General features: G+C 46.0%; 1 protein-coding gene across 1 annotated transcript; it reads right to left on the reverse strand.

Moving 5' to 3' along the window:
* Nucleotides 1–10,542: 10,542 nt before the first annotated feature.
* On the reverse strand, nucleotides 10,543–100,233 carry LOC139695485 (homeobox protein OTX1-like). Its single transcript, XM_071594271.1, has 3 exons — nucleotides 99,863–100,233; nucleotides 57,964–58,142; nucleotides 10,543–11,625 (listed from the first exon to the last, which is right to left on the reverse strand). The coding sequence occupies exons 1-3, from the start codon at nucleotides 100,056–100,058 to the stop codon at nucleotides 10,543–10,545; spliced, it is 1,458 nt and encodes a 485-aa protein (XP_071450372.1). The 5' UTR covers nucleotides 100,059–100,233.
* Nucleotides 100,234–144,179: the final 43,946 nt, after the last annotated feature.

The raw sequence follows: 144,179 nt of genomic DNA on the forward strand, positions 1-144,179 counted from the left end.
GGGCATCCTGCGCTGTCCGGTCTCGCGCTGCCCTCCCGCGAGGCACGACCCTCCGCCGAGAGCAATGAAGGGGGGGGCGGACGCGATAGCGTGGGCCGCGCGCGCCCACGAAGGGAGCTGGACACGAGGGACACGGCGGGCGGAGGGAGATTCAGCGGCGGATACTCACCAGGGCAGGAGGGCTCACGGACTGATGCGTGGCTGGGGGCCCTCGATGAAGTTCGGAAGGGGCCCTTGATTCGCCTCGCCGCTGGGGCACTTGGCCCTCGACCGCAGTGACGTCACGACTGCCTCCATTCGTCTAAAAAAGGCAAGTCGAGTGTCAAAAAAATGGCGCATTCTTCCATCTAAAGTCATGCCAAATTTAAAAAAAATACCTGTACACTGGCCATTATTTAGGCGAGAGCGAAGTGATTGTAGAAATGGCCAAATTGAAGGAAGGTGGGGGAACTTCTCTCGATCAATGAGATTAAATCAGAAAGGTTCTAAACACGTTCGTTCATGTTCCCGAGGCAGTGAACCTAGAAACTTGCGCCTGTGAAATTAGTGCGTACTGATCGTGATTGCGGCAATTGACTGTCGACTAGTTTTTAAGTATTCGAAATTAGAACGAACTTTCGATTTATTTGTCCATGGAATTATTTGAATATATTTGATTACCTTTAAGTATATATGGTCTTCATTCAAATGGAGTGACAAATAGAGAATATCTCTTCATAAAAAAGCTCCACCGAGATTACCATGGACACCATTGATGCCACATCCCCCAATACATCCATTCCCCACTCAGAAGGCCTCTCCTCTCTCCAATGCTACCCTTCCCAACGCCCTAAGCCACACACACATACCCAGCGCTGAATTTCTCCTCAGCCTTTCCGACTTCATCCTCACACGTAATTCCTTCTCCTTTAACGATAAATTCTACTTGCAGACCAAGGGTGGCGCTATGGGCAGAAGGTTCAGCCCTTCCTATACAAACCTCTTACGTGGTATCGCACAGAAAAATCCTGATAAAACAACCCCTGAAACCAATATTGTGTCTGTGATATATTGATAATATATTCCTTCTCTGGCCACATGGTACTGATTCCTTGAAAACATTCAATTCCGAGCTAGCTCAATGCTTGGTCCTCTGTCTCCTTCAATTCTTCAGTTTCCTCCTCTCAAATCACATTCCTAGATGTAAACGTGTCATTAAGCGCCAAAGATTTCACACTTCAATACATGTAACAGTTGCCATTCATATCGCACCAAACGCTCCATTCCTTATTCCCTGTCAATAAGAGGACAGAATTTGCGATGACCCCGACTCCCTTGATTATGCCCAGCCAAATCCACAATCTTCCTTCCTCAAACGAGGTTATACTGAATTCCTCCTGAACAAAAGGATCCGAAGACATACTTACCCTACCACACCTTCCTCCACCATAGACACCCACCACCTCTCAATTGACACCACACACTTCGCTGGCCTAGAATCTCTGTAATTAATGCTAAAAGACCTCTACCCTATTCTCAAAACTCATGACTCTACCACCGACCTTTTTCCCAAATACCCCTCCGATACTTTCAAACACAACTTTTCGGATCTCATCAAATCAACCAATCCACTCCTTAAATTCCCCCCCATGTCCGGCAATACGCCTAGATTCATAACAGGTCCTATTTCCAAAACTCGAATCCCATCCCTCATTCACCCTCTTCTTAACTCTTTCCTACCAATTCTCTCCTTCTCGTGCATTGTAGCTTACCTTCGGAAGTGTCAACAATGCCCTGCCTTTTATATTGGACAGGGTAACACACCCCTCAATATTAGAATCAATAGCCACCGGACCACATACAAGAATTCTTAAGAATTAAGAAAAATTAAAAAAATCTTGTTAAAACGCACTCAGCTGCACTTTTATGCGCATCAGTAGATAATTTGTTAAAAGTTACTCTCATGACATTTCTTGCAGTTTCTCAGAGTTTAAGAAAGAATGACGGCATGCGGAGTACTGCTACATGTCTACTGTCGAAATATTTATTCTCATTTGAATACAAGCGTTTCTTTGACGATCGGATGAATTGGCTAAGTGCATTACACAAGCGGGGATGAGAAATATGCAAACTAAATTAATTCACCGTTATTTAAAGAATTTAATTTTCAAATATTGAAAACGAGAGTTGGGCACGATTAATGGGAAGATTTATGCATTTACGCAAAATGCGGATTGGCTAATAATTCGGGTTGGGTGGGGAGGGAGTGATTTTCGTTTCAACTGACGTGCAAATAAATGGATTACCATGGTAACTCAAATTTTTAATTGTTTTGAACGCTCGCTGAAGAGTCCATAGCGCCGTTCAGGTCTTCAGTTTTGTGCATTAAAATAAATGTGGCCATTTTTTTAACGAATTGGCGCATATTTTTAAATATGCGGCAATGTGCACGTATTTTGGCTTCAATGTTCTGAAGTTTATACAAATTTAAGCAAAAATATGATGCACGATTGACACATATACCAATACGACTGGAGTATACTTTAAAAGCATAAAACACGACCCCAAAGAAATGGCGCGACTGACTGGCGCCCGCTGTTCCAGCCACCCTGCAAAGCTGAAATTTCCAAAGATGGTTACATTCGTCCCTTAACTACCCGAGAAAATACGAGAACCAAATGGAAAGTGGTCGACTCTCAGGGACGGATTAATTCACATGCAAGAGAGAGACGAAAGATTCCGGAAAATTCTATGCCCTTGCCAAATTTCGTTTGCATTTCAAAAAAGAGAGTTTGTACATATGTGGGGTAAAAAATAACAAAGTTACTCGCGTGGGAATTTGACTCCAACGCCAACGTAAAAATAATTATTTCGTGAATGCACCGCATAGCTGTGATAAAGTTAACAAAAGGTGCTTTTAGTCGGGAGGTCGAGCGCGCTGGCCACGGCACTGCCGTGGGGTCATTCGCGCTGACCGGGTGCATCCTTCGACCGGGGAATTCATCTCAGAGGCGGCTATATTGGTTCGGCGACCGAAAGAAACACGCAGGGAAGAGCTCAAACACACAGCTACATATTTCGTGGATGAAAATGACGGCCGTTCGTTTTTCCATTCTTTTTTTTTCTTAAATTTAGTGGAACATTAAAAAGACAGCAAAAGTAATTAGGATAGAATGATAGTATCCAATTCGGAATTAGAAAAGTCGGTGGGAAAAAGGCGATTCCGTTGATACGATCAAACACCGTGTAAAGTGAAAGAGTTGGGCGGTGTCAGGGAATTAGCAGACGCTAGAACCATCCGGATCAGTCCGGGTTAGCGTTTGGTCGCATCAGTGGAAGGATTTCCTTGGGTGTCGGAAGGACTAAGGCAAGTTTCCATTGTGGGGGGAATTTGTTTTGCAAGGGGAGGCAGTTAAAGATATGCGTAATAAATGGCAAAGCTATGTGAACCATTTTAAGCATGAAAGAAATAGTATTTCATCAGAACCTTGACCTTTAACATTTCGTAGACCCTTGAGCACATCGGTTTGAGTTACTAGTGAGAAATTGAAGGGATGAGGTGAGGGGCGCGGAGTTGATTGAGAAAGTTGTTTGACGTATTCAATTCAGTTCTCTGGGTTATCAGGGGTTGGGGGGTAATAAACTGTGCATTTCATCTGCAAAGACATCGTGACGATGGTGACGAGCATATTTATAAACCTCAAGCCATGGGGCGTGGGTTTAGAAATTTGTTTGGTCTTGCGAGGGGCGTGTGTTTCGGTTGAAGAAGCAAAAAGTTTCTTTGGAGGAGAATTACGTCCCCCATATCATTTAGGTATTCAACGACGTGCCATGGTAAGGCTGACGTGACCATTAATAACTTTTCGTCACTAATACCATCATAGTTTCCTTTTTACGGTTGGTGACCTAACACCCCCCGCCACACGCCCTTGCGGCGGCTTGCGGGGTATTATGTAGATGTAGATAGTTGGGAAATTGGAGCGGACTCTGTTGATCTGAGGCCTGCCCTGTGATCGTGTCGGGTGCCCCGTAATCGCTCCGGGGTCAATTGTACTGCCGAGGCATCGCAGTTTGCCGCGCTTAGGTTACACAAACAAGTTTTGAGGGTTTAGCACCAATGGTAGGCAAGAGCCAGGTCATGTGGTGGGGAAAATGAATTAGAATCCAGCAATTTTGTCACTTCAGATCAGGCACTCGAATTCCAAAAATAATAGAACGAATGAACGCTTGGGTTAAACTTGGCGCCTCGAAAATAAAATAAAATTATTATGAGTAAATCTAATACTAGTGCCTCTGTTAACAATTAACTCTCGCGAAATAGTTTTGTGAGCATACAAAAAACCCTGAAATATATGGTGATAGACAAAATAAAAATTATGACATTAAATTGCCGTATCATTAGAAACAAAAGATCGGATATTGAACATTTAATGGTACAAAAGCAGGCATAGCAGTTGGAACGGAGACTTAGCTCACGGGAGATATAGTAGACAGTGAGGTTTTGACACGGCAGCACAATTTACAGAAGGAAAGGGCCTAATAGACTGGGCGGGGGATTATTTGTTGCTGTAAATTCACATCTCAGTAGGGAACGATATGAGTGCGACGTAAATGACGCAAAGCGTTTGGTGCACTCTGACCACAATTTAGTTGTTATGAAATGTAGCGTCCGTTTCGAATAGATAAGGCAGGGGCGGCGAGTTAGAAAATGGAATGTAGAAGCATTGAATGGATTGAAAAGGAAGGAGTACCAACAGGCGGTAGAGGAAATCATGGACAATGGTTAACAGCCAAGTACTATCGAAGAAAAATGGGAAAGTTTCAAGACAGGGTTGTCTAAAGCCACAAAAGAATTTATTGGAACCATTAACGCTAAAAGGACTAGGAAACCATGGATAACGGATGAGATGATTACAAAGATGGATGAGTGGCGAAAATGGAAGAATGTAAATACAGAATTAGGCAAAACGAAGTACAAATAATTAAACAGAAAATTGAGGTGGGCAACAAATATAGCAAAAGAAGCATGGTGGAAGACGCAGTGCGAGAATATGGAATGTCTGCAGAGGAAGGGTGAAATCGGTGCGCTGTACAGCAAAGTTAAATCTTTATCGGGAGGTAGGTAAGGATGATCAACGATAGCAATTAGAGATAAGGCGGGTAAGGTAATAGTTGACGCAGGAAATATCCAAGAGAGATGGAAGGAATATATAGAAGAACTGTATAGTAAAGAACTTCGACCAACAAAGTTAGACATAGAAAAGGAACATGACGTAGAGGAAGATAGCTTAGGTCCAGGCATACTAGACAATGAGATAGAAAGGGCATTAAGGGAGATGAAACTAAATAAGGCCGTGGGGGTAGATAACATTCCCGTGGAACTTTTAAAATGCTTAGGAAAATGTGGGAGGAAGAGGCTATATGGGCTGATCCGTAGTATTTATGAGGAGGGAATCTGGCCGGAAGACTTTGTGAGATCAGTTTTAGTTCCTATTCCGAAAAAGGTAAAGGCCACGTCATGTGAGGACTATAGGACAATTATTTTGATATCCCACGCAGCTAAAGTTGTTCTCAGGATTATAAACAAAAGGATAGAGAGTAGGGCAAATGATTACTTAGGGGATGATCAGTTTGGGTTGAGAAAGGGGAGAGGTACGCGTGATGCCGTTGCAGTAATGAGATTATTAATCGAGAGGAATATAGAACACAACCAGGAGGTATTTGCCTGTTTCGTAGATTTCGAAAAAGCGTTTGTAAGAGTGAATTGGGAAAAACTTATGAGTTTATGGAAGAAAATAGGAATAGATTGGAGGGAAAGGAGGCTAATCCGCAACCTGTACATGTCTCAGACTGCTCAGGTGTTCGGGGCGACCCAATGGCAGACCGCGCGATAAGTACATGTATCCACGACATGATTGGGGTGAGGGTTCGTCCAAAGCATACGTGACCTGCGCTTCAGTCGTTCCTTTGTAAGCAGTTCACCCAAGATGAGGAACATGAACATGATTAATTCCACGCGAATAACTGCATTTTTCAAGGGATTGATATTGACGAGGCGGGAACCCGTTTCTTCAAACGGGAAGTTTGGTTGGGCCGCATTCATATCGGAGGAAGGCCCCAAAAAGGCAGTCCGCCCGAAAAAAGCACCCCGCCCCCAATGAATGCCCCCACCGACAGATCCAGTCCCATGCGTTCCCCCGAGAGATATAGGGGAGGGAGGGGCGAAACCAAGGGGGAGGCTCGCTCCCCCCCCCCCCCCCCCGTGTGGAATCGTTTGTCTGTTGGCCCCGAGATATAAAAGGGCAAATTCTGCAAATCAAAAGGGTGGATTGAGGGGACGGGTGGCCCAAAGGAAAATAAGGGGAGAGGAGGGGGAGTGGGGGCACGTGGCTCCTGGAACCAAGCGCATGGGACGCCCCCGCTTGCGAGCGCGTGCGACGTCTTCTTCCGCGCTAATTGAATGTCACTCCATCCATCCCCTGGCCCATTTGACTCTCCCCGATGCCACGGAAACACTGATTGGGTGGAACTCGATGCCCTGGGTCACCCTTCATCTGCCCCACTCCACCCTTCCACTCCTGAACTAGTCTTTCCGCGGAGCGACACAGGTTGCAGTCACATTAGATGGACATTTTTACCGTAAATTTTGAATTTAAAAATCAAGATGGATATCACAAGTATATTTAAACTGGTATTACCTCAAAATGGAATCAAGAGAACATTATCCTGAACGGTGAATATTATTGTCAGCATATCAAGGTGATTGATGCCATGATATAACGTCCATGATGCCGACCAGGACATCGCCCGAGGCTCGTCTGCGTTGCCGAGGGGTGCTCGACCCTCCTTGTGCGGCGGCATTGATGGGAAGGGGGGCAGCACCCTCCCCTCGGCCCCCCTGTCCACTGGGAGCACTCAGGTGGTGCGGCCCACTCCTCCGTTTTCCACGTGTCGACACCGGAGACGCCGCGTGTCCCTCCCGGCAGCAGCCCAGGAGGCACGGCGGCCGTCCTTCGCCCCCCCCCCAAGTAGCCCGCCCGTGGGGAATCCGTCGCAACCGCCGCCGAGAGGCAATCGTCGCTTCCCCCGCCGACTGCCGCGCTCGGGCTCCGCTCAGAACGCCCTCGTGTCGAAGCCCCAGAACCCATCCCGCGAGCCTCCTTCCTGAAGGGCGAAAGGGCATTAGATCGCCAGCCAATAGGTTGACTGGTATATTTGGTCATTATATTTCCAAACTTGTGGTCTTGGTGGGAGGAAAAGATTCCTCCTACTCATCGGAAGTCCACATCCCCGTCAAATTATCGCTTTGGCGGTCCACCGCCGGTTCCATTGCAACGCTGGAAGGCTAAATTTTTCACGTCGGCTTGAGTCTAGAATGATTCGTCTTCATTTAGCAGGCCGAAATAATGTGATGCGCTCAGCTCGTCAATTCGGCTGCTGCGCATGGGATGGGTAGCTTTTCCATTTGAATCTCGTGCAATTTGGAAACAAGTCCCTCTTCCGCAGGGTTTCCAAGGAGGGCGGGAGTCAAGGTGCAGTCCATCCGGCGGAATGCGGCGCCGAGGCCACAGTTCAGATGCGCGCGTTCCCTCCCTCATCTTGGTTTTAATTGCATGTAGTGCTGTTCTTTTTTGCGCTTGGTGACCTAACACCCCCCGCAACACGCCCATGTGGCGGCCTGCGGGGTATTATGTAGATGTAATTTGTCGGAAAACTCATAGGCTTAGTTGGTTGTCCATATGCTGGAGTTTCAAAAGCTCTCCGACCGCCGAACGCTAATCAATGATATTAACAAGTACAGGGTGAGGCAGACTGGACTTCCTAGTTTCAAAAAATCACTGAAGAGCGCGTAGGTAAATTAGCAGAGTGGGAGTAGTGGCGTTAGCTAGGGGAATCGACGAAATTTTCAGTAGTCACTATGCAGAGGTCTGGTGAGTAACGAGGCTGAGTCGTAGAAATGTTCTTTAAGAGCAATGATATGATATGGTGGCCACGCAGAGGGACTGTTTTCTAGCGATGAAGCGCATTTCCACGTCTCAGGCTCAGTAAACAAGTAACATTTTCGTTACTTGGCGACTGACAACCCCGGTGAACTTCACCTCTTCTCTCCGTCCTCAACAAGACCTCTTTGTAGCCCCAAAATGACAGTTTGGTGCCCTGTGCACTCCATGGCCATCATTGGGCCCTACTTTCTTGAATCTCTAGGTTATCTCGAAGTTCAACTGTTACTGTGAACTCTGTGCGCTATCGTGAGATTTTGGAGAACTTTTTACTCCCCAAAATGGAAGATTATGGTGAGGAATATGAGACAGAAGCCTTCTGGTTTCAACAGGATGGCTCATACCGCCCGTCGTCCAAGCCAAATCCTGCAAGAACAATTTCCCGGCCGCCCAAACTCCTTACGAGGGGATGTTCCATGGACCCCTAGCTCCCAGGATTTGAGCCCACGTGATTTTCTTCTAGGGGGAAATCTCAAAGCTGCGGTTCACAATGTTCGACCAAGGAACTCGGAAGTTTTAAAGGAGGAAATTATAGAGATGTCATCGCTGGAATATCGCAAGATGTGCTGAGAAGAGTTTTCGAAAACTATTTTGAGCGGCTCAAAATTGTGCATCGCTCACCAAGGTTGTCACCTGGATGAAATAATTTTCAAAACCTAATGAAAATAAAATGACATTGGATGATGTAGTTTTCAGAAATAAAAACTTTTTTTAATTATCCTGACTGTTTTTTTTTAAGTAACCCATCGAATCAGGGAGTCCATTCCGTCTCATCCTGTATTAGTGCGTGAAACGACCATTCGTGCATAATTAAAGTGCTTCGCGTGGGGGCATAGACAACGGTCGTTTACAATTAGTGATATTTGTTGCTATGTAATGTTGCTTAGGAAATTGGGAAGCTTATTTAACCAAGCCTGTGATGCACACATTGTGACGTGTTGTCACGATAAGTGTTCTTTACATGTTAATGACAATTTATCTGAACTTACCGATGTGATCATTCGCCTAAAAATATAACGAGGAGCTAAAATGACGCCCCAGAGTAACTCTCGAATGCTTTTTGCCTCCGACACCTTTTATTTACTTGTGCTTTCTTCCAGTGGGTTCTGCATTAGCGATAACAGATAACAATGCGATGGGCATTGGTGGTGTTGCGTTTCTGCCCAAAATTTCATCTTCTCATCATACCCAATTGTAAGTACGTAGCATGTAGCATTCGCAGTGGACGGATGAGTATATATACGACGTATCCAACTGAAAACAAAACACAGAAGAGATCGTCATCCTCCTCCCTCTTTTCTCCTCTTCCACTTACCTTATGCCAATGACGAGTGTGGGGCAACGCGCCCTCGAGAATGGAGCATTGGAAATGAAGCGCAATGCGGTAGGACACGAAGCAAATGACCAATGGTGGACAACGACAGGAGGTGCATATTTCGAAATTGTTTTATTCGGGATAATAATCCTTTACAAAATCATATTTAAAATTTCCGAAGGGTAAATTTAAAAGATTGATATTAAACGCCAACACATTTGTAATTACGCTGAATATCGGACACTAATTTATTTTCTATTCAACTCATCAGAAGAGTGGCAAATTGTGTTTCATGGATTCCTTACACAAATACCACTATGTCTACGTGACGACTTTACACCGCTAACAACAGTCCCGAATGATATGAGCACATTCTCATTCCTCCTCATACGTCACTATCAACCTCGCAAATGAATTCGGCCATCCATTAAAAGAATTATCACAATACACATTACTTTATTATACGGAATTACCAAACCATTTCACGCACGCACACGATCTCCATGAATCCCATAGTCTTCATCATCTCTCAGCCCTCTCTTCAATTGTTCGGGGTAATGAAACAAGAGAACACTCTTACTGCTGATATGTAAAATCACACGTATACGATGCGCTGCATGTAGTCCTCCTGAGTTGGTCCGTCGCCCTGGAAACAGTTGCCATGATAAATACGCTAGAATGTCCGCGTTTGCACGAGGAGTTCAATTTCCGTCGTCTCTTCGTCCGCGCAACTTCGCGTCGCTTGTGTCGCTGGGGGGGGGGGAGGCAGCAGCAGCAGCGGCCTGAAGTGCACGTCTTGGCAGGCCAGCGCCGCCGAGTGCTGACCTCGCTCACGAAGGTGCGCGGAGCGGAAAAGGAAAACAAAACGAAGGAAATGCCTCCATGAACCAAGTGAACCGCGTCATTCACAGAGCGGACTCACCACGGGGAACCCACGGCCGCGATCAAAACGGATCAACGGAAAGTCTGTGGAGTCCAGTCACCGAGACGGGGACCCCGCGGGGCCATCTCACCTCTGGGCTGAGGAGGGCCGACACACGCGCCTCTCGGAACGACTTGGACGTGGGCTGCCGGAAGGAAATAAAAAACGAAGTGAGGGTCCGGTCTTCCGGGAACACGTTCAAGGAGGGAGCGGCGGGAAGGAGAGACCCCGGAGCGGATGCCCTCAGGGGGGGCGAGAGCGTCTCAGTCACGGAGGCAGTCCGTCCTTCCGAAGGAGAGGGCTCCCAAAGAGCAGGGGTCGCCACCTCAAGGTTGTCCTCCGAGGGACACCATGGCGTACCTGTCGGCCCCCATGCCGCCCATGACCATCCCTGCTCCAGACCCGTTTGTCCCGCCCCCGCTGACCCCGCCGCCACTTCCGCCGCCATACTCCAGTCCGCAGTCCGGCCCCCTCGACTGGAACGCTCCACCCTGGGCACCCACCGTGTTGAGGCCCCCGGCGCCTGCCGACGCGTACGAAGTCGCGTGGTGGGCGCCCATCTGGTGCGCGTGGTGGTGCGCGTGGTGGCCGGCGGCGGCGGCGTGGTGCGTGTGGTGCGAGCCGAAGCCGGCCATTGCTGCGGCAGCGGCCGCCGCGGCGTGGTGATGGTGGTGGTAGTGGTGCCCGGCAGTGGGTGACATCTGCATGTTGGGCGGTGGGAAGTACTCCACCACGCCCATGTTGCCGTAATAGGGGCCGTAGTTCTGGGGGTAGCAGGGTGAGGGGGCAGAGGGGGACGTGGACGAGGCCTTGACGCCGCCCCCGAGGTATCCGCCGCCCCCGCCACTCCCGCCGCCTCCACCGCCCATGCCGCCGGAGGACGACGACCCCATGGGGCTGCCCCCGGAGGAACCGCCCCCGCTGCCCCCGCCGCCCCAGAAGCCGTTGTACGAGGAGGCGGCGTGGTGGTGGGCGTGGTGGGCCTGCTGGTGGTTGTTGTGGTGGCCGCCGGGGGGGGTGTCGGCGTAGCCCATGGGGGGGCTGGGGGTGGAGGCGGCGGCCGAGGAGGAGGCGGAATTGGGAGCGGGCACGAGGGGCGGCGGATGGGAGGCGCGGAAGAGGACCGGAGGCGTGGGGGAGGAGGACGACGAGGAAGACACGTGCTCCTCCTTGGGCACGCGAAGCGAGGAGCCCCCGGGAGGCGGTGCCTGGGGGGCCCCGGGTTGCTGCTGCCCCCCCGCGGGGGCCACGGGACTCTCGGACGGGCTCTTGCTCTGCACTCCCGCCGACGAGATCTTCTTGGGCGTCCGGGCCTTCGCCCCGGTGCCGGAGGATTGTGTCGCCTGCTGTTGCTGCTGCTGTTGCTGCTGCTGCTGGCGGCACTTGGCTCGGCGGTTCTTGAACCACACCTGCGGAGGGAGAGGGGGAGGGGTCAGTGCTCGCACGGACATCCACATTCATCACGCTCACATTTTCCCCTCTGTTTCTCAACGCGGGTCCACGCCAAGGATTCCCAGCACAGGTTGTTGCACCTCAGGATGACATATTGAAAGACCAACTATGCGATGGTTATAACATATATAATATATAATATATATATAATAATTGGGGAGAAAATACATTTCTTTAATTACCGATGATTTCGATAAACTTTACTTTGCTTCTTACATAAATTCCCTCTTTGCTGTGCGAGGCCTTTCATGGGGAGCACATATCAGCACAATATGCGGATCAGTTTTAAAGAAACTTGGCTTCATAAAACGGGTGGGGGGGAAATGTAATGAAAAAGTTAAAGAGAGGTGTTATTTTGCTCTAGTTAGACCTCATTTGGAATATGCCGCAAGTATTTGGGATCCTTGGGGGAAAATTTGGCAAAAAGAATTAGATGAAGTCCAGAGAAAATCCGCTAATAAGAACACAAGTGTGACAGGTCTCTTAGGGGATTTAGGCTGGGAACCACTTGAAGTGCGGAGAGAACAAGCGAGGCTTAGACTTTTAGAAAGGTTCAGAACAAACGAGTTTAACTATGACACTGAAGGAATTATAATAGCTCCACACTACTTAGGTAGATCAGACCACAAAGATAAACTAAGGGAGATAGATTACAGAACAGATAGGTACAAATACTCATTCTTTCCCCGAACAATCAGAAATCATAATAGTAAGAAACCAAAGTCACTTTAGAAATATTGAAAACATTGAATCTACAAGTCGGAGCAAAGTTAAACACTGCAAAGCTGTTGGGAATACTTTCAGGTGCATGTGTATGTAAGATGTAGTTTGAGTGTTTGCATGTGTGTGGGGTGTAAGTGTTCTTGCATGAATGTATGCCATGTTTTCTTTGTTGATGTATGAATTTGTGGTTATTGCATGCGGTTATTTTTTCTTTTTCTTTCCTAAATTACGGGTGGTGTCCTAACACCCCCAGCCACACGCCCTTGCGGCGGCTTGCGGGGTATTAAGTACGAGAAAGTAGATGCAGAAAAGCAATCAGCTACAATCATGCCCTGCGAGCCGCAATGAGGGCGTGAGGCAGGCAATGTCAAGTCACTGGGTTGAATATTGAGTATTAGCCACCATTATAATTTAATCTGATTTAGAAAATGAAGGATTGAGATTTGCTGCGCGCGAATGAATATTCCGACTACGTTGCAGTAAAATTTGATTTTGAAAGCTTAGTGCATTCTGATTTCGGCTGTGAAATGGTAATTTGAAAGTACGGCAATGTTTGAAAGATACGCGAGGGAAATAATAATGGCTCCGTTGACAATGTCAATTGCCCTTGTCAAGAAATGATCAACGAGATTTAGTGGTCCAATGAAATAAACGTTTTAAAAGTATTTTATTAAATTGTCATTTCAATATCTATAATTGTGACATTCATATGATTGTTGGATTTAAGGAAATGTGGTCGTTCGGTGGTGTGTGAAAGTTTTACGATTGAATTAGGGTTCTGTAGCTTTTTCGTCGAAGAAAATGGCACTGCACTCTACTGACAGTGCATGTGCATCAATGTATTAATGAATGAAGGCCACTGTCCACAATGATCACATCGTCGAGCCATTACAAATCTTAGCAAATACTCCTTCCAAGTTGTTTTCGGCAGAAAGAGAAAATAAAGTTCCCATACTTAGTTAGCCATACAATTCCTAGTTGATGATGAATGCCAAGGGCTGGATACCAGACTTAATCCACATTTATGTAGTGTGCACAAGAATCATCCATCCATCATAATGCGAACTCACGCCTACTCAACCTACCTAGTTTGTTAACCAGCTGAAACTTAGACCTCTAATTACAAATAAAAACCATCATAAACCGGCACTTCTAAATTACTGATTCTTTCCTCACTCGTAGACTGAGCGAAGTCTTTTCTTAAGCATAGTATATTAAATAAAACATGATTACAAATTCTAATGGATGCATTTTATATCAATGGTAATGAATAATGCGTATGGTGAGCAATTAATATCAGAGCAATGCTCACAGTAAATCACATCCAATCATTTACGAACAAATAAAATGACATTGCTTACATTTACGACTCTATTTCCATCACATGGATAGTTGAGACTAAAATTCTAAGTAGTAACAGTAGTCAATGAACCATACCCATTAACCAGTGGTTTGGCAGTAAGACTTAATATAGCCCTTCCATGATTTTAACAACAGAAGCAATTAGCTAACAACCTGGAACAACAAAGTACTATTATTTATTTACAGCAACAGATTTAAGAAGTTACCTTTGCATTGTCCTATAGTGTTTGCCTTTTTCTCTTCCTTTAAGTAATAAGGAATTTGGTTGTTGCCTATGAGGCACTTCGACTAAAACGAATGTATATCAATTTTACCCAGAATAACAGTGTACTTTAGTACATGCACTAAGCCAGCCAATTTTCCAAAAAAAAAAGCGTTCGCCTTGGAGCCCGGGTTATCCAGGAAAATAACAATTTTCAAAGTTTAAGTACCTACTTCATCTACATTGGCTGAAATCTTGCTCGTTCACACCGTATGCCACTGTATCCGATTGCAGCAATTAGCCATACACACCACGTAGTTACTGATCGGAACATAAATTATGATTACTGTTTACATATAATTGAAATTCTACAATCGTAAGCAAACAGACCAAAGATGGGCATAATACCAAAACGCTTAACAAATTTCACGGGCAACGTATGGATTCAGTAATTGAAGAAAATATTGAAGAACTAACTGAAAGTCTTCCGCCGAATCGTGCATAATTGCTTCCACCTAACTACTCCTAAAATTCATTAATTCAGTGGTCCATAGGTTACCTAACAATTCCGGAAAGAATTCACAAATCACTGTTTGAAATAAGCAGTTGTACCCAGGAGATAACTTTAAGGGCACCAATCTGGACCGACATGATTGATTCTAGCGTCAGTCCTCCGGAAGTTGCTCCACGAGTCACAGACTTCCGTGGGCTGATAGGCTCATTTTCCCTGTGAGAGCGTCGTGTTTCTCTACCTCGGGAGAAAACAAGTTACCGACTTGGGGTTTGAAGAATCAGCTTTTTTTTTGGGAGATTCGGAAGCGCATTTCTATGGAGGGAAGAAGTTACAGATTTGGGCCCCTAAAAACATCGTTGAAAAAAGAGAGATGACGATTGTTAAAAAGTTGTGGGCCCTAAAAATTGACAAATCAAAAACCCGTAGAGTGAGTAAGGGGAAGAAGAGCTTAAACCTCCGGGTGGCAGGCGGCCTGCTTAGGAACTCTTCAAGCTTATGGAAGAAGAAGAAAAAAATTGTACCAAAGAAATATCTTTTGGCAACAATATATCCATTCTTTTCCGCTACACGGCGTCTCTCCCTCCCTCCCATCTCCTTTCGAATATATAATTCCTCTCCGCGGCGGAGAAGATTCAGTCCCGTCTACCGAAGGAAAGCTTTGGAAAAAAAATACCGAACAAGGATTTCCGTGATGAAATTTTCGCAGGGTATTCAGTTACCGTGTTGTGAGATCACAAAACTCTTTGGCTATCGATTCCTTGTTTACCAAGCTCCCCTGTCGTTCGCCGTCATCGCGGAAAAGAATTGCCTGGCGAAAAAGAAGCGAATGTGTATTAAGGAGATATTTGCACCTTGAAGAATGAACCGCTGCGGCATAGGGATAACCATACACTATTTTTCACCTCAATTCACACCTGAATTTTTATATTGAACTAATTCCATGTTAGTTGAATGGAGTCGGGAAATATTTGATCTAATATACCGCTACTTATTTCCTCATTCGAATTCATGCAGCGGGAACGACCGCAAAAGAAAACTGAAATAATGTTGACAATCGTAAACATCATTTAGTATGGTAAAAAATAATAAATTTTTGTTTAATTCAGCGTATTCCACCCCGCGCGTTCACTTTGCCCTTCCCACAGTCGCATCCATATACTAAACACCCAATTCTGGCATGGAAATGGAATTCACGTTGACTAGTTATTCTTCAAGCTACCAAGAGGCCGTGTGGCAGGCAGCGTTATATTATCAGTAATTATCCGAGCTATTGGTGATTAATATAATTCCGGAAGCACCAGCTTTGACACCTTCCGATACTTTATGCTGCCGCGCTCTCTAATAGTTAGTGAAGGAAAGATTATTCCTTAAACTCATTGGTTCTGTCCCTTTTGCTTAATTTATTGCAGTGTGCGGCCACCTGTCAATGTAAAACGCAATGTCATGGGAGATGGAATTTTCACTCTCCCCTCGAAGTTGTAATCAATATTTAATGCGATACATGAAATTTTCTGTCATCTTTTATATTCTTATGGACGCTCTTCTGTGGAAAGAAAAATGAATGTTATTCTGCACTTCCCCATGCAGCCAAACTATGGATGGATCTCCGACGCACAAGACGCGAACCATCGCGAGAGTGGCACGCCGTGACGACAGCCCGCTCGGGTGTCCAAAGAGGAAAGTGCATGACTCGCACACGCAAACAAAGCAAGAGGGAGGGTAAAATAAACAGCAAAAATGGCTCAATATCAGGATGGAAAGGGAATTACGTTGGCGATATATCGTTATTCTATGTGCGAGACTTTGTAAGTTAATTAATGATTTTTTAAATGACTAATGCACATCGTAACATATTGAGAAAGTTTATCACGCATTTTGATTTTGCTTCTTTGAGATCTTGACCGAAATGACACTAGAGATGCCGACGTGAAATTTCGACGATGCTCTATTTTATCTCCTTTCACTGCTGAATCCTCCCCCCGTACGCATACTTTCCCTATCTCTGCCACGGGTCCCTCTCAAATGCCATGGGCCTTAATGCCTTTGGTGGAAACATCCGAACAGAATAAAATGAATGACAAACAGCCGCATCGCACGGGAGGCGTTTTCTTCACGAATCATAGAAATATACATTTGTTGGAATCGGGCCATCAGGAACGATTCCCTCTCACTCTAGATCTGCGCACGCCCAAGAGGATGGCCCCAGGATGTTGTTGTCCAAGGCATATTTGAAAAGTAATGACCGTTTCGAAAAGGACTCTGGGGTGGCGTCGTTCCGTGAGCCTACCTTTCGCGCTGCTCTGACGTGATATCAACTTCCTCTGGAAACCTCTATGAAAGCGATTTTAATGAATGAGAATTTTTCATTTCTTTGAGAATGTGGCTACCAATCATTGCAAACAAAACAGATAAAAATCGATGCACCGTGTTCGTAAGATGAAAAGATTTAAGAGGGATGTAGAACATGGCTATAAAATAAGATTGATGAGTCGATGAAATTAGAGGAGACTTGAAAGTCACTGATATCGCAGGGGATGACTCCACCCCATCGAAATTGCAATTAATGTCGATGTATAGTTTAAGGTAAAATGTAATTGAGTATTAGATAGGACATTCAAACAATGGGAATAATTTTTACAAACCGCTTTACGTGAAATAAAAAAATCATACTGTTTTACTTATTATAATATTGTTCTGTTCGTAATGTCGATGGCGCGAGAAGTTTCTATTGCAAAAGTAAATGATATGCTAACGGGGCGTTATTTTGAACGGGATATGAAATTGAAGAGTGCGCGATTATGGATGGAGTGCGGCGAATGATGGTGTGAATCTGGTCCATGCGTGATAGTAAAGGTGCGGTGGGTAATCTTAGTGTCATTGTACATCGTGTGACCACATAACTTCCTTTTCACGAACGCAAAAAGCTGTCAAAAAGTTATGTTGCTACACACGTTACACGAGAGCATTTTGTTCCCTCTTCTTGAGCATGTATGTACTATGTGAATTGTAAGATTGACCGGTGACCAGACTTGAGCGTTACCGCCAATTGCTTAGCTGCAAAGAGATTTATATAAAAATAATTATATTCTTTACCTGAAGCGTACTGTTAATAATGGTTAGTAAAAATCAGATTTTATAGAATCAAATAATGGCTACAAAAATGGTTTTTTTAAGGTACCTCTTATTTCCAGGGCGTACTCAGTGGTTCTCCTTCTTATCCATAAATGCTTTCGGGGAAGTGATTACTCACACCTGACGGCTGCGCAGTTTAAAGGACTGATTTTGCATTTATGATTTCTCCGAAAAGGGCAATCGTCTAAAGAAGGGAAAAGACACCCACGAAAGGTCGAAAGGCCAAGGCAAGGGCGGGAGGACATAGGAAGGGTGCGGAAAAAACTTGCATAGAGAACGTCAGGTTAATACATACGAGTATGCGAGTGTAAATTGAAAAACTCGTGAATTGACGTTTAACAGTCAGCACTGGGGTGACTCGCAAAATTAAAACATAGAGCAGACAAAAAAGAAAGACACTCTTGCGAGAATTTCAGCTCTAATATCAACTTCAGTCAGTGAAAGGGAGGAGGAGAATAAGTAGTCCGTCCGTCTCACTGAAGAAGGTAACCGTCCGGGAGGTATTTACACATACATATAATTATATATACATATATATAAATAAAATATATGTGTACATAAATATTATATATATATATATATATATATATGTATGTTTACATATAAAAACACAGTAATCAACCCGAAGGTAGGTTTGGTAGGTGATGGTAGAGTTCACCCAGTGCTAACCACGACGCCGTGTGAAATTCACACATCAGGGTAGGGGGGCCAGTTCCTTTCCCTATGCCGATAATGATTTCCCAGGAAGATCTGGTGCCCGAAATCACATTGCTTGGATGAACCTGCAGGTGCTAGATGGGCTTTCCTAAGAGTTGAACCCGGGTCCTCCGGTCAGTAGTCCAACGCTCTACCCCCTGGGCTACCGCGATATACATATGTATCTTACATGGGAACATATATATATGTATATATATAATATATAAATATATATATATAAATAATATATATAATTTTTTATTATATATATATATATATATATATATATATATATATATATATATATATATATATATATATATATATATATATATATATATATATACATACCGGGTTCGTCCGGAAAATAAAGGTACTGATTTTTTCCCGCCGCTCCAGGCGCGCCAAGCATCGCTCTGACGGGCTGCGATTGGAGGGGGGTATGTTGGCAAGCGACGCTGAAAAAGGCAGTCGGCTCTGAGCTGTGGTGTAGTGAGGAGCTCTGGTAACGCGAACCTCCACGCTCGACCCACGTCACGGAACGCGATGCCGAAGTTATTGGAGCAGCGTTATTCCATCAAATTTGCGGTAAAGCTTGGGAAATCATCTACCGAAACTGTCGGTATGATTAACCAGGCTTACGGGGAGTCAGCCATGTCCAGAAATATGATCTTTCGGTGGCACAAGATGTTCGTGGAGGGCAGAGAAGAGGTCGACGACGAACCACGGCCTGGACGCCCATCAATGACACTCACCGACGAAAATGTGCGAAAAGTTCGCGATGTACTGAACTCTGATCGTCGTCTTAGTGTTCGGATGACAGCCGAGCAGTGTAATGTGCCAAAAACAATAGTGCACGAGAATATTAGGGAGCAATTACAGGTGCGAAAAATTTGTGCAAAGTTGGTGCCGAAAGTGCTCAGTGATGATCAAAGACTCAGTCGTTTGGAAATCGCGACACAACTTGCGGATCACTGCAAAAATGATCCACCTTTTTTAGAGAACGTTGTTTCGGGTGACGAGACGTGGATCTTTGAGTACGACCCGGAGTCGAAGAGACAAAGTGCGGAGTGGCACACCCCATCATCACCCCGTCAAAAGAAAGCTCGCATGAGCAAATCTCGGATCAAGGCGATGCTCATTGTCTTTTTTGACAAAAGGGGTACGAATTTGTAACTGAACGAAAAACTGTAAATGCTGCATTTTACGTCCGAGTGCTCGACAGGCTTCGAAAACGAGTCGCCCGCGTCCGGCCAGCGATCAAAAACATCTGGCGGCTGCATCACGACAATGCGCCGTCTCACACCGCGCTTGTCGTGTCGGACTTCTTGGCCAAGCACGGCGTGGCAACGCTGCCGCACCCGCCCTACAGCCCGGACTTGGCACCACCGGACTTCTTTCTGTTCCCGAAGATAAAGAGGAGTTTGAAAGGAACGCGATACGGGACTTTGGACGCCGTCAAAGAGGCCGTGACGACCTGTCTTCGAGAGGTTCCCGATGATGCCTTCGCGGGAGCGTTCCAGGAATGGGAACGCCGCTGGAACAAGTGTATCGACTCACAAGGGTCCTATTTTGGGAAATATTAGCTTAAGATATGTAAAAGTGTAATACATTTTTTTTTCCTGAGCTCAGTACACTTATTTTCCGGACGAACCCTGTATATATATATATATATATATAAATATATACACACACACACACACACATATATATATATATATATATATATATATATATATATATATATATTATTAGGTAATCTATCGGTTAAGGTAGGTTTTGGATGGACATAACTAGTACTTAAATAATTTGTGACCCCTAGCAAAACACAATATCCTACTCTCTAATTGCCTCTTAAAAAACATTATTTGTCTTTTGTCATGCAAACAATGCACTTCATTTTACACAGGCGAATGCATTACCCCCATATCTATTTGAATGAACAATCATCGGTACTCCTGCTTTCCTGTCTCACTCTTTTCTCGTCATATCCCTTCACACGCAAATTCCCGCAACAATTCATTTGACCAGGGTTTCTTCCTTACCATCCTTTAATCCGTATCCGATTCAGCCACATTTATTTTATTTATTTATTGACTTAATTGGGCGAGGTTGAGACTAATAGTCTCTTCTTCCACCTAACCCTACATTACAGACATTATATTGAAGACAATCTCATACATCCAAGCCCTAGATGGAGGAAAATCCACCTAGGCGGGAATCGAACCCGCGACCTTTGGGTTGGTAGGCGAAGACGTTATCCCGCCGCCACCGGGGCCGCATTATTTATTAAGTTGAGACCTTAGAATCCGCATTTTCACTAGCTTTGCGATCTTTCAAACTTCCCACCATTAATCGCCATCTTTAATTCCCCTTCCAGCATTCCCTGCACCTTCCCCTTCCCCCACCCCAGACCGCCAACTTCTCTCCGAAGGTTTCACTCGGAGTGTCCTTTCAAGTGCTATCTATTTCAATTTTGTTTAATTGAGCCGACCAAATGTTAAATTGCTCTTCTGAGTGCTTCAACATCATCGATATATATATATATATATATATATATTTATTTATTTATATATTATATATATACATATATATATGTTCCCATGTAAGATACATATGTATATCACGGTAGCCCAGGGTATATATATACATACAGACACACACATTCGACCACCTACGTACATACATGCATGAACACACGCACACACCCTTTCCCCCTCTTTATCTCGTGATTTTTTTACGACCTCAGCCCTTCGACGCCCGTTTCCCTGCTAGCCCATCATTCTTTCCTCTCCCCATTCATGTGACATCACCTTAGCAACGCGCATAAAAGCCAATATTTCCTAAACCCCCTCCCCCCCCCCGCCCAGGGCCAGTAGCAAATGCCATATTACGTGCGAAAGGCGAGGAAGAGGAGCAAACATTGGCCGGAGAGAGAGTCATTTACACCTTCTCCGTGGAGGAGGCAGGGGGGGGGTCGAGTTGCGGAGTGGGAACGCACGGATGCCATCAACCCCCATACCCCTCCCCCCAAGCCGTCGCTACCCGGCCTGCATTCGCCACCCTTGCCCCCGCACCAATCTCTCCCCGAGAGAGCGTAGCCACTGGAGCCCCCCTCCAATCACGTCACCATCGGCGAACACTGCCGCAGAATAAAAAAACACCCGGCGTTGAAATCTCCGCACGCCTCCCGTCAACATCATTTTTCAAAAACCCCATCCCCGAAACTCCTTTTTAAGGGGTCCCCTGACACCCTAGAGTCTCTCCGTTCCCTATGGTGGGACCCCTTACCAATCCCCCATCACCCTTTGCCGTCCTCGCAACTGTTCATAATGTATTGAAGACGAGGGAGGAAGGATTTTGGGGGCGGGGGCTCTAAATCCCCCCCCCTGGCACACCTCCCCTCCCCCCCTTGGAGTGGCAGCGGTCGCAGTTCCCCCGATCCTCCTCCCCCCCCCCCGACCCCCTGCCACAGAGCAAAAGTTTCCCCCGCCTCGCTAATGGAAAAGGCGAGGCAGGGGAGAGGTTCCCTCTGAGGAGAAAGGGGCCGGGGAAGGGGTGGTGGCCGCCGTAATACACTCACAGGGGTCGGAGGGGATCCCTGCCAACCCCCACCTCACGCCTCCCCATCCCCCACCACCACCAACGCTCCAACAAATTCACTTCACTTCTCCCATTACTCCGCCTCCCTTTTTTATCCTGGAACTCTTTCAAAACTCGAATTTGGAAACACGGGAAATAATCCTGCTCGAGGGAGTTTTTTCCTCTTCCTCGCAGGCGGGGATTGAGGAGGGGGAGGAGGAGGGAAAGGAAGAGGAGGGGGAGGAGGCACTCTTACGGGGCTTTTGTGTGTGTGCCCTCCCTCTCGAGTTTCCGAGAAATTATATAAAAACGCAACTTTTTAATAACCGCCTCTTCCGCGGTTTCCTCCCCTTCTGCTCCTCCCGTAACTTCGCCACTATGAGTTTCAACAAATAAAAGGATGCGATATAACTAAAAAATAAGTCTTGATGTGATGTAAATACTTGGTGGATGTTGGGGGAATTTCATCATTCCGAAAAGGGCTTAATGAGGCTCTCGCTTTCCCGTTGAGTTACGACGGTTTCGGATACCACGCTCTAATGAGTAAACGCAATGACAAAGGATTGACGTAGGGTAAAGGAAAAGGCTTTTAACCTAAGAACCCTTTGGCGTAATAAAAAACTTAACATCGATTCTCTCCCTAGCATACAAAACACGAGACAACGAGACAACCATCGCTGACCACTCGTAATGAAATCATTCCAATTTTACTTAAGGCACGGTTTATACAAATGGGATTTTTAATGGAGCCGCTGCGAGTCGATTTTAGAACATGTTTCAACGAATCTATTCACATTTAATGGGTATTTTTATGTCACGTATCCTACGGAAAAATGCAACCATCACGAGGAGGCAGTCCAAAGCAACCACCCTCATCACCGCACATGAAGAAGGTTGTGGCGTTCGAAATGAGACGTAGGCACGTCGAGGCGAAGAATCGTGTTTGGCTGGCCCGAATCCATCGCCCGCGCATATATACAACTGTTTCTCAGCACACGGCATTGTGCTTTCCTCGACTCCTTTCGCTTTGTGTCATTCTCCGTGGAGATTTTCCAGCCGCTGAAAGCGTCCCCCTTTCAGGATGGCCTTTTGGGGGCGCAGAAATCCCCTGGCGGCGGCCCACGGTGCGGGGACCGCGATGCAGACAAGGGCTAAGTTTTAGAGCAAATATAGGGAGCAGATGTCCGAGGGAAAGGTCGGCGGCGGGACGATTGAGAGATTCAACGGGCAGGGGAGGGGGCGGGAGCGCTAATCCGGGACTCAAACCAGGTGCAGGCAGTTTTTATTCCAGCACTTAATTTCTTCCTCTTCCTTGACAACGGCAATACGTCGAGGCTTAAAGGTAGGCATTACTAGGATAATTTCAAAGACCACAATAACTTTGGGTGCCAGATTCACACACTAAATACATATACGAAAAAAAAAGAAGTCAAGAATTACCTTTTCCCAAATGAGAATTAAATGATTATTAGATGTAATGCCCTTAAGCTCATTGGCACACGTGACGCCACTCTCATTCGTAACATAATTAAGATGTAAGGAGTTCCCCATCGTTTCCTTGGTTTTTCTCGACAGAAACTGCAAACACAAATGCAATGGAATTGCTCCGCATATCTTTCGGTTGCATCTTCCCTCCCAGAGCGCTCTTTTGAGTTCCCTACCCACCAATATGACAGGAAAGAGGTAAGAGCAGAGACAAATAAAGTATCGAACGAGTCAGAGGGGGTCAAAAGGCGAGGGGATCATGGATTGTGTCTTCACAAAAACGCCAATGTGAGAGAGACAGCAGAAGAGACGTCAGAATTTATCAACAAGCTATGAATGAAAGAATTGAAACCGTCTTTAATGGGCTTGTCTTCCAGATTTTTATATCTGTGTTTCGAAAGACTAAAATTTGTCAAAATTTTCGTTAATAATTTTGTGCTTTCCCCGGTTTATTCAAGATAAAAGAAAGGCGATTGTTAGCTGATGGGATTCGAGTGTGTCACAGGGCCTTCCTTTCACCGTCGTTGTAGGAATTTTGAATAAATGCCTAAATTGGGATTATTGTAGTTCTAGGGGTTAGTCCTCCTAATTTCGTAGGCTTTTTCAATAACATAAATGGCAAAAGGCTGTAAATTTGTTTTGATCATGAATACATACACCTCAATTTTGCTAGTTGAGCTCACAACGAGAAAGATATGGCGAAATTCCTGGTCATTTCTTTTTTCGCCAAGGCACCATCTAATCCAGGGAGAGTCCGTGGCATCCGACTCTCGTGCTTAGGCTTGAGTTCTTGAAATATCATGCTCCAACTTAGGTTTTCCTTTTTGATAGCAAAGTTGTTGTTTGTTTCGTATGTCACATCTTGAATTTCATTTTCGCTGGAAGAGATGAACACAAAGAATACGCATCTGCCGCAAATCCAGCGACATCATTTCTCTCCTCGCTTTGGAACGTCAACTTTAGGACGTGAATATTCACTCGCGACATCAGCGCCAACATAATTAATGCGCCCATCCCCAGCAGTTCGCAAGTGCGGCTGTCAATGTCAATAACTCAAGTCCGATTTAGCGCAGGAGGATCGAAATTGCAGACCAGTGCGCTCTAGTGAACACTTGGTCTCCTCTAACGACTCCGTGAGAACCATCCTCGGGTCAAGGGTTGGACGAAGGGCTGCGTGTCCCGCTTTCTTGTTGCCCTCAAGAGGAGGTTGCGCTTGGGGTGAACCCCTTTCGTTCCCCTGTCCGAGGGGTGGCACCGCGAGCGAAGGGCCGGTGGCGTGGGTGGGGGTGGGCGAGGGTGAAGGGGTGGGGGTCGGAGTGGGCGGGAAATCGAAATCGGGGGCATTTATTGCCGTGGAAGTGTTTAATCTCCGATAAACCAGATGTCGCCCTCGCCGCTGGGGGTCGTCGGCTTCGCCGGGAATCGGGCCAACGCTCCTTAATCCCCGAATGGTTGGGATGAGTTCCTGGAGGGAACAAAAGGATTGGGGGGGAGGGAGAGAGGTGGGCCCCGTTACTTCTTCATCTGTGAAGGCGGAAGGGAATGCCGGAAACCGACGCATTATTCGACTCCTGGCACCCCCGCCACTCCAGTGGCGAAGAAGAGAGAGGGGTCGAGGAGGGGCGGGAAGTAAAAACAATTCCCACTTTCGCCGATCATCACTCAGCCACCCGCCGATGGGATTAAGCGGGGGAGTGGGTGAAAGGGCCTGATTTCCAGAAACCCTCGAGGACGAGAGGGCGACCGGGGGGGTGGGGTGACGGCGATTAAGGGAGGGGGAGGGTGGAAATGATGATTAATAGGGGAGGGTCAAATCTACTAAAATATGTAAACTCTCCCTTGCCACTCGCGCCCCTTGCCGCGACCCCCTGGAGGCCAGACGGATTCGGGGCCCCTCTCTCGCTGCTTCGCGGAATGCTGCTCTTCCGATTACGTGGACGGATGCACCTCCATTTCGGGTACACCCGATCTGCATCGAGCGACCGTTATTAGCCTTAGAGAACGGTGGAAGAATATTATCGGGGCGCCGGTGATCGAGCAAAATGTTTGATTCCGAAAATATTGGCATTTCTCCTGTGACCTTATTGCACGAATGGCATTTCGAAGACCTAATATATTTTTATCCAATGATTGGCCCAAGCAATTTAAATTGATTGCTTTCGAAATTACTGTAGAGTAAAATATGCTGTAGTATGGGCCACTAATATCATAACGCAGGTAAAAATGTTGTAGCGCATTCTCAGCATATATTGTGTTATTGAAAATAGGTGACCAAGTTTATGTATACTAATAAATGTCAGCCTAACTACAGGTACTAGTTAATAGGGTAGATGACCGACAGCTGAGGTCATATGCGCCATTACGGATAGATGGGAAAGGAGGAAGGATGGAGAGAAACCTGGCGTCGGAATTAGCCTACTTTTGATAAGGAAAGGCGCCAAGGGGTCTGCAGCTTAACGTCCCATCTGACGGACGTCATGCTAACTCAAAGTGCTCTCCACAAAGTACCTCAAGTTGGGTTTGCGGATACCAATGATAATTATCTGTAGCCTTCAGGATTAAAACCCGGGCTCACCGGGTGGGAAGCCAGTACGTTACCCACCGCACCATCACGTTCCCCCTTGTTACAACATAGAATTAACAATAAATGCGTAAAATCTTGCACAGTTTAAAATAATTTAAAAATTTTATAAATATGTAAATGATCCTAATATACCAAGATTTTCGTCAAAATAACAATGGTTTAACGTCCACAAAATTTTCTTTTTGGACGCTGACCACATTATCTGATTTGATATTGCCAATTATAGCAATCAAATAACATTAATGACTTAAATTTGGACCTACCTCAGCCTAATGTCACTCAGCGTCACTGATACTGTTTGTCTCATGAATTATAGTGCATATAACTGCATTCAGCAGTTCAGGTTTGCCCTTGACGCCTCGTTAATCACAAAACGCTTGATGCTCTTGTTTGTCAGAGCTAGATGAAATATGCACACCTTGTGTGTCCCCATACACATTCTTGCTAGTATTCTACGGTATTCAGAGTTGGTATTCCACATTTTGACTCCATATTACAAATATAATGTAATTGAGAGGCATTTAGTGCATTCGCTCTTTTAGCCACAACCCCGTCATACTGCGGTAGGACGGATCATGAATAGAAGCTTATAGAGATCTACTTCTACTAACTGTTGACTAGACCGATTTAAAATGCAATTATTTCCTGCGAATGATGAGGGATCAAAGTAGACGCCCACTACAGCAATCAGGTAACAATATTATTATAGCCTTAGTTACACAGTTAATACCAATTATGCTATGAATTGGGATCCTCACTAGAAATTGAACGAACTATTTTAGCCTATTTGAAAAGCCAATATAAATGTTTGGATCATAGTACTTACGAAGGAATCATTGACATCTGGTGACATTCAGAGTTTTGACTTTGCTCGCGTGACGCGGATTCACCCACCTCTGCGTACCCTAGCGATGGCTGCAGATTTCATGGTGAGACGCGCACGCAGTTTCGCAAGTGATTGTGAATCGGCGCGGAATGATGCACGCGGTTGAATGGCACCCGCGTTCAATCGTCGGCTGACTGTCTAGTCCTCCCGCCGCAGGGGATATCCTCCCCTCGCTCGTCTAGTCCCCGCCCACGTTCGGGCGCCGAGACGCCCGCCGCTCCGCTCTTCACTGCGCGTCCAGCCGAAGTGCTCAGAGACCTCTTCATGAAGTTACGGATGGCGTCAACGTGACATCCGCGGGAAGAAGACTCGAGGCGACGGGAACTGTTGCCCCCGGCAACGGGAGAATGGGAGGGGCAAGACGGAGGCGCCCGTCCCGTCGTCCGAGACAAACACGCAGCGTGGAATTTCGGGCGTGCCCGTTGGGTGAATGAATCATTCATTCACTCATTCCCTCGTTGCGAGTTCACTCTCCCGGGGAGCGAACTCGCAAATCTCAGGGAGCGTCTCTTCAAAAGCACTCTTCTCCCATTCCTTGGTTGAGGAAATGAATTACATGAAGGGCAGACGGTGTTCCCCGCATTTACTGCATTTATGCTTTTCTTGATGAATTCAAGATTCCCATTTCTCGGTGAAAATGTTCCACTTTGAGGCACTCATGACCCTTTGAGGTCATAAAACCTTGCCACAGACTGTTTAATTACGTGAAATCTTAACTACTGCGGCCTCCCGACGTATTTCCAGGTCGTAGTGTCGTATTTACGTGACAGTGGAGCGGTCACCCAGGGAAACTCGAAAAGGAATCATTTGAAAAATCGCTTTGCAGAGAAATCCGCCGGTTGAAAATCGAAAGAAGGAACTTATGAGAATAGCGAAAGAGTTCCTGACGTCATCCTTATGTCGCAGCGCTTATCGAATGAGTCGCTCCCTCTCTCTCTTTCTCGTTTGCGCTGTCGCCGAAGATGGGCACACGAGTCTATGAACTTCTTAAAATCGTTTAACATCGTAGAAATGTATGAACACGGGAAATCTAATACCGAGATTAAGCCATTAGTGGGGAAAATTTTTCGCATTCTCAACAAATTACAGCCCTTAATAAATCACAAAAATGATTAATTTCGATCTTAGTCCCTTACTCTTTTTCACATTAAAACGCCAATTTTTCAATGCAATGTATTATTTATATTATGTGAAGAAAGCAGTTATAGAAAATACATTGGAACCAAACGCAGGATGTATTTCCATAATTGTTTCCGACCTTAAGAAACACCACTTGGATAATAAATAATTTTTTTCTGAGTGAGACGGGGTGAACGAAGGATTGGAGAAATGATTGCACATGAGTATAAGAATTGAAATAATTGAGCGATTTGATGATTTTTAATAATTTTTTACTTTGAGTACATGGTAGAATAATGCGGTAGGCCGAAGGTAAGAGGGTGCGATTACTGACCGGATGGTCCGGGTTCGATTCCCGGGCAAGGCACTCTGGGTAACTGCAGCTCCACCCAAGCTGTGAGATTTTTCGGGTACCAGATCTTCCTGGGAAATCGTAACCGGCACAGGGAGAGGAACTGGCCCCCCTTAATACCCTGCCAATGTGTGAATTTCATACGCCGTACAGAGCTAGTACTGGGTGAACTCCACCATCACCTACCAAACCGACCTTCGGGTTGATTACTGTGTTTTATGGTTTTTACATGGTGGAATGCATGAAACAACTAAATGCTGCGCGAGCTCTACAATACTGTGAGTACATTAAGCGAACGTACCTATGATTGGTTGACTATGCTGCCAAAATTGAATGCTTGAATGTGTGGGAAATTGAAGGACCGTTTAAAAGTTGTAAAATAGGATAGTGAGAGAGAGAAGAGAAATAGGGCACAAAATAGGATGAGGCAATTGGTATGAGAGTGGGTGACGTATGTAGGTGGTGGTAGCCATAGGCGAAAGGATTAGGGAAGGAAAGAGAGGAAGAGGTCGTTTGGTGGCGTGGAGAGGGGACGTATGAGAGGGGTGCATCTCGCATCAAGTGCGCGCTCGCTCCGTCGCGTGAGGGCGGGAACGGAGGGAGAGAGGAGGGAGGGAGAGAGAGAGAGAGAGAGAGAGAGAGAGAGAGCGAGAGAGAGACGCACGAGGCCCTCAATGCGCGGCGATTGCGTATTTCAAGAGAGCGGATCGTATCGCTGGCACAGAGGGCAAACGAGTGGCGATGCACGGCCGGCCGACCAAATGTGGAGGAAACTAGTACGGAAGGAGTAAATGCCGTGAAATAACTTCAACTCATACTTTTATTAACTTTGCCAACCCACTAAAGACCCAGAAGGGAACGAGCGAATGTGGCAATCAAAGAGCGAAGGGAGCTTGGTAGCGGCACAATTCCTAAAAATATTAGCGACTGAGCACCACGCCGCGTCACGGGATCCGTGACCCAGTGACCTTCCCACCAAACATCAAACGCGAAGTGGCGATCGAAATCCATCGATTGGGAGGAGGGGGGATGAGAATGGCGTGCATCTGGGAGTCGGAAAGTACACCGAGAGATAAAATGCCTGACGACACGGCTGCGCTGCAAATGGAGCCGTGGTCGGCCGAAAATTGGCCCAATGGAAGGGGGGCCCATCGCATCGAGGAGGGGCGGAGGGGGGGGGAGAGGTTATCAAGCAAGGGAGAGGCGGACTCAGATGGAGCCATGAATGAAATCCATGCCGCAGCGAAGCCGAGAGGGATCATGAGGGCGGAGGGGGTGAGGGGGTAAGTGGTGGAAGGGGGGTTGTAATGAGAGTGTCCAAGGGGCCTGATGGGAGGTTGGGAGGCGGGCCCTCATTCCATTCCGCACGATCCAAGGGAAATGCGTGATGTGATGCGGCTGTCAAGGAGACGGTGTTCTTCATTCGAATCCATCGTGCACCCCAGTTAAAAATGTCGTCAAAATATTGGAAAATCCGCTAGTCCTATTGGTCAAAATATAACCAATAATACAGGTCACTTAAATTGGTATTTATTGCAATCCCGTTGAATTTATCCTATTTGATTGAAGTTCAAGGATGAAAATTTGACTGTATTTTGAATCTCCCAGCGAATCTATCGTTTGCGTGGACACGGCATACGTATATGTCGTCAATTTAAGGATTAATAATATTTCCACAAAAAAATTAAGAATTAGCATCTACCGAAAACAGCATGACGTCTTTCTTGATCAAGATCAGATAGTCCCAAGGCCATCATGATCGTCTTTCGGTCGTAAAGCAATTGAGCTGTAGAGTGCCGGTCAATGAACGGCAACATTGACCATGAATGTTAAATTCATGGCCGTCACTGGTCAGTTCATTTGATCGGTGGCATCGGTGAGTGACTTGTGTCGACCCGGAGTCTTGGTCCGAGGTCAATGGAGGCAGTGGCGAGTGTCTTTGGCGGAGGGCAAGGGCTGCCACCGCTGCATCCCGCCGCTCGGCTGTACTAAGGATCGCCGACAGAAATGACGCCATGCTTTGCATTCAGCGTTGAATATAACCGAAAGTAATTATCGGTGCAAGTCAGTATCAATCTGCGAGAGGAAATATTAAATTCTGTTTATTTTAATATCCTGAACATGCAGATATTATTATGTCTGCGTTATCGCAAGTTATAATAGTTAAAATAGGGAAAGCAATTCTCGTTCCAAGTGTATTTTCCTTTTTAAGGGTTCTTTTGGACCATGAAAAGGCATTTAATGTAATTCTTCAAAATAGTTTTTTCATATTATTTCTACATTGAATTCTGAAAACTAAAGAGTTCAAATGAAAATAAAACGTGTAAATTAATCACGTGGATGTTAAATTTACGATGTTTCCATATTATGAGCGTCATTTTATATCAGTTAGTCATTACTATGTAGTAATACTGTCGACGTTCAGTTGTTCTAATTTTCAAGCACATTCGACCTCACAGCCTAACGGTGATTGGCTGGGCATTACGCACATGTCGATACGTAGTGCGACGTAGGAAAATATATATATATATATATATATATATATATATATATATATATATATATATATATATATATATATATATATATCCATTACTCCCCTCAACTATTCCCCTCATTAATCATCTCCTATTCAGTTTCTCTCCTGCTGGATACAATAGACACACACTCCTGACTGAAACCTCCGCCCCTCCGAACTTTGCATCCTTCCGAATATGACGCAGAGATGGACCGGGTCGACCACACTCCACGCAATCCTCAGCACAACGCAATATGTAACCCCCCCACCGATTCCGCCCAGGACTATTCTTTCAACCTTCATCCACAAAAATTGTATGAATTACCCAAAGGAAGTAATCCCGGCAGTCGTGGCGAACGAATTTCTACCAAGAGCCAAACTAAATTGCCGACTGTTTTCGTTCGCTTGTCTCAGTTTTCATTTTCCTCCTGCCGTTGAGGAGACGTGGCGGTGGCTCATAAATATCCTGTTCACCCGGTACTAATGTCGTAACAGAGGTACGGGTATAATAATAATAATAAATAAATAAATAAGTATAGAAATAAATATCGCAAGAAATACCAGAAGGAAGGGAAGACGGGTGCCTCTTATTCTCGTAACTCTTCCTCGCCCGATCGCGGTACGTTATGCTCGCGTGACTGCCAGTAACGGAAACCAGGGTCAAAGCCAACCAGGCCAGACTGACCGCTGAAACCGGCAGAAAACGGGGAGTCGCCCGCGGGACACCATCACCCGACTCACGCTGGCGAAACGCCCGCGGCGGGGAGTCATCGGTGTGGGGGAAATGGGGAGGCGGGGAGGGGAAATTGCACGGGATGAAGAAATGCTCGGAGGGATCACTATATCCCTCGGGAGAGAACGGAGGGAGCGGAAGCGTGGCTTTGATGGCGGGGGGAATCACTTCTGGCGTATCAGGAGAATTCATTGAGCTACAATCCTTTAGTTTGATATTTTTTGTTTCCTCTATCTTGCAATTCTTCTTATTTCAAACGGAGTTAACTAACCATAGTAAAAAGATTTTGTGCTTTTCAACAGATATTTATTGTAAGGTACAACGCGTTCCGCCGACTTCATCGGAATCATCAGGCAGTACCTGATGTCAGTGAAACGCAATGCACCTTACAATAAATATCTGTGGAAAAGTACAAAGTCTTTTCAGTATGGACATGAAATACTTCCACGAAGTGAAGCCTGAAACATTAGAGTATATTCGTTAACGGATTTACCGTTAACGAATATATTCCATTCGTTAACGGACAGAAAAGGAATTAACTAAATTCATAATTTGTACAATTATAATTAATTATATATAAACCGGAAGTACATAACATTTGCAAAAGGCGGGAAATCTCGCCAATCTTTTCATTGAATTTAGGTGGATGAATGGATAGATTAGTGCTACGTGACGGAACAAATAATCGCCGTGATAGGGCGATGCTGGTTGGTAAGCAAATAAGCTGATGATAGCAGGTCACTTCTACGTCTCACCCTAAATACGCGCGTCGCAACGAGGGCACGTGGCTTCGCGACAACACCAATCAGAGCAATCGGTGACAATTGGGACTCGATTGGTAATTTGTCCCTCAGAGAGCGGTCGAATTTCCGCATTTCGCTCGGTAGCCGCGGGCCCAGCGAGGGAAAATCAAATTCTTCCATGGACGTCCGTCCGACCGTCGATTTCCACCGACCCTTCGCCCTCGCGTCTTTCCCTCCCACGAATCGAACACAGCCAGGCATTCCCTCCCGCCCTCCGCCTACGCTCCACTGATATGTACCTAATATCTTGAGTCGTGCTTGCACTGCGTCCTTGCTTCCGGTGGCTCCAATCCCAGGCCACCCAAGGCAAATGGAGACGAGGCCTCAGAGGAGGAGGAGGGAGATTGGGGTGGGGAGCGAGAAACTAGGGGATGGAAGGGGGAATAGGAAGGCGGAAGGGGAGGTGGGCACTGGGAGGGAAAGGTGGGATTAAATACAAAGCCCAAGAGGCCAAATCAGAATCACAATGTGCAGCCAAGGGGGTGTGGGGGGAGTGGAGGTAGGCTCTGCTCCACAGAGGCGGCCAGTCTAGGATGAGATCCTAGGGATGGGAGGGTGGGGTGGGGTTGAGTTTTAAACCCGTGTGGGAATGGAAGAGGGTTGGTTGGTGCGCTGGCAGTTGTGGGGTGGCCCCCGGAGCCGATCGGAGCGAGGGGGCCCGCCACCCGGGCGGCCGATCTCATTGGCCACGCACGGGAGGAGTGGAGGGGGCTCAAACGCATTCAACCCTCTCCTCACACACACTCGCGCAGCTGCTCCCCTCCTCCATTTTCTTCTCCCCCTTCCCTTCCCTCCTTCCCCCTCCATCCCTCTCTGATTCTCTTTGCTTACGCCTAAACACAGCGACAGATAATCATTAAGATCATAGGTAAATACCCATTAAAAGGTACGTATGGGCCAATCTAAGCGCGACTATTTCATATTTTGTACAGCGTGTACTTCTCTATCCCTAATTTTTCATAAAGCCAAAACGTCTCAATGCATTCGCGTAGAGCGTTCCCATCAACGGGCCACCGTCCTGGGCAATCGACCCATTTGAGGGAGTGGGTTTGGGGCGACCCGGACCGGCCACTCGTGTCCACGATGACTCGCGTGGATCTCCTTCCCCGTGATCGCCCTTCGCCTCCCGCCCTTCGCCTCCCGCCCTTCGCCTCCCGCCCTTCGCCTCCCGCCCTTCGCCTCCCGCTCTTCCTCCTCGCCCTCTACATTCCCGCTCCGACCGATGTCCCATTCCCACTTCTCCTCTCTCCACAAACATCACCTTCTCCTTCAACACATCATTCATTCTCTTGCCTTCTTCTGACCAGGCTTCTCATCCATACATGACTAAGGTCTTCGCCTATAGCCTTTTATAATCATTTCTATTATTTCTTCCCTCGCTTAACCTACCCTTGAATTACTTTAAAAATAGCATCCTAAACGAAATGCCACTCGAAAATAAATGAACGGTTCCAGAATCTCAGCCTTTCGGGCATCAAAATAAGAGGGAGAGTTAGTTGCATCACATTTTGTATAACGTGTGTGTGCGTATGTTTGTGTGTGTGAGTAGCAGGGATATATGTAGCATACTATATGTATGTACAGGGCACGGCGGTGCGTATAATGGAAGCGATGATATACGACTGCCGATTTGCAGGGGGGGGGGGGTTGGGGGCCCCTTCCCTCGCGATGAACCGGCTCCCTCCGGCCGTGGGGGGGATGCGCCGCGCTGAATAAATCAAATGGGTGACCGAGGGGGGAGAGGGTGCCGGGATGGGGGCAGGGGTGTGGGGCGAGACGGCGGTGGTGCGGCACCCGGCCGCTGCGAGAGGGAGGAGGATTGGGGTGGGGGAAGGAAAGCAAAGGCTTCTTTTTCCGACTTCAGATTGATTCATGTGGCTCGGGAGGTTAATCTCTTCTTTCCCAGCGCCTTCCTCCCTCCATCCCCTCCGCCCCCCCCCATCCCCCCAACCCGCGCTCCTCCCTCCGTCACGATCCGTTCTCTCTCTCGCGGGGTCGCGGCGTCACGTGACACGCTCACGCACGCACACCAATCGTGATTGGGCGTGATTGGGCGGCAATCATCGCCCGATGCGAGTCCTCCATTTGTTTGTCGCTAATGAGGAGTGTCCCCTACTAGCCGACGACGGCGCTAGGATTCGCTTCGTCGATTAGCAGTCGGGGGCGCTCGTCGTCGTCGTCGGAGAGAGAGAGTGAGAGGGGGGGATTGGAAGAATGCGGGGCGGGGGAAACAAAGAGACTTTGTTCGCAGAGACTTCTGCAAGGGCTCGCCATATTCAGGGCCTCCATCTTACGGTCCGCGAAATCTCACTACCTGAAAACCATGTCTTTCGCTCTTTTGCACGAGGAACGCGAGCAGCGAAGCAAATCTGCGCGTCGGTCGTCGTCACCGCTCTCATCTCGGGGTTAGGAGGCACCGGGATGGAAACTTATGTGATGCGAGGATTGCGATATTTTCGCGCCATATGATTGATGCTATCCGGGACCAAGAGCTGCATCACCAAAAGCAGTTTCCGTTCGAGGGTGGCTTTGGAGCGGCCCTAATAAATTTGGTGAACTTTTGAAGGCTTGGCTGCCCCCTGAAACGCATGCCCTCGTGGTAGCTTGTGAGGCGTTGCGTAGAAGACGGTGCTGGAGGAAAATGCTCCAGACTACATGCAGAGATGAATGACGCTTTAGAATCAAACAGGAGACTAGAAGAGGAAACCACGACACGGCGCAAATTTAAGACGAAATTGACCCAACTTCAGTCGCAGCAGATTGGTAAACACTATTATAAAAGGGAAAGCAGATGGAAAGGTTACTGGAGGAAGATTAAGGGCAAATTAAATAGTCAAATAAAAGGCGAAGTAAGGCAGAATAGCTTTTAGCACCTGCGAGAATTAGTAATAGTTGATAAACGAATTAGATAAAGTTAAGATTTAATCTGCTAGATTCGCCAAAAGATCTTACAATAAGAAGACGATCGTAAGGGACCTGTTAAGAGGAGATAGATGCCACAGATATATGCAATTAGATGGTCTTTGATTCCTCGGACAATGTGAAATCATAACGGTAACACTGTAATGATTGCGAATCGCTGCTCCGTGTTTATTCGTAGGCGCATGTGTATTAGATGTCTGGGTATGTATTTGCGCTTTTGTAACTTAAAATAAGTTTTGCATGGACATACTTGCATACTACCTTGATCAAAAAGTTCCCGGAATAACCACCGTGTGGCGCTCCCATCGTTCCGATTTGAGTTCTGTTTTTTTTTGTTAAATTGGTACATCTGTTGTTGATATTCCCTTTAAATCTTAGTGTCATAACTTGACATTTGCAAAAGTTACGTAGCCAAGAGTACATCTATCTCTGTGTGTGTTGGCGATTTTTTACAATTTCAGAAATGGATTTAAATTTGCAACAACGAACTTGTATTAAATTTTGCGTAAAAAACGGATTTAGTGGCGCACGGACGTTGGAAATGTTGGAAAAGTGTTTCGGCAACGATTCTCTAAAAAAAACGGTCGTTTACCAGTGGCACGAGCGGTTCAGAAGTGGTCGTGAGTCAATCGAAGATGATGAACGCAGTGGCAGACCATCGACATCGAAAGTCGGGGAAAAAATTGATAAAGTAAAAGAAATGTTGGTCAATAACCGCAAATTAACCATCAGAGAAATAGCGGAGGACTTGAACATTGCCTATGGATCCGCCCAAGACATTGTGGTTAATGATTTGGGTTTCCGTCGTGTAGCAGCAAAGTTGGTGCCAAAAGACCTCAATTTCATGCAAAAAAGAGACCGTGTTGACGTCGCAAAAGACATGATTTGCGAGGCTGAATCCGATCCCACATTCATCAAAAGGATCATTACTGGAGACGAGACGTGGGTTTATGAGTACGACACGCAATCCAGACATCAGGCAAGTGAATGGCGTTCACCAAATGAGCCGAGACCAAAAAAACCACGTCGTTTTCAGTCAAAGAAGAAGGCAATGCTGACGGTTTTCATGGATTACAACGGTGTAGTGCATCATGAATTTTTGCCAGAAGGCCAGACAGTAAACAAAGAGTATTATTTGGGCGTTATGAGACGTTTGCGTGAAGCAATTCGTCGAAAGAGACCAGAAATGTGGGCAGAAAACTCGTGGATTTTGCACCATGATAACGCACCGTCGCACAGTGCTATCATTATTCGTAATTTTTTGACGAAAAATGCAACAAATACCATCCAACAGCCACCGAATTCACCTGATTTGGCTCCCTGTGACTTCTTTCTGTTCAATCGAGTTAAAAAAACCATTACGGGGAACGCGTTTTAGCAGCCGAGAGGAAGTAATGGAAAAATCGCAGGAAGCACTGATGGACATACCGAAAACCGAATATAAAAAATGTTTCGAGGATTGGATCAAGCGCTGGCATAAGTGCGTTGCAGTCGATGGGGATTACTTTGAAGGGGACAATATAGATTTAGATGAATAAACTTGTATTTTTAATTTTCTGAATAAATTCCGGGAAATTTTTGATCAAGGTAGTATGTCTGCGTGGTTGTGCGTTAGCCTGTTTTTTGTTCCTCAATTTTGCGGGAGGCGTCCTAACACACACCCCCCTCCAAACGCCCTAGCGGTGGATCGAGGGGTATTTTGTTTATACATGTATACCTTCTAAATATAGCAGCCTGATTTGCATTCACTCTTGCATCTCTCAATGAAATCACCCCTTGAATCAAGTTGTCTTCAATTTTATCCCAACAACCTTCTCTCTCTTTCCTTTGGCCTCGCACTTCGTCATTCATTTCGCTCCAATTCGTCCCGCTCACTTCTCCATTGCACCACTCTACGCCCGTGCAGTGCCCGGGGCACAACTTATGCCCCGCGCCCACCTGGCAGGTCCAAACAATATTTTGGACACGCACTCTTTTTGAACATTGATTAACGTTCCTTAGATCTCCTCCATGCCCAATCTACACATTGATAGCAAGAAAATTACACACTGCGTTAAATTAGTGGTCACGGGTTTTCCCAAGACACAAGGAGGAGGTATTTGAGCTCAAGACATGATTGAATATTAAATTTTCTTCCCAATAATTTATGCGTGATACGCAGTGTCTTCAAAAAATACTATTACATATATGAGAGCAAGGGAGACGACTGAAAAATCTGTTGAAACTCGAAACTGATTTCACTTGTATCCTGATCGATTCCTATCACCACGATGAAAAAGAGCGATTCAAGAGATGGGCCTCTGCTCAATTCTCTGTAGGTTTTGCAGATTGAGGGCCAAGTTACTAAGAGGGGTCATGCAGAACTCGAAAGCAAGAAGGGGATAATAAAGACACCAGGGTCGTGCAACTGGCCACCCCTGGCGCCGCATCGACAGAGTACGTCCCGTCGACGACAGCTGCCCGCATGACCTCGTGGAGAGGGTCAAAGGGCGAAGTTTGTAAGCACAGCGAATGACGGTCGCCGAGTGATTCCGCGTGCACTGCGTCGGTTCTTTTGGGGAAATGTTTAGTCTCCTCCGAGAGCTCTAAACGCTTCTTCCGTTTTTGTCTCGGTTGCACGGCTCACACTTAATCTTTCACACTTGTAAATTCCCGACATTTGTTATTGCGAAAACTTTCTGTGGGTCGTTCTAAAAATGCAACGCAACCGATGCGACGTCCCTCTAATCAATGTGCTGCTTCACGAAAGCCTTCTGCCTCTTCTCTAGCAGGCCACACCTCCATTTCGTAACACTCGCGTGTTTTTTAAGCAGGGGGCGATGGGAGAGACGAGGATGGTCAGAGGGGGGGGGGTTAATTCGGACCCCGATGGTGGACGGCGGATGAGGGGGGGTGGGGGCGCCGTCGGTCGCTTGGAAGAGAGAGAGGGGGGGACCACGACGTCGTCCCCTGGAAATACAGCCCCCGGGGGGAAGTGGGTCCGGAGGATTTGTTGGGAATCCTCGGCAGTGGTCGCAGATGCGCGGAGTAGCGGAGGGGGTGGTCGAAAACACCAGGGGGAGGATGATAGGGAGCGTGGGGAGCAAATAAATCATAGCTCCATCGACCAGGGGTCGCGTACCCCGATGCGCATCACCGCAAACGCGAGCCCCCCCCCCTCCACTTCCGGAACCCGCCCACCCACAACTATAAATACCCTAAACCAACTCCTCCCTCCGCCCAATCAAAGCCATCTGCGCTCGGGGGAAACAATTGGATGATAAGTCGAGGGCAGTTAGCGCCCTTTGCAGACATGTTCACATCCGGCATAATAAAGGGAGCCCTTCCCGTGCATTTCAATTTGAGAACGCATTTGGGGTTCGATGGCATTTGGAGTCATCCACCTCTCCCGGGCAAGAGAAACTGAATCCGGCCGGCATCGACGAAGCAGGCTAAACAATTAAGGGATGGCGTTCAGGGGAAGGATCAAAACCAAGTACTCCTTTTGGCAGACAAAAGTACGAAGGGCTTCTTGAGCTCACGACGCGTCACTGGAAATGCATCACGTATTAAAATAAGAGTGGCTCTACAAATTACTGAGAAATGTCACCTTTTCCGTCGACTTTTGCGATTTTGGGCGAATCGCTGGTTTTGGTGCACGGGGGGGGGGGCGAGTGGGTGGGCGGGTGACCTGGTCTTTGCGAAAGCTCGCTGCAAAGAGGAGCCTGCCTAACGCTGCGTTTGATATGCATGAAAGACATGAAAAGAGAAACGCAACCGATGGATAGCTCGTAATTATTGGCTGCGTCATGTATTACTTTCATTCAATTCTTAATCTAAAGAAAATTAATACAAATGTTCATTAATCTTTGCGTCGATGTGGATTTTTAATTTGTCTCCAACCCATCCAACGTCACGCCCGTATCTAGGTGTTTGTTTTGATGACTGTTACATTATTCGGAAACAGCACAGCAAAATTTAAACTTTCCCTTGTCATTAAATTTACCATCCGGGCCCTTTATCGAAAACATTTTGGCCTTCCAGACTTGAACAACTTATACATTAACTCTAAAACGACGTAATTTTCATCTATAATGAATTGTTATGTAAATTAAAACCCCATTTTCTTGTAAATACCAAATTGGTCTATCTTACTTCAACTATCCTATAGTATAAAAAATGTTTCGAGGATTGGATCAAGCGCTGGCATAAGTGTGTTGCAGTCGATGGGGATTACTTTGAAGGGGACAATATAGATTTAGATGAATAAACTTGTATTTTTAATTTTCTGAATAAATTCCGGGAAATTTTTGATCAAGGTAGTATAGTTGATGAGCAGTTAAGTATTGAATTTTTAGTAATATACAAAGCGTTAACTAGAGCAAATGCCTAGTCAAAATTGAAAGAGTATCTGCTGTACTTCAGCGCTTTCGGGATTAAACATGAACGAAATAAAAAGGAATTTTCGAGGCGTATCCCATTTTAGGAGATTAAAGTGGATGGGCTTCTCTTTCAGGCTGGTTGACTTCCATTAATAATATAAGTATAGATTTGAAATGAATGCTCACGGTGAGAGTAGTCATTAATTGTTTCTTAAAGAATGATGCACTCTACATGAAAGAAGGGTGCTAGAGTGGTTTGGCCAAAGTAGTGGGAGGGAGAATAGATAATAAGCAAACCACACGGCAGGCCTCGCATCAAGCGAGAGAGGCCGAGTGGGAGCGGGCGGGTTGGAGGGATTCGCACATTATCACGAGAAACGGGAATCATTCCTTTCGCAACCGACAAACAGGATTCTACTGACATCGCCCACCCTAAAAAGTAACGGCGTAAAGAGTGCGGGCATATGAATCAGACTTCACAGGCGTTAAAACGATCCAGTTTTACACATACATACATGTATATTCATACAGTACATTCAAACATACACATTCATTCATATACATTGAAAGATATGTATGTAAACTGAAATGTATCGTCGTCCCCCAAAATCTACCTCAAACGTCAGAAAACCAATTGTAATTCATAATGCATACTAAATGCGTAATAGTATCATGGGCGGAACATTGATATTACGCATCGGTACCACGCTGACCAGACTACTCAACACGCGTCGAGCACCGTCCGAGTGCTTGCACCCGCCTTGGACCAATGGTGCCCGCCACTGGTGCCCTCCTCCACTCAATCGACAAGAACGTAACAAACGCGCCGCGCTTCGCGTTTTTTTAAATCAGGAAAATATGACGCAAGCCCGCCTCGCTTTTGTTTATTTCCTCGAGTGCCCCCACCCTATCCCCCTCCCCCTCCCGAGAGGCCGTGGAATGCGTAAGTCCCGACCCCTTTCCCGCCATAAAAAACACACCCCCATCCGCACACGCTCACCGAGGGATGATATTTATTCGTCTATATTTTTCATCCGAATCTCCCTCTCCGTAATATTCCTCTCTCTTTTTCGATTTTCCGAGAGCCAAAGGTTTCACTGCACGCACGCACGAGGAAGCAAACCCCTCACATTTACAGCCGGACGTCTCGTTAGCGAAAACCAAAAAAGAGAGAAAGAACTAAAAAATAAAATAAAAAGCTGTAAATTCGAGCCGAGGTCGGCGGTGGACGGTAAGGGGGCAGGGGAAAGGGGGAGGGGTGGAGAAAGGGGAGGGGGGGAGGCGGGGGAGAACGCGTTCCGACGGAGGATACTCCCTGGCCCCGAGTGTAACAGACCCACGCTACCCTTTTTTAATACCCTTGCGAGGTAATTCGAAGCGAAAAACTTCCCCCGGTGGGTCTTCATTTCGCACGCCAATGTTTCATTTGCCCTGGGGTGGGGTCGAAAGGGGGTGGGGGGGGGGTAGGTGCGCGAACACGTGCTCTCTCGGGAGCGGAAACACAGAGTATTACTTTCTGCCTGAACCACATCTGCCCGGCGCCATCTTGGACGGATCGTCAAGTCGCGAATTCTCTCTTCGCACTCGAAACCCCCTCTCGCCCCTCCCCCTGCCACTTGCTCCCTGCGGGGGCGGGAGGGACGTGGACGAACTGACGATCAGGGGGGAGGCGATGAGTGACCAAAGGGCTCCCTCAGAGTGAGTCGCCTTCGGATCGCGGCTCGGGATGAAAATAAAATATAGTGACGGTACGTTTGCAACGAAGGGTATTTGCACTCCTGGTGCCTCTGCTTAATCTCTCTCATCGAGTCATTGCGATTATTGGTGCCCACTCCATTTCACGCCGCATATCCATCCCAACATGCGCATTGCATCCGAAAGTAGTACTGTTTCGCGGGCATTCTAAAAGAGAACAACATTTTTCGTTTTCGTATTGTTGGCGACTTGATTATTCGCGGATACAGCGGCGTATATAGAAAGGCGAGAGACCGTTCCTCTTTCTGTAATGAAAGAGAATGGCGAGCAAGGAAATAAACTGTGAAAGGAGCGCATGTGAACTAAACCAAAACGACAGTATGGATGACATCTGGCGATATCATTACACTCTCGTGAACAGTGTTCTTTTTTACGCCGAAAAATGTCTATGAAAATTTGAAACCATAGCTTACAAGGAAGACGCAAACTCCTATTTTGAATAAATGAAAAACTCCAATGGCCCTAAACAGTTTTTTTAGGAAAAATATTGTTTTGTTTACAATTTTTAAGGTAACAGATGTCCCCACCAATCTTAGCGATCTTAGTTTTAAGTTGGTGGAATTTATTAAGCTCAGTTGACTGGAAAGCCATAGAAATATTGATAGAATTGAGCTCTTACGGCTAGTAGTATTGAAACTGTTTACGGCTATTGAAGTTCTTTCATTTATTTGACACTACTTGCCGCAAGATCTCAATTCTATCAATATTCCTATTTTGAACCCCTATTGCGTCACGTACATCCGGTCCAATAGAGCACCCTATCGCTTTGTCGTGAAGAGCCTAGAGTTAAGGAAACGAAACGGGAGGTTGTGAATGAATGCGTCAAATTGAGACTCAACTCATACCCCTTTCACGATGCAGAGATGTTTTTGTTTCCACGAGATATTAGCCCTCCTCCCCCCCCCCCCTGCTGCTCGACGGGGCCTCACCCCGGTGCTCCGGTGCCGAGGAGCACCAACGGTCACGCTCAGATCACGCGCACCAGACAGACGAGAGCGATCCGGGAGGGCTTTGGCGTAAATAAATGATAATGCTGACGAAAACGACCCCCCTCCTCTGCACAAGGGGTCTCGCCCCCCCATCCCCCCGATCTATCCCTCGATCAACGAGAAAAAAGGCGTCCCCGGGCCGGAGGGCGAGGGAGACGACCTCCTCCAAACAAAGAGGGCGAGCAGCACGCAGCGGGGCGTCAATGCGGCCCGCGAGCGGCGGCGCGCTCCGAACACAACAGATGACAGTCTCCATCTTTCCATCAGTCGCGAGGGACGGGGGGTTGGGATTGGAGGCACAAAGGGGGCGGGAGTGGAAGGGAGCGGCAATTGGGGCAAGAATTTAAGGTCCAGGGGTGGCAGGGGTGCGGGGGGTGGGGGTGGTCTTTATCTGGCCGAACCACGCGCTGCTGCGAGGGCGAGTGTTGTGTGCGCCGGCGGCGGGGTGTGACGCGTGCGCCCTCGAGAGGGAGGGCCGGGATTGGTCCGGAGGGTGACGGGCGGGGGGCCAGAGGGGCGGGGGAAAAGGGGCCGGCGAGGGCACGAAGCGAAGCAAGGGAGGGGGGAGTGGAAAACGATGCTGAAGGAGAGGAAGGCGCGTCCCTTCCCCCGATTCCCCTCAAAGCGGGACTAGTGCTTCCCACCCACGCTCCCTCGAATATGCGCCGCGATATCCCCGAGGGGACGCGCGTAGCTGGCGATGAGGACTAAATGAGTTTTGATGTGGAAAGGGGATTAAAGAGGGCCTGTTATTCATGCAATTCCCCCCCGGAGCACCACCCGCCCGACACCACCCCCGCGTCTGGTGCCACAATCGCACACCCCCTACGCAACCCCTGCCGAGGAATGTGCAGTTCCTTGCGAGGCGAGAATGAATATTTGCGCGGGTGGACTGGACACGGCCAACAAACAGCTTTAACACATTTGTAATTCATTCATTTCTAATGAAAAACAGTTCATTTGTTCATTATATCAGTACTAAGCAACACATATTGATAAAGTTCACACGCTTCCTTTCGGGGAAAGCAATGCCCAAAAAATGACCATTGCTTCACGCTATTACATGGAATGTTTTAAGCTGATTTTCCCCGGAAAAGCCCTTTGTACTTATTCAGCCTCCGTATTACACATGCACACACTATTGGCACTTGGAACATCCCTCATATGTTGAGAGTTTCGTCGGCCCCACGTTTCCCCACGACCTCTCGCCTCCCTCCCGCCCCCCGTCGAATCATTTACGCTCTTAAAGACTCCTGAGTGCACCTGATCAAATGGCGATATGACTTTGGCCCAATCCCCCTCCCTCTTTCAGTAGAGCGGTACCACCATCTTCCACACCCATCCATTGCCGTTGCATCTCATTTATACTATTCTACCACGGCTGACACATTCCGTTCATCTCATAAACGATTTATTTTTAAATGAATGAAAACACCGCCGCATGAAAAATTAGTCACTATCTCAGGTGAAGGAGTGTGACGGAACGACCACGCAGAGGTCAAGGCGAAGGGAAATTGGGCAACGTTCATGGATTATTTACGAAGAGAGGTGATGCGGACCAGAAGCGCTAGGAGAGGACATACGCATTCATAATACACATGAACGAGCGATATAGAACCCTTATTGATAGTGAAGCCATGCGAAACGCCGAGTGAAAAGGTCAAGAGGTCACCAAGGAGAGTGGCACCTATTCGTACCTGCCAGCGGGCACAAAAAGCTATAACTGGAAAATGAACACAGACTTCCAGAAACAGCTTAGGAGGCAATTTCCTCATGAGTTTTCCTCAACGTCCTGCGCGAGTGGAATGCTCTCTCACAGTTGGTGAATGCGTTGCATGTGAGCCCGCCCCTCTTACTGGGTTCCCTTACGTGTCTTCTTGTGAGTAGGGTATTTTTTTTTTTAAGTTAATCTACCGGTTAAGGTAGGTTTTTGGATGGACACACCTAACAAAAAATATTTTATTACTCCTAACAAAACACAAAATCCATCATCCTACTCTATATCAGGTCCCTCTTCATCTCTGAGTACTTTCTTCCTCCCTTCATCCCGTCCAACATTCCTATCCTGTTCCTTCCCTTTCCTCTTTTGCCCAACATTCTACCCTCTATCACAGTCTTCAACATCCCACTGCCGGTAAACACCCCCTTCATCCACTTTTCCTGCCTCCATAGGATTGCTCCCAACAAACCCCTCTCTTCGCCCACCATACCAAGTACTACCTCGTTTGTTTTCTTCTCTGTCCATTTCACCTTCTCCATTCTTCTCCACACCCACATTTCAAAATCCTCCAATCTACGTCTATCCTCCTGCTTCAATGACCACGTTTCCGCACCGTACATAGCTACGCTCCATATCAAAGTTTTTACGAGTCTTTTCTTAACATCCTTACTCAAAGTCCCTGTCATCAACTCCCTCTTCCTTGTGAAAGCCTCTTTGCCTAGCGCAATTCTTCTCCTTACGTCCCTACTACTTTGACCGTGTTGGTCCAAAACACTACCGAGATACGTAAACTGTTCTACCTGCTCTAGTTTTTGCCCTCCTATTTTAATGTTAAGCTTGGCCTTTTTCTTTCCAGAAAATCGCATAACCTTTGTTTTATTAATATTGATTCTCATCCCATATCTGTCGCACTGAATTTCCAATTCACTCAGCAATGCCTGCAGCCCCTTGGCTGACTGACAAACTAAAGCTTGGTCATCAGCAAACCTAACTGATTTTACGAATTCCCCGCCCACTTTCATTCCTACCTCGAGTTCTTCCCATGCCTCTTTGATCATTTCCTCTGCATACAGGTTGAACAGCAACGGTGATAATGGGCAACCCTGCCTTACACCCCTTCCTAACACTGCCCATCCTGACTCCCCGTTTCCCACCCGCACCCGAGCAGTCTGAGACATGTACAGGTTGCGGATTAGCCTCCTTTCCCTCCAATCTATTCCTATCTTCTGCAATATACTCATTAGTTTTTCCCAATTCACTCTATCAAACGCTTTTTCGAAATCTACGAAACAGGCAAATACCTCCTGGTTGTGCTCTATATTCCTCTCGATTAATAATCTCAATACTGCAATGGCATCACGCGTACCTCTCCCCTTCCTAAACCCAAACTGATCATCCCCTAAGTAATCATTTAGCCTACTCTCTATCCTTTTGTTTATGATCCTGAGAACAACTTTAGCTGCGTGGGATATCAAACTAATTGTCCTATAGTCCTCACATGACGTGGCCTTTACCTTTTTCGGAATAGGAACTAAAACTGATCTCACAAAGTCTTCCGGCCAGATTCCCTCCTCATAAATGCTACGGATCAGCTCATATAGCCTCTTCCTCCCACATTTTCCTAAGCATTTTAAAAGTTCCACGGGAATGTTATCTACCCCCACGGCCTTATTTAGTTTCATCTCCTTTAATGCCCTTTCTATCTCATTGTCTAGTATGCCTGGACCTAAGCTGTCTTCCTCTACGTCATTTTCTTTTTCAATGTCTAACTTTGTTGGTCGAAGTTCTTTACTATACAGTTCTTCTATATACTCCTTCCATCTCTCTTGGATCTTTCCTGCGTCAACTATTACCTTACCCGCCTTATCTCTAACTGTTAGCATAGCTCTTCCTTTCTTACTTCCTGATAACGATTTAACTTTGCTGTACAGCGCACCGATTTCGCCCTTCCTCTGCAGACTTTCCATATCCTCGCACTGCGTCTTCCACCATGCTTCCTTTGCTTTATTTGTAGCCCGCCTCAATTTATTGTTGAATTCTTTGTACTTCATTTTGCCTAATTCTGTATTTATATTCTTCCATTTTAGCCGCTCATCCATCTTTGTAATCATCTCATCCGTGATCCATGGTTTCCTAGTCCTTATAGCGTTAACGGTTCCAATAGTGTCTTTTGCGGCTTTAGACAACCCTTTCTTGATCATTTCCCATTTTTCTTCGATAGTACTAAGCCCTTTACCATACTCCATGATTTTCTCTACCGCCTGTTTGTATTCCTTCCTTTTCAACCCATTTAATGCTTTTACATTCCATTTTCTAACTCGCCGACCCTGCCTTATCTTTTTGAAACGTACGCTACATTTCATAACAACTAAATTGTGGTCTGAGTCCGCATCCGCTCCCGGGAAGCTGTGGGAATTTATTACACTGTTCCTAAACCTGTGTCTAACCAGGATATAATCTAGCTGATATCTTCCTGAGTCACCTGGCATTTTCCATGTATACCTACGTCTTTTGTGGTGTCTAAACCAAGTGTTGGTGATGACTAACCCCTGTCTCCTGCAGAACTCAACTGCTTTCTCCCCGCGGTCATTCCTCGTGCCTAAACCGTAGTCCCCCACCTCATCACCATCTCTTCCTTCGCCTACCGTCGCATTCCAATCCCCCATCACTATCAAATGTTTCCCTGCAGGAACACACGCGATCATGTCCTCTAACTGATCGTATATCCTATCGACCTCTTCTTCCTTATGGTTGCCCGGTGGCATGTATACCTGAATAATAACTAAGTTCGTCGGTTCTGCTTTTATCTCCACCAGTAGTATTCTATCCGTTACCTGCTCTATGTTGAGTACGCTTCTTCCTACCTCTTCATTTAATACTATGGCAACCCCTCGTTGACTCTCGTCCCCACCGCTGTATATTATTCTATACTTATCACTCCAGTAATCCCCGCTATCTTTCCATCTCACCTCGCATAGACCTCAAATATCTATATTTCCCCTTTCCATCTCTCGCTTAACATTCTCCAATTTCCCTGTCCTCATCATTGTCCTAACATTCCACGTTCCTATTCTAACTAATGTGGTCTTCTTCTCCTGCGTCTTCTGTCCTGCTGCTGCTGGTTTTTCCTTGCAAGGGTTTCGTGGGATGACGACCGCGGAAGCCTTGCCTCCCCCGCTGCCGGGCACGACACACGGCCGATTGGGCCGAACCCCGTGGTTGCCAGGACTCAAAATATCTCTATTGTCCATCATATTTTTCTTGGGAATGATAATTGTGGTGGTTTCCCGTTGCCTTCCTCAATAGTGTTTTTAACGTGACACCATCACTTACTGGCCGCCCCACTTGGGTCAGACGCCATTGCAGCCGCCTCACTGAGGAACAGACGCTGCGTGGACTACCTTTCGTCTGGCTCCTAACCTTCGACCTATCTGGCATGGGTGACCCTACCAGGAGCAATTTTTATTACTCCCGCCAGCACAGCTCTAGGGGTCATCGGAACGCACAAGCCCTTCCACCACGTCAAGGTTGTAGTCCGGGGAGGGGAGTAGGGTATACAGCATACAATTTGTATTATACCCGACGGATGTTGCATTAATTTTTTCCGGTCACCTCCTTCCGCTGAGTGGATCATGGGGCACCATGTGGTTGGGGAAGATTAGGAGTAAATGTAGTATGGCTGGTGACCTAGAACCCCCTGCCACACATCCACGCGGAGGCTTTCGCGGGTAGTGTATAAGTGTAGATGTTTCGGATGAGCAAAAGCATAACGCCCCCACGTTCCTTACGCTCACCCGAGACGAGGCCCGTACCCCACGCTACAATTTAACCTTTTTCAATTCCGCGAATACTCGACCTCCCTCCATTCCACCCAGCATTCCCTCGCCTGCTCCATCATCAATCCGACGAAATCCCATCGCCCAACAAAGGGCCCCCCATCCCCCCTCCTCGTTTCCCCAACCTCCTCTCTGTCACCATGCGCTTGTTTTCCTTTCCGCCCAATTCACCTTCTCCACACACACACATTTGAAAAGCCTATCGTCTCTCTTCAATGGCCATGTTTCCAGGCCGCCGTACATTACCACGCTCCGCTTCTATTCCATAGGCTCTTTTTTTATATTTGACTTAGCTTTCCTCTTTCTTAAAAAGTTCATAACATTTGCTTTGCTTACACTGATTCCCAGTCCACAAGTATCGACCTGACTTTCCAACGCGCTCAGCAATGCTTGCAACTCCTTGGATGACTGGCAAACTGAAGCTTCATCATCAGCAAACCTAACCGATTTTATGAATTGCCCACGTCCACCCTACTTCCTATCCTATCCTTAGTTTCATAGGTTAGTAATTTGCATATTATAAGTAAGTTAGTAATTTATTCTAAGCAAGTTATAAGTTTAATATTGTAAATGTGTGACGAGGGGTTAGGCGGTAGAAGACACTCCAGTCTCAATCTCGCTGCAAAATAAAGACGAATATCAATCTATCCTCATCCCATATCGCGTTTTTGCCGTTTCTGTTCGACCGTTTTCTCCACGTGAACATACACGCTAGTCTTGTCTTACTCCTCCTCATCCTAACACTCTCCATCCCCCACTCGCATCCGAGCAGTCTGAGACATCATTCACACCACATACTAACCCGTAAGCCAACGCAGGGGTGAGTGACGGGGGGTGTTAGGTCACCAGGTATGTACAGGTTGCGTAAAAGTCTCCTGTCTCTCCAAACCGCTGTCATTTTCTGCAATGCATTCATCAAATCTTCCCTATTGATTCTATCAAAAGCTTTCTCGAAATCCACTGACCTTTTTACTGCTTTGGCATCGCGCGTATTACGCCTTTTCTGAATCGAATATGTTGAACCCGCAAGTAATCATTTACCCTGCTCTCCATCTTCTTTTTAATGATCCTACGTACCAACTTAGTTACGTATGAAATCGAAAGTACAAAAGAAATATGAAAATAATCAAGTTTGAGTTTAATTGACTGGAAAGACGAAACTAAATGAAATGCGGGCAATAATAATTGTAAGACGTCTTCATTGGGGGTGTGATTGAGACTAAATGGTGCTCTCTTCCCCCTAACCCCTTATGATGGGGGTTCGTCCGAAGAGAGCCAGCGGGGAGGGCTCCCGACGAACGGGAAAGTGGGCGGCGAATGGAGTGACAGACGTGAGGAAGCAATGAAAGGAAAAAAGTGTATGACTCGAACGCCCCTAAATCACTTCTCCACGAGTCGACCCTGCTGAATCGCTTACACTCCCACGAAGGTCACTAACTCTCTGGTGCCCACCATAAAAGACGCTTGCTGAGACGAAGAATATGTGCGACTAATTTAATGCATCCCTGGGTCTCACCCAGCTTGTCTAACGTCTCATATCTATCCACGTCACGGTCTCATCAAAGTCCCATCGTTACATCCCAATATAATAATCGCCTGAGTCCACTTAGTCTGCCGTTTCACCGACAGCATCTTCGCCTCTTGTCCTATCACCTTATTGAACATGATGGAGTAGCTACTCGCGAGCAATGATTAAAATTTCCGGACCAGGGATTCCGGGGATGAGAGTTGGCACAATTTTTGTTCGTTGAAAGTTGAGAGCGAGTCCCTCCAGAAAAGGGAGGCGTTTCTTCGGAATTTTTATCCATCACTCATCCGGCGATTTGATTCCATGCGCATGACGATGGAAATTACTTGACCTTTGCAGTGATTGTCTTCTTCGAGGATTGTGGGGCGGGGGGCGTGGCGGAAGGAAAAGGGTGCATTATATGAGATGGAGTGAAAGGGGCGGAGGGATCGTAGTAGGGTGGCTGTTGTGGGGGGGGGGGATTCACTCGAATATCTGCTTAATGGTGTGTTTACGCGTTCGAGGAGGCCTGGAGGTAACGCGCGGTTGTCGAGTTTCATCCAGGGTTTGAACAGGCCTTAACTGGGAGAAACCCGATAAAAACTAAATGCTGCGCATTGGAACCATCAATGAATAAATTGAAATAGGCCATTATAATGAACTGTCGATGGTATCTGGGTATCAATAGTATTGCCTTCGTGGAAATATATTATCGAATGAAAGATGAGTACTAGGCATTTTTCACAAATCGTTTTATCTGGTACAACTCGTTTGACGCATAGGCCTCATCCTCGGGTACCTTGCTCGACCAGTAGCTGTGGATGACGCCTATGCCTTCAACTGGTCGTACCAAATAAAAAGTGGTTTAAAATACCAAGTGCTCTTCTATCAACCGAAGTAATTATAATAAAATATACAGTAAGCTAGATAGTAAGGAAAATAACTGCCGAGTAGGATTTTAGGTATGCAACTTAAAATATGGAGTGAAAGAGTGGGTCGTTTGGATAAATTGGCGGAGAAGTACCTATGTCTATTGGAGATGACACAAAGCGCCAATGAAGAAGGCGTGGGTTGGGCTAATATTGAGGGAGGACCTCTGTCGATCACGGACCATCAAAGATGAGGCAAATGGAAAATGAGGAAGGGACGAAGGAGTAGGCAGTCGAACACGATGAGAGGGAGACGCAAAGGGACTCGCAGAGAGAGCGGGGGTGCCCGCATTCGAACTATTTTGTATCGGGCGGCTGAGAACATTATTTCCCTGTAACCATTTGGAATTGTCATATCATAAAAAATAATTGCCCATAATAATGAAGAGATTTTGGAAAAATTAACATAGAAGTACTTCTAAATTAGGAGCATATCTTCAGGGGGCCATCATCCGCCACTGTCACGGGTTCCTATCGGAGCTCCGTCTCAGAAATAATCATTCGGCACGCTGACGTGGCCCAGGGCGCGACCCAAAGATAACGCCTCATTTACGGCAGCCCGCCTCCCGTGACAAGGGTGGGCGGCTCAGCCGGGGGCAGATGAACGGATCCCTCCCCCCCTGAATCCCCCTCGCTCCGGAGTCAATCGAACCGAAGCGAACATGCTCACGCCCCCCGCACCCTTGTCAACGAAAGGGGTGCGACCCCCGACGGATTTCTGGGCATCTCACACCCCAGAATGTACGAAATAACGACAGGCGGCACCAGGAAGATAGATAACACGGCTGATCCCCCACAAGAAAATACATTTCCAGCATCCCTGATTGAAAATAGAATAAATCCTTATTGTGTGCCATAAAAGACGGGGAAGTTCCACATTTGGCGAGTTGCCACGAGGAAGAGGGAACGCGGCATTCGTCCAATGTGTTGGCACACTCCGCTCTCTTGGATTCATCTTTCATGATGCCAGCAAATTACTCGGCAAAAAAATATAATTCAAATTCGGAGCACAAAAACGGCAGAAAAGAGAAAACCTTGCCACTATGGCGAGACACAACGAGACATGGGTGATGGAGTGAATACGTACTGAACGCAAAGAAAGAGCGACGCCAAGCGGAATATTTCCCAAACCGCGAGAGAAGTAGATTGGATTGGAACAAGAAGTGCAACGCAGGATAAAGTTTGGGCTACTCCGAAAATGATGCCTTCATCAGTCCATGCAGTAACTTGAAAGTTTAATAATTTTTCAAACCTCTTTCTAAACAAGCAACTATATTTTTAATTGGTATCAGCCGCAGAAAATATCGTGGGAGCTGAGTGGTTAGAGCACCGGGCTATTGATTGGAGGGCCCGGGCTCGAATCCCGAGGTCGCTTCCGGCCACCTTCGACTTCACCCAACCTGTGTGATTTTTCAGGTTGTACTAGCTCTTCCTGGGAAACCATAGGAAATAGGCAGGAAATAAGGAATTCAGTCCCCTTATTACAATGATGATGTGTGAATTTCACACGCCGTTGAGCTTAGTGTATCAAGTGAGCTATCAAACAGACCTTCGGAATGAGCTGGTCGAAAATATTCTGACATCTTCCATTTATCAGAAGACCTCGCGAATTGAACTCCTCCTCTCGTGCATACTGCAATGGTAATGAGGGAAAGCTGCATGGAGTGTACCTATGACCTACTGTAAATTATTGCTCTATATTAATTTAGCATATTTGAGAATGAATAACAGGCCCCATCATTTGTACTTGCCCTTTTAATAAGGCACGTGACATCCCCACGCCGTCATAGGGATGATATTAGGAAAGGGATCCCCATTCGCCACCTGCGGCTGCCCATCCAAGCCGGAAGACCCTAAAATGCATCGCACGTCTCAGAGGCATCGCCCAGGGTTCAAACCCTCGTCCTCCAATCAGTTGCCTCAACCCGCAACGGAGTGCCCTCTTAAATTGAGGAACTATTCAATCCCTATGCGGCTCGCTCCGTGTATTTTCAAAAATCACGGAGTTTCGCTGATGACGCGATAAATTAGGAAAAAAGAAAACAACATGGCAAAATGGATCAGTTAGCCACAGTATTAGCAGGTGACCTAACACTCTCCACCAGTTGCCCTTTCGGTGGCTTGCGGAGTATTGCGTAGATCTAGGTGTAAACGAAATCATAATAGTACATTGATAATTACCATCCAAGGTGTAATTACTCGCACAGAAAATTGCGTTCGCAATCATCGAGATAATTGGAATACGCTCAGTGTGTAACGCACAAAAGTCATTCAACCGGTTGACGCGAGTATCCAGTAGTGGCACCTGGAATCGAACTCGGGCCCCGCCAATAATGAGCCAGCGGGCTGACAGATCGTCCTGCATTTATCCAAAAAGAATAGAAAACTGAAAAAATGGGATTGAAATGCAATAGTGAAGATGGCAAATCTCTATGTTAGAGAGCTAGGCTATCTCTCGTCATGGCGACATCGGTATCGTGAAGTCGCGGGCTGGAGTAGCGAGAGGCCGAACCATTATTTCCCGAGGGAGCTGCAGAGCATTTTGGCGGCACATTCAGTCAAGCACATTCCGTGGGAATGGCGACAGCATCCTCTGGGAGACTACCGATGGCATTGGGAAAGGCACCATACCGAGGATCGCTCTTCTTGCCATGCCACACGCCGCCCTGGCGGCACTGCGGCCCTGAGAGCCAAGACCATGCTTAAAAATAATGACCAGGGTAAAGAGAAAATAAAGCGACCTATGTCTCTAATCATGGTATAGCCTCGCTAAGGAGCCACTGGAAGGAAGAAGATTGATTCAAGTTACCACGACTCAAAAAGAAGAACATTTCGAGTTTAGCACACCGAGAGGGGAAATACGTAATAAAGCCGAGCCGTGATATTAATTTGGGCAGACGAGAGAGCGGCCCGGGAGCGATTGCCTTGAGCCAACAGCTTCGCACATGGGGAGCACTCCAGCCTCCTTCTATAGCACATGCGTATGAGTGCCCATGATTCGTGCCCACTTACCAGTAGGGAGTATCAGCTGTGACAAATCCAAATACGAACCAAAAGTAAAATAATACCAGCGCCATTATTCTCTAAATACGAGGACATTAGTTGTCCACAGTAAAACAATAAAAAAACTCGGAAAACATCCTACTGACCGTGGACCGTGTCGACGTGGGGCAACCGACCACTGCCCCACGTCGACAATGCCGAGTAGCGCAAACCTTTTCACGGGGCCACGCCCCTCCTGGGATCTATCAATGACCCCCACCGCCCCTCGCCTGCACACAAACCGCCCCTTTCCGGCCCTAGAGTGGAAATGTCGAGATGCTAACGTATCCAAGAGAACTGCGGCCGGGGAGAGAGACACCCTCGCCAAACCACCCTGGAGCCCCGGGGAAGAAAAGAGGGGGGGCAGGGGGGGGGCGAGTGGTTCCACTCGGTGGTGTGGGGAAGGGGCGTTTGGAGCAGGGGGCTGGGGGCGAGAGAAGAAGCCCCCCGCCCCTTGAGGGTCGTGTATAGAGATATCTGGGCGGAAACGGATAGCCTAATGTTTGGTGACGCGGAAACCCTGTGGGAGCGGGAGCGAGCCAGGGTTTGTTTGTCAGGAGGCGGGAGGGAAGAGAAGGGGGAGAGGAAATCAATTACCAGCTCGTTTGCCAGAGGGGGAGTCGGTTTGGGGGAGGGGGTGTGGGGTGGGAAATGTCACGCGAGAGGAAAAGGATTTGCTTATCGAGCTCCACGGAGAACCGGGGGGTAAAAATATATAAAGAGGCATAGGAGAGGAGTCCCTTATCAAGGGGGCGGGTGGGGGTGAATGCACGCGCGGGGATGATTGGCTGGCATTTCAGTTGCAATGCTCCGAACTGTATCATCGATCCCTCCGCAGACGACCGGGCGGAACAGCCCCGAGAACAGTGCCTGGGTGGGTTGATTAGTTGCGCGGCGTGCGACCGGCGAGGACGGGGGCGATGACCGTCGGGCGGCAAGGGCATTGCGCCAATCGCCTCTCCTCGGCAGAAGAATGAGTCGGCTGCTCTTTCGGGATGGTGAACACGGCAAGTCCTCTCGAGCAGTTTTTACCGACACTGAAGTGAGGGTCGCCTTGTGGCCACGCGTTGAGAATGATTTCTTTCTTTCCTTCTCCCCTCTCACAGCCTTTGTCGCCTGGACTACATTACATCCAAACACCCCGCAAGGGCGTGTGGCGGGGGGTGTTATGACACAAGCTATGTATGCACGATCCCAATCGTGATACCTCTACCCAAATTTTAGTTTGAATATGCGCTGGAACGAAGTTAATCACAAGAAGGAAGGTAGGTATCCAACAATATTCAATAAAAGTATATACATATATTCAAATAATGAGAAGGAACTGTAAAAAATATGGGTCTATCAAATGAAATATAAAAATGAAGGATATTGACAAAATAGAAAAACTGCCCATCTTCATTATCAACTACAAGATTGCTGTAATATCTATTATGTTTTCTAATGTTTTGAGGGAAAACCGACATTTTAAATCCATCCGTTCTACAATAAAACTCCCTAATTTTACGTTGGTGATCTGATCTACCAAAGTAAGCCCTTGATATATCCTTAACATTCTCAGATAACTAACCTGCCCCTAACTTACGTAGTAAATTTAACCCGTGTTTAAGCCTACGGTAAACTAGTGGCTACCAACCTAATTGTTCCAATAGTGTCGTGACGCTGCCACCTTCTTCATAAAAACTTTTCACAAACCTAGCTGCTCTTCGTTGCATTCAATCTAGCTCCGAGATTAAGCCTCCTTCATGAGGATCTCATTCACTTGCAGCAAACTCTAGGAGGGACGTAAGTAAGGTGAAATAACAAACCTCTTCGATCCTCTCATTGCAATTCCCAAGTAGCCTATTTATGAATAGGGGCACAATCGAGAGAAGGATTATGCTCCCTGCCACAATTGGAAAGCACGTCAGAGAGGGAAATGGCGCTGAATGCCACCGATCACAAACCAATATATCGACTGGTGGCGACACCGCCGGCCACGCTCCCTGGATAACAGTACCGTATCAGGACTTGTACGTCAAAATGTATTCATAATGGAAGAAGTAAAGGACTCTTCGCACAACTTGAACAGTCCGAGGAAAAAATCTGCGTAAATTTCTCCTCCGCAGCACGGAGAACTAGATTGCTGACGCGAGCCCCAAATTAGTAGATTTTTGTTTTTCACCCATTGCCGGTTGACAATTTCCAGTCCAACTCCGTTGCATCCATCAACCGAGGACAAAAGGTTTCTCGAAGGAAAATGTCATATTCCAAGGTATGCTGAAATGATTAGGATGCATAGCGACCTATAGCATCATGATAAGGACAGGAGTGAGACTATTAGAGGGTTAAAATACACCCGTGCACACTAGTGACATCGAGGGTATCATTACGGTGCCATATAACCATGGTAGAATGGACTACCAGGATGAGAGAGACGGAAGCCGTCACGGTCAGATGCGAAGACTTGTTCCATCGTCGTATGATACCAAGACAATTGCATGGGTGTGGGTCGTAAGGGTTTTTGCATGAATGTATGCCATCTTTTGGTTGTGGATTGTATAAATTTATGGCTTCTGCATGTGGTTTTTTTCTTAATTGCGGGTGGTACCCTAGCACTCCCCGCCACACACCCTTGTGGTGGCTTGTGGGGTATTAAGTATATGAAGATGATAATTGTCATAAGGTCAGTCGTCACAACCCCAACATTTTTAAATGAAAAAAGGACAAAATTCAAAACATGGACACTCCATTAAAATGCAGGACGCGGGCGAGTATGTGCGCCCTTGGGCGTGTGGTGGGACGCCGATTAGGCAGATTTCGGGATGTGATGCATTTGTGCGAAACCGCCCGCCCCGCATGGGTCGAATGGATTGGTGGGATAAGTGGCGACTGGGGCGCAGGTGAGCACGCCATCTTCAACGGGCGTGCTCACATCAATCCAATTATTCGTCATTTTATTGCAGCGAGTAGGCACCAAAATCAACCAAATTGTGACTTCTACAGGGAATAATGCACGATTGGCGGGTTCCTTCGCCCCCCCCCCCTTCGACGTGGCCCTTCGGATGAATCGCTGGGTGCCATGCCCGTCCGTGCAAGTAGCGGAGTAGATGCTGTGCGAGGGTAGTTAGAAAGGTTCTCGGAATCACCACCAGATATCAGCACTAGCGCAACGAGTTTCCCACGTAGTAATAGATAAGCCTTCGTGAAGACGTAACGCGTCAGTGCTCTGGGAAGAGAGCTAGCTGCATCTTTCCATAGATATCTGCGGTCGCCTCAGTGTTGTTCCCGTGATGTAATTTGTGAAGATGGTAAAAAAAGTGGTATTGATTGAAAAATTGAAATTGAGCAGTGGATTAAATACTTCGCGGAGAAAAGGATGAAAGGAAAGAAAATATATGCTAACATTCAGAACACTCTAAAAGGGGACTCTGCTCCTTCATATTCCACTGTTGCCAAGTGGGCAAACGAGTTTAAGTGCGGTCGGGACAGTATACTGTAGACGGTGATCCACGTAGTGGTCGGCCAAAATGTGCCCCTACCCCAGAAATTCCTCGCATGACTGGTGACCTGACACCCCCCACCACTCACCCTTGCAATGATTGCGCGATAAAGTTTAAATGTTAGCTCTCATTTGTGTATGTGTGCAAACGTATACGTACGTGTGTGTAAGAGAGAATGTATACATAAACTTCTGGTGTCCTCCCACTCCCTGCAATATGCCCTCGCGGCAGTCAGCAGGGAAAAATTGTAGATGTTGAAGCACCATAAAATGAGCTGTGGAAACTGGGAAGATTGGAGATAGTATGACTCAATAGTTCATGTTTCAATTGCGGTCAACTCTAGGGCTTCACATAGCAATAAAAACTGATTTCGACCGCCCGGTCACCGTTCCGGCCTCGAATTCGCAAGTGTTTGAAACGGTGCTGCGAAAAAGTGAAAGCGATACTTGAGAGATTCACGCAGAAGTCAACTTAGTTTCACGCTATTTGATCGGTGATTAACGTGGTAACTTTAAATATTCAATGGGCGACGCTTTCAGAACAAGGATGGGATGGTCAGCCCTTTTTTGAACTCGGATGGAAAGAGAGAGATTTCTTTGGTTTCATTATAAAGAAACGGAGGAAGAATTAACAAAGTACTTTCAGCCGACTGTTCTTTGTACATTTCCGATTAAATAGCAAATTTAAAAATGTAAAACATTTAGCTCTTCATAAAGAAATTATAGCAACAATTTCCCATTAGATGTTTGATATTACGAACGGGTTTCGGATTACATCTTCGGCTGGCAAAATGAATTCAAGTGCCGTCTTTTCTTTATTGTGTTCTAATTCCACCACATCACGCCTCGAACTACTCAATTAATTAAGCTCTTCGACTTTATAACAAACAACTTTCGAAGGATTTCGCCATCATTTTGACCCATTGATTACTTTTCATGAACTCTCAAGGTTCCTACATTTCGGGACAAGTGTCTGGGGCCGTGAGTTTAAGGGTATAGGGTCCGGAGCGAGAGGGGTTTCCGGCGGCAGGGGGTGGTGGTTCCTCCCCACCACGCACTCACCTGAACCCTGGACTCCGGGAGGTTGATCTTGAGGGCCACCTCCTCCCGCATGAAGATGTCCGGGTAGCGAGTCTTCGAGAATAGCGCCTCGAGGACGTCCAGCTGACCCCGTGTGAACGTCGTCCGCTCCCGCCGCTGCTTCCGAGGGTTGCCTACACCAACGAAGTCGGAGATGAACACTATATTAACGTAAACAGCAATCATCAATCCCTGATGGGAACCGTATACATACATGCATCATCCTACGTCAACGGCAATCAACACCAAGAGGTTACTCAAATGAAATAAGTCACATCGATCAGCTTCGTGAACAGGAGACCTCATGTCCACAATTCAACAGCGCACGTCTTAAGCACTAAGAGCATCTGCGAATCCAGTATGGAAATTATGTCATCGTCATTTTCTTAATGGGAAAACCTGGAGATGCCTCCCGCGCTACACGGGAAACATTACTTTCATTTTTTTATTCTAGGCAAACTGTTATATGCGTTTGAAATGCATGAACGTAGAATTTATTATTATTTATAAGGAAATCTACCGGTAGGTTTTGATCTAAGGTAGGTTTTAGGATGGACGCCACTACCAAATCAATATTTTGTGACTCCTAACAAAACACAAAATCCAGTATCCTACTCTACATTCAGGTCCCTCTTCATCTCTGAGTACTTTCTTCCTCCCTTCATCCCGTCCAACATGCCTATCCTGTTCCTTCCCTTTCCTCGTTTAACTAACATTCTTCCCTCTATTAAAGTCAAACGCACAGTTATAAAATTATAAATTATTTGAAAATGTTTGCAAATATATTTAATAAAAAAAATAGGAAAACTTAATTTTGGATGCTGTAAGCTAATTTTGAATCAACCACTGCCACACATCTTAAGCATGGATTGTAGAACACATGTACACCAATGCATTTCCCCGCTAGCGGTCGCAAGGACAAGTAGCTGGGGGTGTTAGGTCACCAGGCATACTGCACCCTCTACAATACTCCTTCGCAAACATTTCTTTCTTAAAGTTTCGTCTTTACGTCATTGCGTCGGATAGTATGCGGGCGTCGCGTTAGCGGAAGAAGCTAGCTGTCCTTAGACTAATTGTAGGAAGGAGAAATGGATAGTACGAACGACTTAGTCACTTCGATAAAGAGATAAAGCTAAAGCATCGATAAATTGCATCACCCCGCGCCTCCAGATCAAAGTCGTCGACTTGAGATGGCGTGTTGCCAGGAGGAGGTTTTACAGGTGGACATGGAGGAGAACACGGATAAATAAATGCAATTAGTTTTCTAGAAAAATAAAAGCCGTTAATTAAGTTCATTTCAAATGAATTAAATTTGGGGATGCATTCGGTCTCTCTCATGGAGACATCAATTTTGACTCGAATGATACGCATTTATCCCAGAGTGAAGTAGGCAATACTTCCAGTGACTCTTCGAAGCAGGTCACCCAATCACACTGATGCGATGTGTTCCGCTGCATATCTCTCCGAATAAAGGATTAGTGGCGCTCAGTCTTCAATAGCTGAATAAAATCCCGGGCAGGATCCGAGGCAATGAGAAAGATGTTTCCAATAATTAGAGAAGAAAAGTAGGCGTCTTCCACACAACACAAGCGGCAGGGGGGGATCGATTCGATTTCACTCCCACAAAGGTGAGGGCGAATGGGAATTCCGGAGTTGGGGCGGCCGCGAGGAGAGGAGTGGGAGGGCTTGCTTTCTTTCTTTCTTCCCTCCCTCTCCCCCCCCGGTGGGAGGGCCGCGCCGAAATGATTATGAGGCGGGTGGCGGTGGACGTCGCCCCTTATTCCTCACGCCCCCCTACCCCCGGGGGGACATCATGCACGCCCTCTTTTCCTATTTAACCCCACCCACCTTCGGAATTTCTCTCCGCCCCCAACCTGCGATCAAGAAGCCCAAGGAAATGGTGGTCGTCCCTGGAGACGCCCTAATGGCCGAGGGGTCAACGTGGAGGCGCCTCGGCAGGGAAGAGTAGGAGCCACGCCGGTCACCTCCGGAGGACGCAGCGCTTCGCGCACTCGAGCTTCCCGTTAGGAGAAGAACCATTGCGAGAGGGTGTCGTCATGTCATCACTCCAAATACTCGGATTCACTGGAAGCGCCAATGATGATGCGTCTCGCATCTACCACGGAGAGGGAATTATAATTTCAGCGCCAAATAGTATGGATTGCATTGAGACGAGAGAAGTGGAACGGGATGCCGTGAAAGGATTGTGCGAAGGCGTGACATGCGGCATTTGAACTTCATGGAAATTCTATCAATCACTGATCAATGATTGCCTTACTCCCTCACAGCCCCTGCCACACGCCCTTCTGGATGGTAACACGAAAGTGCCCCACTACTACTACCGGAGCACACTCGCCCTCCCCCGCCCGCTTCTTCCTGGGCACGAGGGGGCGGAATCATCGCGGTTTAGGTTTCTGCGCGGAGCAAGGGAAGAAGGAAAATCCGCGTGGCCGTGTCACGAAGATCGCTCTCTTCATTTTTCAGCAGACTCGACCCTCACCTTCGTGCGTTTTCGTCATTTTGGTCAAATAAATGCCGTGGGAATCATTTTCACTGTATACTTGTTTACCATCATCAGGATTTTTTTCATAGAGATGTCGCCTTCACGTGTGTCAAAAAAATACCAGAAGTAAATATTTACGAACAAGCTAAAATTGACATTTGAATAGCGAAATATTTTTTCGAAGGCATAAAACAATTTATTGGAACCCAACAGCGGAGAGACATAAAAAGAGACGTTTCAGGCGTGATGTGGTGGAATATCATGATTAATTAAAAATAGCAAATTTTCACAAAATAAAATTTAATACGACCGGTTTCAATGTAACTAAATCATCATCACCACCAATAAATCATCAGATCTGATGATGATTTAATTACATTGAAACCGGTCGTATTAAATTTTATTTTGTTAAAATTTGCTATTTTTTACTAAGCGGAGAGACAGATGCATAACAGTTTCCCTCGTGTGCGTGGAAAGGTGCTTATGGTAACCATTCTAAGCAACATTTGAATTATTTCCATTTCTCTATTGTTGCTGAAAATTAATAAGAACAGTTTGTGATAATGCATGCCTGTTATGAAATCACCCCCCCCCCGCACGCACGCACCGTAGCGGTGACTCTCAGGGTACCATTTAGATAGAGAGAACAGATGGCGCACCCTTGAAACATTTGAAACCTTAATTGATGCACGGGGGAATATTCCTACGATAAAATCAATGAAGACATCATCATCGCATTTTAAACTATGCTAGCAAAATCAGCAATTGCAGTATTTGCTGACTGGAGGAAAGAATCCCAGTAGACCCTCGGAATTGCGCGCCATTATGGAAACCTGGGAAAAGATATCCTTACACCCTTAGAGACGCGGAGGCCCAGAAACAGAATTGGGGGAGCAAGTGAAATGGCTGGGAGTCATGCTTCTATCGGGCCGAAACATCTGCGGAGCTGCGGTAAGGAGAATAGGGCGGCATCTAGAGGGAAACATTCGAATGTTAAACTGAGCGAGACTCGTCTGGGTCCATTCCTTTCCATTAAAAGTATAAGAGTCGAGCACTCGGGATCTTGCGTGGACGGAATTCACTCCAGGATTCCGAGAGAAAAACCTCTCGCATTTTGAAATATTTAAGCGAACAAATAGAAAGCTTTACGTTATTATTGCCGGATTAAACCACAAAAAAAGTAGAAATGATTCTTGTTTAATCCTGGTAGATAGCAGAGAGGACAAACACTGTGTCAATTTTATTGGCTCTGTATATTGAACGACAAGAAGTGGACGCAAACCAAACAAAAATATACTCGAGGAATGTTTTTTCCCTCGCAGGAGTTTCGCGACAAATAATGCAATTCTGATTTTCCAAAATTTCAATAACTCCTATCACTAACAATTTCCAAGCTGCCCAATAACAGTTACTGAGCCTAATTATCCAATTAGCCTGCTCCCAGCACCGTACCCAAACAGGACCAATGTAACCGGAAAAATAATTTTACGATCACAGAATTATACTGCCGGATCAGGCGATTGTGATGCCCCTCTTTCCATGCGCTCTTAAGCCGGGCGATTTCCTGTCAGTGAATAATTTCCAATCGTTCGTGCATCATTCGTCCGGCGAGAGTGGACCGCTACCCGATGCATTCGGTGACTGCGCTGCACGCGAGCGCGTCCATTCCGTTGGCTTCCTCCATTCGCCTCTCGTCGGTGCAGCAGTAGGGGTTGGGCGAGCGTACAGGCCCGGATTGGATTCGAGGATTGCTATCGGAGTATAATGGTCGAGACATTTCAAAGATTACAACGACTATTTCTACTAAAACGACGATTCTATTTCCTGTTTTCGTTCACTCTCTCGTTGTAGACGACGGGGACTACAACTATCCATAGAGTTCTATAAATTTGCCGCCTTTTTTATGCTTTCGGTTTACCCTTCTACTTCCAAGCAATCTCCCGCAATGGAGTGTGGCGGGGGGCGGTAGGGCAATGCCGATGCATGCAGTAATATCACTTCATGCGGGCACTTAAATACCCTTCCTTAAATACCCCTCGTCCCTCTCCATCGGGGTGATGCCTCACGTAGTTTGCTGCCAGCAGCCACGTTTTCTACATTGGAGGTGGTAGCCATAAACTACATGGTCGTGTGTTAACAGAAATTTCCCTTTCTCGCTCTGCAGTCGTGCATGGCCTGTCTTGAGTTGGCGTCGGTCTATCGTATCAGTGGTCGTAGCTCGTTTCTTACCCTCTTTTTGACACTGCTGAGAACTTGTGCAGTGGCTGAAATTAGCACTCGTGTTGAAATTGGAACTTATGTTTCCGCTAACATGTCCATACATGGATTTGAACCTCAATTGGCGTCTTTTCAGGTATTTTTGGTGGATATTTATCCTTTTTCCTAACCCTTTGAACACCCTTTTCCCTAATCCTTTCCATCTGGTGCTTGCTAGCACCCCCTGCTACATACCTTATTGGTGGATCACGGGGTCCGTGCGACTTCTCTCAAACACATTACAACTGTTATACTGCCAGTAATCAATTTGCTGCCCAAGAACAATGAATTGAACACAAATAGGGAATCTTATTAAAGAGGGTGGTCTGAAATGTGACGCGGTCACAAACTATCAGGTAGCAATCCAACCACGCAGGACGCACCATTCACAAATGGATTTGATCCGAAAATTTGTTTGCAGGACACCCAACCAGCCGTCCCAAGGGCGCAGTCTGTCGGGACTCTTCTCGGTTTCATTAAGTTCCCACATAAACGGCTACCTCATTCTACGAGGGTCATCCGGAAAGTAGTACCCGTTCGTGCCGCATGAAGTGCTGACGACGCGAGTAGCCGCTGGACGAGGTCAGATAGCTTCAGTGGCTTGTCTGCCTTCTCTGAGCCAAGTTGCGTGACGCTAGCATTGCCTGTGTTGTTTCTGTGATTGTTTACAATGTTTAAAAAAATTGAGAACGCCGCCAGTTGTGAAGTGAGGGCAGTGATTAAATTCCTCAATGCAAGAAACGTTCGCCCATGTGATATTCATCGCCAATTAAAGGAGGTGTATGGAGACAATGTAATGGACGAGTCGTCTGTTCGGCGGTGGTGTCGCAACTTCAACATGGGGAGGGGGAACACACACGACGATGAGCGTTCGGAGAGACCGTCTGTCATTACAGACCAACTGGTGAGCTCAGTTGACGAATTCGTGAGGAACGATCGGCGCGTCACAATTGATGACATCTGTGAGCATTTTCCCAATGTTTCTCGAACAATTGTTCATGAAATTGTTAAACACCATCTGCATTATGCAAAAATTTGTGCAAGATGGGTCCCTCGCGTATCTCAATGAGCTGGCGGCGAAGGACTATGCAGCAGGAATACAGAAACTTGTCACACGTTATGACAAATGCCTTAATTTGCTTGGAGATTATGTTGAGAAGTAGTTTAAAGTATCCTCTTTCAAATAAAATTTTTTATGTTTGTTAATATTTACTTTTGTGTCTTTATTTCACGAACGGGTACTACTTTCCGGATGACCCTCGTATTTTAGGACGACAGTGGGACTCACAGAGAAATGCGGACGCTTAAAAAAGCCGAGTATCCTTGAAGCGGATCCGCACATTCCCATGATATGATGACGGACAATACGGGATAGCAACTGCAGGGTTATAGATAGCAAAAATTCCACTTGCCACCCTCAGCGTCTAAAAAATAATTAGTTGTATTTCAATGCATGCTCTTCCACTAACCTTATGTGTTTTTCTGTAATAACCCATTCTTTCCGAATGACCTCATTCGTGTTCTGTTCATCTGTTTTTAAGTTTCCCTTTCAATCCCTCGTCCCTCTCCGCGGGGGCAAATTCCTGCTACCTGCAACGTTGGGTCGCATTCCTTGCCTTTTACAGACTCTTTGGGGGTAGAGTGTTTCGTGGTGCATTTTCATGTGGTAGTGATGTTTCAATTTCTTGCTTGTTGTGTCCTGGCTTCGGTGTTGTAGGATGGCTTTCGTGCTGCATCATGGGGTGCAGTTTTTTAGTTGTTTTGCGGTATATGTGTTTGCATGAGTATTGGATGAAGGGATTTTTGCATGAGTGTGTGCGCTGCTGTGGGTGTAATTTTCCGTGTTGTTTTTTTGCATGTGGTATTTTTCCTTTTTACGGTTGGTGACCTAACACCCCCCGCCACACGCCCTTGCGGCGGCTTGCGGGGTATTATGTAGATGTAGATGTAGATATGAATCGAGCAAGCGGAGCACATACAAATACTCGTATTTGCTCCTCAGGAATGGCGTGGTTCTTGAACTACCCCCAAATATTTAACTTTATCTGTTGTTGTGGTTAGCACCGAACCCCTATTGCATAATGTATGTCTTGTTTGCCACACACTTTGTTCCAAAATTCCAAAACTTCGCATTTGCTTATGTTAAATAATAATCCCCATTACTTTCTCCGGTCCGATATAATGTCTAAATTTCTAGACAGTGCCTGCAATCTGCACGAGCCCGTATTTCCCTGAATCCCACAGTGTCGCCCGCAAATAATCTACGATTGCTACCAACGCGTCAGCTTAAGATTGTTACGACAAGACGACCAGTGTGGCTTGGATCGGTTTGAGAACGACGAGGAACCCAAGACCGCCGCTGTCCACTGGCTCGATTCCCAGGCAGCGGACTCCCATGCTGGGGGATTATATAAGACGGTGCGGGGTCACGAAACGTGCTTGGAAGTGAGCGGCGATTAGTATGCGGAAAAGCGAAGTTGGCTCATAGGAAACTAAACCTTTTCTACGAATGTAGAACATTTTCTACATGTATCTAGATGTATATATTTTACGACGAAGCAGGCCTAGCTTAAAAAGAGCCTATAAATGACTAGGTTAAACCTTCCTATTTAAGTGAGTAGTATGTAAGCAACATTCAATCTCTAAGTGTGCTCGATGGAACCCTTACCCAGGGTACACCCTAGCGGAGCCTTACAGGGTTCTTCGTAGATTTATATGCAGACCTCCCCCGCCACCACACGGACACCAACACCCGCCAAGAATTCAAAACCCCGACGCTGCACCACGTGCATATCCTCCCCATGTCAACCCCCACGCCACCCCCTCCCTCCTCTCCCCATCCCCACCTCTGCTGCCCTCTCCGGAGGTACTGAGCCGGATCTCTAAGGGGGGAGGGGGGCCCGGAGGATGGACGCGTTCCAGGCGGAGTCCGAGATATCTAAGTCGGGTTCACTGACATCTATATGATAACCCCGCAAGTAAGCACAGATGAAATCCGATTGAGCGTATGGCAGGGGGTGCATTCACCATGAGCACGCACACTGCGCGAGGATTTGTTGGTACACACCATTGAAGAATGACTGACAGTTTTAGACAAAATCATTAAATGCATTGAAGAATTATCATGAATCGCCAAATAGCTACGCATTAGCGGAGGCAATTGCATTGACGCAAAAATATACTCCGGCATTTCCACTTCTCAATGTGGATTGTCGACGTAAATGAAATCGTGATGAGAACACAATGAATTGGCATGGCTATAACCCCTGGTGCCCATAGCAATCAGAATCGAACAGGTCTCCATATCGATTATCACGGTATCTATCTCATCACTTCGTAAAGACTAAATAACCTGACCACTAAATCAAATATTTAGTCTATGAGCTCTGAATATTCCTCGCGTTTTCACTGGAATCGTTCATCAATCTTCACCATTCCTAGTGACGAAACTTTGTCTATTCAATGCAACGAGCGCGGTGAAAACACAAGGGAAATGAAGAAAGGACATTATTTAGTCCATGCACTAACGACTGTATTCATCTTGAAGCCTTCACTGATCATTTATGTAACCGGCGATGCTCGATTAATGACATTCGGGATTATCGAACCTCCTCATTCGAATCCAAACGACACATGGTGGAAAACGATCGTGATGAAAGAAGATAATTTTTTTCACAAAGGACTTATTGCATACATTTGAATTTTTCAAGCGAAAAGGTATTCCATATCTAGCTGCCTGTTCTCAAGCCGCGTTCCTCAATTCTGTCTCTCATTTTGGTCACACCTACCAATGTGGCATTCGGAGCTTGAATTATTCCGTTTACACCGATGTTAAAATCAAACGATTTGTATTGATCAATTAGTTTACAACGCGTGTGCAATTTCCGCGTTTCCTGTGGCGTCCTGCCTAGTCTATGCAACAGCAGTAAGCAACAGTTTCTGCTCGCCTGGTTCCAAAATTAGACCGATAATGAGAATGTTTACATTAGAAAATTGTGAAGACCACGACGCAAAACAAATGATGATAATTGTTGAATGCCATCCGAGGCACATAATCAATTACTCGCGCCAAGCTTCGTTTCGAGGGAAGCCGGTCTGTATTCCAAACTCGTACTTCTGGACGGGAGAAAAATGGAGGAGAAGCACTCCAGTTGTCTTGGGCCGAGGCTGACTGGGGCCACCGAACACGGCTCTTTCTTCCATGGGCAGGGCCGGGGGCGTGGAGAGGGCGGAGGGGCGAGCAGGAGGTGGCGGGGCGTGGTGGAGAACTAACACGTAGAGAGGTCGGTGGAGCGTGGTGGAAGGTCTCCTTTAGGGAGCGATGAGGAAAAGCGGTGGGGCGAAGAGGCTGCAGAGGGGGTGGGGGGAGGGTTGGGGTGGGAAAGTGGCGGGCATGGAGGGGAGGGGGGGCAGATGGACGGATACTCCGTCGGAGGGAGGGAGGGGGGGGGAAGAGGCTGCTGCCGGGAGAGGATAGAACGCGACGAGGCATCATTGGGCGAGAGGGAGGGAGGGAGCGGGGCAGGAGGAAAAAGAAGAGATGAGGGTTGATGTGAGCATCAACAGGGGAAGGGGAAGCGAGGAAGCCCGGGGGGGGGGGGGGGTGGAGGAGGTAGGACGGGGCGTGAGGATTGGCCGTGCCGGGTACGATGGCCGGCCGGCGTGGGGCCGCACGATCCTAGTGGAGCAGCATCGAGGAAATGACGGGTTTCGCGATTATATCTCCTCGTCTCAATTCTTCTTAACCTGGAGGAAGAGCGTACCAAACAATGAGCTCGTGTATAAACCGCGGTTAGTTTGGATTGATGAGTAAGTAGGTTTCGCGAATTTCGTCCAGTGTCCCACAAGGAAACATGTTCGCCCCCCCCTCTTTCTCATCACATCAATGAAAATGTTGCCTTCATTGTAAAGTACTCCACAACGCCAGTGAATTCGCCGATGGCACGGTATTCTACGGAGATGTGATTAATGGAAATTGTAAGGCTCTTCCTAGAGATATAAAAAATATTTAGCGAAGTTTTCGTATTTATCTAAATTACGCATTTACGTAAAATATATTTATCTATTCATATCCCAACTCTTATATAATATACGCCTCTTTTATCATTTATATAATTAAAAAACCTCAGTGTTTTTCATTTTCTGATGTTTATTTCTAACCTCCCATTCTTTACACCAAAACGCCACCATGTCTAAAGTCGAGAGAGTCGCTAGCTCGCTATCTTTTGGTACACTAATTTTGCTGAAAATCACGGTGTCGTATTCGAGGGATTTACTGCTAACGTGTAAGCTAGAGTGGGCATGTATGCCATACCCTTCATAGGCACCATGACACCACCATGGGGCCCCAACCTGATGTTACACCTGCCCTGAGTGAACTCGACCCGTCCGCGACTGCTTTTTGTTTACGATCAGATACAAGTCCTCAGTCTAGTTTGTCTAGCGGTCTCACGGAATGTTTTCCGATTTGCCTTACACTTTAAACGCCCTCTCTTATCCCTTACCAATCCCTCCTGGTGCTTGTACCTCCGGCCTCACACATTTCTGGGTGATTGTGGGATATATATATCGTATGTAGATGTAATATCATGAGACCTTAGTTTACATTACTCAAATTTCTTGCTGGCACTGTAATGCAGTCCATTTCCCTTATAACTTCCAGTTATGGCCCATACATATACTTCTAATGCCAAATACGTAACTAAACTCGTTCCCGTAGCGTATATAACTGTTGCAGACTAAATGTCGGCCAACCGGGTAAATTATTTTGCTGAAGAACTACGGTTCCCGCCGCAATACCACTCGTAGGTCTGCGAGGGATCTGACAAATATAATAAACCTACTCGCTTTACATGCCACTCTCGTTAAACGGCGAATCCGCCCATCGCCCAAATCTAAGGCACGCACAATTGCAATGTACGTAAGATAAGTGCTCCCCTCACCTTATTTTAACTATAATTTGCAAATTCCAGAATAAGAATAAAAACCGACTGAATACCATGGATAGAGGATAATTGGTCGGGAAATGAGATAAATAGTGATTGCGGGTCGTGTTAGAATGCGAATTGCAACGAGGGGTCATCGGCAAGTAGGAAAGTATCACGCTTTGTTTATTTTTCCATGCTGAGAGAGAGAGAGAGAGAGATGAGGGATGTGGGAGACGAATCACGAGCCCAAAGTGCAGATGCATTATCGCACTTGCAATAAATACGATTAACTAATAATGGAACTCGCTGAATATAAGCATGCGATTGAAATGGCATGTGGAAGTGAGAAAGGAGAGAGCAGAGCCAGCGGACAAGGGAAGACGATCAAACGCACGCACGCACTCTCTCTCTCTCTTCGTGTCCATCCCGCCGATGTGGACGAGCGACATACGCAGGGACCCGAAGTGACGCCAATGGAGGAGGCCGATCGCTCCCTCGCAGGAGGGTGGGCCCCTCTCCTCCCCCTCCATTCTCTCCGCCCCCCCAGGGTCCCAGCCAACCCACGGGGGCATTTTTTACGCCCTCTCCCTCAACCCCTCCTCTAAGCGGCGTCCCGACATCTCCACTGCCATTGGTCCTCTCACCGCATGATGGGGAAGGGCCCCCACATCCTCCCTCTCTCCCGGAGGCCCCAGCTTTCGCCCCGTCCCCCCTCGACCCTCCGAAACCGCCCCATCCCGCCCCTCCGCCTCCAGCCGCAGCCCCCGTCGCCTACTCCCTCCCCTTCAGAGGGGAGAGGGGGGGAGGGGTGTTGCGGGGCCCGCGACGCCCCGCCGAAGACCAGCGGGCTCTCTGGATCACTGAGTATGGCCGACGTAGCACACGACGCCATTGTTGGCCTTGAGGATATAATATATATGCCTATGTTAGGCAAACCACTCAGCATGACGGATTACCAATACTCGAGACAAGCAAGTTATGCCACTTTTGTCAAAAATTAAAACGCACAAATTGGCGGAATATGCCTTCGCAATACTCTTTTCAAGTGGATGGCATGTGGGTGTTGTCACAGGTACGAACCATAGGGCGACCGAATGCGAGGACGGACGGACGGGACACTCCCGGTCGGCAAAAGAAGGGCCCCCTACCCACGAGACAAACTGACTTTTGCCCTCGATTTGAATTCACCCTCCCTCGCAAATGAAAAGACGTTTCGGCCGGTTGACGTACAACGTGCCCATTAGTACTAAGTGACACCCATCAAAGGTAGATTGAGAAAAATGGGGACACCGACTCTTATGCTTGGATTCATGATGCCTCGCCAGACCCAAATGGTAGTTTAATAGGACGCTCGGTTACGCCGCAGTTAATCGCCGGGTTCGATTCCATAGAACAATTCAACGGCGACCGTAATTACTCTTCAGTCGACAGTCCACTGCACCACCATAATGTAAGCGTTAGTTATTTGATGATATTCATTAGTATCTGCGGATGGAGCACCTAGCGGTTTCCAACCCACTCAAGACCCCGAAGGGAATTGGCAGAAGTGAATTTACATTCAAGGAGCGAAGGGTGCTTGTTTGCGGCACATGCGCGCGAACCATTAGTGAAAATATTAGCGACAAGGCACCACGCCGCGTCACTGGATCCGTGACCCAGTGACCTTACCACCAAACATCAAACCTCTAAACGCGAAGTGGCGATCGAAATCCATCGATTGGGAGGGGGGAGGGTTGAAAATGTACATGTGAATGCAATCAAGCCTTTTGTAGGAAACCACATATTAAGTCGTGGATTCAAAAATAGCAAGTTTCTTCCGCAATATATTCTGATGATTCTATCTCTAGTGTTTCATCAACGTACCGAGGGAAAGTATGTCATGAATATTTTTATTATTATTTTTGTATGGCTTGGGGTGAGAGCTGCTGAAAGCTCAACTACTCACGATCTGTCCGGGGGAAAGCACGCACGAGGAATATGCGGTCGTGCCGATAAAAAATTGGGATTTGTAAAAAGAGTGCTGGGTAAATGCGACGAAGAAGTGAAGGAACGATGCTTTCTTGCCCTAGTCAGGCCCCACGTAGAGTATGCTACCAGTATATGGGATCCTCAAGAGATAAATTTAATTTCGGAATTGGATCGAGTTCAGCGGAGGGGGGCTAGATGTGTCAAAAATTGTTATAACCAACGCAGTAGCGTAACTACTTTGCTAGAAAATTTAGGCTGGGATTCCCTTACACAGCGGCGTTTACAATATAGATTGAATTTATTAAAAACATTTAAAGATGGGCCCTTTTCCGATGACATCAAGAACATAATACGAACCCAAACGTATTACGGGCGGAGGGATCACGAATATAAGGTTAGAGAGATTGACTGCTAGACAGACAGATTTAAATGGTCATTTTTACCAAGAACAATAATAGAGCAGAATGCTTGTTATCGAAATCCCCCAGGAGTTGGCTCGACATAATAAGTATTAACCTACAAGGTAGCGACTGCGCATGGTTATACGATTATATTTATATATATTTTTGCCCCAATACCAAATACCTAACCCCCTCATCCCTTGCCCTTTCTCCTGGTGCTGTACCCCCTGCCAGACACCTTTTTGGTGGCTTGCAGGGTATTGATGTAGACGTACATGTAAAGCACAATTTAAACGTCAATTATTTAAACTGATTGATAAGCCCCCCTTATAAAAGCAGGGAGAGAGAGTCTCCCTTAATTAAAAGATCAACATATCTTCGGCATCAACGTACTGCAAACTCTTAGAACAGATCACATTTAGCAATGCAATGGCCTTTCTTGACTGCATGGACATTTTCTGTCGCTACCAGAACTAGATTTGGAAGAGTAGATCATATAAAATACATTTGGGTCAATCAATACATAATATCCTGAAATCGGGGGACGTTGGCGCTAAAGTGGATGCTGTAGTTAAAGGTTTCAAAGCCTTCGGCAGAGTTCCTCAAACGTTAAAGTACGTCTATGAAAGAAAACAATGACAAAAGAGAGCAAGAAATTTTTATCGAAACGCAAACAAAAATAGTCGTCGACGGGTTTAGTTCATCAGACGCACACCTCATTTCAAGTGCGGCAATGAGAAGCGTTACAGGGCACTGCTACTGTTTCCGATATTCCAAATTTAACGGCAAGTTGCGGCAACCTTAGATTTTTTGCAGATGATCTGTTAATTTGCGGGGGAATAAAGATAGCAGCAGTTGACTCGCTATTCACTAAACACTTCGGCACGATATCGGATTGGTACCAGGAATTGGGGTAAGTATTTAACATAAGCAAAAATGCAGTTTTGAACATTTCAAACAAAGGAAGTGACAAGTTTGACATTAATTATGAAATCCAGGGTTCAATGCTAATCACGGGTCATGAAATGAAACATTTGGGGGTCGTTCTAACACCACGCTTTTCATGAGGAACACATATCAGGACAATATTCGGTTCCGCATTACATCCACATCTACTTAATAGCCCGCAAGTCGCCCCAAGGATGTGTGGCGGGGGGTGTTAGGGCACCATCCGTAACTAAGAAAAAAAACGCGTTCAAAAGCCACAAACAAAAAATGGCATACATTCATGCAAAAATCCTTATACCCCACAAAAATGCAAAGACACAATCTACCAACTAACATACACATGCCCCTACGAATACACCTAATATCTTTGCAGTGTTTAATTTTGTTCCGACTTGTGTATAAAATGTTTTTAATATTTGTGAAGTGACTTCGGTTTCTTACTATTCTGATACCTGATTGTTCGACGAAAGAATGAGTATTTGTATATATCTCTACTGGAATCTATCCTCCCATTAAACAAACTCAGCTTCATTAAACGGTTGGTTGGGGAATTTAATGACAAATAAGAAAGGTGTTACTTCGCTCTAGTTAGGCAACATTTGGACCCATTTGGAATACGCCGCTAGTATTTGGGATCCATTGGAGAAAATATGGCTAAAAGAATTAAATTAATTCCAGAGAAAATCCTCCAGATTTGTGATAATATGTTGTTACAACAAGAAGATAGTGCAAGGCGAAGACAAGTGATAGGCCTTTAAGGGGGATTTAGGCTGGGAGCCACTTGAGATGCAAAGAGAGCAAGCGAAACTTGGACTGTTAGACAGGATCTGAACAAAAGAGGTTACAATGCCGCGAGGGGAATTATTATGGCCCCAGACTATTTGTGCGCATAGATCAGACAGCCAAAGTAAAATAAGGGAGTTGTATTCCGGTACAGATACACGTAGATAAAAATGCTCCTTTCCCCGGAATTATAATAGCAAGAAAACAAAGCAGTCATAGAAATATTTAATACATTCCATGCAGAAGTCAGGACTAGATTAAACGCTGGGCAGAGACAAGGTATGTTCCTAGATGTATGTGCTTCTAATGGACTGTTTGCAGGTTAAGATAAGTTTAGCATGAGTTTAGCGTGAGTGAGCGGCGAGGCAGTCGATGGGGCTCCGCACGTTCGTCATTCGATTGGAGGGAAGCGCTGTCCCGCAGGGATTCGATCAAATAGAACGGAAAACTGGCTCACGGGAGATGGAGCAAACAATGAGGTTTTTCCAAACGGTTTCAAAACTTACAGAAATGACAGACCAAATAGAATGGCGGGGGGAATATTCATTGCAGTAAAGTCACATCTTAGTAGCCAACGATACGAATGCGACGTAAATGACAAAGAAAGCGTTTGGTGCACCATTAAGGACTACAACGGCAGAAGTCTATTCGTGTGCTCATTTTATCGACCCCAGATTACAATATAGATGTCCTACACAAGCTCGAAGAACAAATATCCACTCTCAGCAGCAGACATAGCGACAGTATTATTATAATCGCTGTTGACACAAATCTACCGTCAATTGACTGGGACAACTACTGCTTACGAAAATCTGCCAAAAACCGAGATTCATGGCAAGAACTCCTTCATATATTCACAAAAACTCCTTAGAACAAATTATTAAATCACTAACACGGGGCCAAAGCATAATAGATATCTTTGCAACTTCTATGCCCAAAATCATTACTAACATTGAAAGAATAGAGGGAATCAGTCACCATAAGGCTATTCTTCTACAGTTAAAAACTAAGTTCGTCAAAATAAACAAAGAAAAGCGTGAAATATACCTATGTAAACTGTAAAATATAACTATACAACAAGGCAAATTTTAACGGACTAAGAGAATATTTAAAAATAAAATTACCAGAATACAAGGCAAAAAAACTAACAACAAATACACAGAATACTTGGAAATATTTCTAAAATATTTTAAGAAGGAATGAAGATGTACATCCCGTCCAAACTCAATTGCGACAGTAAGGAACCTAGATGGTACAACGGGGAAGTCAGATCGGCATTAAGAAGGCAAAGAAAGCTACAGTCAACTTTCAAAAAGAGTTTAAAAAGTGACGATTTAGTTTATGACAATACATCCAAACAGCAACTAAATGAATGTCGTAGTAAGACGAAAAGTATTATGCGCACAGCACTACTCTCTTTTAAATCTAAAATGCTAAGCGAATATCTTGAGGAAAATCCAAAGTCATTCTGGTCCTATGTTAGGGAAATACAGGGTAAACGTCCCACTGTTCATTCTTTGAAGGCGGAAAATGAAAAATTCATTACAGATAGCGTGAAAAAGGCAAATATTTTAAACCATTTTTTCCAGAGCGTCTACAATAAAAACACAAACGAACCAAACGATCCTCCACACCCACCCGGGGAACACATGAGCGATCTTACACTGACCAAGCAGGGACACGTACATCTTCTCCGTAGTATCAAAGCACACAAGGCACCTGGTCCGGAAGAAATACCTAATAGAATATTAAAGGAATTAGCTGACGACATTGCCCCATTTTTACATATTGTTTTTCTAAAATCGATAGAAGAAGGCTCAGTGCCTCGCGACTGGAAGCTAGCCCATATAACTCCCATCTATAAAGGCGGCGATAGGGATAAACCAACCAATTACCGACCCATTTATTTAACATCGATCTCTTGTAAAATATTGGAACACATTATTGTCACTAACATTATGAGATTTCTTGATAGTAGGAAAATACTAATCCACAACCCAAAATTTTCCAAAATTATTCCAAAATTTCAAAACTGCACATTTATCTATATTAAGTGTTAATCCTCATTTATTGCACCATTCCGAGATATTGTCTAAGTCTCTAGAGAGTAGCTCGCGATCTAGTTGGCTTCTTATTTCCCTGTATATCACCGTGTCGTCAGCAAATAACCTTAGATTGCTACTAACGTGTGTGCTTAAGTCATTTATGTATATTAAGAACAGAAGAGGCCCTATTACACTTCCCTGGGGGAACAAAGGAAGCGAGGAACAGGATATAAACTACAAAATAGAGGGTTCAGTATTGACTACGGCAAATCAAGTTAAATATTTGGGGGTTGTTCTAACACCACGCCTTTCATGGGGAGCACATATCAGGACAATATGCGGATCAGCTTTAAAGAGACTTGTCTTCATAAAACGGGTGGTGGGGAAATGTAATGAAAAAGTTAAAGAGGTGTTATTTTGCTCTAGTTAGACCTCATTTGGAATATGCCGCAAGTATTTGGGATCCGTGGGAGAAAATTTGGCAAAAAGAATGAGATAAAGTCCAGAGAAAATCCGCTAGATTCGTTAAAAATTGTTATGATAAGAACACAAGTGTGACGAGTCTCTTGGGGGATTTAGGGGATTTTAGGCTGGGAACGACTTGAAGTGCGGAGAGAACAAGCGAGACTTAGACTCTTAGAAAGGTTCAGAACAAACGAGTTTAACTATGACACTGAAGGAATTATAATGGCCCCACACTACTTAGGTAGATTAGACCACAAAGATAAACTAAGGGAGATAGATTCCAGGACAGATAGGAACAAATATTCATTCTTTCCCCGAACAATCAGAAATCATAATAGTAAGAAACCGAAGCCTTTTGCATGAGTGTGTGCGCTGCTGGGGTGTAATTTTCCGTGTTGTTTTTTGCATGTGGTATTTTTCGTTTTTACGGTTGGTGACCTAACACCCCCCGCCACACGCCCTTGCGGCGGCTTGCGGGGTATTATGTAGATGTAGATGTAGAAGTCACTTTAGAAATATTAAAAACATTGAATTCACAAGTCGGAGCAAAGTTAAACACTGCCAAGCTGTTAGGTTTACTTTCAGGTGCATGTGTATGTAAGATGTAGTTGGAGTGTTAGCATGTGTGGGGTGTAAGTGTTCATGCATGAATGTATGCCATGTTTTTTTTGTGGATGTATGATTTTGTGGTTATTGCATGCGGTTTGTTTTTCTTTTCTAAATGACGGGTGGTGTCCTAACACCCCCCGCCACACGCCCTTGCAGCGGCTTGTGGGGTATTAAGTAGATGTAGAATGTTGCAGAACTCAATCCACGCTACGTCTAGATAAGATTTCAAGGCATCGTCTACATCTATACACTGCAGGCCGTCGCATAATGTAGACCCAGGGTGTAGATGAAACTTAAGCGTTTACGGATTTTTCATTTTCCAGCTTTGGCGCCGCGGCTGACGATCGATAAACCGCTTCCAAAGGTGACTCAAGGCACGCCGAGTGTATATTTAAACCCTTTCGCAAGCAGGCCACTTTAAGGGGAGGGGGCAACTCAGCCGTCGATCCCATGACAAGTGCCGGCTGGCCTCACATGCACTACGAAGCGATATCATTCTTTGAACAGTCTGAACTTCTAAAAGGAAAACATTAGATTGATATTGAAACCAAGATGACCACCTAGATGAGTATTGCATGAGTATTGGATGAAGGGATTTTTGCATGAGTGTGTGCGCTGCTGTGGGTGTAATTTTCCGTGTTGTTTTTTTGCATGTGGTATTTTTCCTTTTTACGGTTGGTGACCTAACACCCCCCGCCACACGCCCTTGCGGCGGCTTGCGGGGTATTATGTAGATGTAGAAATATTGAAAACATTGAATTTACAAGTCGGAGCAAAGTTAAACACTGCAAAGCTGTTAGGTATACTTTCAGGTGCATGTGTATGTAAGATGTAGATTGAGTGTTTGCATGTGTGTGGGGTATAAGTGTTCTTGCATGAATGTATGCCATGTTTTTTTTGTGGATGTATGATTTTGTGGTTATTGCACGCGGTTTTTTTTCTTTTCTAAATTACGGGTGGTGCCCTAACACCCCCCGCCACACGCCCTTGCGGCGGCTTGCGGGGTATTGAGTAGATGTAGATGTAGAATGAATAATGAAGTGCCGATACCTGTGCCGTAGAACTGTCCAATGATGAAAGACCGAGTGTTTGCACTTGACCTCTGACAAATAAGATAACTCTTCACCTTTTTAATGTTTCTCGTCCTTCGTAAAGTCTTAATAATTATTGTAATACATGGAAACACTAACGATATATATTATGTATGGGAAATTATAGAGAGAAATCACTCTTTGCATAAAATTATGAAATGAGCACAACCTTTCGACGGAATGCGTTGGGGTTCGGTTACGGCGAGAGCGGGGCGGCGACGGCAGGCGCTCGCCGGGCGATCGCCCTCGCCTCCACCGTGAAGCCAATGGACGGCGCGCCCCGTCGAGGCGAGGACGACCCGCGGTCTGCCGGGAGGAGGGGGCGTCGCTAACCGCTACCGCGCCAGCACCCACCCACGCCCTAAAGGAGAACCCGTTCGTACCTGGGCCTCATCTCCTTGGGACTTTCTCTCCCAGGATTATCAGAGGTAACTTCAAGAAACCTCCATGACGGTGGAGAGTCGACCTACGGCCGTGGGAACGGTCTCAATTACCTCAAGAATTATACACCCCCTTGCTATTGCCACTGGGCGCAGTTGGCTACACTCTTGTCAACACGACACTGGCAGGAGACTCTCGGAAACCGACTACCGCCACTCAACCATGGCTCAATCTCTTTCGGAATAAACGATTTCGAAAAAGCGCCGAAACAAGACTTTTTCCTGAGAAGATTTCCTCCGCGTTCTCTGTGAAAAAGTCATCCCTCGTCCTCGCTGGCGTCGACTCCTTTCAGTTCGCTCGTCTGAGACTCGTTCCTTGAAAGAGATTCCCCGCTTACGTTCGTTCACCTCGGCTATCCCTTTCCTGCAAACGACGCACGTTTTCCTATAACATGCAAATGTCATTGGAATACCTTGCATGATCTTAATCGCTTTCTCTCGCTCATTACCTATCTTAACTGGCAAATTGTGATTTTTGACGAACCTTATACCCATCCTCAAAACGAACCTGACCCTAAATATTTGTCCGAAGGGTCTTATTTATGTACAAAAGTCTCCTAATATCGTTCGCCAACAATATTGTCGCTTTTCTATTAGACTGAAGTGGGCAATGGAATCTTCGGGCATCGATTCAAGAGCGTCCACGGGAGAGGATCTCGTGGAAAATGGATTTCAATTTGACGCGTGCATTGCACACCATTAGACCGGAGGATTCGTAGTCACGCGCGCATGAAGGTCATTCGACGAGGAGTGGGCTCGCCGGGGTGGCCTCAGGGTTTTCCCAGGGATGCGGCGTTGGAGAGGAGTCGCCAAGGTGCGTTTCTGGGAAGGGTAACCTACCCCCGCCCCGCACGAAGGTTTGGGCGAAAGCTGCCCAACGGCGGGGAATACCCCGAGCGGAGAATTCATTGTGGTGCACACGTTCGCTCGCAGCAGCGAATGGGGGAGAGGGGCTGGATGGCGGGGGGCCGCAATGAGGGTTGAAGACCTTGGTGCGATCGGTGCAGGGGCCGGCGCAGAGGGGGGCCTGGCAGCTGGCGCGAGAGGCGGAAAGACAATAGGGGGCGCGCGGGAATCCCCGGAGACCGGGGGTCACAGGTAAGTGCCGCGAAGAGCCCTGGGTTTTTACCAGGTGGTGGTGGGGGGGGCGCTGGGATGACTTTCCCCGGGAAGCTTAATTAGTGCCTCCGCCGCTCTCCACGGGGCGCCAACGTGGTCCTCTTGTAAACAATGTCTCATTCCAAAGGGCCCCTGCGACCCATGGGAAGGAAGGGAAGAGAGAGAGGGTCAAGGGAGGGAAAGCGAATGTCGGAGGGTGGCAATGGAACATTGAGAAAGGCACCAACCATTCTCCACGTCAAGCGAGCAAAAGGGTGGGTGGCAGGGGGTGCTCCGCCATCAGCCATTAGTACTGTTGGCATCAAGGAAATTCCAACTGCCGTATCTTTTTCCTAGTCATTAAACGTACGTTTTCGAATTGAATGGTGGGAGGGGTTCCTTACATGCGCTGCTAGACAGTGAGTGAGTTTCCCCTAACCGGAGTGTGGTCTATAAAAGAATGTCATTCGGCACCGGAAATACAGCTAACTATCATCAGTGCTTTCGCTGAACTCAATTTATTTGTAATTACCTAGAACATTTTACTGAATATTTTTTTCCATTTTCCCATCCTCTCTCATACCCTTCCTTATCACTCACCCTTCCCCTTTGGTGCTTGCATCCCCTGCCTCACACCTCTTCCGTGGATCGCTGGGTATTAATGCAGATGTAGATGAAAAGATAAACAGAGTGTAAAATGAAATGGGCCGCTAAGCCAGGCAGTAGGAGAGTAGAATATGTAAACACGTGGGATTGATTGAAAAGTGATATTAAAAGACAGCAAGAGGAGTCGAAGAATTGCTTGTTGGAGTATTGAGTGTGTATTTGGAGCGGTATGTTGGGACTGCGGGGTCGTGAGAGTCCCTCTCCCGAGATGTCTCATGAATAACAATCAACTGCCTCGCATGAGACGCGGGCACTCGAGTGTGCTGTAGATATCTGCACGATCACTTCATCTGCACTTAAACGCGCGCTCTCCTTGAAGAAGACAATGCTTCTCCCTTCATCTTACATAGCTAGGGCCGATCAGTCAGGCGTAATTAGGGGAACTCTCTGCAATGAAGAGAGTAGTAAGAGATAAATAATACTAAACCATTTTTATTTTTACCACGAGAGCGGGTGAAGTCGATGAAGGTCCTCGGTTCCAGCTCAATCTTAAAAGATGAATAAGATTTTTATGGGTAGGTAATGTTTATTTTTTACATCCTTGACGGCAGGAATAAATCGGAAGGAGATTTTTCTAATTTTGGATTACCTACTTCAATTTTGAGAAGCGAAAGTGGAATGTGAGGATATGAAGCACATTATGAAAGTAGAAAGAAAATCTGTACTTGTACACTCATGGATCACTGAGGTCATACTAAATATAGTTTTCCCTGTTTCGTTATCATGCATTTCTTTAGCGATGCTATATTTCCACTTAAGCTTTAATTTTCCGCGAGATCTTCGCGCGCATACTTCAGCAAGTATTACACTATAAATTTAGGATATATATATATATATATATATATATATATATATATATATAACATTTAATTGGACTCCAATGCAGGCATTAAATTTGTCCAATCGGCTCCCAGTGTGTGTGTGTTACCTACTTTCCATTAAACTTTCCACTAAACTTTGATTTTACCTCCCCCCCTTAAACAAACATGGAGCCAATTATATTTATGGCCTCGGCTATGTTTTTCTCCGAAGAGCTTACTTTAAGGATCAGTGAGTTGAAAAAAATCCTTCTACATCAACGAGCCGATTTCAAAATGCAGTCCAAATGAGTAGCAAATAATTCAAATACATTCCAGGACATGCATTGGAAAAATTATGGCAGAAGAAATACCTCACGAATAATACCCATTTAATTACTTCTTGGAGGATAAATCGGGAGGAACTTATGGCTGCGTAATTGCAACATTACATTTTGAATTTATGATAGTTTTTGAGATCCAGGTTGACATTAAAAAAAGAGCGGTTTGATTGGGAGGGTAATTTTTTCAAACGGACACTCCTCGGACCTTAATTATTTCCCATCAAATATTTGATTCCAATGACATATTAGTCATTTGGCAAAAAGAATTAGATAAAGTCCAGAGAAAATCCGCTAGATTCGTTAGAAATTGTTATGATAAGAACACAATTGTGACAGGTATCTTAGGGGATTTAGGCTGGGAACCACTTGAAGTGCGGAGAGAACAAGCGAGGCTTAGACTTTTAGAAAGGTTCAGAACAAACGACTTTAAGTATGACACTGAAGGAATTATAATGGCCCCACACTACTTAGGTAGATCAGACCACAAAGATAAACTAAGGGAGATAGATTCCAAGACAGATAGGTACAATTACTCATTCTTTCCCCGAACAATCAGAAATCATAATAGTAAGAAACCGAATCCACTTTAGAAATATTAAAAACATTGAATTTGCAAGTCGGAACAAAATTAAACATTGCAAAGATGTTAGTTATACTTTCAGGTGCATGTGTATGTTAGTTGGTAGTTTGAGTGTTTGCATGTGTGTGGGGTGTAAGTGTTTTTGAATGAATGTATGCCATGTTTTTTGTGGATGCATGATTTTGTGGTTTTTGCATGCAGTTTTTTTTCTTTCCTAAATGACGGGTGGTGTCCTAACACCCCCCGCCACACGCCCTTGCGGTGGCTTGTGGGGTATTGAGTAGATGTAAATTAGTCGCAAAATGTACATGAAAACTTTTAGCAATGCTCCCGCCGAAGTTCAAGTCTTTTATGCATATCGGTAAAGTTTTATCCCATATTATACTTCCTTGTTGCATTGGGGTTGTTTGCCGCTATTTTAAATTTCTAACGATAAGTGCTTTTCTTCTCATTGTGCTTAGTCATCACCTTCTTCAAATAGTTTTCCGAGCGATAACATTTTAAAGAGTTTATTGTTCTTTTTGGAGCATGTGAGCAGGCATTTTACACAGAAAAATAACAATCATTTAAACGTCTATTAGAATTGAAAAAAGAGTTCATTCAAGTTTAATTCTGGAATTGCATATTTTTATACCTCAATCCACTAAGACCTCCTTTCTCATTACGGCTAAACAGCTGACTTTTCAAATATTAAGGAATGGTTGATCAAGTATAACATTCGCGTATACTACTGCTACTTTGAGCAGCTATGGGATTTCATCCAGATACTGACGAGTGTATTCTCTCGAGTTCCTCGGCGCCCTTCAGCTCCGGAAGCGACCCCTCGTCGGCACTACCAGTGACCCAATCGGACGGACCTCAACGGCTCCCCCATGGTGCACGCTGCAGGATGCGGCGGCGGCGGGCGGAGAATCGGCGCACGGCGGTTCGCACCACATTTGGCGGGTGTTGCGAATTGGGTTTGCACGGAAGGGGGCGCCGTAAATCGATGGAGATTTACGGCGCCCCCTTCCGATTACGGATTTAGGAAAAGGAGATCTTGCGAAACACAACTTAGTCTCTTCATTCACGATATACTTAGATCGGGAGAAAACAACACACAAGTCGATGCAGTATTCCTGGATTTCAAAAAAGCCTTCGACAAAGTCCCACACAATAAATTCTTACATAAACTTACATACTATGGGATCAATGAGAAAATAATTAATTGGATTAGAGACTTCTTGTCAAACCGCAAACAAATAGTAGTCATAGATGGGTTGTGCTCAACTGATAGAGATGTAACTTCGGGCGTCCCCCAGGGAAGTGTAATAGGGCCTCTTCTGTTCTTAATATACATAAATGACTTAAGCACACACGTTAGTAGCAATCTAAGGTTATTTGCTGACGACACGGTGATATACAGGGAAATAAGGAGCCGACTAGATCGCGAGCTACTCTCTAGAGACTTAGACAATATCTCGGAATGGTGCAATAAATGGGGATTAACACTTAATATAGATAAATGTGCAGTTTTGAAATTTTGGAATAAAGGAAGCGAGGAACAGGATATAAACTACAAAATAGAGGGTTCAGTATTGACTACGGCAAATCAAGTTAAATATTTGGGGGTTTTTCTAACACCACGCCTTTCATGGGGAGCACATATCAGGACAATATGCGGATCAGCTTTAAAGAAACTTGGCTTCATAAAACGGGTGGTGGGGAAATGTAATGAAAAAGTTAAAGAGAGGTGTTATTTTGCTCTAGTTAGACCTCATTTGGAATATGCCGCAAGTATTTGGGATCCGTGGGAGAAAATTTGGCAAAAAGAATTAGATAAAGTCCAGAGAAAATCCGCTAGATTCGTTAAAAATTGTTATGATAAAAACACAAGTGTGACAGGTCTCTTAGGGGATTTAGGCTGGGAACCACTTGAAGTGCGGAGAGAACAAGCGAGGCTTAGACTTTTAGAAAGGTTCAGAACAAAAGAGTTTAACTATGACACTGAAGGAATTATAATGGCCCCACACTACTTAGGTAGATCAGACCACAAAGATAAACTAAGGGAGATAGATTCTAGGACAGATAGGTACAAATACTCATTCTTTCCCCGAACAATCAGAAATCATAATAGTAAGAAACCGAAGTCACTTTAGAAATATTAAAAACGTTGAATTTACAAGTCGGAACAAAATTAAACACTATAGAGATGTTAGGTATACTTTCAGGTGCATGTGTATGTTAGTTGGTAGTTTGAGTGTTTGCATGTGTGTGGGGTGTAAGTGTTCATGCATGAATGTATGCCATGTTTTATATATATATATATATATATATATATATATATATATATATATATATGATTTTGTGGTTATTGCATGCGGTTTTTTTTTCTTTTTCTTTTCTAAATTACGGGTGGTGTCCTAGCACCCCCCGCCACACGCCCTTGCGGCGGCTTGCGGGGTATTAAGTAGATGTAGATGTAGAGATTACCCGCCGGCCCCTTTCCTCGCCAAGCCCTACACCCCCTGCTACACACACGCGTTGCCTGCCGCCAGCAACACTCCCCGAGCCTGGTGTGATCACGCGCAACACCCAGTTCCCCAGGGAATGCCTCTCTCCACGCACATACCCTCCACCGCAGAGGGGGGGGGGAGGCAAGCTCCAGGGTCCACCGACCAGTAACTACTGATTAGTTGTGGTCTCGAATTGTTGGCAAGGGTGGAGAAGGGTTCCTTACGAATCGATGGAGTGGTGGTTCGCCAGTCGATTTCCCCACTTGCATCTCGTTCCTGGGGCCCAGCCGACCATCAACAGACTGCTTTTACCAACTAAACTACCGAGGTGTCCTCGTGGGCTGTGAATTTTTAAGGGGTTTAAGGGAACAGTATGTTTTTCCGAACAATTGTACATACCAATTAGTTGTGATAAGTGCCATGCGAGCCATAACTATGGTGTGTGGCAGGGATTGAGTACACAATAGGCTACCCTTGACCCAAAACCCCTTTTCTTCATAGCCAGGTCGGACGAAAGCTATTTTATTCTGATCCCATGTGATTTGTGGGAAAAATGAAATCTTTAATCTCTCTGTTCTACTGCTAACCTCTTATATTTTATTGACAGGATCTCACCTACCGTAATAACATGCGACTAGTAACACATTTTCAAACTCATCGCTAAGAATACAGGTAACTCCTTTCAATTAATTCAACAGATAATGTCACAAAGTAATGAAACTAGGGTGCTAAAGTTCACGAAGCTTTAAGCGCATGCACACACCATACAAACATTTACATATCTGCGGGAAATTCCCCAGTGTGTCAAATTTTCAGCGCGTGACCTTAGTTTTGGGAACTTGCATGAATGAATAGCATTCCCCACTCTTACTTGCCAGTTCTGCATAACCTGTCTCGTTATTACGGCAGTGGTTCATTTTTATTTCTTCCGTTTTTGTATACCAAACCTCTATTTCTTTCTGAAAAAGGAACAATGTTTGAGAGAAGTTGTCTGGCAGCACGTACGTACATGGCAAAGGTTTTTCGAGGTTGTAATGCTTTTTTTCCTTTTCCTTCCTCTTCCTTATTCTCCCTCATCCCACTACCATATCCCACTTGGTACTTACACCCCCAGCCGCACACCTTTTTGGTTATTAACGAGGTATTTATGCAGATGAAGATGGCTCTAGGGATATCATTTGGTGGCCTCCGGGGCACCTCTCTCTTTTGTCTTGTCTGCTCTCCTCGGAGAAACGAGACACACCCTGTCTGAAATTTCAAGCATACCCGCCTATCATAACCATTTTCAACCAACCAGCAAATTTTCTCTGAACCGTACGTAAATGTTTCATTTATGGGTTTTCTCCCGTTAATTCTAGATATTTCCTCTCTGCGTATTCAAAAGGTGATCAAACTAAAGCGTAATAACACTTCCCTCTTACCCCTTCATTAATTACGTGAAACAAAGGCAAACGAGCGATGAAATATATCCTTGAGTGTTTTCCGCCACGTCATTTACCTCCACTGTCCGAGATGACGAGTGGACAAGGTTTATTGCCCGAGTGTCGAAAATGGATTCGCAATTTTAATATTTTACGATTATATCATTTTAGCGCAGTATTTATCTCTCTATGGGTTCGGATCCCATTCATCGCGGAATTTTGTTAAAATATAAGGTTTTTTGCAAGCTAAATGTAATTTCAGGATTTTAAAAATATCTAATCTTTGAATACCATGTACTTGGTATTATTTCTCCCTTGCAGCTGGCTCTTCCCCTCTTACAGTCTACGAGGGGAACTATGTCTTTGAAATTGACTGCAAAAATTGTTTCGGAGGTGAGGCGCGATGTCATGGGCGAGCTTTTACGGCTCGCTCAGAGATGTACTCCGTTTTTATTAGTTATTTTGCCAAAGGGTTGCTATGTTTTCCATTTTGGGCTGCAATGTTAACATTCTTGTTTTGATAAGATTTTTTATCTCGTACTGGTAGATGTGATACCTGTGGAAAACATTTTCAAAGTATTTTTTCCCCTGTTGATTCGACTGGAACTCGCGTGACTCATTGATAATCCGCTCTCAATATGTAACAAAAGGGTTCCTTCAGTCATTCAGTGATTCATGTTGTTATTACAACATGAATGCCGCAGAACCAACAGGGCCTCCTCACTTGATGGGGATAAGAACCGAGATTCTTCCTGTTATTCTTCCTTTTTAAGAGTTTGCAGTTTTTTCTTGCTCACGCATGAGACTCGAGTCTCTCTTTGTTTATTCATTCAATCGATGGGATCATCTTTCCCGGACTTGGGGCGTGTTTTTTGTATTCTTGGCTTGCGTTCCCTCCTGGTGAGTAACTTGAGCACGCAAAGATCGCCCTTCACCTGTGCTCTCCTCACTATGAAGCCTGCGTCCGACTAATGCCCGGCAATCTGCAGCGCCTTTGGATGTCACGGTTTGTCGTCTGCATTTCTTGTTCACAATGCACAAAGAGTGACTTATTAAGAGGATCACAATTATTTTCATCATTGAAGCACATTCGGGTTCGCATTTGATAGACTTCGGGTGGCGTCATTCCTTTGGTTTTGGCTCATGGCGACACCTCGACTCTTCCTCCCTCTTCTCAAATCTGCGCGATTCAGCTGGTACGTCGCTCCCAAGACTAGCGCGCAAAAAAGGGAAACTTTTTCAGAGAGAGAGGGAAATGCCTACATGCAGTTTAACTAACACATTCTTAGCCAGTAGATTTCTATCGGCGTGAATTTTGTTTCATTCATTAGATTCCGTGGCGGAAAACATGCGAAATATTTTTACTTTATTCGACCGCCTGCTCAGCCATCCTCTTTTCCATCTTCCACTCGCCTCACTGATAGAGTCTTGTTTTGAAGAAGATAGATGGGTAGATGGAGATCTTTATTTGAGCGAAGTTGAGGCAAAATGGTCACTTCTGTAATTTCACCCAAGCAAGTGGGGAAAAGAATCCATTTCGTTCGCTGTCATAATGTACACTTTCATCCTTTTCTACATCTACATCTACTCAATACCCCGCAAGCCGCCGCAAGGGCGTGTGGCGGGGGCTGTTAGGACACCACCCGTAATTTAGAAAAGAAAAATAACCACAAAATCATACATCCACAAAAAAACATGGCATATATTCATGCAAGAACACTTACACCCCACACACATACAAACACTCAAACTAAAAACTAACATACACATGCACCTGAAAGTGTACCTAACATTTTTGTAATGTTTAATTTTGTTCCGACTAGTAAATTCAATGTTTTTAATATTTCTTAAGTGACTTCGGTTTCTTACTATCATGATTTCTGATAGTTCGGGGAAAGAATGTGTATTTGTGACTATCTGTACTGGAATCTATCTCCCTTTTGATTGTTAACACCTTACAGAATTACTTTATACTGGTTGTTCTATACGTCTTTTCATGTGGGTAGATTAAAACAAGTGTTGCATAAGTATTTACGCCTGATAGGTGAGCATTGGCAAGTATTTTTTCATATTGCATTCATCATGCACCCCCACCATACGCCCTTGGGGTGGTTTGCAGGTTATTCTGTAGATGTACGAATCGTGCGTCCAGAACCTACGCCCCCTCCCCCAGAAAAGCCGAAGTGATTCTCGGTACTGCAAAGTCGGAGGAGGTAGTCGGTAGTTTGAAGAAATTTGAAGGATGTATGCAAGGTAACGTTGAAGATATCGCGGGGATACAGAGGATGAAGTAATATAAACTAAGTAGCAGTGGGCAGATATCGTAGCGGGGCGCAGCAACATCGCTTACTTGCTGTACAGCATTGCAGCTAAAAAATCAAAGTATCTAAAATAGGCCGAAGGTCCGTGATACAAAATATGACAAAACCCATCTGTAAATAAAGGCGAAATTAATAAACAACTTACCACAACATTAAGTGTTGAAAACAACACGCTATGTCTGACAGGACAAAGTGGATATACACGAACCTTTTTCCACGAAAAAAGATGAGACCGCTGTCAACAGTAGCTACTTCTCCTCAAGCTTCTATTATCTCGCCGATCGCTTCAATTCTCCACGGGTCAGTATGTCATCCAGGAAACTCCCCTCCAGCCCCCATCCTATAGAATATTTTCTACCCCCTTCTGAAACCCAGGGTGTTTATCCCCTGCAATTTCCCCACCTTGAATACTAGGCCCATTGCTGGACACCCCCGGAGGAGGGGCACGCCTCACCCCCTCGTGTTTTCATTTTCCCTTCAAAACCTCCGACAAATGGGGGGTGATGAAATGGGTTTCAACGCATGTGACCACCTTTTCTCGGCAAATGTGCTACCGAAGAGGCTGCCTCTCCCTCCCTCGCCACCACCCACCCCATCTATGACTGACATGTTTTTCTCGACGGACCCACGCGAAATCGCCCCTCCCTCCTTGGTTCGCCGGTCGACACTTCCAAGAAACTCGCACCCGGGCCGAGGGGGCGTGGGGATGCCGCCCCTGCGTCGCTGAGGGCCTCCAATGCTCGCCCGCTCCGCGAGAGAGATTTCGATGGGGGGAGTTGTGCGTTTCCAGAGATTTCAATGTGAATGGAAAGAGGGGCGAGCGAGGTCTGGAGCATGTACTTTCGGCAGGTAAGTGGAAAGAAGGGTTTTCGGTCGGCGAGTGGTAAAGGGAAGGCGGGAGGGAGGGCAGGGGTGGCCGGGCAGGGGCGTGATGGACAGCCGAGATGGGTCTCTTCCATGGAAGTAGGGTCCGACGGGAGATGTGATTAGCACCGGAGATGGCCGCGTCTGCACCGAGAGAGGGTCCGTAGGGGGGAGGGTTGACGGGAGGGGGGGCGAGGGGGGAGTCATGGAAGGCGAAGGCGGCGTCACCGTGACCGAGGGTATGGTTCCATGTAGACCACGCCGAAGGGCAGGAAGCTATAGTAAGCAGCGGCCGAACCAAAGAATTGTGTGTTTGGCCGTGGTATAAATAGGTGTCAACACAGCCACCCTTCAATCTTGACGCGCACAAAAGCTCAGGCCCTCAGAAACTGCCTTTTTGTATAACAGTAAAATGAACGCCGAAAAAATAACCTGCACCCATCAAGATTCAATCAAGGAATAATATCCATTGTTGGCAGCAACGCAAAACTTCTAGTATCTATTTTCAGTTGCATTTATTTCGAGGAATGTAAGCAATATGATATTTTTGGCTATGGTACGGTTAGAAGGGTTAGCAGACTAACAGTATATGCAAGGTGACCGATAAAGATTTAAGTGACTGCTACTTTTACCGAAGTAATGCAATATCATTTAACCACCCTTGGTATTCGGAATAAATGGAGAATGTGATAATTAGATCTCTTCGGACGACATTTTAAGATTTAGTGGTTATTATTCTAACTTTATAACCCAAGACACCACAAGAAGTGTAAAAGCGGGAAATTAATTAACATAAAGCTCTGATATTCAATCGACGATGACAGCAGAGGCCTTAATCGTCTTTAGAGACGTCAAACAAGTATATTGTCGTTAACTCAAACGCTGATTTATGAGCATAACACGAGGAATCAGTGAATTATCTCCTCGGCAATGTTATACAAGAGGGCGGAATTACACGGCCGTAAGGTGTTGAAGGGGAATGAGAACCGCCGGGCGATTGATGGAGAAAGGGTCGGTAAACGACAGCGGGCCGGGACCTCAAGGGGGTTTAGGAGCACGGGGAAGGGTGCGGAGGGGTGTGAGGTTTGCCGACTGTTTGAAAAGAGGCGGAGCCGGAAAATGAAGACCGCCACTTAAAGAGGCCGACCCACTCACCTGCCCGCTATCGCCCAACCGTAACCTCTTCTTCCCTCTCCTGCCACTTATCTCCCCTGGCCATCATCGCCCCTCCAGCGACGCCTCCAATGAAGGGGAGGGGGCAGAGGTTGATGGGGGTTGGATACGATGCCCCAGGGAGGCTCCCTGACGATCGACACTCCCCGGGGCGCCTCCCTTTCGGATGGGCGACTGTCGTGGCTCGCAGATACGCCCCCGGCATTCTTTCATTTTTGACCCTTGAGCACAACCCACGCATTGAACTCGATCGGAGGACTTAAAATTGAAGAGTTTAGAATATGACAGTTAACATTCCAATTTCTCGCTGCATCTCTATTTATATACGTCAACCCACCACGCATTCGTGACACTCGGAGGACAACGAAGGCGAAAAGCTGCTCAAAGAGTCGTCCTCGGACATTCAAGCCGGGATGAACACCATTCAAGGCCATTAATGCTCACTTTTTTAATGAAACGATATTTGAACTTTTGCGTCATACATGTATTCGCTGAAATAATATAAGGCTAAATTTTGTTGCTGCATTTACTTATAAATTACTGGTTCTTAATTTATGCACATACTATAATTTATATGCATGAACTAATTTCTGTTCCAACAAAAACTCCCCAAAGGCGGTATATTCGGGCAATATCCATGTATTGTGTGACCGAATCAAGCATTAGACTGGAGAAAAATATATGACAAGCCCCATTTAAAAGGTTTCGGGGGGATCCGTTGAACGGGAGGAAATGGACGGAGGAGCTAAACTGCGAATGGATTGAACACAGCCTACGACTACATGATACTCTGCGAGCCACCTCCAAGGTGTGCGGCAGGGAGTGCCTCCGCAAAAAGGGAAGGGCAATACACGAATAGTTGTGCTCAAGTGCAGCCACGTGAAAAAACGCAATTACAAGTAATTTCAACCGTATAAGGCAGTGAAAAATAAGACAAGTTTCACATCATTGAGGATAAACCATAAAAATTGGTAGAGAATTTATATAACCAAGAAAACAAATCAAGTATCATTGAAATATTTCTAGTATGCTAAGGAAGAGTGTCAGCTACTTGATGGTAAAGGAGATAATCTAATATTCCAAAAACCATTAGAGGTGATCAAATAGGCTAACGTGCATAACTTCATAAAAGGAAAGAAAGGAAAAGAGACAAAGACAATGTATTTGGTCCATGCACACTGACTAATGGTGCTCCCCATCCCCCCGCTGGTTTGGGTCGCTGCAGCTTCTCCTTCTTTCATTGCTCTCGAAAACGAATCCGATCTATCTGTTTTATAATTCCTTTCTCTTACCTAGAATGCATTTCCTTGTCTCCCATAACATAATGAAGATTTAAAAATAAACTGGACGTCTTCGAAAATCAAATCCCTCTCAAATTCATGTAATACACTCGTAAACTATCCAAATCGGAGTAGCACTCTCCTTAAACTATTTTAGCTTTGCCGTAGACGGAGGGCCGCAGAGGAAATCAATCGTTGGGCAGAGGGCAAACGACATTTAAAAGATGTATTGACTTGTAATGTTATTATTCTTTTGTCTGTAAGTAATTTGATACTTAGAACTTGTTCTCACAATCTAGCGAAGTACACTCACTGAGTCATATTGGAAATTTAGACAGAGTTTTGTTTCTTTGATAGAATTATTAGTTATAAACTTAAAAAGTATTTAAATCCTAAGTAAAAATTAAGTTTTACTTTTGTCATCTCAAAAAACACAAGACAAGAGCAAAGTTGCGTGATCATCAATTTCCATCAAAGTTTAATAATACTGGCCAACGCTTTCTGGGTTACTCTGCATTACTATTTTAATTAATGCGTTTACTTTTAACATTTCCAGCGTTTCTTTATTTGTTAAATTACCTCATTGAAGTTCTAATTAGCATGAGAATAAGTAAAAGTTCCCTTAACATTGCATTTGATGAGACGCGAACTGTCTACACCACGATGTATCACCGGCTTCCTCCACGCCGGCTCCTTCCGCTGCCCAGCATTCCTGCTCTTCAGCGGTGATTCACTCGGCGAAAGAACTGTCTACATACTATCCCATTCACTGTGGTGACCTTTCCGGGCAACACACTTAACTGTGGTGCCCCTGACAGGAAGCAAATTAGTTACATTTAACTTTCTGTACAGTAACGCATGTTTTCTATGTCATTTATGCCCTTAATTACTGTTTCTTATCCACCGCAAGAATTTTATAAAATTTAGTTCAAATGGGTTGCCGAGGTTCTCCATTCTAATGAGGTCGTACGCGGCGTTAGCAGCGCTCCAAATAGACTCTCCCAGGGTTGACTAGTACGCAACAAGGAGCCAGAATACATTTTATTCGGAAAATTCACTCCTATGGTAAATTTTAAATTCAAACAATATAATGTGTCATATACTACACCAAGCGATAAAAACACATCAAACATTATAAGTGAATACCAGAAATACAAAGTCCCGACATAATTTTCAAATTGAAGCAGGATGAATTAGACACGAGATGAAATAAGACGCGGCATTTTCGAAACTTTGTCTAATATGACTCAATTTTTCCAAAACGTACAGAGTTCAAACATGAGCCAGTTTTGAGGAAATGGCAGAAAATTGTGGTCAACATTTTCCGAAGGAAAACTTCAATTTCGCCACGCACTCAACCGCTTTTAGAGTTCCGAAAATATTTTCTGGGCCGGGCAGAAGAAAAGAAGGAAAACCTTGGGGAGAATGGGGGGGGGGGGTGTGGAAGAAAATCGTTATTTCCCGCGGTGGTCGAGGCGGCCAGCAATTTCTCGCGTCACCGACACGTGGAGCTGCGACAATGGAGCATGCCGAAAGTTCAACGGGGCGTGAGGACACCACAGCCCCTCCGACAGCCAGCCAGAGGGCACACGGACAATGGCGGACAAGAAGGGGCTTTGAGGAGGGCCGAAGGCGAGCGCGACCGCAGGAGGCTCTTCCCATCAGGGGACCTCCCCGCACACCGCACTTGCCTTCCCTTAGAGTCGGGTCGTCCAAGAGTAGCTACCGGAAGAAACGCGCCGGGGGAAGCGCCAAGCTATTTGTCCCAAGTCGGAATCTTTTCTTTTACTCTCTCAATAGTAAGTCCACAGAGGCCAGCGGGCTAAGCAGTCCATCATGGACGCCCAAAAGGGGATTGAAATGCACCATGCGCCCAGCGGAAGTTGCGTCGGAAGCACTTCTCCACACCCAATACCCTTTTCGATGTTCGAAAGCAATTGCCGCCGACATAAATCTGGTCAATTCCGCCACTCATCTCAATTTGTTATGAACCCAGCAAAAATATACCCTTTTGATGACTATCAGGAGACAACCGACCCTATGTGGACCCTTGACACTACATTGTTGATTAGCGTTCACTGAGCTGGGAATCCCGCATCGACTCGCAACGTACATGAGCTACTACTACTAGTGATGGCAGTTTCAGGATAAAATTACGAGTCACTTGTATCTGACCTTAAAGATTCCAGAAGGTGCCTTAAAAAACTGCCTCTTTTCTAAGCCAATATGATGTGGAGGAAACCCCAAAAACCGAGCTCCTCTATTACCATTTGGTATTCTACGGTTTAACGCAGGTTTTAAGTGGACAGAGACTGATAAAAATAAGGCGTTACATTTTACTCTTTCTTATAACAAAACACAACCCAACATCCTACTCTAATCCGAATATAATTCCCTTTCATCTCTGTGTACTTCATTCCTCCCTTCATCCTTCACAACATTCCTATCCTATGCCTACCCTTTCCTCGTTTGCCCAACATTCTCCCCTCTATCAGTCTTCAGCATCTCACTGCCGATCAATATGCTTTGCATTCATTTTTCTTAACGCCCTATGATTTCTCCCAAAAATCCTCTCCCATTCCCCACCATAGTCAGAACTCCCTCATTTGTTTTCCTTTCAGTGCATTTCACCTTCTCTATACTTCTCCACACCCACATTCCGAAAGCCTCAAATCTACGCCTATCATCATGCTTCAATGAGTCTTTCCTTGGCATCCTCACTCAAAGCCACTGTCGTCAACTTCCCCCTCCTTGTGAAAGCTTCTTTACCAAACTTAATTTTCTACATGCCCCTAATACTATGACCATTTTGGTAAATAGATTTCCCAAATCAGGTAAAATGTTGTACCTACTCTATTGAATGACCTACTTCAATATTTCAACTAATTTTTTTTCCTCGAAAGCCGCATCGATCATTCGCAAACTTGATTTTACGAATTCCCCGCCGAACTTCATTCCTATTCCGAGTTCTTCCCATGCCTCTTTAATCTTTTCTTCCAAATATACGTTGAAAAACAATTGTGATAATGGATAACCTTGTCTTACACCTCTTCCTAATACGGCCCATCCAGACTCCCCGTTCCCCACTCGCACCTGAGCAGTCTGAGACATGTACAGGTTGCGGATTAGCCTCCGTTCCCTCCAATCTATTCCTATTTTCTGAAACATACTCATTAGTTTGTTTCCCAATTCACTCTATCAAACGCTTTTTCGAAATCTACGAAACAGACAAATACATCCTGATTGTATTCTATATTCCTCTCGATTAGTGATTTAATTACTACAATGGCATCACGCGTACCTCTCCCCTTCCTAAACCCAAACTGATCATCCCATAAGTAATCATTTGCCCTACTCTCTATCCTTTTGTTTATGATCCTGAGTACCTCTTCAGCTGCATGGTAAATCAAACTTATAAATCTGTGGTGCTCACATACAAGCAGTTACTTTTCCCACAAAATATTATAATTTCGCAGACGTAAAATATTTAATATTTTTGTAAAACCCCGCTTTTTTCACCCAGTGAAACTCTTCCGAAAAATATGAAAGACATCGGTTCTTATTGTCAATATTAACTTGCATTATGGTTTTATCACTGGAGGATATGAAGGAAAAAGGGTGTAATAGAGTGGGTATCAGATGAAAGGAAGTGAAAGAGTTTTCCGGCGACCTGCATTATAAATACTATGGAGGCAATGATTTGGCTTCAAGGAGCATGGGAGGCAGGTGAGAAGGGTCGCCAATTAATATCGGCAGACCACCAAGTAAAAATGTCAAAGAAAATGGAGAAATCCACATGACCAGATAACAGTTGCCCCTAGTCTTCCAAATGCTGCCTCTTGACACACGACCTTTAAAAATACCTGTAGATGAGTAAGTATAGAACTATAATGAAACTGCGAAAGTTTTGAGAAAACCTGAAACTCGGATAAATAAGGCCCGTTTCGCCCATTACAAGCATGCTAACAATAATGGAAATTTAATGATTTGTTTCCGTTTCTGCGTATGTAAACTTTTAGACAAATTTTAGGAATGGTGCGTTGGCGCAAAGGCAATCATACTCCGCCCGTAATATCGGCAGTGGAGATCCACATCTAAAAGTTGGGAGAAATTCCCTGCGAGCAGAGCTATGGCACGTGATGAATTATTTACTCCAGTAAAATAAATGCGTGACAATTAGACAATAGGAGACATCGTGCTCGTCAACTGTGACTCCACCCTTATCGGAGGACAATAATCAGCATCATCAATTATTGGAGGTCTTCCACCAACATATTAAAAGGCAGCCACCACGATATATAGAAGACGCCCCTTCGTAACTACCGAGTGTTGTAAGTTTCACGTGAACCTACTTTCCATTGTTTGCCTCGCATAATCCCGTCTGACTGCCTCCTCCTTCGGATCTGTGTCCGCTCCCGCCCCCACATCCCCCCCTCCGCCAAGCACACCTCCCCTCGCCTAATCACCGCAGCAGTCGCCCATCACACAGCATCTCCGAGCAGTGACGCCCGCCCCACCACCCCGGGGCGGCGTGCAATGTAAATGCACCATGTAGACTCGAAACAGACGAGGGAGGAGGAGAGGGGGGAAGGGAGGGGGTGGGCGCGAGGCCAAGCCGAAGCCCCGCAAACGATCCCCCCTTCCCCCTTTGGAGAGTCTTCCCGAGTGTCAACTGACCCCGACCACGCACGCACTCCCCAACGCCACAAACAAACACCCCTTTTACCCTCGCCTCGGAGCACCCTTCCCTAATACCCTGGGCGAGACTTATCCCCGGTTCCTCCAACACGCGGGGGACGACTCCTAGCCAAGGATTCACGCTCCGCTCGCCCCCGGCACCACACACACACCCCCTGCCGCACCACCCGCTCACGCGACGGCGGGAGGGGACCCCACCGGGGGGGGGGGGCGCGTGTGTGTAAGAGAGAGAGGGCTTCGCGACGCCAACCGCCGGCAGGAGAGCACGCGATTCGTATCCCATTGCGCCCCCCATCCAAGAGTGAGGTCAATACACAAAGGGGGTCTGAAATACACGCCTGCGTGTCTTCCACCTTTCAAGCGGCCACAGGGAGTGTCCGGATCGACGAAGAGTCCCCGAGCATCGTTGGCATTCGCAATGAAAGCACTTCAGCGATATTGGAATTGGGAGCCGTGTTCCCTGTACCGCTTTAGGGCGGAGAAAGTAGGAAGAATGTCTCACTCGTATCGGCAGTTTGTACCCTTATTATATTCTAACGTCAAATTATGGAATCATGCCGCAATTACACAGAGAGAGAAGCACACTCTTCGCTTTGAAAAGGACAGTGTGAATCATTGAACCTGGATTGGAGAAATAAATATTTTCGGTGGATTTCACAATGCCTCGCGCTTCCCTCGACTGCTGCCCGTGGCCTCTCGCCTAGTTCACGATGAGATAGGACGATAGCTCCATTCCCTGTCACTCACAATCTTGTTGCTTTCATTGGACCAATCACACAAGTCATGCGTGTAATCTCCGTGCTTCCAAAGGCTCCCATTCCATCCGACGGAATTCGTGTGGCTCTCGCTGCGTGCCTCGTGCTCCAATTGGCTGCTCACCAAACGCGCACCTTACCTCACTCCAGGCGTGCTTTTTAACCCACTAATTATGCCCGGGTCTGCCCATAGCCCTTAAGGTTAACTACTACGGATTCCGACCAAAAGCATTTAGATAGTTAATTCGGAATCGAATATTTATGGTAAAATAACTTTCTTGCTGCCGCAATTAGTCACCACAAATGCCTTGAGTGCCAGTCAACACCAGGATAGCATGCCAATGACGATTTACGTGGATCGAGTTCATTTTCATTCTGTAGTTGTGCGAGCGTCTCCTCATAATAAATACCTATTCATTGAGTATTACGAGTTAACCACCGAGTGAGTCATATTGAGCTCAGAGGTATTATGTACGCTATTCGTTTTCTCCCAAAGAAATTAAATTTAGATCGGGCAAAACATTTACTCCCGTTCAAAAGAATCGATTACAAACCGTTTCATGAGATGATTTCAACATTTAGATCCTCACCTGAGAGCCTATTACTTGTCCACGCACAATCCCTACGTAGGGCCAAGGTGCCTTGCCAAAATGATAACGCAGTTTTGTGACTTTTTTCACTTTTGTACGGCCTTAAACATACTTAGCTATGCAAAACCTCGTGCCTATTGAAGTGGGCGTCACACTAAATAGGGTGCTAGTTGATGGCGAACATCTCAAACCCTCCCTAAAAACATATCCGTCCGCCATTGCAGTGAAATGAAATTTCTTACTTCACGAAGTTCACAAAATGATTTCAAAGGCAATAGTTCAAACCCTTTCTTGTGGATTCTAAGTGTTGAGGAGGTAACGTGAAGTGATCCAAGGGTTTTCGTGTAATGAAGGCCCTCCCCCTTCACACGCGGAGATGAAGGTGGGCTTCGTCAGTGACGACGGCAAGATAAGAGGACTGCTAAACGGAGTCTTTGGACGGAGGCGGGCGGCGTCGACCCTCTGACAAGGGGGGGGGGGATTAAATAATCCAAAGGTCGTGGCGGAAAGGAGAGCGTTCAATTGGGGGGCTGAGGGAATGGCAGCCGGAGGAAGAGGCAGACATGAGAAGGAAAAGGTGTTATGCCTGACGTTACGTGGGAGTGGTTTGGCGGTTGGGGATAATTTAAAGGGTTTTCAAATACCCTTTAAGACTATAACCGTAATACGTATTACAAGCGAGGCTTAGACTTTTAGAAAGGTTCAGAACAAACGAGTTTAACTATGACACTGAAGGAATTATAATGGCCCCACACTACTTGGGTAGATCAGACCACAATGATAAACTAAGGGAGATAGATTCCAGGACAGATAGGTACAAATACTCATTCTTTCCCCGAACAATCAGAAATCATAATAGTAAGAAACCGAAGTCACTTTAGAAATATTAAAAACATTGAATTTACAAGTCGGAGCAAAGTTAAACACTGCAAAGCTGTTAGTTATACTTGTAGGTGCATGTGTATGTAAGATGTAGTTTGAGTGTTTGCATGTATGTGGGGTGTAAGTGTTCTTGCATGAATGGATGGCATTTTTTTGTGGATGTATGAATTTGTGGTTATTGCACGCGGTTTTTTTTCTTTTCTAAATGACGGGTGGTGTCCTAACACCCCCCGCCACACACCCTTGCGGCGAAAGGATGAGCGTTGATTGGAGACGAGGGTGAAGGATTGGCAGGAAATAAGTCGACGACGTAAAACTAACTACGAAGTATTGAATATGGAAGAACGGAAGTTGCTCGGCGGCATGAAGGGGAGGCAGAAGAAGCGGGCGGAGAGAGAGAGGTGGAGTTGGGGAAAGACGGAAGATAAGAACGCTATTACGTAAGCGGGGTCGAGGGAGGAGAAACCAGGGTGGCAAGAAGCCAAGTAGGAGGAACAGAAAACTGAAAAGGAAATAATGCGAGGCAAACAAAGGGGCACCCACACCAGGGCCAGCACACAACAGGCATTTCGTATAAGTTGGTGGTTTAACAATGACGACGATAAAGAATTGATGTAAACCTACATGCCTTTATGCAAAGCAACTACTTACCACTTCACGACAGGTTTCCCATTCATCTTACACCCGCCCTATAGACCTTTTTTCCCGGCAAATGCATAGTGGTAGAGGTTTTAGAGGAGGCGACCGACAGTGATGGCCATTAGTACAATTAGAGATGGATTACCCTACTCTTACGGCATTACCCTACTCTTGTCGAAAGGCGCCAAGGGGTCGTACTCACTCAAAGTGCTCTCCAAACAACATCTCAAGTAGGGATCGGGATACCTTTGAAAAAATATGTCCTCTCCAGGATTTGAACCAGAGTCCTTTCGGTGAGAAGCCTGTACGTTAGCCTCCGCACCTTCCCGCTTCCCCGGTAAATTTATCCGTGTTGATCACAATGGCTGAAATTATTATCAGAATAGTCTGTGCGTCATTTTGCAAAAGCTAGTCAACGCCTGCTTATTATAATTGGATAACCTATGGTTGCGATGATATAATATATATGTATGAATATGCATTATTAATGAATATTACTGGCAGTGAAATTGGGAGGATTGTAGGGAGACATCGAAAGAAGGTTATGGATCCAGAGCGTTTACATTGGCATTGGTGGGATGTTGAAGACTGTGATAGCGGGGCAAAGGAAGAGGGGGCAGGGCCAGAGATGGGGATGCTGGGCGGAATTAAGGATGAATGTGATGGATTGAACAGTTTATTCGAACGGGGGGATTCGGAATGGTGCATTAAATAGGGAATAACACTTAATATAGATAAATGCACAGTTTTAAAATTTTGAAACAAAGGAAGCGAGGAACAGGATATAAACTACAAAATAGAGGGTTACAATCAAGTTTAATATTTGGGGGTTGTTCTAACACCACGCCTTTCATGGGGAGCACATATCAGGACATACGCGGATCAGCTTTAAAGAAACTCGGCTTCATAAAACGGGTGGTGGGGAAATGTAATGAAAAAGTTAAAGAGAGGTGCTATTTTGCTCTAGTTAGACCTCATTTGGAATATGCCGCAAGTATTTGGGATCCGTGGGAGAAAATTTGGCCAAAAGAATTAGATAAAGTCCAGAGAAAATCCGCTAGATTCGTTAAAAATTGTTATGATAAGAACACAAGTGTGACAGGTCTCTTAAAGGAATTAGGCTGGGGAATTCTAATGGCCCCACACTACTTAGGTAGATCAGACCACGAACATAAGATAAGGGAGATTGATTCTAGTACAGATATATACAAATACTCATTCTTTCCCCGAACAATCAGAAATCATAATAGTAAGAAACCGAAGACAGTTTGGAAATATTAAAAACATTCAATTTACAAGTCGGAACAAAATTAAACACTATAGAGATAATAGGTATACTTTCAGGTGCATGTGTATGTAAGATGTAGATTGAGTGTTTGCATGTGTGTGGGGTGTAAGTGTTCTTGAATGAATGTATGCCATGTTTTTTTGTGGTTTTTGTATGCGGTTTTTTTCATTGCTAAATTACGGGTGGTGTCCTAACACCCCCCGCCACACGCCCTTGCGGCGGCTTGCGGGTTAATGAGTAGATGAGTAGATAATGATTGTGTTCTGTTAGACGGGGCCAAGAAATGAAGAAGTGAGCAGTTCACGTCTACCCAAACCCTACATTCAACGTTGTACCAAACAAAAATACTCATCGTAATGCAGCCGACTACTCCGAGGGAGCTGGCAGAGAGTATTCCAAGCAGCAATACTTGCAGGTGATAAGAACTGGCCACCAACTGGCTTTAAACGGTTGGCAGGAAACATTGGGCCAAGTGGACGCGGGGGCGAGTGCGGCCCGTCTGCCGGAGAGGAGGGAAGGCCAAAGGGCGAATGGAGCATGCATCACAGACTCACTGGCAGGGTATCCGGGGTGGTGGTGCGCGGCCACAACATCCGGAGGCATGGCGAAGCCGGAGAGCGGGTGCGGATGGTGTCCCTGGTGATGGTGCGCGTGGTGATGGTGCGGGTGGTGGTGGTGGCCGAACTGCATGTGGTGGTGGCCGGGGGGCGGCGCCGGGGGCGTGGGCGGCGGCGGCTTGAGGTAGGCCATGTCGGGGGCGGCGGGAGAGAGGGAGGCGGCGGCGGAGAAGGCAGAGGAGGGCGAGGGGGCGGCGTACCCTCCCCCGAAGGGCCCTCCGAAGCCGGGGAAGGGCGGCGCGGAGGCGGAGAAGGACGAGGAGGAGGAGGACGAGGAGGAGGAGGAGCAGGAGGAGGGCGAGGAGGTCGTGGCGGCGGCCCCGCCTCCAACCCCTCCGCCCCCGACCCCCACGCCGCCCCCGGGGGCCGAGGAGCCCGCAGAGACGGGGGAGGCGGTGGCGTTAAAAGCCGGGGGCAGGAAGAAGGAGGAGGGGGCCGGGAGGTAGGTGGAGGAGGCCGTGGTGGGAGCGGCTGGGGGCGGAGGGGCGAAGGCGGCCAGGGAGTGGTGGTGGGAGGCTGTGGGGGCAGCCGGGGGCAGGAAGGGAGACGAGGAGGGGGGCGAGTGGGAGGAGGAAGGGGGAGCGGCGGTGGAGGGGGGCGGCGGGGGCGTGGGGGCGGGAGGAGGGGAGCAGGAGGAGGAGGAGAAGGAGTCGGAGTCGTCAGCGGGGGTGGGGTCGTGGGTCGGGGGCGGCTGTTGGGGCGGCGGAGTGGACGGTGGTGGCCCCAGGTCGTGGGGGCCGCTGAGGTGGGAGGCCGGCAGGGTGACCTCCAGCCCGGAGGTTGCGGGGGGCGCCGCGGGGGGGCGCCGACGCGGCCAAACTACTCTGGAATCAGCAACTGCGGACAGAATAAAAGACAAGGACTCGTGAGACAGGAAGGACACAGACGCGCGCATCGCGTCCATCACCATGGAGAAGGAACATCACCGGTGGGGACGAAAGGCCATCTCCCCGACTGCTCTCTTTTTCTGAAATGCAAGAGTGAAATTGTTATTCCGCAACGACCATTTCCCCGAGCCTGACAGGCAAAGGCAGGGCATTATGCTGAGTGGCTACATTGGATATTAATAAAAGTGTGAATAATGCCGAAGGAGAGAGTGTGTATTGGCAATTAAACGAGGCATGTGGAGGAATGGAGTGAGAATAGTTGTGCGTGACTGAATGGAAGTCAGTAGAAGTGTTAATTGTGTGGAGTGGAAGAACGGTCATGTAGTAAGGAATGTCATGGTGTTGGGATCGTCATGTCCCGTGGAACCACCGCGCCTTCGAGAGCAACAGTCCCTCATTAGAAGTACATCAATGCAGGTAGATGGCATATCAGCTCTAATTAAATGACATATTCCAGAAGTAAGACTGTGTTGTGGTTAACGCCAGAATTAGCGTTGAAGGCAGATGATTGTTAAAAATTACTAAATATCATATTGTGCCAGAAGTCAAAAGGTTTTTTGCTATTTCAAAGATGTATTAGTGGATAAAATTAAAATGGTAACAAGGAGCAAATTTCATTAATGAGCCAATATTTAAGTATAGAGCTTTCGAAATGACAATAAGAGATGATATTTTGAACACCTTGTTACAATGTTTGAACGAAACAATGCATATATACAATAAGTTTACTATGGCATTAAGTTCATTCTTTTGCCCAAAAACTATCGAGTCAGAGGCCCCGTAAGGTTTTGCTGGCACATTTATAGCGCGTCTAAGTGTTTTCCGGGCTTCGGCCCGTTCGGGTTCTTCATTTTTGGCAGCGGCCGGACGTGTGACTCGCCGGGATTTGCCTTCGGGGTAATGGAGTCCAAAGACACCCCTGTCGCCGTGGAAACCCAGAGGGGACGGACTTAACCGAGGACTTCACGGGTCTCACCCCAATACTTATGGTCGACAACATGTTTGAAAGCATGCATTTGGACATCCTATGCCCAAATATCCATTATTTATGCTTAATTAGATTGTGCCCATTCTGGGATTTGCATGCGAGGTGAATTGAGGCCACTCTATATGCCTCCTCCAATTGTTGGGCAGTACATTACAGGGTCATACCACCACAATGCAAGAACAGAAATAGTTTACTTTATGCTTTGCATCGGCAGTTGACTCTATGGGCGGATGATCGTGCGATTGATTTATTCGCTCAAAGCAGCCCGTTGCATTTATAAGCGCGCGCTGAAGACAGAGTGCGTCGAACAGGCATAGGGTTACTTCGTCACACACGGAGATGTCAGCACGACAGCACTCCGTCGCCATTTCCGATCTACTCAACTCAAGAGTGAAGTCGAAGATCTGTGACAATATTTATAGGCAATGGTTTCCGGAGAAGATAAGTGAATCGGGTAAAAAAATGTTTCATGAATTCTACAATTTTCCCTTCCTACTTCCAGATAATGATTTAACCTTGCTATAAAGCGCACTAATTTCACCCTTCCTCTGCAAACTTTCCATGTTCTCGCATTGCGTCTTCTACTAGGCTTCTTTTTCTCTATTTATTACCCGCCTCAATTTATTATGTACCTATTTGTACTTCCTTCTGGATTGACATTCTTCCATTTCCTTCCTCGTCCATCTTTCTAATCGCCTCTTTCGCAACCCATGTCTTCTTCGCCCTTTTCCTACTTGCTACTCCTTTAGTTTCGTTTTCTCATTACCATATTACATTTGTCACTCGTTCTCATTCTTCCCTCCGTAGTACTCTGTTCCTTTTACAAACTCATTACTTTCTCTGCCACCTGATGACACCCCTAACTCGCCGTTTCGGTTTATGCTTATATATTTATGCTGTCCATTTCTTAAAGCATCTTTCCTGTTTCATCTTTCCCGATTAATTCCCAATGGTTGCTTGCTGGCATATACACCCGTAATATCCTACCATTCGCGTGTCCTATGTATGCTACTCTTCGACCTACATATCATTTTTCAATATTATGGAAGCCGCTTGCAGGCTCTCGTCCCCTCCGTATATTGAACCATAACTATTACTCCAGTAATCCCCGCTATCATTCCATCTCAACTCACAAATCACTGAAAGTTCTACGTCACCATTATTCATCGCCCGCTTTATAAATTCATATCTCTTTATCTTTAGCATCGCCCTAGCACCTCAAGTCCCTACTCTAACCGTTTCGGTCATTCTCGTCATCGCTTCCGCTTTTCAGGGGTTTCGTGGGAAGACGACCGCGGAAGCCTCGCCTCTCCCGCTGCCGGGCACGACTCACAGCCGATAGGGCCGAGTCCCGGGACTCACTCTCTCTATACTGTCCATCATATCAATCTTGGAATAATAATAGAGTTGGTTTCCCTAAATAGCGTCTTTGACGTGAGACCACGACGACATCACTCGGTGGCAACCTCATTGAGGAACAGAAGCTGTGTGGGCTACCTGTCATCTATCGTCTAACCTGCGACCTGACTGGCATGGGATACCCTACCAAAAGCAATTATTACTACTCCAACCAGCAAAGCTCTAGAGATGCATGTACATATATATTCTGAAATGCAGCTACATTATCAACACTGTCTTTGACCAAGTAAGGAATTAAAATGTGGTGAGTAGTCTTTCAACCAGGTCTAAATGAGCACATTAACAATAATCTGGTTCAATTGGCAAATAAATGTGATTTCTTAAAATTTAATTTTTTTAAGTTGAATCTCATTCAGAAATTGTTGCATATCGAGCAACATTCGACAGCATTGACGCTTGAGCACTGGAAGCAGCCATCCAAGGGCTGCCGCTGCGATGCTCCATAGTGAAAAAATTAAAATAAAATAAGCGAACCCCTGGGCAGTCCTGCAAATGAATATGTGCACCAAAGGGCAATTAAGTCAGCAGCAGAGAAGTGAGGGAGTGGAGAAGGGAGAGGGCCGCCGTCAGAGGCGCCACTCACTCATCGTGCGGCGACGGAACGCCACTCGAAACGCCTCTCGACACTCCTCAGTCTGCGGTTTGAGGCTAAACCATTTAATAACAGAACTCAGGCCTGTAAAAACACATCTGCTCTATGAACGCCGTAAAAATTCACCCGACTCCACCACCGATTTCATCGCTACACCCTAACCTGCAGTTGCCGCAGTGATGGAGGCACACGCCATTATTTTCTGATCCGGGTAAATAACAAAGCCTCCGACAAAGTGCAGGTGCGTTTGATCTGGGCCTCGATCATTCAAAAATATCGTCCCTGTCGCGGCGCACGCGGACAACCAAGTTTAAGCCAAACAAGTCCATCAAGTAGATAATTAGGCCAATGTGTACTTAATTACAACATGCATTACCCATTGACTAACCCGACCCGTCTTCCGGAGTGTGGATGGAAATGGTACTCGGATCGATAATCAGTTACAACCGCGGCGCTTTGATTAAAGGCAATTAAAACTTCGAAATGCGGAAAGGGGAAAGATAAGCTGGATTAAGGGCACCCCCAGGAATAACACAACTCGCGCTCAATTTTTAAGCAAGCAATCATGTCGACGAGGGCAACAAAAAACAACCGAAAGTGGCGGAAGAGCGATAATTGCGAAGAGTGCGAGATGGCGCGATTTGCGAATCGGCGAGCGACCGACGAGAAGGGAAGCACGCATCAACTGACGACTCGCCCGCGCAAACCTCTCCCCTGGCATTGCGCGCCTTCAAGCACGCGATGTCGTTAGCGCAAGAAGTGATATGCAGGGAGGGAAGGAAGAGCGCATGACGAGTGGGAGGGCGGAACAAATACCACGGCAAGTGCGAAAGAGATTCCTGAACTGATAAGTGAAGCAAAGGTTTTCAGTCACTTGTTCGGTTACTCACACCCCTTACACCGCAAGCCTGGAACACGCCCTTGCTCCAGCTACCCGCTCGGATTGATGCAACCAATCGGCCACCGTCATTTCGTCTGTCACCTCTTCCCGGTGCCCTAAATATAGTCTTACGTATTTACACATTCACACATTCAGGTGGAGGCCAGAAATTAGACCTTGAAAATGATTGTTATTTTAGCATTATTATACGACCTCGGTTACGCAAGCAAACTTCATTCTTCCAAAAATTTGTTTAAATTTCTCTCTTAATCATTGATATATTTGTACACCATCGAAGGTGGTAGTTTCCTAACTGGACCGTTTTCAAGAAGAGCCATTTAAAAAGTGTGTTCTGACTTTAATTAAATGTCAATACCGGCAAGACCACGATACACCAAAATGTTCGAGCCATGGTCATTGGCCGGGTTTCTCATAATGCCAACTACGCAATTCACCTTAAATCATCACGTGGCACTAATATGTTAATTATTATGACGTATTCCGGAGAGAAATTTAGATTTTGATCCGCACGATTCTCCACCTATTGGGACTGAGTATAACTTACAGCGCATATGTTTCCATCGCAGAGTCTCAATCATCTCTGAATGATCAACACACTGCATTTCTTTGATTAATTCCCCGCCACTGAGCACGCCATTTTTACGGCATCAAACCCCGGATCCGAAGGCGTCAATTGCTGTGGGAATATAAAATGGCAAGCAGTTCCGAGTCAGTGTAACTGCGTTCAACATTAGGGTCACGTGGCATCACAATATTAGAGAGAATGTTACTTAACCCATGGAATATTTCGTTCGTCCTTCAACATACAGTTCGCAAGTACAACAGTATCCTTATAATACTTTTGGCATTTTCTTCTTTGTAAAAAACTGGTGGATATTACAACTAGAGAGGAATGACATGCGTGTGGAGCGAACCACATGGCTGTGTGGACACTTCAAAAGGAACGAAAGAAGACTCTTAGAGCTATCCACACGAAGAAGCGAACTGGAAGGAGCAGTGGAAGGACTCCTCTTTGCCAAAAGTTCCCTCCCAGCAAGGCACGAGGGACGCGTGTTAAAAGCTGAAATGAGAGTCGCCTCCATTCTCGAATGACGTCGCTGGGGGTCCGATAGGCCGTCAGTGCTCATGACCAGGGAGATTGGCGCTACGCTACCGTGAGAACGTTCGGAATATTTAGCTTACCGGCAAGCGAAATAGCCATTGACACACTTTGCATTAATACCACGAACCACGCATCCTTAGCGTAACCACGCATCATAGCGAACTAAACTGCAAATTAATAAGTCCTAGGGTTCAAACCTATCTCGCGGTGCGTGAGGACGGCAAGCCATCGAAAGCGGGCGAGGACGCGGCATTAAAATTGCATCATCAGTTACAGGAGTATATATTTACTAAAATCAAACAGATTTATTGGAAAGCGCCCTAATTCATGGAAGATTTAGAGATAATAACAGTCAGATGAATAATTAAAGAGAGTCAACGGACAAAATAAAGATTTAAAACGATGTAAAAAAGTTAATGAGAATTATTGTTCCTAAAAAATTGGATGAATTCAACAATAATCCCCAAGAGAAACGTATTTCGAAAGTACATAAAATATTATTTGGCGCGAGTAACGCATTAATCAAAATTTCCGAGCGAGTGGACGAGAAAATTAATTAAAACCATTTAATTAATGAAATTGACTATTTAAAACAAATGAGTTTACGATTGAAATCAAATGTTGAAAATTGATTTGAATTTTGAGCATGAAGGGTAATAATAAGGAAGCCGACAATAAACGCAAAAATGAATTACGGATTTAGCGACGTAACTTTGGTAAGCCACCATTTATTCAACAAACTTATACTTCTTAAAACCATATGCCATGTTGTAATGAATGAGTTTTATTGAAATTACTCCGCGACAAATCTCTGTGTGGAAAAAATTCAAAAGGAACACCGAACACAATACACCCCTCCAAATTCATCTCCTTCACTTCAGAGTGCAGCACAGTCCGTCACTCCGCAAAAGGATGCGCGGTGACGCAGCATATATCAAAAGACATCAATGCGACATGATTCTACTGCGAATGCAGCGCCAATACTCGCATATCGGCGCGGAGTTAAATGTATGAACATGAAAAATTTATGAAAACTGCTACTTTTTCCATAGTATTATAATCCGTATTCTACATCCTAATATTATTTTTGCTGATAAATGTTTTATCCAATGTTAATAAATATTGTAAATTTGATTGGTCGCTATTTGGAGAGCGACGTTTCCGTTACCTAATCGTTATCGGCGGCTACTAGATGTTGGCCGCAATTTTTTCCGTTCTAACCCCAATTCTCATGTTTGAATGACAATTACCTGTTCTGAATAAATGACAGCGTAAATTGAGATATAAAACCCGTTATTAATTTTGATGACATTGCATTAAATAAACTTGTGAACAAGAAATACACGAAGGATGGCGATCGATGCTCGATTCAGTAATGCACGAGGCGAAATTCCAACATTTTCAGACTTTGATATCTTTGTGAAATTGCGGAGGATCAGGTCAGTATCGTTTCCCCCGGCGTACGTGAGTAGAGTCATGCTCGTTGAACTGCGAGTGAGCAGTGAGTGAGTGGACCCTCCCCAACCACGGGCAACCGACCAACCGCACTCAGTCGAACGCCGAGGCCTCTGCACATTTGCATCCGAAGGGGGGAGGCCCCACACCACCCCCCCTGCCCCAGGCACTACCTCCCCCCATGCCGCCGAAGCGAACAAACACAATTTAGCTCACGATCCGCCTCCCCGTCTCACTCCGCCCACGAGAGGGCGTAAACACGAAAACCATTGTATCACCTGCAAACGATAAAAAAGACCTAAACCCCTGGAATGGATTTAAGCCGGATACAGCATTTACCCTGGCAGGGTTAAGAGTGAGAGGTGCAGAGAGGGTGTGGGTCGCGTGGGAGGCGAGTGAAGCAGCGGGCTGATGCACGCTGGGAAGGCGAAAGAAGAAAGGGGGCGATCCCACGTGGACGGCGGGCCCGATTGAAGAAGGATCGGGGCAACAAGTAAAATAGCGAGGAAAGAGAGTCACCCCGGGGGGGGGGTCGCCTCAGGGAGGGAGGGGGAAGGATCTTGCGGGGGCGAGCGTTCATTGAATTACGGCCGCCTTGGCTTTCCCAACCACCCCCCCCCGCTCTCCTCGGGAGGAGGCGACGCAAAAGGGCTTCCTCCGAACCCCCTCGTCCCTCCCCAGAGGAAAGAAGAAAGGAAGCAGAAAGGAATCCAGCAGAACCACGGGGGGGGGGGCGAGACGAGACCTGTTGTCCCCCCCTCGACCGAGGGATGAAAATAAGGATTAAGCTGGACGGAAGTAGGGGGCGAATGCAATTGGGGAGGGGGGCCTGGCTAAGGGCGCGGGGCCGCCGTGCGGGTCGCAGAGTTCTCAATGCATGCTCTCCACCCCCGACTATTACCACCATTTGCAACACTGATCTTAAGGTTAGGCCTTGGTGAAGGGTGACCAAGCACCCGCCGCCATACACTCGCCTCAATCGACACACTAAACGCCAACCATTCAATCATCACCCAATGCGCAACCGGATACCGCCTCTTCTCTTCATTTCCCCCACTCCGCCTCCTTCGTTACTCAATTGATAGTCGAAGCGACCTGTCAATCACTGCGCTATATTATGCCATTGGCTGACATAATAATCATCAAGAATAATGTATAAAATTAGTTAGCACATATTTCTTTTCATTCGTGTATATTTTTCTCAGCGGTGTTTTAAGCATCATAATTACACAGCATGGTAAAGTTGTATGAATTATTGTTTGAAAATGCATGAGATGATGTGAATTACAAACGTTGTGAATATATGTTTTTAACTTTTTGTTGCCATATGTTTTATATTATATTTGCTTGAAAATATTTTCAACCCCTAACTCACTCGACCCACCCAAACGTAAATTGAGCCTGCAGGTTGTAGGTCATCATTTACAGGATCACGTTCCTTCAATTCGTTCCGAGATCGAGTCGTCGATCAACCGCGAGTAACGTCGAGTTCAAAAGCCAAGGGAAACAGCGGACGAGCCGACCGACATTCTTTTTAACTCGGGCCGCAGTTTTACAACCGCCAGGACATAAACTTCACTCATGCCGAATTCACCTCTTTCTCCGCCATGAAGGGTAACATTTGAGCGACCAAGAGAATGTCACGAGTACTTCAGTGTCGCATTGCCTACGACATGCCATGGGGCGCGTCTGTTAAAATATATCACTCCCTAACCCATACGATGACTTCGAGGGCACGATATAGAAGCCGAGGGATGTTTGGGTGGCCCATCTTAGAAAAATCCTGGCTTCAACCAGACGGTCTGGGGAAAATGCACCGGGAAACGAATTATGCGAGGGGAGAATAACTGCGCACTTTGATGAGATCGAAATTGGAGTATGGGGAAGTAGTTAGGATAATTTTGAGGAAGAGTGAATTAAAATATTAGAGAAATTCCAGACCATACAAGCTGGATTGGCGATTATTTGTTAGGGGTAAAAGCACTATTGAGATAATAATCACTATGGATAAATTAGGATGAGAATCCCCATAGGCACGGAATCGAGAGAGTAGGAGGAGTGGTGCAGAGATTAATTTGAGAAAAAGGAGCAGTTCCCTCCTGAAGTGCACTGGGAACACCGAAATGGAATGTTTAGACTCGATTAATTTACCTAGGAGTTACCCTCACTCACGACCTCTCCAGGGTGAAACACGTACTATGGGGAATAAAGACTGGTGTGCAATCATCCGCTGCCGCGCAACCTAGTCGGGGCTTGCAGGGCACCATGAATGTATGTAGGCCTTAATTGTGATACAAAAAGAGAATTACTCGTTATGTGCCCAGTCGATTCAGTGGTGCCCGATGACGTCACCTGTATTAAACAATGAGATCGAGGTTAGATACGTTTACTCTTCTTCCTCCTCGGAAAGTGTACGAGCACAACAAGAGATGACAACTGGCTCAACTAGCCATCCATCATCTAAGATCCTCATAGCAATCTGGCCCTTGTTCCACATCACAGGCTTTAGGCTGCAATTGATACGTGATAGAGGACGGTGGTCCTCTATCCCACGGGGACCACGCCCCCGTGGTGAAGGGCATCGAATGGACGATGGCCAATCAGACGGCGCCGTCCGTCGGATGGGACGTTAAACTGCGGACCCCTTGGCGCCTTTCGTAAAGAGTAGGCTAATGCCGACGCCGGGTTTCTCTCCACCCTTCATCCTTTCCTATCCATCCCCTATGGCGCAAATGACCTCAGCTGTCGGTCGCCTCCCCTCAAAACTACTACTACTACTCCAATCAGACGGCGTCAGCAGAGTGCGCTGGTGGGAGGAGGAATGCTCTTCTAGGAGAAGTGCACGGTCAAGACTCCCATGGAAGTCTTCCCTCGTTTCAACGACCGAGTATACGAGGCTAATGGCACCAAACCCCTCTCTCGTCTGAAATATCTCTCTTTGGACCATCCCTCACCATGCCGAAGGATAGCAACATCGATTAGGGTCTCACAGTTGAGGCGGCGAAAATTTACTGGTAACCTGAGACCGGATGCCATCGATGTGGAAAAGGAACAACAGCGGACCGTTGACACTTCCTTGTGGGACGCCCGATGTGACGCTCGCTTTGTCCGATGAAGCTCCGTCTATTACAGCCCTTCGCTCGCGGCCCAATGTTAAAAATTGATTAATACAGAATATTAAACGTTTATCAACCCCGTAGCTCCCAGTTTTTGGAGCAACTTCCTTAGAGGGACTATGTCGAATGCCTCTTTAAATTTCATTAAAATACGTCGCAGAGCCCCGCAGCGGGATATATGGGAAGCAAGATGGTCACATGCGCGACTTTAAATTATTTCATAGGCAAACACCAATCATGCCAGTTCAGCGATCATAAGGTGTTCGACTGGCACGCGATAGACCACAGCGAGAAGTCGGAGAAGGAAAAGTGACAAAATCGAGAGGAGTTATGGTCCCTTGCACAATTGGAGAGCACGAGAGAGAGGGAAATAACACTGAATGCCACTAATCACCAATCGATAAATCGACTGGTGGCGACACCGCCTGCCACGCTCCCTTGCGGCGATTGGCGGGGCAAGATGTCAAAAACATTCCTCCATCCGCCTTGCTTAGTGCCCATATTTTCCTCCCCACGCTCTCCTACACATATACGTATATAATGCCACAGTGGGGTTCTTATTCAGCGTTCCATCCCCCTCAATAATCTCCTCTTAATCCACCCTTCCTGCTTCATTTGAATCTCCCTCGAGCCATCCCCCTCACCGAGAACCACTCTTCCCTTGTTTTTCTTTCCGTCCAATTCGCTTTCGGCATTCTTCTTCTATATGTAAGGCGTTTAACAATCGCTGGAATAATGTTTTTTGACTTAAAACGTCCGTCATTTACGTGGACATCGACGGCTGGATCCGCAATATTTACTCCCGAGCACCTTCTCGTTTTCTTCGAGTTAATCCTTCTGATAATACTTCGGTCAGGAAATGCAATCAAATGGCACCCCCTTTAAACTTCACGGAGTTCTAAGGGCAGTCCCTCAAGGTGCATGCATCTATCATATCCTACGGACTAATGTGATAGAGCCACACGAGTACGCCTTTCGCCCGCGCCTTTCTCCGCAGCGCTGCGGGCGCCTGTATCCCGACACCACTCCAGATTCCCACGACGACCGTCGTCGACACTTCGGGGCAACAGCACCTTCGCACCAAAGGGTCTCCACTCTGCTTCTTAAGTTCCCCCGGGAGGAGGGAAGGACTCCGATCGCCGGGCGCTCCGATCTGAACAAGTTTTGAGCAACGAGGGGTCCTTTAATATCTATTTATGCCAGGAATAAGGCACGAGAGGACGTCATTTCCGCCGAGATTCGATCAAAAGGGTTCCCACTCAAAAGCTTAAGTGGTTCCCTATAAGGCATACACGGCATATAACGGGGGGAGGGGAGTCTGGAGATATGCATACCAAATGTTTTATAAAGTATCAATGTCCCGTATGTTTGGGTCGGGCGGGTCAGGACTAATAATCCATATTATCATTCCCATCTACTAATGCATAGCTTTGAAACGAATATGATATTCTCACATGTTACACAGTAATGTATCCAAAAAATCTATTTGTTTCCCACACGCTATTCATTATATTCCCTTGCACTGGTCTACCGCGCATACCTTTCACATGACGACGAAGAGATTATTTCGCACGGATATTGTTTGGAAATTAACTCGAATTTGGATGGAATTATAGTAAATTGAATAGAATTGATGAACGATTTACAGATAATTAACAACCATAATCAACGATCGCCAGAAAAATTGGAAAATGGAAATCAAAAGCAATGGTGACTTTTGCTTCACGCTTTTTACAGAGAGGGTAAGGAATAAGTTGGAATCGCCCCGAAGGCTAACTCAAAGCAAATGGAGAGAATCAAAATTATTGCAAAGAGAAATAATTGCTCTTATTGTCTTCATCATATAAAGATCCTTTGAAGCATTTTATTCTATTATTTACAACGATTTTCTCCTCTGAATATGAAACGCACGCAATTGAAATTAACACATCTGTCATTACTCATGCCAAAAGCATTCTTTTACTTATTTTTCGAGGAAACAATTAACGTGCAAATCCAATATTCCCGATCAAAGCGTAATCCCAAACTGGAGCCTAAGATTCCTAAATAACCCGGGGTGAGGGATCGCAACCCCATTGGCTCAGCTCATTCCATTAAAATCCTTAGGGCAGTTTTTCCGCAAGGATTACTTTCATTGCGGTGTCTTGTGATGCATGGTCAAGTGTGAGGTACCTCGTTCAATTCATTGCAGTGTCCTCTAAAGCACGCGCGTTGAAGCGAAGCAGTAGCTCTGACCCAACAGCGAAGTCCTCAATTCGCAGACACCGTAATGAAGTCCTGCTTGACCCGCGCGCGCCCTTGCGACGGCTTGCGGTGCCGTGTCGCACCATTCGGGAATCGAACAGCACCAGATACAGCCGGCGTGGCCAAACCACAGCGTGGATGAGGTGCCCACGGAGCCTGTTTAGAACACGCGACCCCAACTCTGCTTCCCAGCAGGGCGTACGGGGCGAAAAATAAAGAAACGAGGGAGATCGGGGTCGAGTAGTGGCGCCTAATTCCGCCACCTTAATATCACGAAGGTCCAAATGGATTCAGTTAAGTGTACCGCACTACATTTATTATTATCTCATTCAACCGCCGCTAACATCGGATAAACAATTTGGTAAACTTCTCCATGAGAGAGAGAGAAAGAGAGAGGCGTGATTTCATGATAATATCGCTGCCGTCAGCAATAAATTTAAAGCGGCTCTGGAAATAATTAAGAGCTCACAATGACAAACCATCCTCTCTGCCCAAAATTGTCAGCCCAATTAGCAACTCCGCTCGCTTTCCTTTCCACCATCAATCTCGAACGGAACGTTTTTTTAAAGCGAGCTTCCACATCAACTCGCGTGTTTGTCACCTGCGATGAAGCAGCGGGGAGAAGATTAAATTGCCCTGTAATTATATGGCGACATGAATTCACTTCCCTAAAGTGGAATTCGCTCAGTGATGCTGAGCCGGCCCCGGTGGCGGCGGGGTAACGTCCTAGTCTGCCATTCCAAGGGTCGCGGGTTCGATTCCCGCCTGGGTGAGTTTCGCTCCATCTAGGGCTTGGGTGTTTGTAAATGTGACATTGTTATCGTTGTTAATAGTTCGATGTAAAGGCCAAAATGTGCTGTTTTCGGACTTATCCTGAATAAATAAATAAATAAAATAAAATATGATAACATTTGCATTTCACCGCATATGCTGTAGGGAGGATAGATGATAGGTATTCGGACAATAGGAATCAGTCTATACGTGACGTTTTGTCAACATATGTAATCACAAACTGTGGGAATATAATTCCTTTATCTAGATTAATAGAGTTAGTCTTCGCCATAAAACCACTGTTTTTATGTGTTCTTATAGAGATCTTTGCAGTCCAAGTTTGTTATTTTATATATATATATATATATATATATATAAACACACACACACACATATATATATATATATATAAACATACACACACACACACACACACATATATATATATATATATATGTGTGTGTGTGTCTGTGTATATATATATATATATATATATATATATATATATATGTGTGTATATATATATATATATATATATATATATATATATATATATGTGTGTATATATATATATATATATATATATATATAGTGGGTCGCGGTAGTCCAGGGGGTAGAGCGTTGGACTGCTGACCGGAGGGTCCCGGGTTCGATTCCCGGGCAAGGCACTGGTGGCACCTGCAGCTCCACCCAAGCTATGTGATTTTCGGGTACCACATCTTCCTGGGAAACCATAACAGACCAGATCTTCCTGGGAAACCATAACCGGCACAGGGAAAAGAACTGGCCGTCGCGGCCCGGCCGGCGGTGAGGGCAGTCCCCGCGACTAGAGCCGCCGCCGGGCGCCCTCCGACCCGCCGTCGCGCGGGGAGAACACCCTCTCCCCTCGCATAAGTCGCAACCGCAACGCGGATATTTAAACGTGCCTAGAATTACCCTGATGTACTTGTATCCCAACACCCCCTGCCTCGCACCCACCAGACGAAAGATCCGTTCCTTCCTGAAATAAGTAAGTGCCGTCCGAGGTAACGTACGTTGTCCTACTCCTTTGAACTTACCCTTAGAGTACGCGAACAAAAATATTCTAAAATCATCGTTGATGGCCAGTTGTAATGCAGGAAATAGTAACTTGTATACGAATATGAAAAATGGTTTTAACTTTATTTTTATTTTGCACCCTGAAAGCTACCGCTGAGGTGTATGGCAGGGGTGATTACACAACAGACTTGGCCCAAAACAACTTTCCCCCTTCCGCGGTCGGACAATGTTTTTCTAATCCCTAATCGTCTGTGGAAAAAAATCATCTTAAATCTATTTTTTCTGCAATTGATCTCTCTAATTTTATTAACATAATGTCTCCTACCGTAGTGCGACGGGGCTAGTGATACATTTTTAACATAATATGCTAAAGAGACCTTCCAATTCATATGCAAGAGCTGTAGTTTAATTTTATTGAGTGATTCTCAGCCTAGATGCCCTAATATTCCTAGATACGCTACTAAGTTTATCATAACAACGTTTTACAAATCTAGCTCCTCTACATTGCACGCGATCCAATTCGACAATCAATCCTACTCATGAGGATCCTATAACAGTCCTTGCAGCAGCTTCTAAATGAGGTCTAACCAGCGAGAGATCACATTTCCCTCTGACCTTTTCATCACATTTACCAATACTATTCTGATTAATCCTAATTTTTTGTTAGCTTGTCCATGCATTCGACGCTACCCCTATGCCGGAGCAATTGAAAAAAGATCGGACCTAAGATTAGAATAAAGTCTGAGGGCGCAATCGATTTGCCGCGGGGCGCCGAAGAGGGAACGTACCATGGTCACCCGATCACTATTACATAGATTGGAAGAGTAGGAGGCGGAATTAGCGAGCGACAGATAATAAGGTCGAGATGTGGATTCCGTATTCGCCACAGGCCACAGGGTCAAACATCCCTCCGAGCACGCGACCGTGAGCCGATTCAATTGAGTGCCCAAACAACAATACAGAACTGATTACAACCCCCAATACGAACGAGCGCCACCTTGAAACAATTGAGAATTAGACCCTCACCCCGCCCCATAATCCCCCTCGATACCTCCCTTGAAAATAAGTGGATGCAAAATAAAATACGCCTGAATATCTCTTGATGAAAAGGAACAACTCCCGCGAGTGCATACCCAAGTGCTTCTACCCGCCTTGCCAACGCACGGGCCTCAATGCACAATCGAGTCGACTTAAACTGCAATCTCCCCCTCCCTCCCTTCCGCAGACGAATCGCACACTCCCACAACGCACCCAAGACTGCCGAAATCGCTTTGCATCGGGAATGATTTCTGCGACGATGCTCAACTGCGAAAATCCTGCATGTCGGAGGGACCTTTGGCCAAGTCTAACGGCTTTGAAAATACGTTAGAACAGCATGGGGTTGGAACGAGTGCAATAAAAAGGAGACAGGCTTCGAAAAATATTCTAAGAACCATATATTTATCAGGTTGTCTCCATTGTTAAAAAATTCTTCCGGTGCAGAAAGAGGAGGGGAAAATAGGATAAACTCCCGCACAATGTTTCAGACTTTAAAAACTGCTTCACACAGATTTATTTGCATTTTTATCGCTGTTATTCCTATAGTTCTTAATTAAATTGTTATTGGTCGTCCATCGTTTCAGGTAGGTTTTCAATGGAAACAGACCTTCACTCCTTAGCCTCGCCTAACTCTCTCTCTCCCGCCTCCTCAGGATTTCTCCCCACAATCCCCTCTCCCCTCCCACCATGCTGAAAACTTCGTCATTTGTTTTCCTCTTTGCCCTCTTCACCTTCTCCATCCTTCTCCGCACCCACATTTCAAGAGCCTCATATTTACGTCTATCATCCTGCTTCAATAACCATGTTTCCACGGAGTACAAAACCACGCTCCATTTCAAAGTTTTGACGAACCTATTCGTAACATTCTTTCTTGTTTTTTTAACATCCTTAATTGTTGAACAGCCTTTTATAATCATCCTTCCCTGTCATTTACTCCTTCCTCCTGATGAAAACTTCTTTACCTAGCGGTAATCCTTGTTCTTACGTCCATTCTACACATTGGCTCGATACACTTCTGAGACAGGAAAATTTTCAAATCTGACCTAATATTTTAACGTTTAAGTTACCCCTCGTCTTTCGCGAAAACCTCAAATCGTTGTTTTGTTACAAATTTATTGAATGAGATTATGTAACAATAATAATGTAATGTTTGTCAGCGGAAGGCTCTGAAGGTTCCATTGTGTGTAAAAGCAGTCCTTGTCACCCAAGCCACTAATGCGCAATGCACCACATGCTCAGTTTTTGGCAATACGTCGCACGGCGAACTGTGTGAGCCTCTCCAAAATATAACATCGCCCAACCCACTTCCCTTTTCTACGTGCATTTCCCATCTTTAACGCCGCACTCATTATTCGAATGCGGGAGAAGGAAGGTGCGGCGAGAGGGTTGTACCACTTTCCACTCTCGCCACTTTTCGACGAACCATCCGGGCAACAGCGGAAGCGCAGGGGCAATTCAATAAAAAAAGGGAGAAAAAAACATAACTGTAGAATTAGAAACTAAGAATTACCGAGGTGTGACATTTAATCTTTACATTTTCCCAAAAAGACGATCGAGTTTCTTTAAGAATTCACCGTCCTTGAGTGAAGATGAAGGTGGAGGAACGCGTCAGGCAAACAGCGGCGAGATACCTTCAAATGCTTTTAGGATTTCTGCTGTTGACACACATTTTTGAAATCACATACGCCCCCAGACCTGAGCGAGACCAAGTCGAATTTAATTACGGATCGCGTGAATAGCTGAACACAACGAGACATCACGATGTGACCAATTGCCCTAAGAAACAGATTTCTCATCTGCCATAATCTTGATAACAGAGAAAAGATTGGATATATTAATTATCACCGCACATACTCACGGCCGACGAAACATTATTAGGTGTGGCCGGAAGTCCGCAGTCTGCGAAATAATGCTTAACGTGCGGGCATGGCACCAAATGAAAATGGTACCAGGGTGGCGTACTTTTATCTCTCTCTAGCTCATGCTCGCATTCCATCGCGAAATGGACGGCTGAATAAGAACATGACTCAAGGCGATTCGTACCGCAGGAAAAGTCCATGCCTCAGCACTAAGGCGTGGGTAAATAAGACGCGACTGGCGGGGGGCGCGAACGCACGGCGCTCAGCTTCACGAGCGATGACCGAGCGGGCGCGAAGAAGTGGAGTCGCGCCTCGCACAAGTCACTACAAGCGCGTCCCCCGCCAGAACTCACTTATCCGTTCAATCATCATGCACTGGATAGTAACATTTCAGTTGTCATGCTGACATGCTAGGGAAATTCTTTTTCAGCCAGAAGAATTTCCGTTCCTTTTATGAAATTTATCACGAAAAATGAAGATTGTGAAAATAACACAGAATATTGAACAAATACATCCAAGTAATTAGAATTCTGCAAATGTAGCAATGGATGTGAAATCATCGTCAGCTATGATTCACATTCAAATATTTAAATAAATCTAAGAGAAAAAATATTCCCATCATTCCAAACATTGACTTTTTGTTTTGAACGACAGCAATGTACAAAAAATATATACATATTTGTCGCGGTAGTCCAGGAGGTAGAGCGTTGGACTACTGACCAGAGGGTCCCGGGTTCGATTCCCGGGCAAGGCACTCTGGGCACCTGCAGCTCCACCCAAGCAATGTGATTTTTCGGCTACCAGATCTTCTTGGGAAACCATAACCAGCACAAGGAAAGGAACTGGCCCCCCTACCCTGATGTGTGAATGTTTACACGCCGTATAGGGCTTAGTACTGGGTGAACTCTACCATCACCTACCAAACCGACCTTCGGGTTGATTACTGAGTTTATGGTTGCATATATATATATATATATATATATATATATATATATATACATATATATGTATGTATAAACATACATACATATATATCCTTTCGTCAACAAGACTGAGGTCATTACGAGTAATGGCAATGAAAGCGTTTGGTGCTCAATTAAATACCCTAATCCAAAAGTATATACTATATCTTCGCATATTAGTGGTGGACGACCAAGATAATTCAACACTAGATATAGATAAATAAATCAAAGGTTCCTAATCCCAACACGATGTTTGCGGCGCTGACGAAGATTTCAATGTCCCGTCTAATCACTGAAGCACACACAGATTTACAGCGGGGGATACAGGCAAAGATACCCCCGACTCAGTTAAGGGAATGCAAAAGGAAAGGGTTAGCAGAAAATTTAGAAGAGAATCGGTAAGCATTTCGGTCGTGCACCATGGAGGTTGAAATAAGTCAACAGTGAATTCATTTAAAAATGATAAAGGCGAAAGAGTGAACGGAAGTTTGGGAAAGACTAAAAAATTAAATTCCTTCTTTCAAAACGTCTTCATCGAATGTCTCAACGAATTTCTCCAATAGTCTCCCAAATGATGCTGGCCAACCGACACCCAACATTGAAATATCAAAAATGAAATAGAACATTTGCTGAAAAACATTAAACCTTATAAAACCTCCGGGCCCGATCAAATACCCGCTCGTATATTTAAGGATTTAGTTTCGGCGACGTAGTAACGAGAAATAATATTGAAGAAGTCGCTGGTAGATAACTACATTCCCAGAGATTGGAAAACGGCTAACATAACACCAATGTTTAAAAACAGAGACAAGGAGGAACCGAGTAATTACCGCCCTTTACATAACCTAGCACAAAATGGATGCTAGAAAATAACATATAATATACAAAATAATATATTTTGCGCTAGGTTATGGAACATATAGTTGCTAGTTTGATCGTGAGACATCTAGAAGTTATTAATGAGAAATCAGCCCGGTTCCCAATGGGGTAAATCCTGTGGGGCACAACTTGCGCTTTTTGTTCACGATATTCTTATTTTGGGAGAGAGCAATGTTCCAGTGGACGCTCATTTCCTAGATTTAAAAAAAAGGCTGCGACAAAGTACCTCATTGTAAACTACTCATAAAACTAGAAGCATATGGCATAAATGCCTGGGGTTGGGTTAAAGACATTTTGAATGGTCGGGTACGAAGAGTAGTGATGGATGAAGTTAGCGTAAATGCAGTAGAAGTTACTTCAGATATTCCCCAGGGAAGAGTTATCGGACCACTTTTATTCCTACTTTACATTAACGGCATTGACTCGGTAGACAGTAGCAAGATACGTCTATTTTCCGGCGATGTCGTGGTTTAGCGTGAAATTCGTGATCCTGAGGACAGTAATTTTTTCAGATGACCTTAATCCTATGCAACGCTGGTACGAAACTTGGCAGTTACAACTAAACTTAAAACGTTCGTAGTCACAAATTTTTGAAAAAAGAACGATTACCACTCGAACGCTTACTGCATTGCAAACACCGAAATGGAATGTGTAGACCCGATTAAATACTCAGAGGAGTAACCCTCACCCACGACCTCTCCTGAGTAAAACACAGATATGGGGAATATGTGGGAAAGCTAATAAAAAAGTGTGATGTCTGAGAAGATTACTGGTAAATGTGATAAAAAGATCAAACAGAAATGTGATATGTCGTTGGTTAGGCCTCATTTAGAATATACTGTAAGCATATAGGATCCTCATGAGGTTGGATTGATTGCCGAATTGGATCGCTTGGAGCGTAGGTTTGTAAAACGATATTATGATAAACTTCGTACCGTATCCAAAATATTAGAGGATCTAGGCTGGGAATCACTTAATGGAGCGAAGGCTAAATTACAGATTAAATCTTTTGCATAAATTGGAAGGAGGTCTCTTCGGCAGTGATGTGGAAAAGGAGTTATTAACCCCATCATACTACGGTAGGAGCGATCATGCTAATTAAATTAGAGAGATTAAGTTCAGAATAGATTAAAGATGTGATTTTTTCCACGAGCAATAAAGGATACGTAATACTATTGTACGACTGCGGCAGGGTCATATTTGTGTCAAAATTAGTCTGGTGTGCACTCATTCCCATCCGAACCGTAACCGGAAAATACCGAAAGTGCCGATGGCACTCGGGTCAGGGTTTTAGTCAATGGGTATAAGGAATAAGCTGGACGGGACCTCGGCATTTACCAAAGACAGACAATTGATATTAACAAATAGGACAAATGTCAAGAGAGAAGCGCGAGGAGGCCACCGTTCGGAGTGGGGCGAGTTGCCATTTGCACCGGAGCAGGACCCAATGGTCAAAAGAAGCGCCTCCTCCGAAACTATGAATGCGTGTAAATCGATACCGGCCATTGGGTACATCAGCACAGAATACATAGAAATGCATACGAGACAGCGCTTCCTCGAAGGCATTCGGAGCGATAAACAAATGACACAAATGTAGCCGTGAGCGCACTTGTGCGATTTCATTAGTGTTGCTCTGGCATCCACTCTCCTCCCTCCGATCTGGGAGCGCGCCACGGTGTGGGATGGATTGGTCGGCATTCCACGCGAAAGACGTAAAAATACTCCCCGACGGAGTCATACCGTGGTCATCTGAGCGCGCCACGTGTCGCCCAAACAGACACCGAGACATTGCCTTGGTTGCGAGTGGCCACGATTCCCAGGCCTTTACGTCATACTATTCTCAAGCAGACTGAAAACTATCGAGTCAGAAGCAATACAACGGACTTTGAGACTTTCTAACGATCTGGATATTACCAGCAATATCAGCGAGAGAAGTGCTAAGAATATGATCTCAGTTAACTCCGCAAACATATCATACTGCTCTTCTGGGAATATAAATCAATTTCTGGTAAGCCGACCAAATGGAATGGGTGGAGTGGCCCTATCACCATGAACACTCACGGGCGGCCTTGAGGGTGATCGCAGAACGATCATGGGTGAGACGTATCGATATTAAAACGACGGTAACGCAGAAATGACATTTTCCGTAGCTCAGACCTCGCATAATGAATATACACCTATAGTGTTTTTGAGACCCTCGAGAAAACAGAAATGCGAATCTAAGCGGGACAGAGGGCGGAAGGCGTCACGCCGTATCCGGAAGGACTTGCTCGGGAGCCACTGGAAGCAAGGAGGTCACGAGCACATTCCATGTCGATATGCAAGTTACAACCATTCGAAGGTCATTACAAACGCGGAGGTGGACTATTGCTAGCGTTGTAGTACATTGGCAGTCGACAACATATCGAGATATTGAGGGAAATTCGCCGCCCAGCGGATCAATATAGGCAGGAGACAAATTCGTCGCCCGTGGCAGAGGTCGTGATCACAATGATGCACTAAACATCACGCACTCAAATTATTGCCTGAAAACATCAATAATCAAAATAATTTCAAATGGCTGGTGACGTAACACCATCTGCCACGCACTCTCGAAGTGGTCTTCGTGACGTGAGACGCAGGCGTGGCGGCCGAGGGATGTTGTTGATCGGCCGCGGAAACGGATCGAGCCGATCGGGCGGCCGGCGATTGCCCAATTAATCGCCGGCCGCTATTCCTGGAGTCCAGCGAAATATCAAAGCCCTAAAATTAGGAGCCCCGTCCATTTCTCAATGATCGACAAAAGAGAGTCCAAGGGAGAGTATTCGAGGCAGGGAGAGGGCGTCGCGGGGATCGGCAGGGGGCGGATGGGTCCGGCCCAAGGGCGGGATGCGCTCTCGCTCAACTGTGCTTCTGCATTAATTTCCGGGGCACTCAAATCACGGCCGGTGGTACCCCCTGCGGTTTCGCGGAAAAGGGACGCCCCCTAGTTCAATTTCCCTCTTAACCCCACACCGTGGCCTCATCTAAGTGCGCGCAATGCCGTCGCAAGGGTGCATGGCGCCTTTCCCGTGCCATCACTGGCCTCACGCACGAGCCCGAGGAACGTCTACGTCTGACTGGGTTCGCTCGTAATTATTTAGACTTCGCAAGCGGCGTACATCTGCATCACATTACATACACTTTGAATTCATAGACAAATGCAGATTTGTTCTCAGCCCTGTAGAGCAGGTGGCGGTGCAGTCAACTAGTAATTAATCTATCTTTGCTTTTTCAATAGTAAAGTATATATGGCGTTGGCCCTAGCGAACAAAAATCCAGAAACACGCGAAAAAGAAAGGAAACACATGTGAATGAAAGTGAGTGAGTTTCTTTTTTTGTGCTTTGTGTTCTTGTTCGCTATAGATGCATTTATATAATATATATACACACATATACACAGGCACGCACACACACACACACACACACACATATATATATATATATATATATATATATATATATATATATATATATATATATATATATATATATATATATATATATATATAAAATGGGACGGCACAATAGAACACAAATAGAATAGCAACATTGAAAAGGACACTCACACGGTTAATTGTTCGAGCTTTCGGCCCTCTCAGAGGCCTTCTTCAAGTAGACACACACTTGAAGAAGGTCTCAGAGAGGGCCGAAAGCTCTCGAACAATTTACCGTGTTGTGTCCTTTTAAATGTTGCTATTCTATTTGTGTTCTAATTGCCGTCCCATTATTGTGCCGCTCGTGTGAGTTTTTCCGTATAATCATTATATATATATATATATATATATATATATATATATATATATATATATATATATTTATTGTCCATCATATTTTTTTTTCTTGGGAATGAATGATGGACAATAGAGATTCATATATATATATATATATATATATATATATATATATATATATATATATATATATGAGACAAAAAGAAAGGACACTCACAATATGTTATTTGACGTTTCGACAGCTCGGCTGTCGCCTTCAGAATCTATCGCTGTCTAAACGTCAAATAACATATTGTGAGTGTCCTTTCTTTGTGTCTCTATATTCTAAAAATCTACATCTGTGTTTATATAGTAGAAGTATATGTATAGAAATATACACACACACAATGCAGACACACACAAACACTTAATGAGCATATGGTTGAAGGACACGTGGAGGAAAAATACGGACGAACACAATGTAGTAATAATGTATGTCACTGGAAAAATACGGCACAGCAGAGAACTCAGCGCGGACATCTCGCTTTCGGGGTGAAAAGCCCGGGTGGAGATCCCGGATGTGTCATCTTTTTCCGTTAAACTTCTCTTATCGCTCGTGGTCGCGCGTATGTTGATGTGGGCGCGTGCGTTTACAATGTGCTTAGAGCAGTCGGGGAATGGGCGTCTTACAATACAGGATATCAATAAGCGAAAGGGAAATTGATTGCAGAACATACCTAGATATTACGATACGGTATTACTCTGCTAGAGGAAACCGCAGAGTCACCCGGGAAACTGATTACCAAAGCGACCGAGATATAAAGGATTTCACTCGAACAAATAACGACCATCGTAGTCCCCACGCGCTCCTCTCCGAAATCGTCGAAAATGTGATGGTGCGCAATCACCAATTGCGTCGATGGTTGTTCCTCCCTCTTATACGCCCTCGCACTTAGCTCTGCCCCAGAGCGAACGCCGAAATGAAGCCAAGAGATACGCTTCCCATTCGCAAGATTCTTGGTCAGAAAATGGCACGGAAGGTCGCGCAAGCCACTCAAAGTTACCGAAAATAAAACTACACTTACTCTAATAAATATCAACGCAAATTAAAATAACTGAAGGTCAATGAATATCCGTGATAACTTGCGCCCCCTGGCTCGCTCTTGACTGATTGATGCCCCGGACTGACCGACGTTAGACGAGGACGTGTGAGATCTCCCTCTGGATGGAGGATGAGGAGAAGGCGACGCAGTGAAGGACCGCCGCGGAGAAAAATTGCTATCACAAAGATGAAATCGCATCCTTCCTAATACGTGTGAGTGAGTGGGGACACAAAATGTGAGCAGACTTCGAAAAGTAGCAAAACATCCTTCACGGGAAAGCGCACACTTACGGATTAATCACTTCATGTTCAAGATGATGTCGAGGCAATTGTCACCAATGGGGCTGCACTGCATGCCTACACGGAAAGGAATTGGAATGTCCGACATCGAAGGTTTGCAATTATCGCCCCACCTAGTCTTGCTGCTGACCGGTCAGCAACAATCAACCAAGGGTACCGAAGTTCCATCGTGGAAGCTATCAGGATTTCCAGGCTCTTAGGGGGGATGGGGGGAAGCAAATTAAAACAATTCGATGTTTTGGGCCGGACACCCTGACAACCTTTCTCGCTGGGTGGCAGGAGGGCAAGCAGGGGGTATTAGGTCACCAGCAAGCATCAGACTCGACGATGGCGTTCGAATGGTTCCATTTGCGAGTCGTTTTGCGCTCTCCTGAGGTTATGTCCAGTTGTGCTTTAGGGAGAACTGACCCCTCGATCGACCCAGGACTATCAATAATTACGATGGCGCGGAGCTGCCGGTTGCTCCATTCGCGCCTCCTTCGCGAAACGGGTGGATTCCCTCTCTCTTCAATTTAATTACGAAATCAATCTCTTCCACCGAACACTCGATTCGCATATTCAAAGTGAGGAGGTAGAACGCGAGGCTTTCACGCAGGAAATAACGCGTTATATTTTCTATTGAAATATTTTCGCAGTGTACACCTAAATAAATATACACAACACGCTGCAAGCCGCCTGGAGGGCGGGTGCTAGGTACGCTGAAAGGACTGTGGAGGGGAGTGTTAGGAGTGACCCCATTCGTACATGCATGTGAATACTATTTACTCGTCTACGCAAACACCTGCAGAGTCACATCACTGTTTGCATAATGCAATCATTGCTGTGTTTAACTAAAGCACCAGTTTGGTTTTTAGTCGACGAGTGCTTGGGTTCGATATCGTTATGCTCGCATATCGATCGAGGGGAGAACGAGCTCTTGCATCTGCCGTGCCCATCTCTCTCTTATCGTGAGTCGGTGGTCGAATCGAAAAATACTAATGGGTGCTGGAACTATTGCCTTGGTGTCGCAAGAAACCTGGAGGTGAGGGTGCAACTCCGGGGTTGAACATCTATTCTCCCGCCCACTCTTTCGACACCACAACGAAGGTGACGCCGAGTGCTTCCATCTCCGAGAATGGTTGACGAACACACAATTCGAAATAGCGGATGGTAACTCCGAAGTCTTATTTCTGCACGAATGGATGATGGCCCAACACCCCCGCCACGGGCTCTCCCACGCCTTGACGGCCATTCTGCCGATCTATGAACTCGCCACGCCACACGCGATTTGTACACTCTTGAAATAAAAACGCACCCGTCGATTCAGTCGGCCTCCATCGTGATCACTCGTGATCGTTACGAGCGAAGACATGAAGTGTCACATTTGCATCGAATTGCCTGGTTTCGGAGGCACTGGAACCGCGAGGATTGCACGCACGACTCTGCCTTAGAAGAGTTCAAATCATCTTTGATTCACGTCGGCACAGAGAGGGAATAATATCTATTTCTAGATCCACACTATTGCTGCCGAGAAGTAGGCCACAAAAATGCGCTGCAGGGAAAGTTGATTGCCAAAGAATCACATGCGTAAAGAACCCTTGATCCACGTGACCACCACAGCCTACTTCCTAATTGGGTAGTCTCGAACAAGCGACCAAGACCCTCCGAATAACAGAAATTCCAGGGAGGATATTTTCAGGGCGAGACGAGGCGGCGTCAACAGTCCTTTCGGTCGGTTTTATCTTTTCCTCTGCTTTCGTACTCGCTTCCCTCGACTTTCAAGAACACACACACAAACAAACACGCAAAAACACTCGCTGTGAACACACGAGCGTTGCCAAGTGCCAGTGGCGATAATTACCTTCTCGCTGACTCCCGTTGGGAGGAGCCAATCCACGCCGGAGCGGGAAAAGAAATCCTCGGTCGACGCCGATGGACTTTCCGTCGCTGGCAAGTCCGGAGGGTCGCCGCGTTAAATCGCCGAGGGGAACACAGAGGAGACGGCGTCCGCGGCGGAGCGGGCATGGAGAGAGGGTCCGGGCTCGCTCGCTCTGCGGCGGCCGTCCAAGCGGGCGGGAGTCGTTCGGCGATGGGACGGGCGGTCGCCGGGCTCCGGAGTGGTCGGTCGGTCGGGTCGGGCGTAGAGAGAGCGAACGGAGGCGGTCGCTCGGCAGGAGGCGGTGGAGGCGGCTGGGGGCGCTCGGCTCGTTCCACGCAGGCGCGCTGAGGCACTCCCTCTCTCTCTCTCTCGCTCCCTCTCGAGGCCAGACGCGGGACTGAGGGTGGAAGGTGGAGTGCAGGGGAGGGGGAAGGTGGACTAGGGAGGGGAGGGCGTGGGAGTGGTTTGGCGGGATGCGTGTGGGAGGGGGGGCGAAGAAGAAGGGGGCCGGACCAAGATGGATAGATCAACAAAAGGCTAATGGAGAGGGGAGATCGGCGCTGCGTGATAGTAGTGCTTTGTTTGGGGATGGATGATTGTCGGGTGTATCGAAAGGGGGCGGAGTGCAATTCGCGATACGGTCCCGAGGCTGTCAACCGGGCAAATCGAAAATGCGACCTGTTAGGTGATCACGAGGGGATGTCTATATTTCAGAAATTCCCGATAACTGACTCGGAATGCGAATAAATGATACCGCCTAGACTTTATCGCCGTGAACAATGAAAACATGCTGTGGGTAAAATTTTCAATTCCAATCCTTTTACCGTATTGGCATAAGTTTACGGACCGAGTATATTTTAAGTTTTCAAACTTCGGCCAAAATAATATTGCTCAAAGATTTATGTGCCTGAAACAGACGTAATATTTTGCAGAACAGGTCACCAAAATCATACTAAGGGAATTATAGTTGGGAAAACGCTTTGGTCTTGATCGAGTTACTGACAATATTCCATTCAGATATCACTTTCTAAATTAGTACCAGTAGAATTATTTTCTAATTATTCATAAATTCTATTTTGAGAATATTATCTCAAATGTAACTAAAACATAGCAAAATATTTTTAGGTATTTTTACTATCGAACATAATTTTAATGATTTTGCCAATACATCATATTCATACATTTTAAGTCTCATCCAACTGTTAGCGACTGCTGCACTCCCAACAACCCGTGCCCCGACACAAGGCAGGACGGGGGGGGGGCGCCTTTTAGCCCACGGTCTTGTACGCCATCGCCAAATTGAGCCCACAGATAACATTAGTAATGCCAATAGGATATCATTAGGTGAGCCAAAACTCGCTCACTGCCACCAATATTGCTCGGCCGTAAATGCAGTGTTTCATAAAGCACGTTATCATCCCTTAATGCAATTCATACTCCACGCAGGGACCAAACGGGGGACGAATAAAGCAGCTTTGGCCCTGATTCCGTGGTTTATGGCGGTATCCCTTCTGTGGATATCCTCATAGGAATCGCAGTGGGGTTGGCGAGTCAACGATGGGGTCCTCCTATATCACGGGTTTCGATTATCGGGTCGCCGTCCGAATGAAGACTCGGAAATTATCCATTTAATAAGAACAATCTCATCGTTGAGAATAGAATATGCAAAGGTTGGCATATTTGAACGATTTGCGTATTCTTCCTCGGGTACATAGATGGATTCGATTTTTAAAGGGATACTTCGATTTTCCCTGTTCAACGGACATTCAAAACTTTCACGAAGCAAAACCTGGACTTTGAATCTTGCTCCATCCAGCGCGGCTCCTCATTCGGACGGTCACCCCCGCGGTCCTAAATTATTTAAGTGGCTATGCGCTCGCCTTTCGTCTTCATCATTCCAGCTCTACATTGCCAAAGAGTCGAGGGTGGGGAAAACCGCTCGTGTAGATGGGAAATGCCATGCTTCTTTTAGCACCTGAGTCACATCTCAAGCCCCCTCTTCTAACTGCTTCGCTACCGGGCACGACACAAGACCCAACAGGCCGAGCCCCGCAGCTACCAGGTCAGATTTATGACCGTCGTAGTAGGGTGGGATATACATAATACCCAGTCTGTTGTCGATCATCTCAACCTTCCCCTATTGCAATGTTATACTTGTATCAATTGCCTGTTTCCCTTTCAGTTCGTCGAGTTCATTTTCTACATTCTTCTCCGCAATCACACCTTCAAAGTCTAATTTAAAACTTGTCCGTCTGTCTGGTTGACGAAAGTTCATGTTACTACGCTCTGTTTCAAATTTATCACTTACCTTTTCTTTACATCTTTACTTCGGGACGCCCATCACCTACGTCTTTCGCTTCGTCGACGCTTCTCTGCCTAAACTATATTTCTCTTAATGTTTTTGACCAACTCTGTCTAAAACAGTGCCCAGAAAAGTTGGTATTTTAAAGGAGTTTGATGTTTAACTTAGCCTTTCCATTATTTGAGGACCGCGTTTTTTGTTGTTATTTCTAATCGCAACCGTGATGGTTTAGGGAGTGGTGATATTTTCGGAATGCTGGCTCGTCTGGGAGTGGGGCTCGACTCTGAAGACTTAGTGGGAAGGTGGCTATCTCACAATCCGATGGGGATGGGTTAGCGTCCCGGGGGGCGCGGGAAGGAGTCCCGTCCCGTCCCGGGGCGGGCTGCCGGGCTCGGGGGGCGGATGGGGATTGCGCCCTGCCATGACGAAGCGACCGGGCGAGTGTCACCTCACCTTGGGCGCGCCGAACACCGGGGCACCCCCCGACGGGAACAACGCTTAGCACATCATTGCCCTCTGGACACCGAACGGAACGGCCGAGTCGGTCTGTGGGCCATCCGATCTCCCTTTGGGAGGCACTCAGCCTGCTAGGTTGGGGAGAAGGCCATCGTTGGTCCGCCAATCCGTCCCGTCGCCCAGAAGAACGCATCGCACCGAACAGCAGTGTGTTTCGTCGAGAAGTGTCCCCAGGGCAAAGAGAATGAGTATAGTTGATAGAATCAGTTCCTGTTTTGTGAATATCCATCCCGTGGACTCCCACTGGCCACTCGATCCCTCCTCTTTCTCTTTTGCATCTGTCGCATGAATTGCATATCAACCAGCGACGTCCGATAGAACGTCGCTTCTACCGCGTCGCCTCCTTCCTCTTAAGAAATGAAATCGGCGAGCGAGGCTCTTCCAAGTAATCTCACAAAGTATTATTGCTTGTTGTCGCGGGCGAGATCTCCAGTGAAATCCTAAAAACACGTGCTACTGTATTTTAAGAAAATAAAGCCGTATGACTTTAGAGCCACGGGCTCGGACGTAGACCCGAGAGCGTTGGGAGTGGGGAAATGCCAAACGTAATCAAGCCAACTAATCACGGCCACTTAGCTTGGGTAACGCTGCCATCACAATCTCCAGAGATGCACTAAAGATGCTGAGCTTTGGAAGGACGAGAAAATGGATACACTCTCTGAATGGTGTGAAGTGACGTAGGATGCTTACGTGTACATGGAAATCGGAAAGTGATGGGAGGGAGATTTTTGATGGCGCCCAGCGGTGCTGTCTAAATACGAAACTATTGGTGCTGATTTTCAGAGCGTGTAAAATGCCTGCCTCTTCTCAAGCGACTGCATGCAATGATTGTTATTTCATTTTTGCAAATTATTTCCGAACGTTCGGAGCAAAATCCATTACCCCCTCAATGCCTGCGCATAACACCCGTAAGTACACACGTATTTGGTTAAAGCATTCACAAGGCGCTACATCTACATCTACATAATACCCCGCCAGCCGCCGCAAGGGCGTGTGGCGGGGGGTGTTAGGTCACCAACCGTAAAAAGGAACAATACCACATTCAAAACAGCAACGTAGAAAATTACACCCACAGCAGCGCACACACTCATGCAAAAATCCCTTCATGCAATACTCATGCCAACACATATAACGCAAAACAACAAAAAACTGCATCCCAGGATGCAGCACGAAAGCCATCCTACAACACGCAAGCTAGGACACAACAAGCAAGAATGTGAAACATCACTTGCAGGTAGCAGGAATTTCCCCCCGCGGAGAGGGACGAGGGATTGAAAGGGAGACTTAAAAACAGATGAACAGAACACGAATGAGGTCATTCGGAAAAAATGGGTTATTATAACAAAACACATAAGGTTAGTGGAAGAGCATACATTTAAGTAGAACTAATTATTTTTTAGGCGCCAAGGGTGGCAAGTGGAATTTTTGCTATCTATAACCCTGCAGTTGCTATCCCGTATTGTCCGTGGGAAGAAGGAGTCCTTGAGTCGGCTAGTTCTGGCATCTATTTCCCGAATTTTATATGCATGATCCAAGCGACCAATGTATGTAGGAGTACGAATAATTTGCGAGACCTCGGTGCTGAAACATACGGATCTGAATTTATTTAATAATTTCAATCTTGCATTGAATCGTCTGTCTTCTAATGATTCCCACCCCAACTCCATGAGCATTTCGGTGACGCTTTGCGTGTTAGCGTAAGAAATTTTTACAAAACGGGCTGCCCGGCGTTGAACCTTCTCAATTTCCCGAATGAGACCTTTTTCACTCGGATCCCACACGCTGCATGCGTATTCTAAATGAGGCCTTACAAGAGCGTGGTAACAACGTTCCTTGACCTTCGAGTCACTTTTGCCGACAATGCGTCTAATGAATCCTAATTTTTTATATGCTTGACCGCAGATTTTACGTATGTGAGTCCCCCAAGTTAAGTCTTTTGTGAATGTAACACCTAGGTACCGTATCAACTACTGCTAGGTCACCTCCAGCTAATTTGTAAACAAATTCCGTTGATCTATTAAAGAAATTTACCACCGAATATTTCTTATAATTTAGTGTCAATCCCCAGTTAGAACACATTTTGTAATGCAATCTAAATCCTGTGCTAGAATAAAACGATCCTCATCCCCAGATATCTCCCGATAGATCACCGTGTCATCCGCGAACATCCTAATTTTACTTTTCACTTCGCGGTTCAAATCGTTAACAAAAATCAAGAAAAGCAACGGCCCGATCACACTTCCCTGAGGTACCCCGACGTGACTCTAACGCTGTCGGAACTAGCGCCATCAAGGACTACCCTCTGTTCCCGCTCTGAAAGAAAATCTTTAACCCAATTTATGGCACCCTTGTTTATACCCGCGACCTTTAATTTATGAATGAGTTTACCATGTTGAACCTTATCAAATGCCTTTTGAAAATCTAAGAAGATCGCATCCACTTGCCTACCTCTCTCACCAGATAAAAGTAAATCATGTGTAAATAATCCTAATTGGGTTTCGCAGGAGCGGGTTTTCCTGAATCCGTGTTGATTGTCACTTAAAAAGTTAATATTGTCAAGGTGTCTCATTATTGAACTGACAATTATGCGCTCTAAGATTTTGCAACAGATAGAAGTGAGAGATATAGGTCTGTAATTACTGGGATCCTCCCTGTCACCATCTTTAAAAATAAGCGTTATTTGCGCGGTTTTCCAAATCTTAGGTACTTTGCACTCTGTGAGGGATTTGTTAAATATAAATTCAAGCTACGGCGCAATGTTTGGAGCTAAATGTTTTATCACCCTAGCTGGTATATTTTCGGGACCCGGGGATTTGTTGGGTTTAATCTCATTAAGCAATTTTAGAATTCCTTGTTGGTCCACTGTTATTTTTTCCATGGGTGGAGTATGTACAGGTATTGTTTCTTGGAGATATGCGGTGGCAACATCATTCGAGAAAACGCTTTGGAAGAATGAATTTAGGATGTTAGCTTTACCCTCACTGTCTGTATGAATTATATTGGTACAATCCACGCCACGCAAGCCACGGTTTGTTTACTCCCATTTACTTCCCTAACATATGACCAGAAAGCTTTGGGGTCAGTGTCCAAGTGCTCGCAAAGTACTTTGCGTTTAAAGTCCATTAAGGCGCTACGTAATTGTGTTTTGGTTTCAATTTTAGAGGATCTATATATGTCCCATAATTGTTTATTCTCAGGGGATGATGTGTTCACGCCTGCCCTCTTTACCCTAGAGTGTAGCATTCTCTGCTTTCGAAGGGCTTTTCTAACGTCTTTATTGTACCACCTGTGGTCGCGATTTGCTTTAACGTGTTTTATAGGTATGAAATCTATGATTCCTTTTTGCATAATATTGACAAATTCTGTCCGAGTTTCTTCCTGGAGGGAGTTTCTTTGAACCAATTTTATCATGGAATTGCAAGATTCGGGATCGCGGGTCCCAGATTTAACGATATTGCTGTCCCAATCTATACCAGTGAGGTTATTATGTTTTGTTATGTGAGTGATTATGTTGATGTTGTTATTATATTTACGTGTAAAATTGTAAATTTGATCGCTAATATCGGGTCTCACGCTTCAAACTCCAGCAGAGCGCTGTTCTTCCAAACAACTGCAGATTAGCAACTTGGATATCTCAAACGAATAATTTGTGGGAATATTACAATGTAAAAAAACGGAGAAGTGCTATATCGCGCTGGCAAGACCTCAGCCATTGCATAGACCTGTGGAGCGTTTTGGACCCTGCGCAGATAGCGATCTCGTTATGAATATGATATACACAATGTGAAAAGCTGCCCGTGCGTTGAAGATTGGTTGTAGGAACGATGAATGGAAGGTGTCTAATTATCAGGTTATAGTCGAGACTAGGAGTAAATGGAAGCACTGCATTACACAATTAGACAAAGAAAATAACCAAAACCGAAGAGAGAAATTGACTGTCGTAGATACGGAGATAAATATCGAATCTTCTCTCCCCACGGCAATTGGAGTACAACATTCACTGCAATTCATCGAATGTTAAGAATTCACTGGCCGATGTCAATAGTCGACGTGTGCCTTGATGTCCGGCGACCCTCACGCCAATTTCAGTCGAGGCTCTGGATATGTAGATACAAATGGTTTCACGCCTCCAGATGGAAGGCCCTTGTCGGTCGAAAGCGCCTCTGTTTGCTTGACCTCGGTTTGAACCCGATCCAATGACCGTCTAAATTAAACAGGGAGGTGCCGGCCACTCGGGGAAGGATTGGGGGAAAGAGATAAACCCTTGAGGGCTTCAACAAGTGGACCCCCCTAATCCTAATCGCCCGCGGGTGTCGGGACGGGAGCGTTCGCTCGTGTTGTCGCCAGGGAGCAAATTGTCACAGCCTCTATTGCACTTATCTCATTAGCCGTGACGGACACGGCCGCGCATTCGAGAAGCCGGAAGCGCTCGAAGATTGACAGCGAATTGGTTTCTCATTTGAAAACGGAAATGGAGTTGATATACGCTACGTGGTTCTTGTTTTTTTCTTGCACTCCCAGCACGTCGCCCTCCCATTGGTCGCGAGTTTAAGCCCCGCTTCGGTGCTGCGTGAAATCTGACGATCGCAGTGCGGTGACAATGACCCGAGAGGCACGACGAGCGCTGGAGATGTGTCACAAAGGAGCGAGGCCTGTTCTCCGCCCTAATGGGAGCAAATGTATCCTCCGCTTTATCTTCTTAACGGGCCGACACATTTTGATGGATTGGGGTGAGGGTGTCTCTTTTATTCTGCCGAGAAAATGATCTGCCCATGGCCCGCCAATTGGGGAAAATTAATTGACGTGGGGACATGGAATTTACTGAAAGGATCGTTCGACTCTGCTCTCGGTAATACGTAAATGAACAAACGGGGCAATTCTCTGAGTTTCTGCTTCGAGCAGCCTTAAAAAGACAAGAAATGATAATATTATAAAAGAAATGAGTCAGTCCATGCTTGCTGCTCCCTCGGGATGCAGACGATGGCTGCATTAAATTGAAAGGGGAGAATAACATTCAGCCTCAAGAGATCTCAGCGCCCTTGGAATGAAAAAATAAGCGCGAACAGAGTGGAGGGAGCGTACATCTAATTCCCTCCTTTTGAATCAAGGGGCGAGGGAGTGCGTTCGCCGCAGTTGAATATATATTCGTAATTAATCGCAAATCATGAGTGATGCATGCTCAGTGAGTACCCTCGGGGATAATAGAATTCAACCTTCATTCCAATCCATTCGGCTTTGACAGTTTGTTCTGCTATTGCGTATAAATGCGAGGTTTATTTGTTGTGAATAAGTTTCATTGCGTGAGTTTCTCTCTCGCTAATGGCTGCAAAAACAAGAGAAATCCGATACAACTTAGGGGGCATTTTCGCAGTGAAGTGTCCAGAGAAGTGTAATTCTGATTTTTCCACGGGCCGCCGGTTGAGAAACAAGGGGAGCCCTGCACCGTCCCGCCCCCACACGGCAGGCACCCTTGATTGAAGGGGGAGGAAGGGCGATCGGCTACGGATCAGCGGACCCGTAGCGGGAGCGGCGACATGAATCCATATAAGGGGGGAGGATGAAGGGTTGTGGAGAGAGAGAGGGGGGAAGGAATGAGGGGTGTGTGTGGGGGGGAAAAGGGTGAGGATGGGGGAGCATCCCGCAAGGGGCGGTATGTGGACGCCTGAGATTCATAGGCGGGAAAAGTGTGCGGACTACTGCCCCTTAAACGCATTCGACTGCTAGGCGAACAGTGGCACACATGCAGATTAGGGCTCTGAGGGAAGGATGGCCGAAACAGAATTTCTTGAAAGTTCGAGAATCCCGGGATAACTTTTGTTAAGTGGCGACCGTGTTGGGTTGATCTGCCGCGTGGAAGGTTCTCTCATGGTTGACACCCTAAGACTTCCTGTCCTCTTCGTGTCTTTATACTATCTATCCGATCTTAATCATTAAGTGCAAATGTCTATTCTTTAAGTATACATTCCTTCGATTGTTTTGGTATTCAAATAAATTTCTTGATATAAATTTCGATACATTTACAAATAATATTACCGGTGCATGTTCTTGCAGTGCAAGTGTTGCAAATGTTTAACGTATGATAAATTAATTTAAGAGTGCGCTGCAAAATTTTAATTTACCATACTTTCTCATTCCCTCAACTCCTAAAATAAATATTTTTTAACTTAAAAGCTTTAATCAAGGTTTTGATGACTAAATGAAATATGACGCCGAGGAGAGGTGCCCGTTCCGATGAGTGATGAACGAGTGGAATGCATAGCATTCCAAGAGGTGCGGGCAACGCCGCCAGAGTGACATGACACGCGTCCGAATGCCGCGACAGAGCAGTGACCCCCCGATTGGGCGCTGACCAAGCGCTCCGGCCGCACTTCGTCCAGCGTGAGAGGCCGCAGACTCTCCGCCATTCAGCCCGCGGCGCCCGGGCAGAAGGGAGCGGGAGTAGGGGTCAGTGGATACGCAGGAGGGAGGTCACTCCGGCCGAATAAGGGCGCCCCATGCGCCCGTCGAATATTTACGCGAGGCCTCTCCGAAGGAGATACGAGAGGGGGGGACGTAAAACGGGAAAGGGGGGGAAGGGGGGCACAATGGCGCTATAACTGGAGAGGTGGTGCCCCCTCTCTAAGCACGGGGGAGGAGATATGGCCTCCTCCTCCCCTACGCACGAGTGAATGAGCGAGCGAGTGAGTAGTGGCTGGCTCCTTGGTCCGCATTAAATGGCCGAGCTCCTGGGGGGGGGGGGGAAGGGGAAGAAACCCCTTTCATTCTCCTCCGAGTGCTGGACGTGATATTTGCACGAGCGCGCGCGGACTCTCGGCCAACAACGGAAATCAGAAGAATCCATTCCCATATATTTCTGAGGGATCCGGATGGTGAAGGGTGCTTGCTGGATTAGGAGGTCATCCCCCCCTCCCGACCCCCTAGGGTCCACTCTTCGGACGACGGGGCTCTCGGGGGCGAGACTGCTCCTCCTCCGGGCGGAAGAGATGAACTCACCCCCGGATGCGGTGGGCATGTCTCAGGGTGCACGACGGCCTTCGCGCCTGCGTGGTCACTGCCGTTTGGTGCGTGGCAGGAGGCGATTCCATTCCAGGAACGCGCACCACCCGTACTTGAGTGTGTGGAAAGCATGCAGGAGTCGGGATGCCCCCAGGGAACCACGCCTCGCGGATAAGGATGGGGAGAGTGAGATGCTGAGAGAGCGATGTTTCATTTCGTGTCGTCCGACCGCGCCCACCGAGTACGCCGTTGGTGCCGCGTGCGAAAGCATTCGATTCAATGATTGAGCAGTGCGAAGTGGGGAAAGCCAGCCGTTGCGTGGACGGACGTATAAAAGGAAGAAAAAGAGTCCCATGACTAATCGTTGGACGGCTTGTTTTGGGAGACATTGGGGAAACGTTGGTGACATAAACTTGACTTTGAACTATTTTCGCGCACGCGCAGAAAATCGAGGTTAGCGCACAAGGAGAAGGAAAATCGCATCATGCCTTGTAACAGAAGGACCGCAATGATAATGAGAAGGGAAAAGCACTTCCGAACAACCCGCTATGCGTATGAGGGATTCTCTCGCAAAAGAGGAAGAGAGTGGGGAGATGAAGAGCTCGGACGAATTGGATTGAGTCTGTTGGGAAACGTGGCAGGAAGGAAGGAAGGAGGCAAGGGAGGGAGGGAGGGAGGAAGACTCGAGATCGCCGAAGGAAGAGTGGAGAGATGGAGGGAAAATGAAGGAGGCGGACTCAAGGGGGTTCGTGTGGCCCCGGGGCAGTTTCACGAAGGAGGGAAATGAAGTCCATGGCATTCCTCGGCTGAAGAAGGAACCGCTTTGTGTTCCCGAAGTATTCGTTAATTATTTAATCTTTCATTCGGTTCATCTCGACATCGTTTCTGCAAACAGTCTTGGTTGTCGTAGTGTGCGTGCACACGTGTCGGGCGTGGGGTGTGCTGACTGCAAGGTGTGCCGAGGCCTCAGCACATCTAGTCACTCCCAACGCAGAGAGGGAGAGGAAGGCGTTTGCGGATTCAGAGAAACCTCGGTCAATCTCCGATATATGTAGCTGGCTCAAAAATATCCCGCAGAGGAAAAAAATGGAATGTTCTATGATGACAATTGGAAAATGATATTACTTCCGTCATCTCATCACTGATATAGTGAAGAAGTAAGTGTTGTCCGTGAACTTTCTGTTATCGGAAGAAAGAAAACTTTTGAATAACTTTACTAATTTCTTCATTAATTATTTGATTTCCTTATTTACACCATAGTTATGCCTTAGTCTTCTTACCTTGGTTGGCTATTACGCTAGATGGGCATCAATTGTTTTTGATGCGGTCAAGTGGGGCAGGATTCAAATAAGGAATTGTCAAGGCATTGCCGTCGTGGAAGAGACGCTAGCGATCCCCGAGTGTGCATCTTCATAATTTCACCATTTAAGATTGAGGCGAGCGGATAAGGTAGGGGGAACGGGGGGGAGGAGGGGTGCGACGGGTGTAGAAGGATACCGACGACCCGCTCCCGCCGTTGGCGGCGATTCTATCCTCCTTCCCGCCTGCCCTGGTGGAAGTGCAAGTGGAGATCCGAGATTCATAAGGGTTGTTTGCGCGGATTAGGGTCTCGGGGACTCGCTCAACTGGCAGGAGTCCCCGGAGGGAGGGAGGGGACAACAGGACGAGGTCCATTCAGGGGGCTGCGAATGCACGTCGGGGAGCGGCCCTAGATTTTCAAATCTATTCCTTTCTTAATCTTTGCTCCCTGCCCTTTCTCTCCCGGGATGTGCCGAGGCAGGGCTCAATAGGTCCCGCGACAGTCCCGATGCCTCGTGCCCACGACAGCCAGCGCCATTTGACGTCTATGCGGAAACGCACCGTGCGCAATTTAGAATTGAAATGTACCTACAAGTTGAAAATGAAAAATAGTAATTTTGTGATTCCACTGAAAAATTTTTAATACGAGTCTCGTATTAAAAACTTTTCAGTGGAATCACAAAGTTACTGTTTTTCATTACCAATATGAATCGATTCCATTAGTTACGCCGGAAACCATCAATTATATCAATTATGTACCTATAAGCCAACATGTACGGGGTGTGCACTTGGTTGAGATGCAACGTTGTACGACGGAGACATATTACTCGTTGAAATGTGTCGGCACCGCTGCTGGGCGTTGTATCCTTTCCACCGGAAGATTAGTTTGTCTATGCATATTTAGCAATTATAATTTCCTCTCTCATTTGCAAAGAGCAATAAACTGTTAATTAATGGAGTTCCTAGTTTAATCACCGTGGGTCAAATGGAGGAAAGACTCCGGAAAGCAATACGAATCCTACAAAGCGCGCAAGCATATTCTTTCCCATTTAAAAGTTTTTTTTTAAATTACTGGAGAAGGAAAGATCCCTCTGAATCCCTCCAACTCGTGGGCATTTCAGCTTCCGGCTCCAGGTCGAAAGATGCCCTCAGTTCACTTGAGAGCCGAAGGCGGAAGCTGAAAATCCACCGAGTTGCCGCCCCAAGAAAGGAGACCATCACCAACGAACTTGTTTAGGAATCCGGGGTCTCTTCTCTCTGCCCCGCTCTGTGGTCCTCACTTAACTAACGCATGTAATTTCATTTATTGATTTTTTGAAACTCAGAGTACATCACCGCACAAATTATAAATACATTTCAATTATTTTCATTGGTTCGAACTGTTTTGGCGAGACACACTTAAACAAAATTAACAACTGATGCATGATGTTGAATGCCTGATGAATATTCACTCCTTACCACGCGCCCGGAGTGAAGGCGCGGAGGGTGTCATACCCTCAGAGATTAGTTGCCACAGCAACGCGACCAAAGCCTCCCTCGGGATTCATTCATCTCTGTGCATGTTGCCTTGAGTTCCTAAGTGTACATGTTACCTGAGTGATCTACATACTATAAGGAGTCGCCACAGCGTTCAATATGGCGGGGAGGCGCAGGCCAGGAAAGAGTCGGGGTCAAGGGCTGTTCACGAAAATAATGTCGGTTGCAAAGACTTCAGACCATGCAATTTTAAGTATAAGTAAGCGCATCGACGCGAAATAGAGATAATTATCAATAGTTCAGAGATCATTTAAACCAAAAGAACTAATTATCACAAAATATTTCTGTTTCGGTAAGCTGGAAACATGTCGATTACGCAAGTAAATATATTCCTTAACTTTCCTGTTGCCAGTCTCTCATCCCCCAAAGTAGGTATTGATTCCACGATTCCCTATTCCCTCTCCAGGTCAGTGTATTAGTAAACTCAAATAATATGGACCCCGTCAAATAATATAATGGCGCGCCTGTGAATTTCGAATCCCGGCGACTCCCGATCCAGGCTCTCCACCCGTCCATTCATAGGGGCGCCCCCGCTCTCTTTAACTCCGAAATCAAGGCCTCGCCACGCAAGGGGCGGAGGACGACCCCCCGGGGGGTGGAGGGAGGGCGAAGCTGGGAACAAAGGAGTATCGAGGAAGCGCAGGATTTGATTCGGCCGCCCTCCCCGACCGCATGCATCCCTCTGAGGGCCCTCCGTCAAACCCGCACAAATAAGGGCCGGCCAACGCTACCTCCTACGGCAATCCTACGCCCCGTCCCGAAAACCTCAGGCCGAGACCCCCCCCCTGCGCTCCTCCCCAGTCCTTTCGGAGCCCTCGACAGCAAAGCGGCCCCCCTCTGGATCCGGCCCTCCCGTCCTAATCCTACCTCCCCCCTTCCGTTTGTGCGCCCGCGTGCGTGCGACGTGGATCCAGTGACACGCACGCACACGCCCTGCGCTTTTCGCCTCGTACTCGCTGGAGCCGTTGTCATGGAAACGGGAGGAATTCTCTCCCTCCTCTCCCCGGCCAGCCACCCACCGCATTCCCTCCCTTTGGCCATCCTCACTCCCTCTCTCAGGAGCTTTCTTCTCCCGCCGCACCCCCCCTGTCCGAGATGAGAACAGTAACTAGCGACGCGCCCATGGGAATCCTCCCTTGGGGGGGACACCACCGCAGCTTGCCGTGGAGGTCACCACGCATGGCGCTCGCTTTGAAGATTGGACGGTAACGCGCCCCTCGCGTGGGTGGGGGCCCTCCATCGCTGGGGAAGGGGGGGGGGGGGAAGAGGCCTCATTCGCCGCAAGCACTCCATGCTTGCTTGCTTTGCTAGATTGCTGCAAGAAAGACCTCCGCCAACACCTATTTTGATGCCCTTTTATTTATCTTTTAACACTACCTTTGCTGTTTTCTACTTTAGGCAAAATTAGTATCTGCTAATTTTATTTGCTCATTTACTTTAAAAGAGGCCACTGTCCCTTTCCCATGAATTCCATGCACGTGGAATTTTTCATTGCTTAATATACCGTACATTTTGTCACTATCAGGCATCAATTACAGTGCAGGACTTCTTCTGCTACGGGTGCGGGGCGTGGGGCCTCCTCCCCTGGCCTCATGCCTCGCTGCCTTGACGAGAATCTTGCGGAGGTGGCTCATTTTGAACTGGACCAACCGGCGTGATACAACGACGATGCCGAGGCAGTCACGAGAGCAATCTAACAGTTGGACGGAAGAATACCACAGAAAATGAAATAGATAACAAGTAAAAGGACAGCCACATTTCAAAAATGTTTAAGCTTTAGGCAACGGGAAACCAATCTATGGTTTCTGGCGTAACTTTATGGAATCGATTCATATTGGGAATGAAAAAATAGTAACTTTTTATTCCACTGAAAATTAAATGCGAGACGACCCGGGTTACGACGTTCAACGTCATCTTCACGTGACAACTCTCACAGACATTTATATATATATATATATATATATATATATATATATATATATATATATATATATATATATATATACTTTCCTAGACGTAACACGGAAGTGCCGAATAGTACAATACACAGTAGCACACAATGTAGAAACACAAAAAAGAAAGACACGATACAGAAGAAGACAAGATATAGAAGTAATCTTACTTCTATATCTTCCGATGAAGACGGAGTGTTTCCGTCGAAATATCAAGAAATAACGTGTGAGTGTCTTTCTTTTTTGTGTTTCTACATTGTGTGTTACTGTGTATTATATATATATATATATATATATATATATATTATATATATATATTACATTCCGGTAGGGGCGGGTCGGTTGGAAGGCCTGGGAGGGCTGGGGGAGTAAGAGTTGTTACCTGAAGATGACCGGCACTCAATCACACATAAGTGCTCATGAAGTGTAGCTTAAGATTCAAAAAATAAGGCAGGAATGGAAGCATTACCCGGATTGATAGGGGAAGGTGTATCAGTAACAGTAGGGAAAATTAAGAATGAGAAAAAAGAACTGAGTACTATTGAGGAAAATGGGAAGGTATCAAGAAAGGGATATCGATAGCCGCAAAAAAACAATATGAACCGTATTTAGAAAAGGACAAAGAAACCATGTTTCGAGGATAAGATGATTACAAAGATGGATGAGGGAAGGAAATGGAAGAATATAAACGCAGACTTGGTCAGAAGGAAGTACAAAGAGCTAAAAAAAATTTGAGACGGGTAAAAATTAAGGAAGAAAAAGCTTGTTGGATTACGCAGTGCGAGGATATGGAAATTCTGCAGAGGAAGGGTTAAATCGGTGCGCTCTGCAGCCAAGTTAAATCTTTATCGGGAAGTAAGAAACGGAGATCTATGCTAACAGTTAGAGATAAGGCAAGTAAGGTAATAGTTGACACAGGAAAGATCCAAGAGAGATGGAAAGAGTATATAGAAGAGCTTAGACCAACAAAGTTAGACATTGAAAAGGAACATGTCGTAGAGGAAGATAGCTTAGGTCCAGGCATAGTAGACAATGAAATAGAGAGGGCATTAAGGGAGATGAAACTAAATAAGGCCGTGGGGGTGGGGGTCCCTACCTGATTCAGCCACCAGTATAGAGGTGAGAACTCGTGAATCCGAGAATATATTAGCTTTCCGTTCTTTCAAAATTCCCGCCCTTAACCGCCATCTTTAATTTCACTCCCAGCATTCCCTGCACCACACCTCCCCTCCCCGCCCATACCCCTTTCCCCTCTCCAGAATATTTTCAGTCTTACTTGAAGAAGGCCTCGCAGAAGGCCGAAAGCTCGAACAATATACCGTGTGAGTGTCCTTTTAAATGCTGCTATTTTATTTGTGCTCTATTGTGCCGTCCCAGTATTATGCTGCTCGTGTGAGTGTTTCCGTATAATCGATATATATATATATATATATATATATATATAAATCAATATATATAAATATATAAATATAAATATATATATATATATATATATATATATATATATATATATATATATATATATAACACTTTTTGAAAGTCTCACGGCCGTGAATAATAATGTATAACACTTAGCACTAGTGGACACAGACAAAAACACAGAAACACACAAAAAAGAGACTCACTATATTTCGAATTTTCGGTGGTCGTGACCACCTTTTTCAAGGAAGAGAGAGACGCAGGGTCCCGCTTGCTTCGTCCCCTTCTGAGCTTGTCTTGCGACCACTCCCAATGAGAGCCAGAGTGGTGCTGGTGCCCCCTTCGTGCCCCCCTCGTGCCGTCTCCCGTTCCAACACCAGACCAACATCAATTCGCGTTTTCCGTCCGCTCGTCCCACCATTCGTCGCACTACGGGCTGATTTCTCTTAGCATCCTGTGTAGTTTCGAAACCAAAGTGCCAAGGGGTTAATGTTTGCTGGGAGGGGAGCGTAAGGGATGGGCACATTTGATCGATAGCTAAGCAATGAAAAACGGCACAATGAGTCTGTAGTTTGATGCGAGTCCTTTTATTGTTTCATTCTGCACGGTGCATGTCCTTCCTACGAGCCAGCTCAAAGTTGTTCAATAGCAAACAAGCACTATCGGAAATATTAGCACATATTTCTTTCCGAAAATATTTTACAATACTTTTCATGTAAATAACATCCTTGCATCCGACTCTGTACAAACCATATTTTTTTCTCCAAAGCATTAAGTTCAGGTATCTAAGTTATCAATAAATAGCTCTGATTACGAACTTCGTATTGAAGGCATTGATGGCGCAGATCAAGGAGATCGTTCAGATATCAACAGCCCCGCAGCTTCGGGCGAGAGTGAAGTTCACGGAATCGGCCGAAGGGGAGCTGCGATGCGGAAGGCAACGTGAAACTCCCACATTAGTCTCTCGGGGAAATGCAGCCTTGCACACCGCCTATTTATGACAAGATGACGATTACTGGAGTGACGGATATCGAGTTATGTACTCGAGGGACGACCGGAGGATCGCAGGTGTTGGCATTGTGCTGAAGAAATAATGGGGCAGATGAGTAAAGGCATTTTGCGGTACAACGAGAGAATTCTGATGGTGAAGCTGAAAGGAGAGCCCACGATCGTGAAAGTATACATGCTGGCGTCTAGCCATGCAGAAGAAGAAAAAGGAGAAGTTAACGAGCAGATGGAAGAAGTCCTCGGACATATGAAGGGGAAAGAAAATCTCATCATAATGGGAGATCGTAGGAGAAGGAAAAGAAGGAAGAAGCGTCTGAAATTTTGGGCTGAGAAAACGGAACGTCAAAGGAGAAAGAACTGGACGAGTTCTGAAATGAGAAGAATATGGAATTAGCTAACACCCTCTTCGAATAACATCAACAGCGGCTATCGCAGCCGAGTAATCATGAAGAGCCAACTTCGCGGCAAGAAAATAAAGAAGACCAAAAAAAAAGCCAAGATAGGACTCTAAATTGCTGTCGGAAAATACAACAGAAAATAATTCGCGACTTCCATTGCCAGCAAACTAGGTGATGAGGGAGACAGGAGCACCGAAAGGAGATGGGATGAACAGAAGAGGGCAATCGCAGAAGTAGCAGAAGAGCGACTGGTGAGAAAGAGAGCCGGTAAAAAGAAGCCATGGGTCATGACGGGAACTTGAAAAGAAGAAAGGAGAAAATACAAGAACGCCAGGAATGATGATGAGGAAAGGCTCTACAATAAGTAAAGAACCTAGTCAACCGAGAATGCAAAAAGGCAAAAGGGAGAATTGGTTAGAATGCTGGGGTGAGGAAATCAACGAAAATATGAAGAAAGGGAATACTGACACAGCATGAAAAGTGGTGAAGAAACATTTCGGAAAAATGAAAATGAAAAGCAACAACGTCAGGGATGTAAGCAGGGGATAAACCGATAGAAGGTGAAGATATTGGCAATGGATGGGAG

Source organism: Hetaerina americana, unplaced genomic scaffold (assembly GCF_022747635.1).
Source record: "Hetaerina americana unplaced genomic scaffold, ioHetAmer1.1.p SCAF_6, whole genome shotgun sequence".
NCBI lineage: Eukaryota > Metazoa > Arthropoda > Insecta > Odonata > Calopterygidae > Hetaerina > Hetaerina americana.

Coding starts and splice junctions, on each gene's coding strand:
- LOC139695485 (XM_071594271.1), bottom strand. CDS start 100,058: ATGGCCTACCTCAAGCCGCCGCCGCCCACGCCCCCGGCGCCGCCCCCC. Junction 58,143..99,862: donor CCACCCCGGATACCCTGCCA/GTGAGTCTGTGA, acceptor ACGTTAATATAG/TGTTCATCTCCGACTTCGTT. Junction 11,626..57,963: donor TCCCGGAGTCCAGGGTTCAG/GTGAGTGCGTGG, acceptor CTCCCTCCGCAG/GTGTGGTTCAAGAACCGCCG.